At 40.1% G+C, this 127,720-nt stretch overlaps 1 protein-coding gene and 4 long non-coding RNA genes across 9 annotated transcripts; 1 reads left to right on the forward strand and 4 right to left on the reverse strand.

Annotated features, from left to right (window-relative positions):
- Window positions 1-58,672: 58,672 nt before the first annotated feature.
- LOC121033344 (uncharacterized) lies at window positions 58,673-60,474 on the reverse strand. The gene is made up of 2 exons (XR_005791846.1): window positions 59,542-60,474; window positions 58,673-58,838 (listed from the first exon to the last, which is right to left on the reverse strand). It is a non-coding gene; the product is annotated as an uncharacterized LOC121033344 (long non-coding RNA).
- A 1,239-nt stretch (window positions 60,475-61,713) lies between these two features.
- Window positions 61,714-87,479, reverse strand: LOC121033889 (uncharacterized). Its single transcript, XR_005792174.1, has 3 exons — window positions 87,437-87,479; window positions 86,577-86,965; window positions 61,714-62,645 (listed from the first exon to the last, which is right to left on the reverse strand). It is a non-coding gene; the product is annotated as an uncharacterized LOC121033889 (long non-coding RNA).
- Window positions 77,973-81,597, reverse strand: LOC121033890 (uncharacterized). Its single transcript, XR_005792175.1, has 2 exons — window positions 79,756-81,597; window positions 77,973-79,515 (listed from the first exon to the last, which is right to left on the reverse strand). It is a non-coding gene; the product is annotated as an uncharacterized LOC121033890 (long non-coding RNA).
- Window positions 87,480-87,566: 87 nt separating the features above from the next.
- LOC121033893 (uncharacterized) lies at window positions 87,567-91,650 on the reverse strand. Of its 5 annotated transcripts, none has more exons than XR_005792179.1 (4): window positions 91,503-91,650; window positions 89,202-89,295; window positions 88,246-88,305; window positions 87,569-87,607 (listed from the first exon to the last, which is right to left on the reverse strand). It is a non-coding gene; the product is annotated as an uncharacterized LOC121033893 (long non-coding RNA). The 5 variants fall into 5 exon arrangements; XR_005792176.1 differs by having other exon boundaries at window positions 87,577-87,607; window positions 88,246-88,308; XR_005792177.1 differs by lacking the exon at window positions 88,246-88,305 and having other exon boundaries at window positions 87,567-87,607; window positions 91,503-91,645.
- A 113-nt stretch (window positions 91,651-91,763) lies between these two features.
- TIPARP (TCDD inducible poly(ADP-ribose) polymerase) lies at window positions 91,764-121,568 on the forward strand. The gene is made up of 6 exons (XM_040480577.1): window positions 91,764-92,010; window positions 95,289-96,246; window positions 111,800-111,968; window positions 113,303-113,463; window positions 118,598-118,876; window positions 119,559-121,568. Exons 2-6 carry the CDS (start codon window positions 95,330-95,332, stop codon window positions 120,004-120,006), a joined length of 1,974 nt encoding a protein of 657 aa, XP_040336511.1. The 5' UTR covers window positions 91,764-92,010; window positions 95,289-95,329; the 3' UTR covers window positions 120,007-121,568.
- Window positions 121,569-127,720: the final 6,152 nt, after the last annotated feature.

The raw sequence follows: 127,720 nt of genomic DNA on the forward strand, positions 1-127,720 counted from the left end.
ATGTCCAGAAATAGAGGGAAAAATTCTATATACAACCATGCCCTCTAAGTCAAGAGTTTCTCCAAAAGGAATCCAGACTTACTTGGCATGCAAAAGCAAAGTGGTTGCTTCCAAAAGCCAGGTCATCAAATCCAAGGTAGGGTAACTGAGTCAGAACTCTTTAGTTATGAGTGACAGATCCCTTTCTCAAGTTTAGAAAAGAAAAAAATTAACAACGGAAAAAATTTTCTTTAAATAGAGATAAGCAGGGAAGGAAGAAGGGAGGGAGGAAAGGGAGAAAATTGTTAACTGAGGAAAATAAAAACAATTTCCGTTACTGCTGAAACAGTAACAGAAGCTCAAACAATGTCCTTAGGACTTTCTTATTCATTATCTCTCACCTCTCTTCATCTGTGTTGGTATCATTCTCTCCACCATGGACAATATGTGGATTCTCTTGAAAGAAAGCTGGTCATAAGACTCTCTGGCTTATCTTTATAGATCTTGATCCCTGAGGAAGAGATAGTAGTTTTTCTGGTGGCTTCTGAAGAACATTATCGGCAGGGATTCTGGTCACCTGAGCTGAACCCATCACTGTGGCCAGGAGGATAGAGTACCTGATTGGCCAAGTTTGGTATCTGAGGACCACACTTAGTGGAGTGCAGGGGGCCAGTTCTACTAAACTGCAGGGCAGGAGAAGTAGGGTTCTCCGAACAAGGAGGAAATGCCGACAGTCATGTCCAAGCAGGTAACAGGTCAATGGTCGCAACATCGCAGGCGGCAGGATCCTGAGAGGGCAGAGAGGAGCAGTCTGGGAGTAATTCTGGGCCTGCGTGACCAAGTACATTCCTACATATTCAGGAGCCAAGAGCAGGAGGTGTGGCCATAATGGAGATGAGACATATGAATGTACTTTTATTTATTTAACTGCTCCATATTGTTTTTTATTTAAGCTTATTTATTTATTTATTTTGAGAGAGAGAAAGAGAGCACAAGCAGGGGAGGCGCAGAGAGAGAGAGAGAGAGAGAGAGAGAGAGAGAGAGAGAGAGAGAATCCCAAGCAGTCTCCACACTGTCAGCATGGAGACTGATGTGGGGCTTGAACTCCCGAACCATGAGATCACGACCTGAGCCGAAATCAAGAGTCGGCTGCTTCACTGACTGAGCCACCCAGGTGCCCCCAATACTCCATATTGTTAAGTATTCTTCCAAGCTTCCCTTTTCCTCAGTTACTATGCTAAGAACTTCCTTTTTCATTTATTTTACTATAATATTTATTCACTTATGGTATAAAATAAATACATGCTCATGAAAAAATACAGAAAGATAAATAAATACCTATATTTCTACTACCCAGGAGCAACCAAATTGTGTGTGTGGTTGTTTTATCTGTGCATTGTATATATATATATATATATATATATATATATATATATATATATATACCTGCGCACATATACATATATGTCCACATACAAAATTGATATCATACTTCATGTAGAATTTCCATTCATGATTTTAGTTAAAGCTGAATTAGAAACATTTTAGGTAGTTGAATATCCTTTGATATTAGCATTCTGATAGATATGTATTTCATCATATAACCTATCAGAAAATTTTAGCCACTTCTTGATTTGCAGACATTTAGGTTGTACCCATTTTTTTCACTATTACAAGTAAGTCTATATTAGGTATAACAATTCATCTGCATCTCTGATTATTTCTTTAGCAGAGTCCTAGAAGTGGAGATATCGGGCCAAAGCATGTGCACAGTCTTAAGAATACAGTCACACAAATTGGCCTGGGGTCAGCTCTATCAAGGTTTAAGGTGAGAGGAAATGACAACATTTGGAAAGGCCCAAGATGGTCAGAATGGGGATGGTGGGAAGCCAAGAACTAACTGGAACATGAGGGCTGTAACATCGGCCCCATGGGGAAAAGACAAGATTTGTGTAGGTTGCCATTCAACGAGATCAAATCTTAACATAGATGATGTGGGTTCTCATTTTAACTTACACAGCTGTCACAAGTGGATGGACCAATGGAAAAACAAATCCCTCTTCACCCCTTACCTCCATTTCACTTCTATGCTGGCTTGAGCCCCATCTACCCTCAGAGAGAATTACCTCTACCAAGGAATGCAAGTAGAACAAAGTAGAGAATTTTATTTGCCAGAAATGTTCCATAGTCTTTTTTCCCACATCAGTCAAAGAGAACAACACTCCCCAGAGGACTCTACAAACTCTGCTCTGTGGGAAATGAGAATAAATGGAGTTCTCCGGCCTTGTAGAGCAGACGGGCAGAGTTGGCAATTAGGAACAGGAGTCCTGACAGGTTTGTGCGGCTCGGAATGGATCAATGGGTGAAGGAAGAGTTGGAGAGGGACCACCATGGGGAGCGGGGTGAGTAACAGAGACATTTAGGGGCTGCCATGAATACAGAGCTTTAGAAAAAAGAACTGTGGCCAAGGAGGATTCAGGGATGCTTTCTGTAAGGTGCCATATATTTGGTCTGGCTCTAAAAACTACCAACATCAAAGATACACCTGAATCTTCAAGGCTTCCAGAGACAGATTTATGGGTTTTTTTTTTGCATGTGACTCTGCCCAGAAGATGGGCCACATGAAACCTAGGAAAAACTTTTAAAAGCAACCAAAACACAAGCCACCATGTTTTCTTTGGAAAGGAATCTGGAGATTCTACAGGAGAAGATCTACAGGAGATCTTCGTAGAATTTTTAGAATTCTACAATTCTATAAATGTGTAGAATTTTTTTTTTAAATTTTTTTTCAACGTTTTTTATTTATTTTTTGGGACAGAGACAGAACATGAATGGGGGAGGGGCAGAGAGAGAGGGAGACACAGAATCGGAAACAGGCTCCAGGCTCCGAGCCATCAGCCCAGAGCCTGACGCGGGGCTCGAACTCATGGACTGTGATATCGTGACCTGGCTGAAGTCGGACGCTTAACCGACTGCGCCACCCAGGCGCCCCAAAAATGTGTAGAATTTATTCGCTTCACTTTTTTTTTTTTTCTCTCTGGTCCTTCACACACATGTTTAATACCTTTCTATTTTATAATTGGATTGACTCGCCATGTGAGTTTGGAAAAGGTATTCTGAAGTATTTGGCTCTGTAATTTTCTTTCCTCCCCTTACCACATTCTCCTAATTGAGGATAGCTTATTATGATGGCAAAGGCCTTGCTTTACTTTGTCCGGGTACAATCCATAGCCTCCATCCAGAGCTTTACACCTAGTGTTGCGATATACGCACTTGCCAAGTTTTAGTGAAGGCAGAAAAAATAATGGGGGTTGCGAGTAGAAACTTTTCAATCACTAAAAAGCCTGATTTGTCTTCATTTATTCACCAAATCAACAAACACGGATGGAGGGTTTGGTACAGATAAAACTCATTTTTTCAGCCTGTTGTACAAAGTGCTGTTCTGTTCTCCCTCAAGAATGTGACTTTTCATCTGTTGATCATTTTAAAATTGGCTTGTAAGCAAAGCACAATGTAGAATAAAGAAGAAAGCAGAGTTTCCTCCTGATAAAGACTTGGCTTCCATTGTTGAAGGGCAGAAGAGGTCAGGTGGTGGTCTCCATTTCTAAAGAGCAAAGCACCCTCTTTGTGTTGAGATGTTTAAAATTCTTTAATCAAAAAGTGCTTTGGCCTGATAATTTAAGGTATGCATTTGATTTAGTTTATCTTATTTGAGGATGAAAGGAGAAAAGAAATGCGGTTCGGGAAGGGAAGAAGCCTTCTCAGGCCACTAGCCCCAAGACCAAAAAAAAAAAAAAAGTCAAGAACAGATACCTCAAAGGACCAGTGGTCTCAAAGACAAAAGGGACAGGGGTTTTAGGAGTTGACCCTTTGAGGATGCTCCCCTACGCTGCAGTAAGAATCCCGATGGAGCAGACGGAAGCTAATAGAAGAATTTGTAGCCTTCAATCTCCTTTCACCATGTTGGCTTTCCACCTTGAGCCCGGCACTCTGCTGGTCTCTCAGGCCACATGACAGCAAGCCCTTGACACCAATAAAGGAGTCATGGAAGGGAGAGAGCAGTGGAATGACCGACCCTCCCCTTTTGCCTGGGACTCTGGGTTTTAGCAATAAGAGTCCTGCGTCCTGGGAAATCCCTCAGTTCCTTACGATTTTTTTGTCACAACTTCAGAATGTTCAAATTACATCTTCACAAGTACCAAGTCACTCCATTATAAAACCAGAAAGGCAGCGAGTATGGGACTGAATGACTGTGGGAAACGGGGAGAATCTCAGTCTGTGGAACGCATTTGTAAACCTCTTGCTGCAAATGCAGGGGAGGCAGATCCTACATCATTTTTAGGAAGGCCACAATCGTAAAAGGATAGAGAATTTACCTTTTACTCACTTAAACATGTAGAATGCTGTTGACATTTTCTTTATTATTGATGTCTTTAAATCAGTGAAGTTTGTTGATTTGTTTTGGATTTAGAGGATATATTTACAAGGGATTTCATTGGTTAATTTACAACTATGTCCCCCCCCCCCCCCGCGTTCCCCTTGCTGTCCAACTTTTTAACCTTTTTTTTTTTTTTTTTAATGTTTATTTATTTTGAGAGAGGGAGACAGGCTTCGAAGCAGGCTGCGCACCGAGAGCTGAAGAGCCTAATGCAGGGCTGGAACTCACGAAATGAACTGTGAGATCATGAGGTGAGCTAAAGTGGGGCGCTTAACCCACTGAGCCGCCCAGGTGCCCCAACTTTGAATCCATCTAACAACATGGTATGAAGAATGTAAATCTCATGCTTAGGAAAGTACTGTTTTCCCATTTCTTAATGTTAAGAACCATGTTAATGTTGGGGCGCCTGGGTGGCGCAGTCGGTTAAGCGTCCGACTTCAGCCAGGTCACGATCTCGCGGTCCGTGAGTTCGAGCCCCATGTCAGGCTCTGGGCTGATGGCTCAGAGCCTGGAGCCTGTTTCCGATTCTGTGTCTCCCTCTCTCTCTGCCCCTCCCCCGTTCATGCTGTGTCTCTCTCTGTCCCCAAAATAAATAAACGTTGAAAAAAAAAAAAAAAAAGAACCATGTTAATGCTAAGAACCATCAGCTTCACATATTACTAACATACAAGTTCAGGGTTTCTAATAAACTAGGCACCCAACATTGCCAAATCCTTTCCATTCTTCTCCAAATGCCGAGTTCACCAGCCCTGCTCTCTTTCCTCTGATTCAAGAGGCTCATTAGAAGCCTGCCCTTTGGGGCACCTGGGTGGCTCAGTCCGTTGGGCGTCCAACTTCAGCTCAGGTCATGATCCCGCAGTTCATGAGTTCAACCCTTGCTTTGGGCTCTGTGCTGACAGCTCAGATCCTGGAGCCTGCCTTGGATTCTGTGTCTTCCTCTCTCTCTGCCCCTCCCCTGCTCGCTCACACGCTCTCTCTCTTTCTCTCTCTCTCTCTCAAAAATAAACATTAAAAAAAAAAAAAAAAGCCTGCCCCTTTGCCATCCTGCTAGCAGAACCTCAACCCTGACTCCATGCACACCCTCGTTTCTCCCTTTCTCTTGCCAAAACGAAAGAATACTTCTTATTTCTAAGTGCATAGTCTACCTTCTACTCCGTCCTCACCTACCTCCCAGGATGTCAATTATCATCACCTCTGCCTCCTTATATGGCTTCAGTTGTTCCTTCTGTATGGCTCTGTTCTTCAGCATTTATACGGGCTTAATTTGCTCCCATCTTTAAAAGATATTATTTCTCCATCCCAGTTGTTCTCAGCTCTGGCTGTTCATTAGAATCAGCTGGGGACCTGTAAAAACTTTATCCTGGGAGGCTGCACCTCATGACAATTAAGTCAGAAACGACAGGGGTGGAACCCAGGTGTCAGAATGTTTTTAAAGCTCTCCAGGTGATTCCATTTTGCAGCCAGGCTTAAGAAACACTGATCTAACTTAACTATTCCTCCAGCTACCCCTATCTTCCTCATTCACTGTCATATTGGCATGCCATCTCCTTTCTCTGACCCCCTCATTCATGCCTCTAGAAGCATAATCTGGCTCCTGCACCCTCCACTGCCCTGCCCCCCTCCACCTCAGATTCTTTCAGGGAAGATCATTGAACCTTGTAACAGAAACGGAACAATGCATGGGTACGTCCAAGACTCTGGATATTCTGTAAGAGGACTGCTTGAGTTACGACTGTTCATAGATGGCTTGAGGGGACAAGCTGAGGGTTGTGGAGTAAGCAGAGTCTCCTGATTTCAGTCCAACACCTCGCAAATAAGTAGGTCTGCTGAGTTGATTCCAAGTGAATTCTTTGGCGGAGAATAGAATAAATTGCATATATCTTCATTTGGAGAAGCTGACTCTAATAGTTAACAATACCGTATTGCACATTTGAAAGTTACTGAGAGAGTACATCGCAAATGTTCTCCTCATCAGAAAAAAAAAATGTAACTATGTGGGTTGATGGATGTAAACTTATTGTGATCATTTTGCAATATAAACACTTATCAAATCATTATGTCGTACACCTAAAATTGACACAATGAGGCTTTTTTCATGTTTATTTATTTGAGAGGAAGAGAAAGTGAGAGAGTATGCATGCACGTGGGGGATGGGCAGAGAGAGAGAGGGAAAGAGAGAATCCCAAGCAGGCTTGGTGCTGACAGCACAGAGCCCGATGCAAGGCTCCATCTCACGAACCTGTGAGATCACAACCTGAACCGAAATCAAGAGTTAAATGCTTAACCGACTCAACCACCCAGGCACCCCAACACAATGTTATATATTAATTATGTCTCCGTAAAAAACAAAAATGGGAGAAGAATAAAGGAGAAATGCTGACTCCAATTCTGGAAGTCCTTAGACCTAAGTATGACCTGAAAATCGTAAGTGTTTTAATTCTATAAACTAGTCTGAAATAAATGATCTTAATAAGAAGCCTTAGTATACCTGTTGAAAGATCTAGTATGTATTTATACATATTGTGGGCATATTAAATATTTGCACATGCATTATAATTTCTTGTAATTCTACCCACTTTCCCTTCCTACAAAGAGTCATGCAGCTGTTAGTTAATTTAAGGAAGTCTATTCTTCTATGATTCTCTTGCACCATATCAGCTCAGAATGACGTGGTTCGTATGCGGTGGGAGCCACGGAGAAAAGATCAGATCTGGTGATGGTGCTGCTGGTTGAAATTCTGCGACCTTTTAGATGTTTGTTTTCCAAGGGAACAATGCAAAACAAAAGAAAACAAAACCAAAAAACTGAAGTTCTAAAAGCTGTTGTTCTTATGCTTTGATTAAAGTACAGTTTTTGAAATATAAAATAAGTTCCAATTGCCAGTTCTGAGAGCGGCTGCTTTTCCATAGGACTCCTATGTGGCTTTTAAGAATTCCCGGGGTTAATAATTTGTCTTAGTGCCAAACCCCTGGCTTCATTTTCCTTTGCCCATCTGCACCTTTTGCATGCATACGGGCTGTTGGTGTGCATATGTATCCAAGCCTTTGCATATGGAATGAGTATGCTTTCAAAAAGCAGGCTCGTAAAAGTTCTAAAGGAGGTGGTGAGTACTTGGAGGGGGTCCAGCCACACGCTGCAGATGGCGCTGCTGTGATGCAGAAGGGGATTAGTTCACAGCTCTGATCAGTCCGCCTTGCTCCTCAGAACCTAGGTGCTCTTGAATGGATGGCATTGGCTCTGTGCATTTACTATGTATGAAGGGCTTTCATACGGCACTAAATATGAAATTCAGGGAGAATAAACACAAGGCTATTTTTTAATGAATGCAGAATAATGTCTACTCTCCTTTGTTTGCCACTTGGAGGAAAAAAATGCTCTAAAGGCTAAAACCAGTGTCAGTGTTTGAAAATAATGAAGAATAATAATAGAGATCATCAAATTCTCTAATTTGCTGTGAAAGAGGAAACAAATACTAGGCTAGCTATGATATTGGGGGTGTCTCAGTCTTTTTCACTTAGTGCCACAGAAAGCCAATAGTCTAGCGAAAGTATGTTTTGTGTGCATTTAAGTCATGTTACTGCCTGAGGAGGCTGCTAGGTGGGAAGAGACAGTGGAAGGAGTATTTGGTCTAATAAAGATTATGTAAAACATTAAGGTGGGATAGCTGGGGAGCATTTGGAATGTCTAATTTTGAATTCGGGTATTTTTGCACCTAAGTTTTTACTGATTAGTTAAAGTCTGCAATAAAGGTTACAACAAAGAACAAAATAAACAGCATCAGCCCCAACTGGTTTTGACTTTGAGCTCTAGCCACAAAGCAATTGTATTGGGGGGGTAATGGCTGAGCTCAGGTCATGCCTGAAAGCTAGAGGAAGGAGACAGAATTGTGATTTACTTTTGAAGACTTTTGTTCCAATTAACTTGCATTCTACAGTGCCTAGCGCAGCTCCTGGTACATAGTTGGCACTCAAAAATATCTGTTGAAATGATTACCACCTACTGGACAAACACAATAAGGGCAGGAAGTGGGGACATAACAATACTTATCTGTGTTTGTGTAGCTGAGAGAGTACTGTTTTCCAGAGTTAACAGTGACCTCTGAGTAAGGGAAAGGGGAAGGAGAATGGCCGATGCACCTTGTAACACGTTTTGATGGGATGAAAACACAAATGTCATGATTCTCAGACAATGCAAAGCAGTGAGAATCAAACATGATCTACACCATTTACAAGGACAGGTGGAGTTTTGTCAGGAAGGACAACTTGGGGGTTATTGTGTTATCCATTTATACATCAATTCATTCCAGGAGTGGACATCCTACTTAGTAGATGTCACTCTGGTCCCTCATGAGACATGCCCAGCTGGGAAGCCATGGAGTGGCTGTACCCCCTGGGTGCTTTCTGCAACTTGTGGATTTCTCAGATGAATTTTTTTAAGTACTACATGAGGGGCGCCTGCGAGGCTCAGTTGGTTAAGTGGCAGACTCTTGATTTCAGCTCAGCTCATGATCTGAGGATCACATCATGGGTCATGAGATCAAGCCCCACATTGGTCTCCATGCTGACAGTGCATGGAGCCTGCTTTTGATATGCTCTCTCTCTCTCTCTCTCTCTCTCTCTCTCTCTCAATCCCCTCCTCCTGCATTCACACTCACTAGCTCTTTTTTTTTTTTAATTTTTTTTTCAACGTTTATTTATTTTTGGGACAGAGAGAGACAGAGCATGAACGGGGGGAGGGGCAGAGAGAGAGGGAGACACAGAATCGGAAACAGGCTCCAGGCTCTGAGCCATCAGCCCAGAGCCCGACGCGGGGCTCGAACTCACGGACCGCGAGATCGTGACCTGGCTGAAGTCGGACGCTTAACCGACTGCGCCACCCAGGCGCCCCTCACTAGCTCTTAAATAAATAAACTTAAAACAAAATTTTTTTTTAAGTACCACATGAAATTGACAGTTGTTTAGTCCATGGTGAAATAACGTCAGAGAAATCACACTGAAAGTAAGAGATGACCTATTCATCTTAACACTGAAACATCAGTGGTCAGATAGATGGAGGGAAAAGGCAATCAAAAGATAACACTTTGGTTTATACATCTGTTCCTTGATAACCATTTCTGAGAGTTATCTGTTATTAAGAAATGAAGGCTAATGACAACTTTTATACTGAGCCTATTTCTAAGTTATGAAGTACTAGCTTTTAGGGAAATGGCTACTGTGCAGAGGGTAGCAGGCACCAAGAGAGTAGATGTGGTTGTCCAGGTGCAGAGAGGAGAGCAGAGGGCCTAGGACAGACAAGGCGAACATGTACATTTCGGAGCAGCGCAGAGTGAATAGCCTCAAAGGAGACAGAAGGAACAGCCAGAGATGACCAGAGGAAAACCGGGAATGGTCACTGGGTGATACAGACACCAGGAGAGGAAAGTGTTTCCAAAACAAAGGAGCAAGTTTTCATAAATTACAATAATAAGCTTTGTAGATTTATTCCATGATAGTATTTTCTTTTTTCAATTTAGCTCCTGCAAGATCAGAGAGTTCTGTAACTACCAGGGTATTTCTGGGATTAGCGATCCAGCAACGTATATAACCTACCCAGATGCTTCATGAAGTATATAAGTTTCGAATAAGTCTACCCTGACCATGCTTCCTAAATCTAATATTGAATCACACAAGCTGACAGCGGGGCAAAAAATTTGACATCACATTGTACTGGAAAACTGTAAGTAAAGGATAGCTGGGGGTGTTTCCTCTTAGCCTTAAGCACCGAGAAATCACAATTATATCTTCACGTGAAACCTCTCCATCACTCAGTATTTTTTACTATCTAAAAAATAAACTAAATAAATTTACTATCTAAATAACCTTTTCCAAGATTGTTTTGACTTTTTAAGAAAATAAATATTATTAAGACTATTTCTACTTTAAAAGTAATACTCATTAGAGAAAATTCTCATTATAGAAATTTACAAGAAATTGGAGAAAATTGCCCATCACACCAAAATGCAGTCTCTGTTAACATTTTTAAGTGTGTTTCTTTTCCATCTTTTTCCCCACACATTTAAAATTTCCTTTTTTACAGTTCTGACTACATTTTGTAGTTTTATGTGTTGTTTTTTTCTCTACTTGGCGTGATATAATACAATTAGTTTCCCACTTTATTTTAAAGTCCTCATAAAGATTATTTTCCATGGCACCATTACATAATTTATTTCACAAGGCCTGTATGGTTAAACATTTGCATTAATTTCATTTTTTTTTACTTATGAAGAGCTCTGCTTTTAACCCATTTATTAATGCTTTTGCAATTTTTCACAATATTTAATTTAATAGATTAATAATTATGAATGTTTCTGACACTATTGATTTAATTTGCTAAATTGCTCTCTAAGTTGGGTCCCAATAGTCTTTGTTAAAAGCACAGGCTTCAGAGTCAGATTGGGTTGAATCCCAACTCCATGGGCTGGAGTGAGGCTCTAAGAGGCCATCCCTCATAATAAGGGTGCCACCTGCTTCCCTGCCCTCCCTGCAAAAGGTAGCTCAAAGTAAATATAACACCCAGCTGAAAATAGGTTGCGAGGGAGGCTAATGAATAAATGTTTCCCTGTGATGACTTTAATGTTTTTAGTTTTTGAACACCAAACTTCAAACTCTATTAAATGTTTTCTCTTTTTTGTTGCTCCTACTTTACTAGTCCCCTTGACACATGTTTGGTTCACTTGTAGAGTGAGAGGGTCCCAGAGAGCCACCCTTTGTGCCTTCGAGAACTTGGCAAGTTCAATGGGTCTCTCTAAATCTTACCCTTTTTAAAAAAATGTTTATTTATTTGTTTTGAGAGAGAGAGAAAGAGAGGGCGCAAGCAGGGAAGGGGCAGATAGAGAGGGAGAGAGTGAATCTTAAGCAGGCTCCATGCTCAGTGCAGAGCCCCACGTGGGGCTCAATGCCACAAACTGTGAGTTCATGACCTGAGTTGAAATCAAGAGTCAGAAGTTTAATTGACTGGGCCACCCAGGTACCGCTCTAAATCTTATCTTTAAACCAGAGATAACAATATCTATTTCATTGGTTGTTTCAGGGGTTAACATTGTTTGCTGCTTTGCACAGTGTTTGTCCTGTTAGTTAGCACTCAATAAATGATAGCTGCTGTTGATATTTTTATTAATTTTTTAATGTCTCTACGCCCAACATAGGGTTCGAACTCATGACACTGAAATCAAGTGTCATGTATTCTATGATTGAACCAGCCAAGTGCTTTGTTGACTTTTTTTTTTTTTAAGTAGGCTGCACATCTATCGAGGAGCCCAAACCCAGGACCCTGAGATCAACACCTGAGCCGAGATAAAGAATTGGAGGTCAATTGACTGAACCATCCAGGCTCCCTGCCCCTGTTGATATTTGATGGTTTACATTTTTTTTAAGTTTATGTATTTATTTTAGGAGGGGGGGGCAGAGAGAATCCCAAGCAGGTTCCGTGATGTTAGTGTGGAGCCCAACATGGGGCTCAATCCCATGAACTGTAAGATCATGACCTGAGCTGAAATCAAGAGTCAGATGCTTAACTGGTGAAGCCACTCAGGTAAACCAGTGGTTTACATTCTTTCACATCCACAGAATAAGACAGTACTTACCATTACAAACAACAACAACAACAACAACAACAACAACAACAACAAAAACCCTTTAATCTTATAATGGTTTTTAAAAAATGGAGTCACAAACTTCTTTAATTTCCCTTTCCTGTTGCTTACTAATGAGGTTGAAGCTTTTGTCCGTGGGTGTGTTAATAGGTTCTATTCTCATTTAGAATCATGCGTATGGGCTCAAATCTCAGTTCTTCCGCTCATTTGCTCTGTTATAAGGTCCTTGGTGGCAAGCAACCTAGGCTCGGTGGGACTAAATAATAAGCAAATATACTATTTCCCATAAGATGGAACCCCACATAAAGCTGCTCCAGGGGGTCTAGTAGGATTAAGATTCTGGGGGGTAGGTAATGACTACCAGAATCTACAACTCTGAGCCAGTTCTAAATTTTACAAATCCCCGGAAGGACTCTAACAGGGTATGGACTGACACACAGGCTCATCTTAGACCAATCGCCACGACCATAGGAATGTCAACCCCGATGGTCAGACCTGCAGCAAGGCTCTCCCTGTCATCAGGGAGAAGAGCTAGTGTGATTGGTGATCCCATCCAAATCCCTTCAATCGAGTGGAGAACAAGTGGCTCCCGGAAGGAAATGCATGTGCCTTGCGGAAGGAAATGCATGTGCCTTGCGGAAGGAAATGCATGTGCCTTGCGGTAGGAGGAGGGGTGGGAAGATTGCAGGAGAGGCAGCCAAGATGCTGTGTCGGCAAAAACAACAGTTGCAGTATACAGATTGGCAGGCAAGGCCATCTGTGATTTCCCCTGACACAGCTCCAGTCTCCCGTCTTCATCACTCTCATCCTGTGTTAGGGACCCTGAGCTCCTGTAGAGCTCTTGGTCTCCTGGGCTCCACCTTTGCGCGTGCCACTCCTTTTTCATCTAAGCCCTCCACCTAGCTTATTCCAACTCGTTCTTCAGCACATATTGCCGTTGTCACCTGCTCTTGGAATGCTGCAAGGATTTCACGCTTCCCCCCAATCAGAAAGGGCTTGGAGTAGTGTCCAGGGCTTCCCCCTAGCATGGCACCTATCACATCACAGTGTGGCAAACTCCAGCTAGGGTAAGCAGAAAGGGGTTTATTACAGGGTACAGGTAGCTTACAGAACATCAGAGAGGCAAGGGAGCCGCGCTTGGTTATTACCCAGCCTGGGAGCAATTCAGCTCGGAGAAACATCTAATATCCTGCAGAAACCCTACAGCCAGCCGCTGTCTGCCACTAAGTCCTCCAACACTAGAACCAGGATTCCAGAACCCCTACAACTGTCACAAAAGCCAAGTAGCACCACCGCACTTCCTACCTGAAGGACCTTGTGGCCACCCCATGATAATATTTGCTTTCACCTTCTAAATCTCTGCTTGGCAGAGGCCTATTCACAAAGACAATCTAGCTGCAGGGGAAACTGAGAAACGTAGTCTTCACCCCAATAAGCAGGATGTTGGAGTAGTTCTGAATGAGTGAGTTTCCAGTATCTTCCACAAAAGCTGTGTTGTTACAGGCATACATATTTATTGTATTCATATTGTCTTGGTTGTTTCCAGAAATATTTTTAGTTTAACCTCCAATTTATCTGATATTAGTATTGCTAAGCCAGCTTTCTTTCAGGTACTAATTTCCTGACATATCTTTTCCCCATCCCCTTATTTGTAATCTTTCTATGTTATTTTGTTTGAGGTATATAACTTGTAAGCAGTATGGATAATTGGAATGAAAACCAATCTTAACAGCCCTGTCCTTTATTTTTTTTTTTTTAACGTTTATTTTTTTTTTAATTTTTTTTTTAACATTTATTTATTTTTGAGATGGAGAGAGACAGAGCATGAACGGGGGAGGGGCAGAGAGAGAGGGAGACACAGAATCGGAAACAGGCTCCAGGCTCTGAGCCATCATCAGCCCAGAGCCCGACGCGGGGCTCGAACTCCCGGACCGCGAGATCGTGACCTGGCTGAAGTCGGACGCTTAACCGACTGCGCCACCCAGGCGCCCCAACAGCCCTGTCCTTTAATATATGAGTTTAAATATTTATGTAATATGATTAGGAATCATATTATCTCTGTCTATCTAACTTTGACATTTTATATTTTCGAATTTATGAAGGTTATTTTTTTTCCCTTTTCTATCTTCTTTTGGACTTTCAGGTTTTCCTAATTCCTTTTCTTCTTCGACAAGTTTGGTGGTTACACATTCTGTTTCTAATCCTTTAGTGGCTTTAATAGACTTAAGTTTATATTTTCTTAACAAAGACAATAGTTAAACTATATGTCTAGCCTCCCCCCCTGGACAAGACATTTAGAACAACGTAACCTCCCTCCTGACTCACCACTTTATCCAAATGCCCATGTTTTTACTGTCTAGGTTTTGGCTCAAAATGTTTTTATCTGTGCTCGAAAAGAGGTTTCTCCATGTTGATCTAGAGGTTATGAATGTGATCACTCATCCATCTTGATCTAGAGGTTATGACCACCATTTGATCTCTTCCTTTCTCTAAATTCCTCCTGGGTCCACAGACTTTCACCTCCTTTCTTCTTCTTTTTTTAAAGTTTACTTATTTATTTTTGAGAGAGAGAGAGAGAGAGAGCAAGAGAAGGGGAAGGGGAGAGAGAGAGAGAGAGAGAGAGAGAGGAGAGACAGAATCCCAAGCAGGCTCCATGCTGTCAATGCAGAGCCTGATGCAGGGCTTGAGCTCATGAACTGTGAGATCATGACCTGAGATGAAATCAAGAGCCTGACGCTTAACTGACTGAGCCACTCAGGAGCCCCTCACCTCCATTCTTTTTTTTTTTTTTTTTATCCAAGTTAGTTAGCATATAGGGTAATAATGATTTCAGGAATAGAATTTAGTAATTCATCACTTACATCTAACACCCAGTGCTCACCCCAACAAGTGTCCTGTGTAATGCCCATCACCCATTTAGCCCATCCCCCCCACCCAACACCCCTCCAGCAACCCTGTTTGTTCTCTGTATTTAAGAGTCTCTTATGGTTTATCTCCCTCTCTGTTTTTATCTTATTTTTGCTTCCCTTCCCCTATGTTCATCCATTTTGTTTCTTAAATTTCACAAATGAGTGAAATCATATGATATTTGTCTTTCTCTGACTGACTTATTTTGCTTAGCATAATACACTCTAGTCCCATCCACGTTGTTGTAAATGGCAAGATTTCATTCTTTTTGATCGCCAAATAACATTCCATTGTGTGTGTGTGTGTGTGTGTGTGTGTGTGTGTGTGTGTATCTCACATCTTCTATATCCATTCGTCAGTTGATGGACATTTGGGCTCTTTCCATAATTCAGCTATTGTCGATAGTGCTGCTATAAGCATTGGGGTGCATATGCCCCTTTAAATCAGCATTTTGGATAAATACCTAGTAGTCCAATTTCTGGGTCAAAAGGTAGTTCTGTTTTTAATTTTTTGAGGAACCTCCATATTGTTTTTCAGAGTGGCTGCACCAGTTTGCATTCCCATCAGCAATGCAAAAGTATTCCCTTGTCTCTGTGTCCTCATCAACATCTGTTGTTTCCTGGGTTGTTAATTGTAGCCATTCTGATAGGTGTGAGGTTGCATCTCGTTGTGATTTGGGTTCACATTTCCCTGATGTTGAGTGATGTTGAGCATCTTTTCATGTGTCCGTTAGCCATCTGGATGTCTTCCGTCACCTCCATTCTTGACTCCTCATACTGCTTTATAAGGTCTCACAGACCCCTCCCTCCTTGCCTTACTGCATCATTCTGTGAACCCTCCACCTAGGAGAGGCAAGCAGGGGCTCGTATGGTGAAAAACATGTGCCCTGAGTGTGAAGAACACGAAACCACTGCAGCTTCTCAAGCTCTCTTGCCTATGCCCACCATTCTCTTTTGCGGTTCGCAACTTCAGAGGAAATAGAAGCCATCAAACATTTTCACTTCCTTACCAATAAATTCATCTATACCCCCACCCACATTTCCCTCTCAGTTTCACATGAAACAATGACCTTCTTCTACCCCTAGGACAGCTTTCAGACGTAGTTCCTCGATTCCTACTCCTGACTTCTGTATTTTTAATTCTCCTTCATTAATCGCTCAATACACCAGCAGACAATACTAGCTAAATCATAGGTAGCATGTTGCTTGTAGTGAACATTTAATAAATATTTATAGAGGGGCGCCTGGGTGGCGCAGTCGGTTAAGCGTCCGACTTCAGCCAGGTCACGATCTTGCGGTCCGTGAGTTCGAGCCCCGCGTCAGGCTCTGGGCTGATGGCTCAGAACCTGGAGCCTGTTTCCGATTCTGTGTCTCCCTCTCTCTCTGCCCCTCCCCCGTTCATGCTCTGTCTCTCTCTGTCCCAAAAATAAATAAACGTTGAAAAAAAAATTAAAAAAAAATATTTATAGAGTATACAAATGAGTCAATTTGTCAATAGGATATTTACAAAATGGCCATAATAGCTATCTTTCATCTGAGACACTGTTAAGGTTATCAAGACATTGCAAACACTCAGAAGCGTAAGTTTTCACAAACACTTGGAGATCACATCATGAACTCCTACAACAAACACCCGAGGCCTACAATTGCCCTATTATGGGCAATGGGGCTAGACCGTGAATAAAATAGTCAAGTACCCCACCCTCATGTAGGAGGAGGAAAGCGGGACATACATAAGTAATCAAATAAAATAATTTCAAATGGTGGTAGGGGCTATGAAGAAAATAAAATGGAGTCATGGATAGTGAGGAGACATGAGAAGGCATGTGTGAACAAAAGCCTAAAGAACAGAGGGAAGGGAGGACGAAATGAGGAAAGAAAGGCAGTTGCCAGACCATGATATCACATGTGGATTCAGTTATTTAGTGCTTTGGCATGCCACTGACTTAAAAAAATTTTTTTTAATTTTTTATGTTTATTTTGGGGGGGAGAGAGAGAGAGAGAAAGAGAGAGAGAGAGAGAGAGAACCAGTAAGGAAGGTGCAGAGAGAGAGGGAGAGATAGAATCCCAAGCAGGCTCAGCACTGTCAGCCCAATGCAGGGCTTGAATTCACAAAAGGTGAGATCATGACCTGAGCTGAAATCAAGAGTCAGAAGCTTAACCAACTAAGCCACCCAGGCGCCCCCTTGGTAAGTATTTTTAAAAGCTCTCTCTGGTCACTTGGAGGCAGAGCAAAGGCTGAGGGAACCCTTAGAAGAGTATTATAGTGGTCCAGGCAGGAGAGGGAGGTGGTTTGCATGAGTAGTGGCAAAGGAGTCAGAAAGAAGCAAAAAGATCCCACGTAAACCTTGCAGGAGTCCTACTGACTGCACCCAGAGACCAGACAGGGGAGAGAAAAAGGAGGAATCAGAGATGATCTGAACAACAGAGAGGATGGTGACGCATCTCCCACGGGGTAGAAATCCGGCTGGTGAGTCGTTCCTTACGGGTTAGTGGGAAAGTTATAGGAGACTAAAGGAGAGACTGATTCACACTGTAGCAAACTGTGCCCCCGCCCCCCAAAGACCCCAGACAAAAAATTCCGGTCACAAACTGCTCAAAGAAACATTCTGGGCACTGAGAGAGCTGTGGTGGACTTTGATTCGCTTTCTTGCCTTGCAAATGAGCTCTGTAGCCCTGTGCAGTGTGCATTTGCCAGCAAAGCTTATATAACTTCATTTATCACTAATGTTGTTGGCGTTTTTTTCCTTCCAAGAACAAGTATGTCTCTACAAGATGAAATAAAAAAAAAATCCAGAAATTTAAAATTAAATTAGCTTGGAAATGACTGGCATTTTTCTTCTTGTGTAAGGTCACTCTGCCCTTGGAGGCCAGCGCTGGGGAAGTGACACATTTCTTTCTCTGTCCCACACTTCTGCTTATTTTCAGGCAATAAAAAGCCAATCCTCAATGTTTCCAATGCTTCGTGCATGTGGCAAATATTTTTATCCTCGTTTAAAGCTTTAATTTCAAGGTATGTTATGTAAAAGGTAGAATGCCAGACCACTGGTTTACCAGGCCATTTCTATGTGGAAAACAAAATTCTGTACTTGCGGAAATAATAAGCTGACTCTTCAGGTCTCCACACTGTTAGTCTGCCTGCTGCTTCAATTTGTGTAGTGCTTTTCAGTTCTTAGACCATGGTAATGTTGCCTAAGAGAAGGGCCTCATGGTTAATAACAGCTTACTATACATAGTCCCCGTGCTAGCACCAATCCCATGAGGTATGAACGATTATCTCTATTTAACATACGAGGAAACCAATTTCAGTAACTTGCCCATGGTCATTTGGCTGGTAAGTGACAGGGCCAAGACCAGAACCCAGATCTGAGTCTAAACCTGAAGATTTGTTTTTTAATTTAAATGTTTGTATTTATGGGGCGCCTGGATGGTTCAGGAGGTTGAGCTTCCGACTTCGCAAAGCTCAGGTCACAATCTCACAGTCTGTGAGTTTGAGCCCTGTGTCGGGCTCTGTGCCGACAGCTTAGAGCCTAGAGCCTAGAGCCTGCTTTAGATTCTGTCTTCCTCTCTCTCTGCTCCTCCCCTGCTTGTGTTTTTTCTCTCTCTCTCTCAAAAATAAACATTAAAAAATTAGTAAAAAATAAAATAAATGCTTTTACTTATTTTTGAGAGAGAGAGAGAGAGCTAGATCAGGGGAGGGGCGAGGGGGGTGGTGCACAGAGGATCTGAAGCAGGCTCTGTGCTGACAGCAGAGAGCCCGACAAAGGGCTCAAACCCATGAACCACAAATCATGACCCGAGCCAAACTTGGACACTTAACAAACTGAGCCACCCAGGCGCCCCTAAAACTGAAGATTTTAATGGCTCCCAAGCTAGGGCAGTGTAGAGTGGAGCTTCAATGTGCATATGCCAGAGCCAGCCTCCTGAGGTCACATCACAGCCCTACTACTTATTGGCTGTGTGGATTGGGCAGTCCCCTGTGAGGTAGGGGACCATCACGGTACCTATCTCATTGGGTATTATAAGAATTAAATAGTTAACATATATACAGCACTTAGAGCTGTGCCTAGGTTATGCCATGAGAGTGTTAGCTATTATTTTGAAAAATAGCTTCATTAAGATATAATTCACATACTAACAATTCAAACATTGAAAGCGTACAATCCAATGGTTTTTAGTATATTCAGAGAATTGTACAACAATCACCACAATCGATTTGAGAACATTTCATCACCCCAAAAAGAGAGCCAGGACTCATTAGCAATCTCTTGCCCCTCCCACCCCACCTCTAGCCATCGGCCAGCACTAGTCTACTTTCTATCTTTATAGATATATAGATTTATAAGAATCTACTGCATATCTATTATCCATTCTGGACATTTCGTGTAAATGGAATCATACAATATGTGACCTATTGTTTCTGGCCTCTCTCACTTAGTAGGTCTCAAGATTCATACATGCTACAGCATGTATCAATACTTCATTTCTTTTTATTGCCAAATAATATTGCGTTGCATAGATACACCACATTTTATTTGTCCATTCATCAGGTGGTGGACATTTGGATTGCTTCCACTTTTGGCTATTGTGAATAATGATGCTAGGAATACATGTGTACAAATTTTTGTGTGGACATATATTTTCATTTCTCTTGGGTATAAAAATAGGAGTGGGACTGTAGCCATTGCTTTGTACTGCCTCTCTGTGTAGTTATTTCTGAATATGAAGATACATAATTCTCTTTCTTGGTCTGTGGCTTTGACAATGCACATAAATATATATATGTATATGTATATGTATATATATATGTATATATATATATACATATATATATACATATATATATATATTTTTTTTTTTAGCATGCCCTCCTTTCTGTCCCTTGCCAATCCTTTGGCTCTGCCTTTTGCCTGAAGACCTGCTTGGACTCCACAGTTGGGCCAGTGCTTTGCTCTGCGCTTCCATAACATCCTGAGCTTTGCTTTACTATCACCTTTCGCACATTCTACTATACTTACAGGACCCTAGGGAAGGGGGTCTTATCTTCCTCACCTTTGTCTTCCATGCCAAACACAAGGCCTGGCGTGAAGTGGTTGCTGAATGGATGCTGATGAAAATTAAGACAGAAAGGGGCGCCTGGGTGGCTCAGTCGGTTGAGCGTCCGACTTTGGCTCAGGTGGTGATCTCATGGCTCGTGAGTTCCAGCCCTGTGTCGGGCTCTGTGCTGACAGCCCAGAGCCTGGAGCCTGCTTCAGGTTCTGTCTTCTTCTGTCTCTGCCCCTCCCCCGCTCATGCTCTGTCTCTCTCTCTCTCTTTTTCTCTCTTAAAAGTAAATAAACATTAAAAAAAAAATAAATCATGCAGCCTTAGTTTGAACTGACAAAATAGAAAAACCAGGGAGTATTATTCAGATAGGGAAAAGAGTCCTCACTTTACTAAATCACTTAGCACAACCTTCTTATAAATAGTGAGTCCCCCCGGGAGAATGCTGCTGGAAAGGTGGAATGTCTGCAACAGAAATACCCAGAATGCTTTTAGTGATAAGTGAGGGACGTTTTTAACTTAATGGTTACTCATTTCAAAATATGTTAGAAATGAATATAACTAGAATATGAAACCCACTATATCATTGTTTAGAAGCAGTCTAAAATGTTTTTTTTTAATTAAGACTAGTCAAACAAAATATGCATTAAGTAAATAATGGTGCAGGTAGAACACAGATACAGCAAATACTGTATGAATGGTACGAAAGAATTCAAGTTTCAGGACACTATTTAAGACATTTAAATATGAAAAGTTTAGGGGCACCTGGGTGGCTCAGTCCGTTAAGCGGCCCACTTCAGCTCAGGTCATGATCTCCCAGTCTGTGAGTTCGAGCCCTGTGTGGGGCTCTGTGCTGACAGCTCACAGCCCAGAGCCCACTTGAGATTCTGTGTCTCCCTCTCTTTCTCTCTGCCCGCCCCACCCCTCACGCTCTGTCTCTGTCTCTCAAAAACATTTTTTTTTGGATATGAAACGTTTAAAGTACAAAGTACATTTTATAAAGCTGTGCTTCCTTCAGCTTGCTTGGGCACACAGATCACCTGCTAAAATTGCAGATTTGGGTCAAATAAATATGAATGTCCCTCCCTCCACCCTGCCAAACTCATATGTTGAAATGGAGTCCCGAATGTGATAGTGTCTGGAGGTGAGGATTTTGAGAGGCGATTCGGTCATGAGTCTACAGCCTCATGAATGGGATTAGTGCTCTTATAAGAAGAGGTCAGAGAGCAAGCTCGTGCTTTTTCCACCAAGTAAGGACACGGCAAGAAGACAGCTTTATAAACCAGGAAGAGGGCCTCACCAAGAGCCTGGCCAGACCGGCACCCTATCTCCGGCTTCCAGACTTCAGAGCTGTGGGAAGGAAGTATTTGTTGTTTAAGCCACCCAGTCTGTGGTCATTTGTTATAGCACTTTTAACAGGCTAAGCTAGTGACGGCTGAGATCCTGCATTTCTAGCCAGCACCCAGAGGATGCTGGCGCTGCTGATGCCAGATCACATTTGGAGCAGCAAGGTTACAAAGCGTAAATGCAAGTATAAAGTCATATCAATAATACTACCTACTACCTCTTCACTTCCGCTATGTACTGGGTACTCTTCTAGGTGTTTGACAGATGTTAAATTTATCAATGTTCACAAAAATCCTGCAAGGTAATTACTAATATCTCCACTTGACAAATGAAAATGTAAAAATCAGAATTGGCTTAACGTTTAGTCCTAAATTTTTTCCCCCACAAAGCAAGACACGCGGGCCAAAAAGAAGTAATATTGCTGTCTTTATTTGCGTTGTCATTTCTATGAAACAAAATAAATCAAGTTTGAGGGACCTAAACTACTGCTCAGCATTGGCCAGGGCAGGTTCTCGGTGCTTGTTCTATTCACATGTCCTCTCTGTGGCCTCATTGTGAGTCAGAAAGTAATCTGGTCCAGGGATCAAAGCCTGAAACATTTTCCCATTTCCTTCCCCACATTCAAAACAAAACAGCTCTGGGCAAGGGATGCATTTCCGTCCCATGGTTATTTGATGAAGACAAAAAAAAAAAAAAAACAAAACCCGACTAAAACCCAATTTGGAACAAAAAAGCATTCCTAAAGCAAATACCAATTACCTATGGTAAAATAAATACATACACACATATACATATGCATGCTAATATGTACAATGGTTTCAGCTGCCATTAGGGGAGTTATGTTGATGTCTCAAGTTAATACTACTAATTTATTTCCACATGGAAAATACTGTGAGATAAATACTGAAATATATATATTATATATATAATATATATGAGATGATATCCAGAGAATTGAATTACTCTTTTTAATTACATACACACACACACACACACACACACACACACACATATAGTAAAGATTCCAAAGCACCTCATTAAGAATAAACCCAAGACAAAATAATTAAAAGCCAGGTTTCTTTTTCAGAGGGTCCCGGGGCCCTGTGAGGTACAGGAGGGGGAGATCTATTGCTACAGATCACCAAGATGCCTTAGGTGACTTCAAAGGGGAACTTTATTCCTTTTCTGTCTAAACGGTAGATTTCAGAAAACTGAAGGTTTAGGGCTCAATCTGGTCTGCTCAGTCTGGCCTGGTTTTTTGTTGTTGTTTAATCTGGAAGTGTCCATGTAAGTGCAGATACCTGACTTCTTTTGAAAATGGAGAGACTTGGGTTGCCTGGGTGGCTCAGTCGATTAAGTGTCCGACTTCTGCTGAGGTCATGATCTCATGGTTCGTAGGTTTGAGCCCTGCGTCCAGCTTTGTGCTGACAGCATGGAGTCTGCTTCAGATTCTCTGTCCCCCTCTCTCTAACCCTCCCCTGCTTGTTCGCTCAAATAAACTTCGAAAGAAAGAAAAATCTAAGTGGAAAGACTCGACAAGACTGGACCTACATTCTGATGTTAGCTTCAGCTATTTGGGGTGGAGGAGTGCCTGTCCCTCTTGACCATGTCAGCAAGTTTCACTCATGGCCATTACCTGCCTGACCCTGTAAGCTTTTGAATTAGGAATTCCTGGTTTATAAGTAGGGTTTATAAACAGCCAACATTTGCTCATCATTATCCTGGGGGAAAATCTGGCCCGGTACGTTGGAACACTGAAAAACAGTTTCCTTTTAACAAAGTGAAAGCAGCTGGTTCACACAAAGATTTATTCATTGAGTCTGTGGATGCCAGTGTGCCCGGTTTAAACACTTTATATTACTCAGATATGCCAGTGACAAATCTTCCATGTTCCCCCCTGCAGCGCAGCTGGTGGTCAGTTGGCCTACTCCTGGCTCACTTTCAATGAACTTCATTTTAAGCACTACAAGTGACTGTAGAGATGGCTCAATAATTTTCCCATGTGGTTTTCTGGTCAGTAGGAGGTGGACTTCCTGAGGGTCTTAAGAGTCAATAGAATGAGGGGAGATTTTCATATATGGTGGAGACAGACGCTATCCAGAGAATTGAGCGACTCTTTCTAAAAAAGCCAACCCTTTTTCAATTTACTTTGTAACTTTTCAACTTGTTAAATTTAGAGGATAGAGAACATTACAGTCATCTGGCTTTTGATCCGTTCCGTAAATATTTACTAAGCACCAACTTTGTTGCCACATACTGTGCTAAACCGAGGACACAATGGTGAATGAGACGGGGTCCCCTGCCCTGGAAAAGCTCAGTCTGGAGGCGGTCATCCAAATATTTATACCCTGATGGCAACTTGCCAGGAGACTGGTGCTGGCACTCAGGTGGAGCAAAGACCTGTCCATCAGGATCCCCAAAGAGATCCCACAACATTCCCATCTGTTTGCTTCCCGACAGACACAGATATATTTGCCTTGAAACGGGTTTTCCAAAGGTCTTACTGTCTGTCCCCCATCCCCAAGACACCTCCAACCGACACAAACACCCTTCACAAGAGCGAAACCTCAAAAGCCCCCGGGGCGGGGTAGCGGCCAACCAAGCGGGCTGTGGTGAACTGTAGAGAAGTGGCCACTGCTCAGGTACTGCCAACTGTTGGTAAAACCAGAAACGCTGCCCCAGCGTTGCCGGAACGTCAGGGTTTGTGAGGGAAGCCAGAAATTGCTTGTATTTATGTATTTATTTATGTATTTATGTATGTATTTATTTATTTATTAGTGTAACATCTTTTTGAGAGTTAGAATTCAAATTTATTTTTGAACCCAGTTTGGGTCATCAAAAATGGGTTTGCAGGAAGGTTTCGGTTGGGGGGCCGCCCCCCCCAGTGTGATCTCCGATTCCAGGAACCCGATGCTCCACCCCCTCGTCGTATTTAAGAGGCAATCGTACCACGAACTCGCAGCCCGGAATTTGCCTTTTCTAGGAAGTCCCACTGGGTCGCTCATGTTTTTGAGAATCCAACCCAGGGCACTATTCAGACTTCCTGGATCTTTCTCTTTTCTCTCTCTCTCTCTCAATTATTTCTCTTTCTCTACTATTCCACCAATAAATACTTATTCTATGAAAGAGCAGAACTTGATTACATTTGTTGATCAGTACAAGTTATGCTTTAAGAGTAATCTTTGTACCCTAAAAATAAATAAATAAATAAATAAATAAGTAAGTAAGTAAATAATTGGAAGGGTCAGAGAATGATTTCCCTAAAATAATCTTTTAAAAAATTTAAAGAGTAATCTTTGTAAGCTATATATAAGATAATAACATAATTTGGTTCTTCTGACACGAATCCTTAACTTTGCATATTCGTGTCATTCTGGTTTGGAATCAAAGTCCTCACCTGGGCCCTTGTCCTTTACTTCTGGCCCGGTCTTGAGCTAAAAAGTCTGAGTGCCTTACCTTTCAGTGCCTACAAAGACTTCATTCTCTACCATCCCCAGGTGTTCTATTTGCCCTGCCTAGATTGTATAAGCTAATTACATGAGAGATTTTGTTTTGCTTTTTCCATCTGCCTGTTCTCAGAGCTGTTTTCTTTCTATCCAACTGCAGTTCAAGAGAAGCAGGATAGAACTGAGAGTGCAAAAGCCTCCCTGATTTTGTTTTTGTTCAGAGAAGATATTTTCAATCTTTAATTATTTTACTGCAGTTTCTCACCTCATTAGGACCTACTTTAGGCACAGTAAGTAGAATTCACTTTAATTAGCAATCCTGGACCGTGAACTTGCCTTAGCAACATCTCAGAAGAGGCCTCAACTTTAAGAAGGCTTCAGATCCCCTGCGTTTCTAAAACTGTATTATAAAAAGCAAAAACAGAACAGATATACAAAGCACTGTCCCTAACACAATATATTTGTTCAAAACATTTTAACCACCTTGGGATAGTTATTTATAATAATTTAAGAACCTTGGGATGCTTTGACTAATGTTTGGTCTTTTTTTTTTTTTTTTTTTTTTTAAATCTCCTCATAGTTGCCACAAAAGAGTATGTGTTGCATATAGCCAAACGCTGATTCTTCTCTGGAAATACTTGCCCCTCAGGTGCTTACAAATGAGCATTTCATCATTGTGACTTCAAACTTAGTAGTTAGTAATGCCTAAATGTGACCTCATTTTCTGAGAACGAGGAAAGTGACCACAGGACGCAAGACAATAATAACAGCTGGCAGTTTTAACACGTTTTAAGTGCTTGCTGCCCGCCAGCATTTTTCAGATCACTCTGCCTGAGTCAGCTTATTGAATCCCTATTATCGTCCAGTTCTTCCAGGTGGCATAGCTGAGACAGAGAGAGGCAATGTACCTCGCCCAACGTCACAGAGGTAGGAGCAGAGCACGGACTTAAACCCACACCCTCTGGCCCCAGAGTCTGTGGCCTTGACCCCTCGGCTGCCCTGCCTGTTGGGCTTGAAGAAAACAGAGCAGAGACCCGGTTAAAGTTGATGGTATTTTCCTTATAAGTTTGCCTTTGGTAGCTTTCGTTCCTCCATTTGTCCCCAGTTCTTCATTTGTAAATCCCGACAGTGTATTTACCAGGATGTTGTGGCAACTCGTTATTTCAATGTATTCATGGTTCCTTGCATCTTGGAAGAAAGGCTACATAAATATTACAGAACCATTTAAAAAATACATGAAATGTATCCACCTGAACATATGACAACTGAATTTCTTACCGTAAATAAATAAATGGGTGCTGACTTTCTAACCAAGTCTTGAGGACGTGGTTGCTCTGGGTCACTCTGCATAGTTCACAATGCAGACTGTTGGGGCTACAGGCCTAAAGATCACATTCTACGTGAGGCCTCAGGAAACTGCATCCCAGGCAGTGGCTAGGCCTCCGTGTGCCTTTTTCTTCAAACCTTCTACTATACTAAATGCCATAAGAGGAATTTGAGAAGAAGCAATTGAATGGATAGTGATACATTCATACAGTGGAATACTACTCAGCAAGGAAAAAATGAACTAAATACACATACAACATGGATGAATTTCACAGGCATTTATTTATGTTGAAAGGAGGTAGACATACTGTATAGTTTTTTTTCATGTAGAGTTTAAGAATAGGCCAAACCTATTCCTAGACTAGGAAGGGGCACAAGGGAAACTTACAGAGTGGGGAAAATGTTTCGTGTCTTCCCCTAGGTATGGTTACACACAGCTATATAAATGTGTACACATCATAAGGTTGTGCACTTGTGATTAGTTCACTTTATGCATGTTATACCTTAATAAAAAATAAAATGAAATAAAAAGCACGTACATAGAAGACTGTTGAGCTGCAAATCCGTGGTGGGATCGGCAGCGTGAGCTGAAGGCAGGCACCAGCTTACAGCAGGGCTTGTACTTCAAGCTGAGGGCTTGCCCTTTATTCGGTAAGCCCAGGGGCCTCTTGAAGAAGCGACCTGATCAGTTCGGAGTGTTGAAAGCTCAGTCAGCATCACTCTGCGTAGAGAGAGAACCGCAGCTGGGCAAAACAGAAAGCAGGGAGATAAGATCACCTTCAATAGTCCTCATGCAAGAAAACTAATTCTGTTTCCATCAACTTGGTGAGGGCACACTTTCTGTAAATACAAAGCATCCACCCTTGGGGTTGGGGAAGGAGGCGGTGCTATGTGGATCCGCCTGCCACACCAGGCATGCAGACAATTCAAAAATGGCTTTTCTGTGGCTGCTGAGCCACTGTGGGCTCCCAGGGCAGGCCTTCCTGGCTCGCTGCCCTTCTCAGCTTCTCCTACTTCCCCACCCCCAGCTCCCATCATGGTCACAGTTTTCTTCTCTTAGCGGCATTTGCATAGAGGAGGAGGAGGTCGTCACTGCTGTCCACACTGACCTAAATAAAATGCAGTGGTCACAGGGTCATTTCCATGGGGAGTGTGTATAATTTGCACATTCTCATGCAGGCATGCTGTCAAGATGCAAGGAATTTTCCGTATAACAATTAAACGTTGCAGAAGAAGGTCAGCATTTTTAAGAAACTGAATTGAACATAGATGATATTTAATGTGTCTGCATCATAGCTGCAAGTCTTTTAATTTTTAATATTTGTGTCAAGCTCTTCCTACATATTCAATAAACATTTTTGAGACAGATAGAGACCGAGCACTCACGCGTGTGTGGAGGAGGGCAGAGGGAGAGAGAGAGAGAAAGAGAGAGAGAGAGAGAGAGAGAGAGAGAATCTTAAGTAGGCTCCACGCTCGGTGCAGAGCCAGATGCAGCCCTGGGATCATGACCTGAGCCAAAATCAAGAGTCAGACGCTCAACTGATTGAGCCACCCAGGCACGCCTCAATAAACATTTTTAATAAAGGGGTCCCTGGATGGCTCAGTCAGTTGAGTGACCGACTCTTGATTTTGGCTTAGGTCACAGTCCCAGGGTCGGGGGATCGAGCCCCACATCAGGTTCTGCGCTGGCAGTGCGGAGCCTGCTCAGGATTCTCTCTTTCTCTATCTCCGCTCCTCCCCTGCTCATGTGCGCACGTGTGCTCTCCCTCTCTCTCAAAATAAATCAATAAAACATTTTAAAAAATACATATACACGTGATAGCATTATGTCAGTAATCTGGGTTATCTTCTGATGTAAGCTTCTTCAGGTATGCTTCTGAATGTTTCATCAGACATGCTAAAGTAGCCATGTATGGCCATTAAATAAGTCAGATATTTAGATTTCAAACAAATATATTTCAACAATGTAATACTCTAATTTAAAAAATGAATCTGCGTGTGTATGTGCACATGCATGTGACATGCAGGTACTTAGTTTGCAAATGGATTACCTAAACCTTCGGGTACTCTCAAGACCTTTAGCACTTCAGATAGCATAACCCCTGATCCAAAATTTGTACAGCTGGAAGAAAAGCTAACGATCAGTCAGCGGAGCCTGCCTACTTTGCCAATGGAGACAGCAAGCTCCGTCAAAGCCAAGGAACTTGCCCAAGGTCACCCTGTTGATGAAGGGTTGTTCCCCCTGCACCCCCTCAGGTTTTTTACTTTGCTTTCTTTCACTTCCAGGTGAGTTGTTTTTAAAATATTTTAAGTCAAAATTCACCCTGATAATTTGAAGAGAGGAAGAAAGGGATACTGAAAAATAACTACATATGTATGAATAAGAAAATGACCCTCGGTCATCTTGCATTTGCATTTGCATTTGCATTTGCATTTGCATTATCCTGCCTCACTCATTTTGCCCTGACCCTGGCCCTGGTTCCGATAAAACTTTATTTACAAAAATAGGCAGCTGGCCTGTGAGCTATGGTTTGTCAGTTTGGTTTTTAAAACATTGCATTAAAGTATCATTCATCTTGATTGCTCAATTTTTCTGGCATCATCCTTTTAAAGTTTGTGCCCAGAGGAAGTGCCTCACTTACCTCACCTTAGTCCTGGCCCTGAGGTGGACCTGGAAAACTGTACAGAGGCTAAGTGAGATGATGAGGCAGCTCGAGTGTAAACCAATATGAAGTTATGTTTGCGTTTGTTCATGTGATTACTTTATCACTTAGCTACCTTGGATTCCAGACAGTACATTTTTATGGGTGAAAGTGAACAGAGAAACTATCGTACCTCCCAGGCCTTGTAGAGTGTGCCAGGGTGCAAGAACCTTCCTGATCAAAAGCTCACTGAGCCCATCGGGAGCAAAGCAATGGCGCTAATCGGTCCAGGGTGGAAACTAGTGTTTTAGCAATGCCCACATTACTTCAGTGTCTAATATCCTGTAACCTCACATTTATACCTCCCCAAGCTTCATGGGAGAGCCCCTTTGGTTGTTTTAAAGTATGCATTATGGTTCAAAAGCAACTCAGGGGTCCAAAGAAAACCACAGGCCAAAGATGAAGTCAGAATTTCTTCAGGATGTGAGTGGTGATTTGTCTCAGTCTTATGACTCTCATACACTCATTTTCCAAATAACCTCCAGTCTGAAAGAACATATCTGAAATGTTACACCTCCTGCAAGAATGTACAGTACAATGATTCCCTGTTCCAGGACATTATATGCTTTAGTGACTCTTTAACAGACTTTGGATGTTTTGTTTTCCTACTAAGGTGTCATCTGAACTCATAGTTGCATTTAGAGTCAGCATGGCTTCCTTCTAACTGATTTAATACATACTTAAGGATTTCCTGATGTCCAGATCTGAGAACATCATCACCCATGGAGTCATTGCGAAAGTGGTCATAGTGGTCTTTAAAATCTGCAAACAGTTCTCAGAAGGGCTAATGTGATGTTTGCACACATCTACCCCCCCCAACAAAAAACAAACCATTAACTTTGGGCTCATCTGTACATCCATTTATTTTGAGACGAATTCGTTTCTTGCCATGAGAATTTTAGCCAGTTGGTATTACAGCTTTTGGATTTTGTTGCTGCCAACTGGGATGATTGTATCCACGAAAGGTTTTTTCCTTCTCTCTTTCTAAAGTTTTATGCTGTTGTCATTGTTGATTCCTGAAAAGACGGTGAGGTTTCTCTCTCTTCATATCTTACCAGCTAACCTATTTGGTGTATCATAAACAAAGGATACATAGCGTTTTCGTCATTCTTTAAGGAAGAGAAAGGTAAGTCATAATAAATTTCCCGGAGCCAAAGAACACCCCTTCATCTTTTCCCTCAGAGGGCATTTGGGGTATAAAATTAGAACAAACCTGAGGACGTGTTGGTATGCATCTATGTGCTGTGGTTGCCAAGCACAAGACGTGAGGTAAGTCCCCGATAAATATCTTAGGAGGTACACACTCGTACTGGACAACCCGAAAATGACTGCCCTGTTCTGGAAAGAACAGAGCGCTCCCTTCAGCAATTGAGAGGCTTCTTTCTCTGTTCGAGCCTGCCTGTACTTGCTGAGTAGCTCAGCTGGCTGGAGCATTAAGTACCAACTGCACCGCAGGAGAGAATGAGCCCAGGTTACTCCAGGGGTGCTGAGACGGGAATGCTCTGCATGGACTGAAGGGGAGGGACTCCAGAGGTGAGCCCTGAAGAGCCAACAGACTGTGGGGGGATGGGGGCCACAGGGAGCAATCTGGCTAGCAGGGCCTCCCTGGAGGCAAGGGACACCTGGACCGCTTCCATTTTTCTAATGGTTCTGATGTAGTAAAACATAAATGTTTACAACACAAAATTACAGACGAAATCGCTTTTTCCTCCCTTTGGTGTATTTCTGTGGTTATTTTACCACATTGGAGATTGTGTCCAAAATCCATACTTGCGGCCCTCAGTGAACGTGGCCTCAGCCAAATGCCTTCCTGGGATGCCTCTGCCCGATAGTTCGCCCCAACTCAGACAAGACAGCCCAACAGGCAAAGGCCCATGCTGTCCTCAGAGCTAGCTTCTTTTTTACCCTCTACCCTGGGTAGTCTGTGCCCTGAGTAGGCCCTCCAAAAGTATATGCTGAATAAAGGAACTGGGTGTTCTTGAAACATAACAAAGAAGTTTACCACGTTGTTCTTTTTCTGATATGTCCCCTACTTGGTTCCCCCTAACCATGCATCCTATCTACCTTTGTAGTTCTAGCTAAGCACCATGTTTTTACAAAGTCTGTCTGTTCTAATTATTGTACCCAGTTCCCTCTATATGCTCAGAGGTCCTCCTGGGCTTGGGCTTGGGCTTGGTCAGAACCGTTTAGAATAGCTTAACACTCCCACACCTCCACCCCCACTTCTACCTCTGCCTGGAAAATTCGAGCTCTTTGCAGTCGGGGACCATGTCCTATTCTTCTTTTGTACCTATAGCATAAGGCCTCAATTTCACATGTGGCCTGGACATTGGAGCCTCCTGGGGCCCCAGAGGCTTAGCCATGAATTCTGCTTTGGACAGGTATGCCCCCCACCAGGGAGGAAAGTCTCCCCACTTGGCTGGTTCCCCTAACAGCTGGACCAGCTACACTCCACCTGGGCCTCAATCTAACGTATCTTACTTTCTGTCAGCCTATGAAATTGTTCAAACAAGCCAATCACATTCTCTCATGGGAACCAGAAAGCACCCCACCCTCTTCTTAGCCTGCCTCCCACAGCTCCTGCTGGTTTAGTCAGCTCCCAAGTACAGTCCCCTTGTGACCCTGCATGGCGTGTGATATCCTCCTACAGGCTGTGAATGAATATGACTAATAACTGTTGTCAATCTCATCCGTTAGGGTGTGGAATTCCCTCCTTCAACAATGAGGTTAATAGGGGGTGACCAGAACAGTATCCCACTCAGAAGGATAAATTTATATTGATTGTATAATCTTCATTCTGTGAAGTTCCTAGACCCCCCCCCCAACCCCGGCCCCCATAGGAGACTGAAAATTAAATAAATAGATGACAATAGATTTATTTTCCTACAAAGGATCTATTTGAATCACATATCAATGGCTTCCATTCACATAATTATATTTCAAGCAATCTTTTTTTTACTACTCACGATGCTGTCGACCAATAAAAGTAAAGTTGCCTTAGGGCAAATCTGGACTTAATTTCTATACTACTGATCTGGCATTTACATTGTAATTCCTAATTGCTGATAGAAATATATTGTAACACTGTCCACTTATGAAAACAAGATGCTAGTATCAGTCAATATAATCAAGAGACTAAACTAACTGAAAGCATATGAGAACTCAGACTTTTCCCACACAAGAATTTACTTAATCTGTTTCATTGCCGCCATTTATCTCACTTCTTGATAAGCAAAATTGGCAACAGTGAAGGCACTAAAAATCAAATAGAATCTTCCTGGAATCTGCAATTAGCATTAAGCTTATCAGTGCTTCAGAGAAAGTTTCATTGGCATTACTCTGCTATTTTATCACTTGGTTTCCCAAAGTTCGAGAAAAAAAATAGTCACTTTTTTCTTTAACTTTTACTTTACTTATTCTAAAACCGTAGGTAAAAAATGTATAATAGCTGGCAATTCTCCTGTCCAGTTTCCAAATCACAATCATTCCTACGGGGGCCACCTTTCCTCCCAGTGCCCTGCCACTTCCCCCTTCTGCTTAGTGCTGGTGAGTTAGAGACTAAGGCTGTGAGAGGGAAGAGGAAATAAGAATTGATAAATAGATCCATTCCGGTATCACTCTTCCATCACACAGGGGATGTAATGACTTGTTTTCCAGCCTCAGCTATCCAAGAGGAAAATTCCAGGAGGCAAAAGTTAGCAGAGAGTGGTCGTTAAAGAATTCCAGCAAGCTTCAGAACATAAGCCAAGTGCAGGGCCCTTCTCTAAATGTGCAGCCGGTGCCTGAAATTAGGCAATATCCAGCCTCTCTAATGCTCCTTCTCCCAGAATGGATGGTAAGGATGGAACACTTGGTCTGTACTATGGTTCTTGCTGATCACGTGACAACTAAAAGACTATCGCCAGAAGAAAGTATATGTGCTCAGCGTTGGGAGTAAGCAAGGAAACGGGCTTGCTCCTGAGACTAATCATTTCACTAGGTGTGAGGAGGGAGCCCAGCTGGGCTGGCCTGCATGTGCTTAGTCGTTCCGTGGGCTCCGTGTGCAGATAGATGTCTTGGCTGTTCGCCACTCGTGGTCAAGTTCCAAAGGCAGGTTCTCCAGGCTTATGCTGCTCATAGCCTTTGCCTTCAAAATGGGCAAAGGAAGGATGGGCTTTGCTCCCCACAGTGGCCGGAAAAGGAGGAAGGAAGTACAAAATAAAATAAGTTTAATAACTTGACATAGAGGTGGGGTCAGGCAGGATGCCAAGCCCCTAAGGAAAAGCAGGAAAGATACCTCCTGAAATAAGAATTCTGCATTGAATGGAGGGAGAACCATCAGGGCAACAGCTGGTTTGCAGTTTTTGTGCCCAAAGTTCGCCTACTTTGCTGCTTATTGCTGCTGGCTTGATCAGGCACAGAAAACAAAATCTCCACAATCACTTGATATGGAGACCTTTGTCAGTATCCAATATACAAACTTTCCAGATTTATTTAAAAATGTTTAGGAAAACCATAACCAAAGAGGAAAAAGGTATTTTTCATAATCCAAGTCTTCAGTACTAATAGTTTTATGCTATAAAGTATGCTAAAATTTTAGCTATTATATATGCTAACAATTGCATATATACATATATGCATGTTTTGAAACCAGATTATATAGTTATATAATCTATTTTTTAATGTTTAAAATTTTGTCATGCTTGTATTTTCATGTTAAGAAATGCATATATATATATATATATATATATATATATATAACATAATTTTTAAGGCTACATATTCTTCCAAATGGATAGATACACCATAATTTACCCATCTATTATTGGATAGTGTAGATAAGTTCCAGTTTTCTGGATCAATGCCCTACCTATAGAATTGGGTTCTAGAACTGATAGTTCAGAGAGGCTTTTTGGAATTTCTTCCAAATTTCTTCCAGCTTTACTACTGATGAACCTTCACCTCCATCTCCTTGTAAATACTACCTTAATTTCTTCTAAAAATTTTCATCATAATCCACACTGATATTACACAGAAATTCAATTCAGTGTAGTAAGAAAGCGCAGTTGGGAGTCAGGAAATGTGGTGTCTTAGTCTGATCTCTAGCATTGTGATAAGAAAGTACAGTGCAACTATTATGGACAAACTGTGTCCCCCTCCCCCAAATTCATATGCTGAAACACTAAAGCCTAATACCTGAAAATGTGACTGTGTTTGGATACAGGGCCTTTAAACAGGTGAGTAAGTTAAAATGAAGCCATTAGGGTGGGCCTTAATCCAATTGTAAGGTGTCCTTATAAGAGGAAATCTGGATGCAGAGAGAGATATCAGAGGGGCATAAGCACAGAAGAAAGGCCATGTGAGTTCCCCAAAAGAAGGAAGCCATCTGCAAGCCAAGGAGACAGATCTCAGAAGAGACCAAGCTTGTTGATTGGACTTTGATTTTGGACTTCCAGCTTCCAGAACTGTCTAAAGAGAAGTTTCTGTTGTTTAAACTGCCCAGGCTGTGGTATTTTACTATGGCAGCCCTCGCAAACCAATGCAGCAAACTTTGAATACATTACCTAAATCCATGAGCCTCAGTGTTCTTCAAAGAAACTAGGGAGTGAGAGTATGAAGTCTGCACAATTCTGAAACCTTAAATAGGCTATTTATTTCTAATGAGGTTGGCACTAACGAGAACACTGAGCTTCCCTGGCACACACATACTCATATTTCATTGTCCTGAATGGCTTAGACCTCTCCATTCCTAACTCCAACACTCACCTAGAATTATAGGTACTATGAAAGGCTTGGAGCTATAAGCTAGCTGGAAAGGATATGGGGAGGCGATTGTAATGTCCATTCAAGTTAGGAGAAAATAATTTAGTTTCTGGTTGTCTATGATTTCTGTATAATCGGGATGCATGCACAGGAAAGTAAGACCATAATCTGCAAATATATTTCAAACATAATAACATTTTAATGAATACCAAACATAACAATTAATGTATTTGATATGGCTATATGTTTTATAGACATTCACCTAAATATTTCATGAATTTGGACACCACCATTTTTTTGTGCATTTAGAAACCAATACAATCTTTTCGGGTTTCAAATATTCAGGCCCCGGGGTGGGGGTAGGGCGGAGGTGGTAAAATGCTCTTAGACTCTAGGCATTGTGCTTAATGAATGAAAACACCCCGGAAACAATATGGAATATGATGGTAATTAAGAAAATACAAAAGTGTGGTAAGATTTTGTGTTCTTTGCCTAAAGAAAAACTATATTTATAAGACTAGAGTCCCCCTGATAATAGTAAAAAAAAATTTGTTTTATTCATATGAAGAAATAGTATAAGGCAGCCATTGAGAATGATGTTTCCGAAGATGTTTTAATAATAGAAAAAGTTATGAAATGACATTAAGAATACAGAATAATGTAAAAAGTATGATCTCAACTGTATAAAAGTAGCCATATATAAAAAAAGTTCAAGAGGACATTTAGCTAACATGTTGATCATAATTATCTGTCGTGGCTTGTTTTATTATTGGCTTCTGTGCTTTCTTGAAAATACTCCAAGGAATGTTATTGTGAAAGAAGTATTTTAAGGCTAAGAGGCCTCAGCAGATGTCCCTGATTTGGGGTTCCGGACCACTGGTGTTACTGTTCCACAGAAGCATACCATCGTGAAAAACTATATTTGTGGGGGTTTCCTCCAAAAACCAGAGCCATAACATTTTGAAATAAAATACAATACTGTAATGCTTGGAATATACTAAAGGTTTTCTCAGAAATTAAATTGTGGCTTAGTTTATACTTCTATAGTTAAAGTTCACAGTTAAAAAAACTTTTTTAATGTTTATTTTTTTTTGAGACAGAGAGAGAGAGAGAGAGAGAGAGAGAAAACGAGCGAGTGGGGGAGGGGCAGAGAGCAAGGGAGACACAGAATCCGAAGCAGGCTCCAGGCTCTGAGCTGTCAGCACAGAACCTGACGCCGGGGCTCCAACTCGTAAACCACGAGATCGTGACCTGAGCCGAAGTCCAACGCTTAAACAACTGAGCCACCCAGGTGCCCCCAAAGTTCACTCTTTAAATCCGAGGTTCGAGATCTAAAATCTCACTGTCCAATATAGTAGCCACTAGTCACATGTGGCTATTGAGCACTGTAACTGTGGGCAGTCCTAACTGAGAGGTGCTGCAAGTATAAAATAGACACCAGATTTTGAAGACTTTAAATGAAAAGAATATAAAATATGCTGTTAATAATTTTTATATTGGTTACATGTTGAAATGGTATGTCGTGTGTGTGTGTGTGTGTGTGTGTATATATAGGTTAAATGTGTTAAAATTAATTTTAACTGTTTCTTGGGGGGGGTGCGGGGAGGTGTAATTGATCTTGTTACTATTACTTGTTTCTTTTTAATTTCTTACAGTAGCCACCAGGAAATTTTAGGTTATATATATGGCCCATATATATATGGAACAACTTAGGTTGTTCCCAACTTTTACCACTGTAAATAATTTGTACCAACCATCTTTACACATCAAACGATTCTCACAGCTTGGTTTATTTCCCGAGGATACATTCCCAGAGGTAAAATTACTGGGACAAAAAGTAGGAACACTTCTTGATCTCTTGATATAGATTTGCCAGACTGCTTCCCAGGAAGACTTGAACCAATTTACACTCTTCCCAAAATTGATTGAGCATCTATAGCCCTTCACACTGTTACCAACATTCTGTATTAACCTTTCAAAACAGGCAATGGAGGGAGAATAAGCGTGAGAAATGCTATCTCAATGAGCTTTAATTTTGATTATTACTTAGAACAAACATTATTTCTTTTGCTACGTAGCAATTAGCGTTTCTCTCGTCAATGTCATGTACTATTTATGTATTAACAATATAAATACTTTATCATGCTTTAAAAAATATTTTTCAGCTTGCGTATCTTTTAAATTTATTCTTTTTTTAAAGTCAAGTTTATTGTGGTGTATTTTATGTATAGTAAAATCTGCCCTTTTTAGCGTGAAGTTCTATGAATTTCCATAAACACATACAGTCGGGTAACCAGCATTGAAATCAAATATAGAATATTTCCACCACTTCTAAAAAGTTTCCCCTTGTCTTTATGTAGTTAACTCTTCTCCCCTCTCCATCATCTGGCAACCACCCATCTTTTTTCTGTGCCTAGTTTTGCTTTTCCACAATGTCATATAAATGACATGATACAGAATATAGCCTTTTGAGTCTTGCTTCTTCCAACTAGCATAAAGCATTTGAGAAATTCAACCATGTTATTGTGTTTGTCGGAACTTTGTTCCTTTTTTTATTACTGAGTAGTATTCTATTGTATATGGAATCTCGCATTTTGTTTATCTATATACTACTTGAAGCACATTTGGGTTATTTCCAGTTTTCTCAATAATGAATAAAGCCACTAAACATTTACATACAAGTTTTTGAACATAAATTTTAATCTCTCTTCGGCAAATACCTCAAAGTGGAATCTCTGGATTCTATCACAAGTATATATTTAACTTCATAAGAAACTGCAAAATTATTTTCTAAAATGGCTCTACCATTTTGTATCCCTGCCAAGACCATAAGAAAATTTCAGTTGTTTCACAGCTTTTTAAAAACTTATTTTTATTTTATTTTTTTTTATTTTTTTATTTTTTTTTTTGGGACAGAGAGAGACAGAGCATGAACAGGGGAGGGGCAGAGAGAGAGGGAGACACAGAATGGGAAACAGGCTCCAGGCTCTGAGCCATCAGCCCAGAGCCTGACGCGGGGCTCGAACTCACGCACCGCGAGATCGTGACCTGGCTGAAGTCGGACGCTTAACAGACTGCGCCACCCAGGCGCCCCTAAAATGTTTATTTCTGAGAGAGAGAGAGAGAGAGAGAGAGAGAGTGGGGAAGGGGCAGAGAGAGAGGGAGACCGAGGATCTGAAGCAGGCTCTGAGCTGTCAGCACAGAGCTCAATGCAGGGCTCGAACCCACGAACCTTGAGATTATGACGTGAGCTGAAATCAAGAGTTGGATGCTTAACCGACCAAGCCACTCAGGAGCCCCAATTGCTCCACATCTTTGCTGCTCCTTGGTTTTGCCAGTTCTGCTTTTGTTAATTTGTTTTTTTAGTCATTATAGTCGATGTGTAGTGGTAATTTATTGTGGTATTAATTTGCATTTCTCTGAGAAGTGACAAAACAAAAATACTTAATGCTGTAACTTTTCTAAAGAAATTCAGAGTGTTTGTGAATTCAAATGTATTGATCTTTTTATTTGTTATTTTTTCACTGTGTGGAAAGTTCTTTCCCAATGAGAAATCAGGGGGAAAAAAAATCAGCCATATTTTTAGGGTTCTTTTTTTTTTTTAAGGAGTTGCTCTAAATTATCCACATTTTAAATCCACCTGGACACATTAGTTAGTTATATGATGGTAGTATATTTATTCACTACAAGAGAAAGGCTAGGCAGCTTTCTCTATAACCTTTATTGACTAATCCATTCATCCCATTTATTTGTGAAGCCTCCCTTATTAAATAAGAGGGTCTATTCCCAGGCAATCAAATCTGTTTCATTTATCTGCCCATCCATTTGACAATTACTTTTTAAGTTGTTTAGTATGTGTCAGGCACTATTCTAGGTTCTGGGAATACTGTCAACTAACAAATAAGGGCCCCAAACTCTTAGAGATTACATTCTTGTCAGGGGAGCTAGATCGTAATTAAAGAAATTAATAATTGTATAATATTGTGGGGGCTGATAAAAGCAAAGAAGGAAAGGAAAGCAGGGTAAGGGGCATTTAATGATGAACAAGCACCATTTTGAGTAGGTTGGTCAGACCAGTCTCTCTGAGGAAGAGATATCTGAGACCTGAGTGTATTAAGGTTGTGGAACAAGGAGATATCTAGAAGAGGAGCATTTCAGGCAGAGTTACCCGAAAAGGCAAAGACTTTGAAATGATGGCAATGAGCTTGACGTACTGGGGAAACATCGAGGAGCCCATTGTGGATGAGGCTAATTGATGGTGATGCTGAGACATCCCAGCCTTCAGCAGTAATTCAACTGTGTGCTGAGAACTGGGAACCAGGGAGAGAAGGGTGAAAAATCACCGATAAACTGTCTCAAAGGCACATTCAAGCACAAGTGCCTCAGTCACAGCACTTGTCATTCTGGGAATGGTCTTGTCAACAAGCACTTCAGTTAGCAGTGATGTGATTCCAGGTGTGCTGAGAGAATCTCCAAAAATAGTGCACAAGTCTTGTGATCTAAGAAAGATTTTGAACACTGCTTTCCTACCCAACTGAATAAACTGAGCAAAATTACGGATTTGGTTTTGAGAAAGTAACATATACCTGGCTAAAAAAAATTCCAGCAGTATGGTGAAAGCATTCAGTTAAAAGTTTAAGGAGGAGATGTATGTACACCTCACTACGAATGTACTAGCATATACATGGAAGATTTCTGGAAAGATGCACAAGAAATGACTTACAGTGCTTGCCTCTAGGGATCTAATGGGTTCTGAAGTAAGGAAAAGTAGGACAACTTACAGAGTGCCTGGGTGGCTCAGTTGGTCAAGCATCTGACTTTGGCTCAGGTCATCATCTCACAGTTTGTGGGTTTGAGCCCCGCATTGGGTTCTGTGCTGACAGCTCAGAGCCTGGAGCCTGCTTCAGATTCTGTGTCTCCCTCTCTCTGTCCTTCCCCTGCTTGTGCTTTGTCTTTCTCTGTCTCTCAAAAATAAATAAATGTTTTAAAAAATTAAAAATAAAAAACAACTTTTAACATGCTGTTTTGTACTTAAAATTTTTTACTGGACCTTTCTATTATGTGTATATATTAAATTTTCAATTAAAACTAATTAATTGAAAACAAAATTATAGCTTTTTTGTTTTGTTTTTTGTGTTTTTTTTTCAACGTTTATTTATTTTTGGGACAGAGAGAGACAGAGCATGAACGGGGAAGGGGCAGAGAGAGGGAGACACAGAATCGGAAACAGGCTCCAGGCTCTGAGCCATCAGCCCAGAGCCCGACGCGGGGCTCGAACTCCCGGACCGCGAGATCGTGATCTGGCTGAAGTCGGACGCTTAACCGACTGCGCCACCCAGGCGCCCCAATATAGCTTTTGTTTTTATCATTCATGCAAGGGGCCCTTGAAGCTCTCACTGCAGAGGTGCTTAGCCAGGGTCTCAATGGTAACTAGGGCGAAATACCTGAACCTCAGCTTCCTAGCTGCTGCTGAGCCAGAAGGGCCCAGAGCTCCCTTCTAGCAACAGAATTTAGGCTTACCTGAGGAATGGTGGGGAAAGTTCAGTGGGAATCCCAGCTCTGTGACTCACTGTGGGACACAAGGAAAATAACTACTCTGGGGCTTAATTTCTTCATCTGTGAAATCGGGGAAATAATGCCTGTTGGTGGCTTTTTATTTATTTTTTATTTTTTATTATTATTATTTTTAAATTTATTAATTTAGTTTGAGAGAGAGAATATGCACATGAGCAGGGAAGTGGCAGAGAGAGAATCCCAAACAGGCTCTGCTCTCTCAGCACAGAGCCCAACTCAGGACTCAAACTCACAAACTGTGAGATCATGACCTGAGCCGAAATCAAGAGTCAGACACTTAATGGACTGAGCCATCCAGGAGCCAGCCCTGTTGGTGAGTTTTTAATGACCGAGAGAGCTTCTCTGTTGAAAGGAGCACTCCCAATTACTTGTTTTTTAATTAATATCTATTATGTTAAAGGTTTTCATTTGTAAAGCTCATGTCTTTTAGGCCATGAAACATAATACAAAGATTTTTTTTAAATTTTTTAATGTTTATTTTTGAGAGAGAGAGTGAGTCAGAGTGTGAGCGGGGGAGGGGCAGAGAGAGAGAGGGAGGCACAGAATCCAAAGCAGGTTCCAGGCTCTGAACTGTCAGCACAGAGCCCAATGCAGGGCTTGAACCTGTAAACCATGAGATCATGACCTGAGCCAAAGTCAGATGCTTAACGGACTGAGCCACCCAGGTGCCCCACAAAGATATTATTTTTATGTTGTATTTTTACGCTACTGTATGTCAGATCATATGTTTTTATAAATCAAATGGAACACCTTTCACTCATTCTTTGATTGATGTTCAATTCATTCATAAATTTAATGAATGAGAATTTTTTAAATAGCAAATACCTCGTACACAATTAATCAGATTTTCTTTAGACATTTCAAACCACAATTAATGAGTTTACTGCATCTGACTCTCACTTAATAATGCAGACTTATAAATCTCACAGACAAAATCTTTGAGAGTTTAAACAATTTTCTAATAGATCAGACTTAAGAATTTAATCACATTTTCTTAAACATGTAAATATCTTTGAAAAATCATATACATATAAGACACAATTATTTTTTTTAAAAACCTACCATTAGGGACGCCTGGGTGGCTCAGTTGGCTTAACATCCGACTCTCAATTTTGGCTCAGGTCATGATTTCATGGTTTGTGAGATCCAGCCCTGCGTTGGGTTTGGGGCTGAGAGTGTGAAGCCGGCTTGGGATTCCCTCTCTCCCTCTCTGCCCCTTCTCCACTCATTCTCTCTCTCTCTCTCTCTCTCTCTCTCTCTCTCAAAATAAATAAACATTAAAGAAAAAAAACTTGCCACTAAACCATTTGCACACAGATATTACTACCTCAAAGTATAAAAATTTTAAATAGTTTTCTGGGATTTTACTCACCTGCCATCATAGGTCAGCTGAGATGACTCAGTTGAAAAATGAATCAGATTTTGAACCCATATCTTGAGCTTTTATTGCATCCCATTTTGTTTCACAATTTTGTATACCTATTGACTCTCACTCTGGCATTTTATTGACTTTATGAAAATTAAATATGATAATAAACATTCTTACCTAGTATTCAGAACAGCAGAGGTAATCAGTTGTTCATCAGAGTTTCTTAGAGCTCAAAAGCAAGTTGAGGCAGATTGTAAATATTGGTCCTTCTTTCCCAGTAACAAAACCTTGATAGACTACATTTCCCAGCCTCCTTTGCAGCTGGATATGGCCATGCAACTAAGTTCTGGCCCATCAAATGTAAGCAGGAAAAAAGATGCAACTGTGGAAATTACAGGAATTCTTCCTTAAAAGGAAGAGGTTCAGCCTTCAACTTCCAGTTCATCTTCCAACTGCTTCAGAAGGGGGAGCTCCAGCAGTTACCGGGTGCCACAGCCCAAGGATGGCAAACAGAGAAAGCTGGCAGGAGTTCTAGTCCCTGATGATCATGGAACACCATGCTACTTCTGTACTCACCTATAGGTTTCTTTTAAGTGAAAGGAAGATAAAATTCTACCTTGTTTAAGCTGCTATTTTCCATGGCTCTATTACTCACAGTGAACTTAATCCTGACAGGTGTCCTATGTATCTTAGTGTCCCACATTCCTCACTATCAGAGTTCTGCATTAAGAGCTAGATAATCAAGAATGCCACATATATTAGATACATGAACACAGAATTTACAAGATACTTTTTAGTTGTTGCCATATTAAGGTCATAGGTTTATGGGTATTAAAATTTTTCTTTTATAATATTTTACAGATGCCAATTTATCTTATCAATAAGATTAAATTATTTAAAGAATATCCAAAATGTCCCCAGGTAGCATTTATTGTGAAAATAAAATAACGCGAATCAATGCTGCTTGCCCCATGCCAGGATCAGCAGAAGAGGCCCTCAGCCAAGTTCACTGGAGTCTCATGGGTACTAGCCTGTCACTTATGGACCCTCCCAGCCTTTGGCTCAACCTCTCCTACACTGTGCACTGCCAGATTGGCTTTCTTCATCTATTGTTCCCAAAGAAGCTTGGCAGAAATATCACAAGAAGTTAGAGTTTTCTTTTTCATTTAGTACTTCAAATATTTGAAATTGTGTAAGATGACTCAATTCCAGGAAACTTCAGGTATCCTGTGACACTTGTTCAGTGAAGTGTTGAAAAAAGACCCACTCCAGGGTCTTACTGAAAGACATGAGCAAGCCAACTTGTAGGAGGCAAGGACAAAATGTAACTTCAGGAAAGTGTCTCTTTCATTCCCTTGCTGTTTGCAGGTCTTCTCTGCCCCACTCATACATTGTTCTCTTGAGCTCAGCCTCTGTGTGCTTGGCTCCACAAAAGCCCTGCCACTGACTTTCCCATAGCAACTGGCTTGCAAGCTCCTCCAGATTCTATTTATGAATGTGTGTTTAATTATAAACCCTTTCAAATCCTTTGAAGGGAATATTTATTAAATGCTTATTAAAGCCTGTTTCTTAAACACTATCTTTTTTTTTTCCTTTTTTTTTTTTTTTAACCTCTCTTATCCTTCAAAGTAGGCTCTGTGAGGCTCATTTTACAGATGACAAAATGGAAACTCAGGGTCCCACGGCAAGTACTTATTGAAGCTGTGCATTAATCTAAAATTCATGCAGTTTTTTTTCCTACTCTTTCCATCAGCCGTGCCAGAAAGAAACTGGGTCAATTGATGTCACTTGCTACCAGCAGAATGGAAGGATCACAGTCTTTGGAATCAGACATACCTGGGTTTGATTCCATTTTGGTTATTTCTGAGCTATGTAACCACGGGCAATGTATTTAAACTTGGTTCTCTCATCTCTACAGTGGGAAGAATAATAGTACCTACCTAGTGAGATTGTCAAGAGAATGTGAAAAAGAGCTTGGCACATGCTTAATACTGGATGAATAGTAGTAATGATGGCTTCTTAAAATTAGTTTAACTTTTAAGATGATGACTAAGCATCTAGCATATGCCAGGTCTAGGAGTTCCAATTGCTTTTATTTTTTTAAATTATTTTTTTAAATTGAAGTTTAGTTGATATACAATGTTATATTAGTTTCAAGTGTACAACAGAGTGATTCAACAATTCTGTACATTACATAATGCTCATCCCAATAAATGTAGTTACCATCTGTCACCTTACAATGTTATTACAATATTATTGACTATATTGCCTAAGCTGTGCTTCTCATCACTGTGACTTACTTATTTTGTAACTGGAAGTTTGTACCTCTTAATCCCCTTCACCTATTTCACCCATTTCCCCCCCTCCCAGTTTGTTCTCTGTATTTAAGAGTCTGTTTCTGTTTTTGTTGATTTTTTTTTTTAGGTTCCATGTATAAGTGAAATCATATGATATTTGTTTTTCCTTGTCTGGCTTACTTCATTTAGCGTAATACACTTTGGGTCCATCTATGTTGTCACAAATGGCAAATTTTCTTTCTTTTTCATGGCTGAATAATATTCCATTATATACATACCATACCTTCATTATCTATTCATTCATCAAAGGACACTGGGTTGTTTCCATATCTTAATGTGGCAATATAGGCATGAATATATCTTTTTTTGTTTTGTTTAAAGTTTATTTATTTTGAGGGAGAAAGCAGGGGAGGGCCAGAGAGAGAGGGAGAGAGAGAATCCCATGTAGGCTCCATGCTGTCAGAGCAGAGCCTGATGCAGGGCTTGATACACGATCTCACAAACCATGAGATCATGACCTGAGCTGAAATCAAGAGTCGGATGCTTAACTGACTGAGTCACCCAGGTGCCCCATGAATAAATCTTTTTGAATCAGTGTTTTCTTGGGTAAATATCCAGCAAGATATTCTTGGATGAATAATCCAGTGGAATTACTGGATTGTATGTATTTCCATTTTTAATAAAAAAACATTTTTTTAATGTTTATTTTATTTTTGAGACAGAGAGAGTCTGTCATGCTCTGAGCGGAGGAGGGGCAGAGACAGAGAGACACAGAATCCAAAGCAGCTCTAGGCTCTGAGCTGTCAGCACACAGTCCTTCACGGGGCTCAAACTCATCAACGGCGAAATCATGACCTGAGCCAAAGTCAGATGCTCAACAGACAGAGCCACCCAGGCGCCCCTCCATTTTTAATCTTTTGAGGAAACTCCATACTGTTTTCCACAATAGATGAACCAATTTATATTTCCATTAATAGTGCATGAGGGTTCCTTTTTCTCCATATCTTCAACACTTGTTATTTCTTATCTTTTTTAAAATGTTTATTTATTTTGAAAGGGGGGATGGGGGGGGCAGAGAGAAAGAGAGAGAGAGAATTCCAAGCAGGCCTCACACTCTCAATGTGGAGCCTGACGCGGGGCTTGAATCCATGAACCATGAGATCATGACCTAGGCCAAAACCAAGATGCTTAACCAGCTGAGACACCCAGGCACCCCTACTTCCTGTCTTTTTGATGCTAACCATTCTGACTAGTGTGAAGTGATAGCTCATTGTGGTTTTAATTTGCGTATCTATGATGATTTGTGATGTTGAGCCTCTTTTCATGGGTCTTTTGGCCAGCTATATGTTTTCTTTGGAAAAATATCTATTCAAGTCCTCTGCCCATTTTTAAATCAGATTATTTGTTTCTTTGGTGTTGAGTTGAATATGTTCTCTATATATTTTAGATAACAACCCCTTATCAGATATTTCATTTGTAAATATCTTTTGCATTCAATAGGTTGTCTTTGTGATTTGTTGATGGTTTCCTTTGCCATGCAAAGGTTTGATGTATTCCCAATAGTCTATTTTTTGGTTTTGTTTTCCTTGCCTATGGAGACATATCCAGAAAAATGTGACTAAGGTCAATGTCTAACAGTTATTGCCTATGTTTTCTTTTAGGAGTTTTATGGTTTCATGTCTCACATTTAGATCGTTAGTACATTTTGAGTTTATTCTTGTGTGTGGTATAAAAAAAGTGGTTTAGTTTCTTTCTTTTTTTTTTTTTTTTTTTGCATGTAGCTGCTAGTTTTCCCAACACCATTTATTAATGAAACTGTCTTTTCCCCATAGATTAATTAACCATTTACTTGTGTGTTTATTCTGAGCTTTCTATTCTGTTCCATTGATCTTTGTGTCCAGTTTTGTGTCAGTATCATACTATTTTGATTACCATAGCTTTGTAGTATATCTCGAAATCTGGGATTGTGATATCTTCAGTTTTGTTCGTTCTCAAGATTGCTTTTGTTATTTAGCAATTTGTTAATTGCTTTTGTGATTCCACACAAATTTTAGGATAATTTGTTCTGATTTTGTGAAAAAAGTTGTGGGTATTTTAATGGGGATTGCATCAAATCTATAAATTGCCTTAGGTAGAATGGACATTTTAACAATATTAATTCTCCTACTTCATGAAAGTGGTAATATCTTTCCATTTGTTTGTGTTCTCTTCAATTTCACAATGTCTTATAGTTTTCAGCATACAGGGCTTTCACCTGCTTGGTATAATTTATTCTTGGGTATTTTATTCTTTTTGATGCAGTTTTAAATGGGATTGTTTTCTTAATTTCTTTTTCATTATTAGTGTATAGAAATGAAACAGTTTTCTGTATATTAATTTTGTATTCTGCAACCTTACTGAATTCATTTATTGGTTTTAATGGCTTTTTGGTTGAGTCTTCAATTGCTTTGAAAATGGCATTGAAAAAATAGAAATTCATTCCTTCTTCATATATTTATTGAACATCAACTCTGTGTCATGACTGTTCTAGGGACTTGGGATCCTAGAGCTTAAATTTGTAGCAGGGTGGTGGGGGAGGAAGAGTAAGTATAACAAATAAGTTAATTATATAGCATGTTAAGAGATAATAAGTGCTATGGGGGTAAAAAAAAAAAAGTAGAAGAGTGGAGTAACAAGTTTCAGTATTACACAAAGAAGTGATGGCAGGCCTTATTGAAAAGATAAGATTAGAAAAAATTCTGAAGGGAGCAAGGAAGTCAAGCAAGCAGACGTCTGAGAAAAGAAAAGTAGATTTATTATGAAGCTAGCATAGCTTAAATTTCAAGATCCCTAACTTGCAGGGGCCCCTTCAAGAACCTGCATCTAATTTTGCATTTGTGATTTCTTAATGAAGTTTTACAAACTTGCATATGTATCAGTATTTATCCCTGTGGAAAAGTATTCCCAGCCGAAGAACCAGTTCGAGCAAAGGCTCTCAGGTAAGCATACCTGCCTTGCTCAGGGAATAGAGAGGAGATCACCATGGCAGGAGTAAAATGAACAGAGATAGACTTTTGGGCATTGGAGGCCACTCCAATGACTTTGGCTTTTAAGGAAAGCCATTGGGGTTTTGCATTAAATTTTGACATGATATGACTTACATTTCAAAGCATTGTTTTGCTTGGTATATTGGTATCAGGTTTAAAAGAGCAAGAGCAGAAGTAAGGGAATGGTTGGGCGGCCATGGCAGTAATCCAGGGGAGAAAGATGACTTGGCCCAGTATGGCAACAATGATAATGGAGAAGAGTTTGGATTCTTGATATATTTTGAAGACCAGCTCAACAGGATTTCCAGATGGATTGGATGTAAGTTATGAAGAAAAGAGAGGAGAAAGCATGGGATCACCATGGCTAGAAGCCATCACTTCTAGAAAGTGAGCCTAGAGAAGGGAAGAGGGCCAAGTTCTGAGGCTGGAGGCATATCAACCTTTCAGCAAGAGTTTGGAAACATTGACCTTATATTTCATTAAAATAATTCTTTCATATAAAGGCTGATATTTAATTCCTTTAGCATTCACTTGTAAGATTTTTTATTTTAGAGAGAGACAGAGTGCACGAGCAGGGGAGAGGGGCAGAGGGAGAGAGAAAATCTCAAGCAGGCTCCACACTCAGCTTGGAGCCTGTCGCAGGACTTGATCCTATGACCCTGGGATCATGACCTGAGCTGAAATCAAGAATCAGATGCTCAATTGACTGGGCTACTCATGTGCCCCAGCATTTACTTGTAATTTATCATTTTGATTGTTAAATTAAATGAAACTAAAATGAAATTAATTTTCCCTCTCTCATTCTGAAATTCAACTGAAATGCATTATACGAGGTCAAAGAAAAAGGCATCAGAATTAGAATCCACAGGTGGGTGTTCTACTCCCAGTTCTACAGGTAATGCAACTGTGAACAAGTCATTTAAACCTCCAGTTGTTGATTTCCACATCAGTAAGACTAGAGCATTGAAACAAATGTTCCATCCCCTTCCATATTTGTATTATTTTTTTGTGTGATGAGTCTGTACTTGGCAACATTTCTTGTTTTCTTTGTTTTATTCTTGATATGGTATAAGGAAAATAATTTTGAGTAGAGGCAACTTAAAGAGTGCTTTATTTCTCTCCCTCACACTCCTCTTGGTCTGCAAGGGAAGGATATAGCCTGAACCAAAACTGAGTTGGAACATGATCCCCTCTCTTTTTGCACAATTACTTGGGGAATATACTACACAGTTCCTGTTGAGAAAGGGGGGTTTCACTGGCCTGGTCTGGGGATATCCTGCAGGTCTTTCATCAGATGTTCTCCCATAAGGAAAATACAGAGCTGGAGTCAGAAACAGCTGCTCCTACATGTGTTGGATCATGAAGCCCCTTGAGAATCTGATACAACAGCTGCTCTATTGGGTCAACAGGAAAAATACCATTGCCACCAAATATTAGAAATGGAACCCTTGTCCTTTAACAAATAAAGAGGCCGAAGATAGAAATAAAGAGATTTTCCCTAGGCCTTGCTCTTAGTAGTAAGTAGTGACTGCAGGACTAGAATCTAGGTGTTGAGTCTCAGCCAATGTTCTTCACATTATATGATGTTGCCTTTTATATTTTCCTGCAAAGCTAGTTTTCTTAAATGTGTGTGTGTTTTTTTTTTTTTTTGGTGGGGGGAATGCATCACGTTTTGTTTTTAATTCACATTCCACAATATTCAGCCTTTTAGAGTGGTATATCCAGAGTTGTGCAATCACAGCCACTATCTAATTTTAGAACACTTTATCACCCCGAAAGGAAACACTGTACCTATTAGCAGTCATTCCCATTCCTCCCACCCCCAGCCCTAGACAGCCACTAATCTACTTTCTATCTCTGTGGATTTGTCTACTCTGGGCATTTTCATATACATGGAATTATACAGTAGGTTGTTTTTTGGTGACTGGCCTCTTTCACTTAGAATATTGTTTTTCAGATTTATCCATGTTGTAGCATGTATCACTACTTCTTTCCTTTTCATTGCCAAATCATGTCCCATCGTATAGAATATTTGGCTACCTGTTCATCAGTGGATGAACATTTGAGTTTTTCCCACTTCTCGACTACTATGAATAATAATGCTATGAAACTTGTGTACAAGTTTTGTGTGGATATATGTTTTCATTTCTCTTGCTATAAACTAGGAGAATTGCTGTATCATGTGATAAACCATGCAATGTTTAGAGCGATGTCTACAGGTTCCAATTTCTCCACATTCTAGCCAATAATTCTTATCTTTTTAAAATTATAGCCATCCTAGTAAGTGTGAAGTGGTAACATATGTGGTCAGTGGCCTCCACATTGGACAGAGTAGAACTAAATAGTAAGTAACTAAAATGGAATTCAAAGGCAGATCATAAATTCTACCATCAATTTTTTTTTTCCCAAGCCAAAACTTACTGAGCTTTTACTATGTGGTAGTTACTATACTAAGCATTGTCTTAGATTATCTCATTTAACTCTCATGATACTTCCATCAACAAGTACTGTTACTGGCCAATTTTATAAATGAGACTGGCTTAGAGAAGTTAAGTTCCTAGTGGCTGGTAAGTGGTAAGTCCAGGATTTAAGTCTAGGTCTATGTGTATCCTGAACTGAAGTCTTTAACTGCTACACTGTACCGCTAAATATTTTATTCAGTAGACTTACTTTTCCAAAGTGAGTCTAATCAATCACTACTTTCCAAGTTTTACCCTCACCACATATTGTTTCTAGCTCTCAGGATATTTGTATACTTGTTCTCAAATTTAGGTACCAGAATCACCTACTTTAATATGCTTCATTAGCTTTGTAGGTGTGTCTGACATATTCCAAACCTGGAGAACCACTGAGTCTGTTAGAATTAAGTTCAGCTGCAATTAACAGAAATGGTGCCATAAACGAGAGAAATGTATTCTTCTTACCCACTAAGGAGCCCAGAGATAGTTGGTCACTCTAGGGTTGATATCTAGCTCTGTGGTGTTGGGAACCAGGCTCCTTCTAACTTGTTCCTTGCTTTGTGTGGCTTCATTTTCCCCAAATCATCTCATTGTCCAATTGGCTGTTGGAGCTTCATCTATTACATCTGCATTCCAGCAGGCAAGGAGGTGGAAGGGGGAAAAAATACACATTTTCCCTTTAAAGGTTGTCCAGGAATATGCATGCACCATTTCCTCTTAATTCCACTGGCAAGAATTAGGACATGAGGCTTCACCCTGCTGCAAGAGAGGCTGGGAAAAGTAGTCTTTATTCTGAGCGGCTATGTAGTCAGCACAATATTGGAGGTCTCTCTTGCTGGAGGAATTAGGAGGGGTGAATACTTGGGACAATTAATCTCTGTCACACCCAGGAAAGAGGAAAAATTTACCTAATTCCTATCTCTACTTTTGACATGAGACCTAAGAATAATTCTTTCTATGAGAGATTTTAGATCCCATAATGAAGGTGATTATGGCAGTGGCTATCAAATGTTGCAGCACATGGGAATCACCTGGGGATCTTAAAAACTACTGATGCCTGGCTTCCACACCCAATCATTCTGATTTAATTGATACGGAATGGAGCCTGGGCATCAGGTATTTAAAACCTCCCATGGCGATTCTAATGTGCAGCAATGTTTGGGAACAACCCTCCCTAAGTTTGGGGGATCTTCAACCTAAGATCCATTGAGTGCGGATTTTCTCCATTGATGGCCTTTCTCTGAATTAAAATCCCAGCAGTTGGACTGGTGTATGTTCCTGGTATTAAGGTTAAGTATGATCAGCGTAAATCTATTGTCAGCCCTGCAAAAGACAATTCAGAGGGCAAGTCCTTCTGACAATAGCCAGTGACATTTTCATGTACAGAGAAGAACATGTTTTAATTGTATCTATATTTAAACACATGCATTATTTCTGTGTGGCATGAAAATAGGTATCCTGGTTGTGTGTGCGTGGCAGGGCTCAGACATGATGGTGAATCATCCTTGAGCACAACATTTACATTTCAAACACAAGAACCTATTCAGTTCGAATTCGGAGGGCCCTCTCTATTTGGCTGTATGCTTGTCATCTAAAAGCTCAAAATAGCCTTTTAGAGATCCAAACTGTGTGAGCTATAATCTCAAACTATTACTAGCTGTCAGATATTTTATCCATTTGAGCAGATAAGTGGGCAAAGGTTATGTTTTCCTTAAATTGTTAATGCGAGGCCTGTCTTTTGAGATGTGAAATGAGAAGAGGAATAAAATAGAAAATTTTCAAAGGAGAAATCTAGCCAGGTCATTTCATCCACCTCTTCACCTTCAGAAAGAATGACATTAAAACATTGTAAATAGATGAGAATCTATACTATTTTTATAGCTCTTAAATGACAGGATTGCACAACCCTGTTCTCACTGCACTACATTTCATTGTAACAATTTGCAGCTAGGAAATTCTTCTTTGCATAAAACCCTTTGCATCAAGCTCTGGCCAAGTTAATCCCATTTCCTCCTTGCTAGTTTTCCAATTCAGATGGACAATAGCATTCTTTGGAAATTTTTTCACACACTTGGAAACTATAATTAAATAGGTGTCCAGGTTTCTCTTTTCTAGTCTAAATAACTGCCTCTTCCAGTTTTCAGGTGTGATCAATTTCATGGCAATCTTAACAGTGGGGTTCTCCAAACTGTCTACATTTAAAATCACCTGAGGAGTTTGGGCATCTACTGATACCTGTGTCCCACCCCCACATATGTGATTCAATTGTCTGGAGTAGGTCCTGAACTTTGGAATTTTTAGACGATTCCCAAATAATTCAAAATTGCAGAGCCACTATCTGAACTTACCCTACTACCCTCCTTCTTTCCTCCTTGCTTATAGAACATCCATAACAGTCCCAGATAAAGGATCATGATTGGCCTAAAACAGTGGTTCCCAGATCTGACTACATTAGAATCACTTGTACAGTTTTGACAATAGGAATGCCTGGACTCCACTAACAAATTAAATCAGAATATCCAGGGGTGGGACTCAGGGAAAAGTGTCTCTAAAAATTGCTCTTCTTATCTTAAATTCCACATATATTTGTCTTTCTCTAATTTGCTTAGCATAATACACTCTAGTTCCATCCATATTGTTGCAAATGGCAAGATTTCATTCTTCTTGATTGCCAAGTAATACTCCATTATATATCTATATACCATGCCTTCTTTATCCATTCATCTGTTGATGGACATTTGGGCTCTTTCCATAATTTGGCTGTTGTCAATAGTGCTCCTATAAACATTGGGGTGCATGTGCCCCTTCAAAATATCACTCCTATATCCTTTAGATAAATACCTAGTACTGCAATTGCTGGGTCAGAGGGTAATTCTATTTTTTAACTGGTTGCACCAGTTTGCATTCCCACCAGCAGTGCAAAAGGGTTCCTCTTTCTCTGCGTCCTTGCCAACATCTGTGGTTGCCTGGGTTGTTAATGTTAGCCACTCTGACATGTGCGAGGTGTTATCTCATTTTGGTTTGGATTTGTATTTCCCTGATGATGAGTGATATTGAGCATTATTTTCATGTGTCTGTTAGCCATCTGGATGTCTTTTTTGGAAAAGTGTCTATTCATGTCTTCTTCCCATTTCTTCATTAGGTTGCTTTTTGGGTGTTGAGTTGGTAAGTTCTTTACAGATTTTAGATACTAACCGTTTATCTGATATGCCATTTGCAAATATCTCCTCCCATTCCATTGGTTGCCTTTTAGTTTTGCTGATTGTTTCCTTCACCGTGCAGATACTTTTTATCTTGATGAGGTCCCAATAGTTCGTTTTTCCTTTTGTTTTCCTTGCTTATGGAGATGTGTTGAGTAAGAGGTTGCTGCAGCCGAGGTCAAAGAGGTTTTTGCCTGCTTTCTCCCCTAGGATTTTGACGGCTTCCTGTCTTACGTTTAAGTCTTTCATCCATTTTGAGTTTATTTTTTCTTTCTGCATGTCGCTGTCCAGTTTTCCCAACACCATTTGATGAAGAGACTGCAGATGAACATAAGGGAAGCAAAAATGATATAGAAACAGGGAGGGGGACAAACCACAAGAGACTCTTAAATACAGAGAACAAGTTGAGGGTTGCTGGAGGGGTGTGGGCTGGGGGGGGGGTGGGCTAACTGGGCAAGGGGCATTAAGGGGGACACTTGGGATGAGCACTGGGTGTTATATGTAGGGGATGAACCACTGGATTCTCCTGAAGTCGTTATTACACTATATGTTAATTAACTTGGATGTAAATTAAATAAATTTAAGAAAATAAAAAAGTGCTTTTTAAATTTATATTTAATTAATATTTTTAATCCACCACTAGGGTTGGAAGCCATTGGTGGGAAGACTGTTCTAAAGTGTTTTCCTAAAATCAGCAGCATCAGCGTCAGTTGGGAATTTGAAGTAATATAAATCCTAACCCAGGCCCACTGAATCAGAATCTTCGTGGAGGTGGAGCTACCAGCAATCTGTTTTAACAAGCCTTCCAGGTGATTCCAATGCCTACTAAAGTTTGAGAAGCACTAGTCTAAGCCTATTTTGATGAGTTTGTATCCTGATTTCCCAGCCTCCCTTTCAGCCGCAGGTGGCCATGTGACCCAGTTCCGGCCAATGAGACCTAATAGAGATCTAGGAAGAGGTGGTTTCTGAGAATGCTTTTACTTTCTTGACACAAGGGAACAGACGAGACTGGCAGTGTGCCTCTGCTTCTACCTCCCTTGCATCTTGAAGGTAGGTGATCCCTGGAACTACAGCTGTCATTTGGGGGGCATGAGGCAAACAGACCCAACTAAAGCCCAAGAGAATCACAGAGATGCTGACTCTGATGTTCGCACATCCACATGTTAGTTATTGCTGACCAATGCCAGCAGTAACCTACCTCCAGACTCCAGTTATGGGAAAAATAAACCCCTACTTGTTTAAGCCATTGCTAGTAAGGTTTTGCGTTGATTGTAGCACAACACAATCTTAACTGATAGAGAATCAGATCTTTAAATGCTTTGTCATGGAGAAAACTCAAAATTGAATAGAATATTTATACTTAAAGCTGATCATGCTATATTTAAGGGAGTGTCACCTTCCAATTGTGGTACTCTGAGTACTACATCTGTGGATCCCAGTGTGGCTGTATACCAAGATTAACATGAAGGAGCTTCTTTAAAATGATTCGTGAACCTCACCCTAGGTGTACTGAGTTGGAATCTCCCAGATTTGGACTGGGAGACTCTGTAACTTAACAAGGTGACTATTTTTGCCTCCAGCTGGCCTGAGTCTACAGCATGGCTAAGGCTAGGGTAAGGTAAGTGAAGAGCCTAAGGTGCAAAATTGAAAGAGGTATTCAATCTTAGGGTTGTGTAAGTGTAGGGCTGGCAGTTGCATGACCCTGAAAGTAAATGCCTCCTTACATTGTGTGCCCTAGGTACCTCATCTAGCCTCACCCTAGCCTCCACTCTGATTCAGGTAAAATTTAACTGGTGGTACCTCTCATCACAGAGGAAACTCAAGTCAAATGATCCTTTATACAAAACAATCCATTAGATCAACTGAAATGTTTAATTTTTCAGTGACTGGCTCCAAGCATCATACAGCCAAACACATTTACCTAAAAATGATGCCACATACAGTTTCATTTCAATTGGGGGTATGCATCTTGGTATCAGATGACATCAATATCCCCCTGAGTGAAAAAATAACTACAGCACTGATTGTCTCAGTCCCTGTTCACCCACATGAAAACAGGAATGTGATCCTGTGAGAAAAGAATTTAATTAGGTGAGTCAATGGGTGTCAGATAGCATGGTGGTGGCAGAATCCAGGACTAAGATCCTCCTGTAACTACTAAGTACTCAAGTATCTGTTACTCGAATTAAAAGTGGAAACTAGTAGGTGTTTGTAAAAATGTGTCGAGCTTGGCTATTCCTGTTTCCCAAAAGCATTTTAGGACACACAGATGCAGCAGTCTCCCAGAAATAGAAGTGTGGGTAACTTAACCCAAAGTTGTGGTTCCTGTGTCCAGCCTGTGTTGGATGGTGCGTCAGCAGAATGAATGGTGAAGAATCTCAGTGGGCTGACGTTCTGGAGCTTCCTGAGCATGCCTTGTTAGGGCTGGGAGGGAAGTAAGGGTGCTGGTTGGGCAGGCTAAGGGAAGCCTGCACGTTGAGGCAGGGAGAAAGACTTGGACTAAAGCTTTAGATTTACCTGCTTCACTCCACATTTCAGGTCTCTAGCTTTTGCTTTTATAGGTGCAGGACTGATGGAAGTAGCTGGTGGCTAGTAGCAGGAGGGCAGCCTCCACCAAGTGAACTATAAAAGGGCCCTCTTGTCACACCCTCCCTCTTGCCGCAGAGGCATTATTAGAGCACTTCTCATTTTAGTGTGGCTGGTGGGCACTCCAGCATCGATGAGGCAAATATTTAACAAGAAGTTGCTAAAAATAATGACTCCTCTTTCCTGCCTGATGTGTACTAGGCACTCTGACTCCTCACTCTGTGATTGGCTCAGATTTATGGCAGTAGGACTCTGTGTCCTGTACCTTACTGTGGGGAGGGGATTGGCTGTGGTCCTGTGAACCAAGAACTGAGTAACTGTTGTCTTAAGGCTGCTTCCCTACTTCCTTTTCTGACCGTACTTATGCAGGTAAGGTGGCACTCAGCAGCAACTGGCAAACCAGGACTGGATCAAATCAATACCTGAATGTGTCAGCGGGTTTGGAGGGAGTCCAAAATGTGTTTGTCAGCCAGGATGATTGAGAACACACACCTGGTACCAGAGTGCAACACAGACCAGCCAGTGCACTTGGACAGATACGTGCTGCTTGCTGGAATCTGTGCTCCTGATACAGGGAGGTCCTAGGTGGCTCCGCGTGCAGATTCACACTCCTTCCAACACAAAGTCTGGGTGTTTTTGTGAGATGCATTCTGAGGCATGAAGGGAAGAAATTACATATCTGGGATTTGCTTTAAAAATATTTAGGGACATCTGGGTGGCTCAATCAGTTAAGTGTTTGATTCTTGATTTCAGCTCAGGTCATGATCTCATGGTTGCGAGATCAAGTCCTGAGAAGGGCTCAGTGTGGAGCCTGCTTGGGATTCTCTCTCTCCCTCTCTCTCTGCCCCTCCCCTGTTTGTATTCATTCATTTCCCCACACCCCCCCCCAAAATAAATAAATAAACTTAAAAATATTTAACTATAAGAACTTCAAAGAAAAAAGGGATTCAAAGGGCTACGTGAAAGGTGGCAAAACTGTGATTGTTGAATCACAATATTGGGTAAATGGCAGTTTATTATGCTATTCTTTCTAATTTTTCTAACTATAATTTTGTGTATTTGAACATTTTCATAGTTAATTCTGTTTGAAAGGTTAAATTGATCATTATAAACCTTATAAACCTTGCAATAAGTTTATGTATGCCTTTGCACACTACCCACTTGTTTGAAGTGACATCAAGAAATGGGGAGCTAGGGGCGCCTGGGTGGCGCAGTCGGTTAAGCGTCCGACTTCAGCCAGGTCACGATCTTGCGGTCCGTGAGTTCGAGCCCCGCGTCAGGCTCTGGGCTGATGGCTCGGAGCCTGGAGCCTGTTTCCCATTCTGTGTCTCCCTCTCTCTCTGCCCCTCCCCGTTCATCCTGTCTCTCTCTGTCCCAAAAAATAAATGAAAAAAAAAAAAAAAACGCTGAAAAAAAAAAAAAGAAATGGGGAGCTAGAGCTGTGTGGAATCTGATTGGGAACATCCTTTCTACCCAGTTCCATCAACCCCTTGCCTGGGCTCAGGACGTTTATTGTACAGTGAAAAGATGGCAGGACTGGGGCTCCAGAAATCTGGGTGCAAGTTTGGTCTGTTCATTACAAGGAGACTTTAGAGAAGTTGCTTGCTCTCCAGCTTCTTTTTTTTCTCTATAAAGTGGGGATGATCCTATAATAACACCAGCCTCAAGTTACTGGAAGATCATATGAAATAAGGTACCTTGTGTGTTAGAGAAGTGTTATTGACACCAGCAGCACGACCTTGGACCAGGTGGCCAAGTGCTCTGACGTCAGAGTCCTCAGTTATAGGATGAGAGGGAGAGCACATCAGCATTCCCAAGGCTGTGGGAGAACAACCCAGGAAACTTATGCAGCTGATTCTGCACTGCAGCCCAGTTGGGGGACAGCTGAACTAAATAATGGTAGTGGTTCTCTCATGCTCTAACAGTGAAATGGCTGTCGGAGGATTAGGAGTCTATTGTGCCAAGTTGTTTTGACAGTCAGGTGCGAGTCACAGTTTTAGGGTTATTTCATGGTGATAACTAGTTAAAGAGAACCATAATAAATGAGGGGTAGGAAGTCTGAACTGCTCTGGTGAACCAAGGCCTTTATCGAGGGGTAGGCCCGCAGATTAAGAGAGTAGAGGGGGTCAGCTGTTCCGCTCACGCAGCTGTTATGTAAAATGACTGGTAAGGGTGCTCTCCTAAGCTACCTGGGAGAGCTTATAGCAGGAGAACAACTGCCCAGGTGAGGGCAGCGCCTATAATTTCTGCAGTCTAGGGGAACTTTGGGGTGATTGGTCCAGACAGCAGGGCCACATGTGGGAGGGTGACCTTGTAGTCCTGGCTGTAGGCCTGTGCCTCCTTCACGGCTAGGCCCAGGCGATTGGCTGCCCACTGTGCCTGTGCCCATCTCATTGGCTGCCTCTCTGCTTTTCTTTGCAGCACATTCCGACATTTGTACATATTTGCTTCCAATTCACTTTTCCCACATTCAGACTTCTTTCAAAATTCTTGTTTGTCTCCTGTGAAGAGTAATCCAATTCAGGATTTGTTGACTGCCTGTTAGGTTCAAGACCTTGTGCTACTGACCTCAGACGGTACAAAAGGAAAAGGGAGGTTTTTCCCTAAAGCCCCAGTATATCGTGCAGAGGGAATGGAGAGTAAGACAAGCACACAGGTAACACCAACACACAAAGAATCTGGCAAATGCCACAAGAATAGTGAGTTGTGAAACTATTTTAAGGAAAATAGGCCACATTTCCTTTTTAAGGCCACGTTTCACATCACAAAGAGTTGATGGAGAAAGTGCATTAGAGACGGGTCTTGAATGGTAAGTTTTCTAGAGGTAGAGAAGGATGGGATAAATACTTAGGGAGGAGCAGTAGTAAAGGCAGGAAAAGGTGGTGCATGTTTGGAGAATGGCAAGCAGTGCCATTTTGTCCCGGCCCTGGGATGAGTAGAAGACCAAGAGGACACAGACGCAGGTTTGGGCCATTCGGAGGAAACACTTACTTCAATTTGCTCGGCAATAAGGGCCCCTGAAGGTTTCTGAGAAAAGGCCACAGATGAGGACTTCGAGAATGCTAACTTAGTTCCAGTGTGTAGACTGGAGAGCCAGATGGACCAGGCTACCTAGTGTGGAGATAATGAGTGGTGGCCCTCAGGACAGGCCACAGGGACCACCACACGTTGGTACACAGAGTCCAGGAAACCATGGAGTCAGGCTAAGCAGGAGGTGTCTTAAGGTATTCTTCTGCTACTTTTGTTTTTTACTGTTTATTTATTTATTTGGTGGGGGCGGCGGGGGGAGGGACAGTGAGAGAGAAAGAGAGAGAATCCCAAGCATACTCTGTACTAACGCAGAGCCTGATGTGGGGCTGGATCTCACAAACATGAGATCATGACCTAAGCCAAAACCAAGAGCTTAACTGAACCACCCAAGCTCCCCTCGAGGTGTTTTTCTTTTTTTTTTTTTTTTTTTTTTTAAATTTTTTTTTTCAACGTTTTATTTATTTTTGGGACAGAGAGAGACAGAGCATGAACGGGGGAGAGGCAGAGAGAGAGGGAGACACAGAATCGGAAACAGGCGCCCCGAGGTGTTATTCTTAAGACTCTAGATAGTATGAGGTAAAAAGCTCTCTGTTTTACATATATCCTTGAGGTCTGGAGAGGTCACCATTTTCCTGTCATACACTGGAAACACAAAATCAAGTTTTCTTCCCAAGTGGGTCTTCTTTCAACATTGACAAACTCACCCTCCTCTAAAATCAACAGCTATTCCACAGGGATCTGTAAGAAAAAAACAACAACAACAACAACAAAAACAAAAGTGGTTGAGCTGAAGGCCAGGGTAGCCTGCCTTCTTCTGCCTCAAAGCTTCTAAACCGCCCCTGAGTGTGGACGATTATATTCTTCCATGTTACAGTTTTGTTGCTCCTGCCCCTCTGCTCTCAGTTCTGTTCTTCCCTGCTTCTTACACCGTCTGGGAGGTCTCCCTCTTGAATGGCTCCATCCTCCAACATCCATCTTGCTGCTGCTCCCTACATTCCTCCTGCTCCAAACCACCATCTCTCACTGCTACCACATAAGAATCTCCTCACTGTCTGCTTGTGCCCTTGTACCTTTCGTGGCCCCACCCTTTAAGCCATAGCCAGACCTCTAGAGTGATCCTGTTCAGAGTGAAGTAACACCATGTAACTGTCTTGTTTCAACCCTCCAAAGAGCACGCCCCCACAGGCTAACATCCAAAATCCTTAGCTTGGCCTATGTGGTTCTTCATGACCTCGCCCCTGGCTCCCCCTTCCCCTTGTTCTGTAGCTACTCTGGCCTCCTTTTTGTTCTCATACCTACCAAGCATGTGCCAGACTGTCTTGGCCCTTGCTTTCCCCTCTGCCTAGAATGTTCTTCTTCACTCCCTCATTTTAGGGTTATGTTAATGCCACCTCCTCAAAGAGGCCTATTTGGACCACCTTGTCACTATCTGTCCACTTACCCTGCTTTGTTTCTCTTGGTAACATTGACCACGATCAGTCTTTGTGTAATGTCTGTCTTCTCCAGCAGGATGTAAGTTCCATCAGCATAGGGTCTCTGTTTGGCCCACCTCCGTTTGTTCAGGGCCTGGATAAAAGCTAGGTTCTCAATAAATACTTGTTGAATGAATGAATGTGGAGATCCTCTTTCTAGAAAATACTACTTTGGCTCTGCTTCTGTTTCTTGGTCCTCATTTGCTGTGGTCTTTGAAGGTTGTGACAACACTATGGCCTTGCCCCTTGCCCCTTAACCAGCATGGAGCTAAATGTTTCTCTTCCTCCATATCAGACCATTTGTGATACTTTCATGGACATCCTAAATTTAAATTCGCCCTAAGATTTACTCTTTACTCTCCTTCTCTCCCTCCCTCTTCCTTTTCTCTATCTTCATCTCTCATCTTTGTGCAAGATGATACCCTAGTATTACTTTCAGCCTACACCTCTCTAAACGTCAGTCCTTCCAGTGCCCACTGGGCATCCTTATGGAACCTCATATTTCATATACTCAAAAATTTCTTCTTCCTCCTCACCACTATCTTCTTTGGCTCCCAAGTTAGGAGTCTTAGAATCATTTTTTTTTTTTTATTCCTCCTTAAGACCCCCTTTCCTAGTAGCTACCAGTATCACTGGATCTTTCTTCTAAATGGCTTTTACATCTCTCCAGCTATTTCCATTCCCACAACCACCACCTTGGTATTACCTTTGCCTGCCTGGCCAGAACCAGCTCTGATGGTTCCCTTCCTGCTTGTAGGCCCTTATTTAAGGGCCTTGTGTCTCTGCTTCAAAAAGTCCCTCTAGGCTCCGGCCCAGTTAGCTTCACCTCACTGATGACCATGCATTTCCAGTCCAGGTTTGGCTTTCTACTTGTCCTTGCACTGCCCAAGGCTCCCAATCCTGTTCTTTTTTAAATTTTTTTTTTCAACGTTTATTTATTTTTGGGACAGAGAGAGACAGAGCATGAACGGGGGAGGGGCAGAGAGAGAGGGAGACACAGAATCGGAAACAGGCTCCAGGCTCTGAGCCATCAGCCCAGAGCCGGACGCGGGGCTCGAACTCACGGACCGCGAGATCGTGACCTGGCTGAAGTCGGACGCTTAACCGACTGCGCCACCCAGGCACCCCACCCAATCCTGTTCTTAACTGCATGTCTGGAGGCCGTGTAGGCCAGACCCACTCATTTCACAGCCTAGGCCCAGCTTCCATTTCCTGAGACAATGAAATTTAAGGTTACCCCTTCATCAGCCCCCTGCCTCCATTCTCCCTTCCTCATCCTTAGTTTCAAATAAAAGTCAGAATCATTTTTGAAAGAGTTGCTTTAAGCCTTGGCTACCCTACTAAAAAATTAATGGCTCTCTATTTCCTATAGAATGAAGACCAAATTCCTTAGCCTGAAAGTCAAGCTTGATTGTGGTCTACCTTTTTAGCCACAGAATTCCTAAAACAGACCTAAGATGCAAATGCGTAGAGGGGCTGGGAAGGCAATGGAAGTGAATAATATATGGGTCCTGTATAACATGATAAGGAGTGGTAGAGACTGTGGCAAAGTGGAGAGCACATGTCCGGTTTAAAAAAATTTTTTTAATGTCCGTTATTGTTGAGAGCGAGAGAGACAGAGTGCGAGCAGCGGAGGGGCAGAGAGACAGGGAGTCACAGAATCCAAAGCAGGATCTGGGCTCTGAGCTGTCAGCACAGAGACTGACACGGGGCTCAAACTCACCAGTGCAAGATCATGACCTGAGCCAAAGTCAGACGCTTAATCAACTGAGCCGCCCAGGGCCCCAGAGCATGTGTCCTGTTTAAAGAATAGAGTCAGATTCTGCCACGAAGGAATTTGAGCATAATTTGATTATTTAACAGAAGCTTGGAATCTGGGGTTTTAGGCAAAATTTCTGGAGTTTCTAAATGTTGGCCCAAAATATATATAAATATAAATATGGCATAGTGAAAATCGTATCTGCAGGCTGGATTCAGTCACAGAGCCACCAGTTTGGAATTCAGCCTCTGTGTCACCTAAACCAGCCCAAGGCTCTTGACCTATACTTATTAAACAGTAATAATAGCAATAAGCAAATGTTAGAACAGTGTTAAAGATCTAGTTCCAAACCAGGACCTTGTCTTTGGTATAATCAGAAGGATAATTAGAATGGTGGTAATATTTTCATGATAAGTCAATGGCATTTGCTGCCCTGTTAGTGTACAACCTAAAACCATCCTGGAGCACCAGCAGCAACGGCCCAATTTATGAAAGCACAGACAGAGCATTTCCCAGACTGGTGTAAGATACATAAGAAATGCTTGTGGTAGTAAATGGGTACAAGACACCATTCTTCAAAGAGTCTGTGTTCTAAACATTTGTTTGTCAGGATTTTGTTTTCAACACAGTCCCAGAAACAATGATTTAAGTGGGACCACAGAAGCGATACTGCCAATGGATTATTTTACATTTGCAGTGAAAGAGTAGCAAAGAAGGCTGGTGAAGATGTATGGTGTGGTGGTCCAACCCCACAAACTTCCTCTGTCCTAGTGGCCCTGGTCAGGAATAAACCTCTGATAGGCAGGCCTTCAAGGAGGAGCCTGGACACAAGGGTTGGGTAGGGTGGTTGATAAGAGTGCCAGCCTCTGATCTGAGACTTCCCAAGTCCCTCTAACCTGGACTTGTCAGCACTGCCCCAGGAACGGCCCTTCTTTGAGGCTGGGGGCTTTGGGGTTTGCCTAGAAGTAAAGAAGGTAAGAGCACAAATGTGGGGAATATCCTTCTAGCTGTACTAGAACTGAAAGGGGCCACAGGACAAGGCAGTTTTCCTTCCTGTCAGGGGCACTAGTGCTGGGAGGTTGAGAGTGGGAAGGGAGCCACACTTGGAAACGTCTCCAACTTATTCAGGTCAAGGGTCCCTCTCACCTCCCCACTCCTCCCAGTCCTGCCTCTCCCTAGGAGCAGGCTGGAGGCATTTCCTTTACCTAGTATTTCACTCTTTCTCCAGAAGTTCAGCAAGTGGAGCTGACAGCACCCCAGGGGACTCCTACCATTTCCTCCGTCTCCAGGGAGATGCCTCCTGAATGAAAGGATCTAAAAAGAGATACACACACATTTATATATACGCCTTCCTGTTCTCTCAAGCACCAGAATATTTTCTGCTCTGGGCTCCCACACTCCACAGCCTCATTATCTTCTCTGAGATTTTTCTCTCCTTCCTCATACCACTGCCTCTGCTGCCACCCCCACCACACACACACACACACACACACACAGAGTTTCTGCTGTTATCTCTGAAGGCTAGGAGAGCTACTAAGAAGAGAGAAGTGTTTCTAGAGCTTCATCTACCTCACAATTTGTTCTCAGCCTCACTGTGTGAATATTGAGGCTGTTCCCAGAAGTGCTGGAAGGAATATTTTTCTTTCCCCTCCCTTGTTCTCCTAATCGATCAGTGAGCCCACAACTCATTTCTATTTCAACCTAACTTTCTTCAGTCAAGACAGCACAAAAACTTCCAGCTCCTTTTCCTCCTCCTCCCTCTCCTACCCTTTGCTCTACTCTCCCATCCCCCTAGTTTGGGAGACTCTCTGGCTTTTCTATTTTTTGCCATTGACGAAATTTAAAGCTAACAGTAAGACACCACAGGATGTTCAAAAAGTCAGATGCAGGGGCACCTGGGTGGCTCAGTCGGTTGAGCGTCCGACTTCGGCTCAGGTCATGATCTCACGGTCTGTGAGTTCGAGCCCCGCATCGGGCTCTGTGCTATCAGCTCAGAGCCTGGAGCCTGCTTTCGATTCTGTCTCCCTCTCTCTCTGCCCCTCCCCTGCTCATGCTCCGTCTCTCTGTGTCAAAAATAAATAAACATTAAAAAAAAATTTTTTTTAAAAGTCAGATACATTTGTTTGTAAATAGTATTTTAGTTACTTTCCAAATAATATGCTAAATGTTTTTCTTCAACCTCCAAACCCCTCTCAGGTGAAGCATCTCTAAATGTAATGTAGTGGGTCCAATTGTTAATCTGAAAAGTACAATAAAAACACAGAGTATCCAAAAATCTGGAAACCGAGATAAAATTGTGTATTTATTGTACTTGTTTAGATTAACAGTTAAGCCCACTGTTGTAAATGGAGAGATTCCTCATGTGAAATGTAGCTGTGGCTGAAAACAGAAATGTAAGTTTCTCCTGTGCTTTCTGACATGACAAACACCTCGCATATTTCCCTGCGATTTAAAAAACTTAACAAGCAGACCATATGATTAGTACACATTCCCCTTACAGTCTTTGGAGCTAAATGGATTAACATAAGAGCTATTTATCTACATGTAAATCCTCCCATGAGGATGACCAATTCAGATTCAGAGTAAGCTTATAATATATTTATCAGGATATACCAAAAATAAAGATGATTTTGAATTTTGCATTTTAATGAAATTCTGAAGCCTCCAACGAGAAGCTGAGTAGAAAAGGGTCATAGTGTCCTATTTCTCCTTTTCTCTAAAAATAGAATTCCTTTTACATAAATATTCTATCTGTATTATACAATAAATCTAAATAAGTGAGGGAGAATTTGTGCTCAAAATATTGTCACCTCAGCAGAGCTAACTGTGCATTGACCCTGTTCCCTTCTAGCTCTGGTGAATAATTGCAATGAGTGCATTTTCCCATTTTCAATTAAAACTATCTCAGAAGCATGCTCTATGTTGCTGTGTAGTCCTTGTAATTTGAATTTTAATGCCTACACCATATTTTTAATTATTCCCCTGCTGTTGGGCACTTATTTTGTAATCTTTTCCATAACAATTAACACTGTGGCTAATCCTTGTTTATTTAGCTTTTTTCCTTAGGGATTATTTCTTCAGAGGTAGGATTAAGTAAAGGTCAAAAGCCTAGATGTGAGGGGTTTTTTATTTCACCCAGGAACCAACAGGCTCTGAGCGCCCCACCCATGGTCTCCCACCTTTCCCATCAGAGACAGACAATTCTCCATCAGAGGTTTATCAAGTGGCTGCAGTCCCCCCCGCCCCACCAGAATGCCGCGACAAGCTCAGAGTTCTTTCAGAAATATATAGGCTTAAGCATTCTGACCTTTCACCCCATGAGCTTGCTATATGTTGCCACCACGTGATTCTCGACAAAAAGTAATACCAGTACTATCAGATTATAACAATTTCACTGAAAGAATGAAAAGTGACCAAGTAATGACATTTAGAAAGTTGTACGCCCCTTTAAACAATGTAAAATGGTTCTCATTGTTTTAATTTGTATTTATCTTTTACATTAGTGAGATCGAACTAGTTTTCATGTACTTGTTTACTAGTTATATCCTCTTGAATGAAACATCTGTTTCTTTCCCCAGCTCATTTACTTGCAAGAATCTAATATTTTTTGTATGAGCATTTTATAAAACACAGATTTTAAGCCTTTATGCTAATATTTTCCAGTTTATTTTTTCTTTTTGATAGAATTCTAATATTGTGTTAATAAGCTATACTCACCTCTAATTTCATAGCATTGTTTCAGAAAGCTCTGAATATAGATTTTGGTTCAAAGGGCAATTTGGTTTTTATAAATCACTGGCATACAGGTTTCCAGAGGAAATAATAATAAATTGTCAAGTGTTGGATTTTTATGACATGCCAGGATTAAATGATGGAAATATCTGTGGTCACTGCTAAATGTAGTAAACTCTTTTTTTCTTGGACCATATAAACAGAATAATCAATACAGACTGGGACTTGAGGGAACCTCAATATAGGTAACAGGGTTGGGGCCTTTGGAATGTAGAGAGACAGGAGCTGGGCTTTCTTGGGATGACATGAGATAAGGTCATGTGATATGGGATGGACAGATGAGGTGTGGACTGGGAAGAACTGAGTTAAGAGGAATTTCTCTCCTTTCCATATCCAACCTCTTTCTGATCACCAGATCAGATTTCCATAGGAAGTAGTCATTTACAAATACTTTTAGGGTCTCCCTTCATTTCCTTTCTCCTTGCTATATTCCTTCCCAAACGCGATCACTCCTTCCTTTTCCTTTTCTTATGGCAGGAAAGCACAATTACAATGGGGTCAGCAAAGCTGGATCCGGGCCCTGCCATTTGATTATTACTTGGCTTTTGCCACATCACTCTCTGATCCTCAGTTTCCTCTTCAGTAAAATGGAAACAATAATAGTACTTATTTCTAGAAGGTTGTTAATGAAGATTAAAAGAGAAAGTGTTTGAATGCTTAACACAGTCTGGTAGACTATTTTATTCACAAATATTTGGTGCTCCCACCTGGGGGAGGATTAGACCCTCCAATCCTACTGATGTCAGCCTTGGCCATGAGGCTTGATCGAGTAAATGAAGTATGAATAGAGGTGACATATGACACTTGGAGGCAGAAAATTTAAGAGCCAGTACACAGTTTGCCATGTTTTCTCTCTGCCATAATGACCAGCAGTCCTCCAGACAGAAACTGTTCTATCCCTCTAAAGTCTCAAACAGGACACAGAATAGTCACAGTCAACATTCAGTGGGCATGTAACATGAGCAAGAAAAAAATCTTTGTGACAAGTTTCAAACCACTGGCCTTTGGAGGTTGCTTGTTATCACAGTCTAACCTGGCCTATATCGATTGATAAATATAGTATATGGCATATTATAAGAGCTTATATAATGACTGGTGAGCTGTCAGCCAATGTCCAGTGCTCAGACAGGCCTAAAGGACATTTGGGTTCTGACCAGCCAGAATGGAGTGTCCTAGATCACACATAATAACAGCTTCAAAATACACAAAGTAAGAACTAATAGAACTTCAAGGAAAAATAGGCAAATCCACAATTACAGTCAGATATTTCAATACTTCTATCTCAATCGGTTGAACAAACAGAAAATCAATAAGGGCATAGAATACTTGAACAACAACCAACTTGATCCAATTGGAATTTACAGACTATTCCATCCAACAATAGCAAAATACACATTCTTTTCAACTGCACACAGAACAATTATCAAGATAAACTATATTCTAGGCCATTTAACAAGACTTAATTAAGATCATTCAGTATATTCTCTGACTACAAAGGAATTAGAAATCAATAAAAGAAATATATCTGGAAAATCCCTAAATATTTGGAAATTACACACTTCTAAGCCTATATATCAACAAACACAGGAGGATTAGAAAACATCTTGAACAGTATGAAAATGAAACCAGAACACAGAGAAATTTGTGGGTGCAGCAAAAGCAGTGCTTGGAAGGAGATCTATACCTTAAAATTTTATATTACAAAAGAAGAAAGGTCTAAAATCAAGAATCAAAGCTTTCAACTTAAGCTGTAAGAAGAGAATTTAAACCAAAGTAAGCAGAAGGAAAATAAATAATATTAAGAGAAATAATAAAATAGAACACAAACAAAAGGGAAAATCAATAAAACCAAAATCTGGTTCTTTGAAAAGATCAATGAAATCAATAGACAAGAAGACACGGATATTAGAAATCAAAGAAGGAACATCACTACAGATTCTATAAATAGTAAAAGCATAATAAAGTAATATGAACAACTTTATCAATAAATTTGACAACTTAAATGAACAAATTCCTTAAAAGACACAATCAATGTTGATTCAAAAAGAAATAGAAAACCTGTTTAACTTCATATCTGTTAAAGAAGTTGAATTCCTGATATCTATTTTAAAAATTGAAGTCTTGGGGCACCTGGGTGGCTCAGTTGGTTGAGCATCTGACTTCGGCTCAGGTCACGGTCTCACAGTTTGTGGGTTTGAGCCCTGCGTCGGTCTCTGGGCTGAGGGCTCAGAGCCTGGAGCCTGCTTTTGATTCTGTGTCTCCCTCTCTTTCTTGCCCCTCCCCTTCTCATGCTCTCTCTCTCTCTCAAAAACAAACATTAAAAAAAAAAAAAAAACTTAAATAAACAAGTAAATAAAAATAAAAATTTAAGTCCTAATCTGAGCCCAAGTCTAGACACAGATAGATCTACTAGTGAATTTCATCAAACATTTCAGGAAAAATATAAACTATATAAACCCCTTCAAAAAACAGAAGGCAGGAAGGAATATGTCCCAACTCATTTTACAAAGCCAGCATTACTAATATCAAAACTTGTTAAAGATATAAGAAAAACACTGACCAATATCACTCATGAATGCACATGCAAACATCCTTAGCAAAATATTAGCAAATTGAATCCAGCAGTGTTAAAAATTATACTATATCATGATCTAGTGAGGTTTATCCCTGGAAAAGGAGGTTGATTTGAAGTTCAAAAACTGATAAATGTAATTCACCATATTAACAGAATAAAGGACAATACAATATGATCATCTCAATAGGTAAGAGAAAAACATTTGATAAATGTTTCCCTTATAATAAAATCTGTTAGCAAATCAGGAGCAGGGAACTTACTAAAGCTGAGTAAGGACATCTACAAAAGTCTGCAGTTGACTGCATGAGAAAACATGGGAGAAAAACTTTAAACCTGGGATAGGCAAAAATTTCTTAATAAGAGAAAATCATAAAAAATGAAAAAACTGAACTTCACTGAAATAAAAAAACCTCTGCTCTGAGACAATATTAAAGAAATAGATAAGCCCCAAACTGGAAGAAAATATTTGCAAAATGCACATTTCACAAAAGACAGGCATCCAAAATATGTAAAGAACTCCTAAAACTCAATAGTATGAAGGTAAAAGAATCCAATGAAATAAGGAGCAAATGATTTGAACAGATACTTGACAAATGAAGATCTATAAATGGACAGTAAACACATGAAAAGATGCTCCATATGATTAGCCTTCATGGAAGTGCAAAGTAAAATCACAGTGGGTCACCACTATGCACCCATTAGAAAGGCTAAAATTAGAAAGACTGAAATACCAACGGTTGGCAAGGACATGGAGCAATTAGAGCTGCCATACAACATTGCTAGTGGGAACATAAAATGCTATAAATGCTTTGAAAAATAATTGGGTGGTTTCTTAAAAACTTAAACATTCACTTACCTTACGACCCATGAATCCCATTCACAGTTATTTACCCAAGACAAATGAAAACATGTATCAGTATACATCTGTACATGAATGTTTGCAGCAGCTTTATTCATAGTACTCAAAGCTGCAAACCCAAGTATCTAGCAACAGATGAACTGATAAGTTATATCCAAACAAAAGAATATTACTCAGCTATTAAGAGGAACTAACACATGCAACACTGTCAGTCGTCTCAAACAGTATCAGAGCAAAAGAAAGTAGACATAAAAGAGTGCATATACACGATTCTATCTTTATGAAATTCTTTTTTGTTTTAACGTTGATTTATTATTGAGAGACAGAGAGACACAGAGCGTGAGCAGTGGAGGGGCAGAGAGACAGAGAGAGAGAGAGACAGAATCTGAAGCAGGCTCCAGGCTCTGCAGAGCCCGACGTGGAGCTTGAACTCACAAACTGTGAGATCATGACCTGAGCCGAAGTTGGTCGCTTAACCAATTAAGCCACCCAGGTGCCCCTATGACATTCTAAAAAGGCAAAATCTATAGTTACAGAAAGCATATTAGTGGTTGCCTAAGGAGTTGGGGGTGAGGGAGTCTGGACTGAAAACAAGTACAAGGGAACATCTTATCATGATGAAAATTTGTGGTTTCTTGACTGTGGGTGTAGCATGGTTGTATTTGCTTGTTAAAATTCATTAAACCATTACTTAGGTGCATTTTATGGGAATTATACACCAATAAAATTTATCTTGTAAAAAGTTACAGGTAGGGGTGCCTGGGTGGCTCAGTTGTTTGAACATCCGGCTCTTGCTTTCGGCTGTTATTATCCTGGGGTCATGGGACTGAGCCCCGTGTTGGGCTCTGTGATGAGCTTGGAGGCTGCTTACAATTCTCTCTCTTCCTCTGCCTCTCTCCCCTGCTTGTTCTCTCACTCTTTTTCTAAAAAAAAAAGAAAAGAAAAGAAAAGAAAAGAAAAGAAAAGAAAAGAAAAGAAAAAGAAAGTTACAGTTAGTGCTTTAAGGGCACATAGTCTGAACTTTGGGTTGGAAATTAGCTTCCACTCCTATCAGCTGTGTGACCTTGGACAAATTCCTTAATCTCCCTTTGCCTCAGGTTTACCACCTGTGGCAATAAGATAGTAACAGTACCCACTTCATAGAATTGTTGTCGGGATTAAATGAATTAATATACATAAAGCTCTTAGATCAAATGGCAAGCATTAATATTATTACTGTTATTTTCATTGGTCACCTGCAAGGCACAAATATTTGAAAATGGACCACTGTGTGGTTCACTCTTCTTCATATCTTATTCATTGCTTATCTCCAGTATCAAGCACAGGATGATATACACAGTGGGTATTTGATAAATTATATATATATATATATATAATATACATACATATATATATGTATGTATTTAGTGGATGAACTGTTTCATGAATAAACACTTATTGAACATGTTGCATAAAATATACAGTGATACTGTTTGGAGTGATAGAAAGGTTTTGATAATGGTTGCACAACATTGTGAAGGCAGTAAATGCCACTGACTTATATGGTTAAAACATATCATTTTAATGATAATAGAAGATAAAATTTATACATACTCCTAATGAAAAAGAACCTACAGCTTTGGATTTCAGCCCTGCAGAGGCTATATATAACCTCAGAAGAGTCACTACAGTTCTTTTGTCTGTGGCTAAAATGTAGAGGAAGATGTTCATTTTTAGTGTCCTTTACAGTCAAGATGGGGATGTTTGTGGAACATCTTGACAGAAAAATAAAAACCTGTATTCATTGTGTGGTGCATTAATAATCAGAAAAGCTTGATACATCAAGCATTTGCCTAGTAAGATAAAATTTCTACCAAATGAACTATAGCTTACTTCCCACACTAAAGCTATAAAAATATAGGAGATTCAGCACCTGTTAGTAAAATTATGAATTGAAACATCTTGAGTTCCGGTGTTAAATTGTTCAGTATATGATTAGCATTCCTCTTCTTCTTTAGAACTTACATAACATGATTTGCTTGCTTATCTTGAATAGTTTCACAAAAATACCAATTTTGTTGATATGGTCAGTTTTTAAGAAATGTTCTCAAAGTGACAAGTTGACAAGTATCATTAGTTTATTTCAGATACTTACAGCACTTGAATGAGTGTTCATTTTATGGATATAAAACATTTACATGTTTCTCCTTCCCTTAATGGAAATTACTTAAGAACTAATAGTGTCTAAAAATGATTTAAATAACCTAACAAGTACAGAGGAAAAAGAGGTTTAGTGGTTAAATTAGTTTTGACGAGTACATACTATCCTAAGATAGTACTTCCTATCCTAAGAACAGAATAAAAAGATACCCAGTAGTTTACTCTAGGGGAAAGTTTTACTCCTTTATTCCCTTTCCATTTCCTTCTCTACTGCTGCATGGCAACCAATGGAGAAAGGAGGAATGTGAGATTCCACGGTGGCATCTGCCCTGATGTAGAGCAGTGTTCTGGCGTCTATTGTATTTTGGCTCCAGTAGACTACCTAAACTTCCATTACCTTATTATCAAAATACCACAATGATGAGTTTCTCTCCCCCAAAGAATCCAATTCACTTTACAGTTAATAATCAGCAAAGAGCCATGGGGCGCCTGGGTGGCGCAGTCGGTTAAGCGTCCGACTTCAGCCAGGTCACGATCTCGCGGTCCGTGAGTTCGAGCCCCGTGTCAGGCTCTGGGCTGATGGCTCGGAGCCTGGAGCCTGTTTCCGATTCTGTGTCTCCCTCTCTCTCTGCCCCTCCCCCGTTCATGCTCTGTCTCTCTCTGTCCCAAAAATAAATAAAAAACGTTGAAAAAAAATTAAAAACAAAAAAATAATCAGCAAAGAGCCACAGGGAGATTTTTTTGAAGAAAAGATAAATGAACCATGTGTATTATTTTCTTTACATAGGCTAAAGCTTTGAATAGAATACCAGGTGGGAGTTTGCAAGATATTTTAAATATTTCAAAAACCCCAGTAAAAATTTTAATAATACTAAAACAAAGCTACCTGGCCCTACTTTGGCTTCCAATTTTCATAGCATGCTGGTTAAATGCTCTAAATAGGGGTTATATATGTCTAACTAGAAGTGGAAAAGTAAATTATTACATGATGAATGTAGTTTGTTTACTAGACAGGTGTTTTTAAAAATATGAGGTCCTTATAGGAAGAGTATAATGAATCAAATCCTTATGATGAAAATGATGGAAATCAGGAGTCTATACTAACCATTTGGTAAGTAGTCCTCTTTCTTTACTGCTGCTGTGTAAGTGGGTATTTATTATTTGTGATTTATACCCTAACTTTTTCTGAAAGCATTTAAATTGTCCCATGCTGGCTAAATAGTCTTTCAATATTTTGGTTACTTTCTTAACTGCACAATGAGGGGATGGTAGAATCCCTAAGGAAAAGGAGGACCAACTTGGATGTCTCTCTGAACTTCATTCTGTTTTCTTTTTTTAATGTTTGTTTATTTTTGAGAGAGAGAGAGAGAGAGAGACAGAGTGCAAGCAGAAGAGGGCAGAGAGAGAGGGAGACAAAGAATCTAAAGCAGGTTCCAGGCTCTGAGCTGTCAGCACAGAGCCCGACGTGGGGCTCGAACTCACAAACCGCCATATCATGACCTGAGCTGAACTTGATGCTTAACCAACTGAGTCACCCAGGCATCCCTGAACTTCATTCTGTTTTTCTAACAGGCAATTTTCTGGCACAGAGTAAGTGGTTTCACCTTGTCCCACTCACTAACCAATGGGTTGTTGGAGGAATTTTCAGGTCAGATCCATTTGTTGCCCTATTTCAGGAAATACTTACTGAAAGCCTACTCTATGTCAATCCCTGTACCTAATATCGAGTGTAATTAGGTGAAGGGAACACACATTAAAGAAGTAGGCAGAGTGTTCAGGAAAGGGAACAGTTTATGCAAAGTCCTCAGGCAGGAAAGAGCTAGGCTGGTCTGGGGAATAGAAAGGACAGCAGGTTTAAGTTCTGTGGGTGCAGGAGAGCACAGAATAAGATGAGCTTGGAGAGGCCACCAAAAGCCAAAGCATGCACGGCCTTGTAGGCTATATTTGGAAGCTCTTAAGAGTTTACTCTCTGTTCTGAAGAGACTGGCGTTGAGGTAAAGGTGGTAAGAAGTGTGTCAGAGAAATCAGTTCGGGGACCAGGTGTTGGCTTAGACCAAAGTAGTCTAAGGGAGATAAAGAGAAGTACATTTGACATTTATTGTGAAGGTATGAATCATTAGGCTTATGGATGGATCAGCTGTAGGAGATGAGGGAAACAAAGAAGTTTCTGGCTTGGGCAATTGCATGAAATAGAATATCATTTATTGAGTTGGGAAGATTGGGGAAGAACAGGTTGAGCTGGGAGGACTTGAAAGGGAATTAAGAGTTTGGTTGGGGCTATATTATGTCTGGAATGCCGAGAGTCATTGAGAGAGATGTCAAATTAGTAATTACTATTTACAAGCCTGGAGCCTATTTGATATATGGTTGATCAACATAGACTGATGGTATTTACAGATATGTTAGAGGAACTCCATATTTTAGAGACTGAAGAGGAAAATGTAAGGAGACAGAGAGGAACAGGGAAAGGAAGTGGAAAAGAAACCACAATGTGTAATATACCAGAGGTCATGAAAGGAGAATGGTCAGCTGAGAAGTATGCAGCTTGATACTACTGAGCTGGGAGCATGAAGAGAGTAAAGTGACTATTAGACTGGATGCCACAAGGGTCATGGAGGTCTTAAGCAGGCAGTTTCAGGAATGTGAAGGATACTGAAGACAGACTGGAGAACAGGTGACATGGAACAGTTGCATTTGAGAAAGTACAAGCACATAAGTCTTTGGCAGTTTCGGAGAGCATATAAAAAGGGAATTTGGGGTGCCTAGGTGGCTCAGTTGGTTGAACATCCAACTTTGGCTCATGTCGTGATCTCAAGGTTCGTGAGCATGAGCCCCACATCAGGCTCGTTGCTATCAGTGCAGAGCCCACTCCGGATCTTCTGTCCCCCCACCCTTTCTGCACCTCCCCTGCTTGTGCTCTCTCTCTCAAAAATAAATAAACATTTAAAGAAAAGGAAATTCAAGAGGAGACAGATATGGGGGTGGCAAACGGGGCTGAGATGCACTAAAGTTTTAAGTATGGTGAGTTTCACGTAGCTGCAGAGCATCCAAGTGAAAATGTCTAGAAGGCAAGATTATGACTGGAGAGAGTTTGAAACCATGTATGTGCAAAGCTGGGCAAGAATCTCTGGCCCAGATGCCTTTTTAATGAACCCTGCTCATGTTTAAGGTTTGATGTAAAAGATTTAGTACATAATCCCTCTTTTGAACGTTCATCTTGGACTCCTCAGCTCACCTAGTAACTATTCTGTCCTCTCTCTAGAATCTGCAAGCCACCTTAGTCCTTTACTTGGCCCTTTGGGGTTTTTCTGTAAACTAAATTTCTAGAGGGAGCATTTCTAGGCTGCAAGGTATATCTTGAACCAACCTCTTGGTTGAACCACCCTCTTAGGGACTGTGGCAGGTTTTAGATAGCTTAATGAGATATGCTGTGAATGGAACTTTGTCTTTCCTGGAGTCAGTTAGTGTGAGCTCTTGGGCCATGGAATGGCCCAAGATTTTCTTTCAATATTGGGAAAAAGAGAAGAACTATGAGAATCAGAGGATGGGAGGGCTTTTGGAAATGGAAGCCATTACATACAACTGCCAAGAAGTTTTTCAGCCCTTTAATGAAGACTGTTTAAGATTCCTCATGGGAATGCATTCCACATGGGAATGTGAGAGCAGCACATGAATATATTTTACAGGCTTCTTTTCCTTTTTTTTCAAAATAACTTTCACATACACCTACTCTAATAAGTTACCGTCTTGTATGAACTGATTCATTTGTCAATAATAATTGTAGAAGCCAGTGTGGGGGCTCAAAACTCCAACAAGAACACAAAGTATATTGTATTTCAGCTTAAGTAGGTGGAGAAGCAGTGAACTTTTTCTTGTTCTAGTGACATCCATTGACTTATATATGGTTTCTCTGTGTCCTGAAACTGTAAGTTCAGTAGAAAGGGTCAGGGACACATCATGGGCAGAATGTAAGAGATGATTTATAGCACATCAAAAAAGGAATATCTGATTGCATTAGTTTCCTACGGCTGCCACGATAGTGTCATAAATGGGTGGCTTAAAACAACAGAAATGTATGGTCTCCCAGTTCTGGAGGTCAGGACCCCAAAATCAAGGTGTCACCATGGCCTTGCTTCTTCTGAAACTTGTAAGAGGATCCTTCTTTTCCTCTTTCTAGCTCCTAGTAGTTGGCCAGAAACCTTTGATATTCTGTAGTTTATAGCTGTGTAACACCAATATCTGCTTTCATCATCACACGGCATTCTGTGTCTTCACATGGCCATCTTTTTTTTTTTTTTTTTTTTTTTAAGGACACCACTTATGTTGGATTAGGGGCGTACCCTACTCTAGTATTACTTTATCTTAACTACATCTATTTCTAAATTTTTGTGGTGCTATTTCCAAATAAGTTTACATCCTAAGGTACTAGAGATTAGGACTGCAACATATCTTTTTTTTTGAGGAGACACAAGTCAACACCTAACACTCACAAATTTTCACAAGAGAGCTGAAGAGAAGGAAAGAGGGAGGGAGGAAAGTGGTAACTATGGATAATGAGTTAGGAGGCTATTGTCTCCATTACTGTTTCCAGACCACCACTTTCTTACCCATAAAAGGGCAACAAAAAATTGCATCCTAGGGGCCCCTGCTATTTGGCTAAACTACCCTCTCTTCCTTTCTTCTGGTAGATACTGTTATATACTAACCAGTTACTTCTCTCCACTAAATATTGGGCGGTGGTTCTCAAACTTTGTTGTATATTCCACATCACCTGGGAACTTAGTAAAAATAGATAGAAACCCTGGCCGTATCTTACTTCAACAAGACTGTCTCTTTCAATGGCCCTCAAGGTGATTCTAATACACTCCTAAGTTTAAGAACCACTTGCACAAAGCTTGTAGTCTTTCTACCCCAACATTTGGCATTCATAAAGATGACTCATCCAACACCAGACCTCTCATTTCTTGGCCTCTTCACCCTCAATGACCTTCTATTCCACTCCTTCACAGCCTGCCCCACCCACAGCCACACTCTGGACCTTGCCAGCATTATCTCACTAATCTGGGGTAATCAGTATTACAGTGAATGAGCTGCAACTCTAGAGGGCAGAATTATAAGGTGAGATCCTTTTTGCTCCCAATTGCCCTTTCAACTCCCTCTCTAAGCTAGTTTTTGTTTTGTTTTCCTTGTTACTAGAGCAGACCACTAACTTTTCTGGCTTTCAGGTTATAAAAATTCTTCTTGGAACTCTCAGTCACAAGAAAAGTCTCAGTGCAATCACTAAAATGTTCAATAGAATTTGAACCATATTCAAAGCTAAAGCTCCTCTCCTCCCTCATCTTGTCCCTGCTGCTCGATGAAAAGCCTGTGGAGGGAGAGAGCTTCTCTTTCCTCTCCATCCTATTCCAGTTCAACTGCCTCTGTATCCTCCCGGATTGGATCAAGAGGAGAGAGGAGAGGTTGTGGTTTCACTTGATTGGCACAGACACAGTCCATCATTGCAGCCTTTGGGATGGCAGAATCCCATTGTTGACTCTTTCCTTTGGCTATTTTTTGTGAGTTTTGAAGAGATATTTCCCACTTGGATCACTCCAGTAAGCTGCCATGATGGAGGCAATGTCTCTCACCTCCCACTGACCTACAATTTCTTCCTCAGCCCCTGGCCATCTTGTGGCCACTCCCTCAAGCTAGTCATGCAACCTGAGATAGCTCCAGACTGTCTCCTCTCACAGCCCTGCATCTGACCCAGGAGAAATACTCACTTTCCCCTTGCCCAGCTGCTGGTGGATGTGTGTAGCCTGCTCCCAATACAGCTTTACATACCGCCCTCCCCTCAATCCCATCCTGCCACCACACAAACCTAATTTGGTAAGAGCTTCTCTTACCAGCCCTTACACTCTTCAAACTCAAGGAGGCACATTTGAAGCTCTTCAATGGTTTCCTTAAAATAATCTCTCTCACCTGGTATAAGAGGAGCACCACTCCCTTCACCTAGGATAGAAGGGAAGAAAAAGAAAAAACCAGGGTACTCCAACAGTTCTCCAAAGAAAACTTGTCTCTCAACTTTTCAACTCCAGTGCTTACACAGACTCCAGGTGGTTGATGGATTAACCTAATTTAGAAAATGGCTAGTTTGCTTGTCAAACAATTCTCATTAGGACCATTACTTGACCTCAAGGGGAGCCTTCTCTGATTCATGGTCTCCTTTACTTTCTCTCATCACTAGCCTTCTCCTGCTTCTCTTACTCCCAGATTAGATTTCATGGTCCATACTTTCAGTATTCCTCTTGCCAATACCATAAGTTCCTTTGTCTCTTTATTGTTTCATAACATCAATCTGGAAAAACTTCAAGCTTGGATGAACTCAACGGCCCATATCCTCCATGCCTCCACCCAGGCAACTGTGCACCACAACTGAGAAACACAAAAGGGCAAGCTGATATGACTATAATTTTCAGGTGACTAGCTCTTGGTCCTCAACACTGCTAACAATTCTGTTATACTTCTTTGGTCACCTGCTCTCTTGCTCTCTAGAAGGGCCATTTCAAGTGTCCTACTCTTTTTAACTTCTAATCCCCTATCTTAGTGTTCACTCTCCAAAAATAACTCCCCTTTTGTTTCCTGGAGAAATCAGAAGTCATTGCCTTGTAATACCTTCTCCCTAGCAAATTTATTACCCAACCTATACCTTTAGCCATCCTATTCTCTTCCCCTCCTGTTAAAATAGAGATATTCTTTAGTCCAAAACCAACTCCTCTGTTCCTTTGGACCCCATCTCCTCCCACTTTTTTTGAACAATATCCATTAATTGTCCCTTCTTGCAACTTCAACCTCCCTCTTCTGGATTCTTATTAATGTCTAAACATACTAGCCTCCCCTATCTTAACAAGCCTGTAACAGCTTACACTATAGTTATTATATACCACTATTGTTCTAAGTATTTCACATATGCAGATTATTCAATCATTATATTGTCCCATATAATAGGTAATATTTTTATCTCCATTATTTTTAAGAGGAAACAGATTCAGAGAGATTATATAACTTGCCCAAGATCACAGAGCTGATGGATAAAGTGGGTTTCAAACCCAGGCAATTTGATTCCACAGCCTTTTCTATTCTCTGGATATCCTGTTGGTCTGTTTTTATTGTCTATTGTTTCTCTAGGTTTTCTATTGCATTGTCTTGTCTCCTCATGACCTACTTCCTTCCTTCCTCCAACTTTTATTATGGTAAGTTTAAAATTTATAGAAAAGCTACAAGAATAGAACAATGGGCACCTCTATATCCTTTATTGAGATCCACACACATATCTAGGTATACAAACACACATACAGGCAGTTACACATGGCATGATTCAAATTTCTGTTACCATAGTATACTAACTATACTTGCATAAAGGACAACTTCACTGCCAGAGCTTCAATCTTCAAATCACTCTATAATTATCAGAATCCCATTACAATCAGTCGTAGTACCCAATCAAGACACTTCTTTCAAAATTTGTCAATGATTGGTCCCTCCCTGCACATCTGTTATTCAGTTCAAACACAGACAGCAAAGCATGCAATTGTGTTGCTTCCTCTTCTCCCCATGATAAACTCACATGACCCTTTACAAAAATGATATTTGAAAGAGGAAATTGGCCAAAAAGATGAAAGTGCAGGAAAGAAATTAAAAGTGATAACACTGAAAGTGAAATCTGAATCAAGCACAAATGGAGGTACAAAAGAGACAACTGGGAATATTGACACTGTCACCATTAGTAACACTCTAGATATACAGCCAGAGGAACTCAGTGGATGCAAAGTTACTGAGATTAAGGAGGAAAGTGGTTACGATGAAAAGCTTGAAAATGTCTTGGAGGAAGTGACATTGGCAAAAACTTCACATCAAAAGAACTTCTGAAGATATTTCACAGCATTATAAGCGCAAATGATAAACTTGTGCAAGCTGATCCAAACTCTGAAGTATGGCCATTTGCAAAGGCACAGAGAAGATGCTTGATCCAAATAGCTATATGATCAGAAGAACTGTTCAAATTATACTTAAGTTTTTCACAAAGAAATGCAATACTTCAATCCTCAATGTTTCTATTGTTTTAAATGCTAGTGTGCCAATTAAAAATTAGTTTTACTATTTTCTTACTTTCTTACATTTATAACTGGCCATCATAATGTTTTGACAGAAATGTTTAAAGTTCATGGAACACTGGTAATTTTTTCCACTGATAATTAAAATTACTTAGCATAATTTCACGTCACATGGTCACTTGAGTGCTGCACTACTATGCAAAGTGAGTACTGCATATATGTATATTTTTTTCCTGAACCATTTGAAAGGACTCTACAGATATCATGGTGCTTCACCCTCTGAATAGTTCACCGTGTATCTTTATCTTAAGAACAGAGATACTCTTCTACATAATCACAGTACCTCTCATCACTCAAAAAATTAAATATTGATACCATAATATATATATCTAATATTCAGCACATATTCAGATTTCCCTAATTGAATGATATCCTTTATAGCATTTTCTGAATATCTAGTATCTACATAAAGATCAAGCATAACCTTTGGTTTCCTTTAATCTAGAATAGTTGTGCTGCCTTTTTTTTTCTTTTCCTCTTATGACATTATTATTTTTAAGGAGTTCTTTAAAATGTTCCATTATTTGGATTTGTATGATTGTTTTCTCTTGCTTAGAGTAAATATTGATGTTCTAGAACTGGTTTCTTCCACCTGCCCTACTCCTGCTCCCCAGACAGGTTCTAGGTAGCTATGGCAAGGTATGGTTAAATTTCTGTAATGTTCTTCTCTCCCTTTTACTCTTTTTTTTTTTTTTATTTTTTTTTTCAACGTTTATTTATTTTTGGGACAGAGAGAGACAGAGCATGAACGGGGGAGGGGCAGAGAGAGAGGGAGACACAGAATCGGAAACAGCCTCCAGGCTCTGAGCCATCAGCCCAGAGCCTGACACGGGGCTCGAACTCACGGACCGCGAGATCGTGACCTGGCTGAAGTCGGATGCTTAACCGACTGCGCCACCCAGGCACCCCTCCCTTTTACTCTTTAACCTCTCTCCTTAACCATCCAACACGTAACCAACCAATCTTCTTCTCTGCAAAAAAAAAAAAAAAAAAAAAAAAAGAAATAACTCCACAACTAAATCCCCCAACTCTCCCATACTTTCTTAACAATAACAGAAAATCATCATCCATTTTCTTCACTCGATTGTTTCAAAGAAAACCTCTCTTTTTATGCCTTGCGTGCTCAAATGCCCTCATGTTCTCTATCCCAATCAAAATCTACTCTCAAGATGGAAAGTCCTTAAACTAAAATTGAAATGACTACCAGCAGTTTAAAAAGATACATCTCCCAGGGGACGATTTGCCTTTTAGCAAAGTACTGTGAAGATGTATGCCCAGTGCCCATAAAGTTCCCAAGGCATAACAGACTCTGACATTTTGTTGAAGTAAATTGACCTATATATAGCTCAGTGGACAAAATTAAAGATTTCCAAATCAAATTGTCCTAATGAAAGCACTACTTTCAGAGTTATAACTGTTTCTATTGACAATTGACAATAGTTTATACAGGAGAGTACTAGAGTCTTGGATGACCAGGTAGGCATTTGAAAAAAATCTTTGAAATCTTGGCAAATAAAATAATTCTTGTAATATAATTACATTGGATGGCTTATCTTACCAACTAGCTTATAAACTTGAATTTAAAGAAGACATTACTATACTATCTTCGGTCTTATTCTCCACAGCTCCTAAAACAAGTCTAATTTTCTGCAATTAGACTTCAGTATACACTTGCCAAATTAAAAAACATATTTATGTATATATACTTTATAAGAATAATACACTGATGATGGTTTGTCCTCCTCTGTTCACCATATCAGAAGGCATATAATGTCAGTTAATGGTCATTTTAAGTGTGATCATTTCGTTAAGGTGGTGTGTATCAGACTTCTCTACTGTCAAAATACCTCTTTCCTTTTGTTATTAATAATACATAAGAAGATACTTGGAGACTATGTGGATATCCTATTTTCCAATTGTTTACCCAGTGGTGTTAACATCCATTAATAAGCATTTCCTTATCACTTACTATTCTGGTGGTTACAAAATTATTTTTTAATGCTATCAATCCATGTACATTAACTGGCATTCCTCTGTAAAGAAGAGTTTTCCCTCCTCTCTTTGCCCTTTGTTTGAGTATTTTTATCAACTCATGGATTCTTCTGTGCCCTTTGACATATCCCATCAGTTTGCGAATGCTTATCTGATTATTTTTAAGTGAATGTCAGATATTGCATTTAGATAACTGTAAAAATAGTTTGAGGTCTAAAATAATATCTTTGGCCAAGGAGGGTTTATATTTGCTTCTGGCAAAAGATTAAGGTCACTAGCAATCCTAGATCACCTTAATCCAATTGAGGGACCTGAGAGGATTTGAAGCTAGAAGGGATAGTCTATTTCTAGTTTACCATTACTGCCAATGTAGTCCTTTGGTTCCCAACTTACTGCGTGTTGTCACGCCCCTTGACCTTCCTCAGACTTCAACTTTTATACCCCTTTCCCTGTTAATCTGTCAAAAGTTTGGTTCAGCTTCTCCGCCACCTCTTTGGGAAAAGTGGCTCTAAATATTCTCACCTCTCTGGGTTTCTTTCTCTCAGATCTTGTTACATTCATTCTTCATGTTAGCTCCTAGAATGATTTTTAAAATATTTTGTCCAACTTACGTGGATTTCCTCAGTAAGAATATTAGCCTGAATTACCAAATCTATTACTGGAAGTGAAAGTTCACTTTACCCCAGAGTTGACTTTTAAACTTTTTTCTTAAAATGTTTATTTATTTGAGACTGAGAAAGAGAGAGAGAGAGCAAGAATGGGGGGGGGGGGGGGGGGGGGGAGGCAGAAAGAGAGAATCACAGAGACAGACCCAGAATCTGAAGCAGGCTCCAGGCTCTGAGCTGTCAGCACAGAGCCTGATGAGGGCCTTGAACTCACAGATTGCAAGATCATGACCTGAGCTGAAGTCAGATGCTTAACTGGCTGAGCCACCCAGGCGCACCCCCAGAGTTGACTTTTAAAAATAAAAATATGGTCATGTCATTTTCCTAATTAAAACATTTCAATGACTGCCTATTTTTGTCTTCTTTTTATAAATACTTTAAAAATTTTTTTTAATCTTTATTTTTTTTTTGAGAGAGAGAGAGAGAGACAGAGCGTAAGTGGGGGATGGGCAGAGAAGAGGCAGACAAAGAATCCAAAGCAGGCTCCAGGCTCTGAGCTGTCAGCACAGAGTCCAACATGGGGCTCAAACTCATGAACTGTGAGATCATGACCTGAGCCAAAGTTGGATGCTTAACTGACTAAGCCACCCAGATGCCCCTGAAGTTTTTAAGCAATCTCTATACCCAGTGTGGGTCTTGAACTCACAACCCCGAGATCAAGAGTTGTATGCTGTACCAATTGAGCCAGTCAGGCGCCCCTATTTTTCTTTAGAATCCTTAATTAGGCCTGAAAGTCTACATCTCTAGATTATCTCCAACCACTCTCCTTCTCACTTTCTACTTTCCAGACCCAGGAGCTCTCTTCTGCATGCCACACCTTCACAATTCTGGCTTTGCACTTGCCGTTCCCATCCCCTGATCATTGTTAACTGCCCCTGCCCATCTCCCTCTGATCTAGTTAATGCTGAATCATCAGAACTCAGCCAAATGTGGGGTGCCTGGGTGGCTCAGTTGGTTAAGCGCCCAACTTTGGCTCAGGTCATGATCTTGCATTTCATGAGTTCCAGCCCGGCATCAAGCTCTGTGCTGACAGCTCAGACAGAGCCTGGAGCCTGCTTCGGATTCTGTGTCTCCCCCTCTCTCTGCCCCTCCCCTGCTTGTGCTCTCTCTCTGTCCCTCAAAAAATGAATAAATGTTAAAAAAAAAAAAATTAAGAAAGAACTCAGCCAAATCTTTCTTCACCAAAGATGCCCTTCCTGGCTCCCCTAGCCTAAGTTGGTCTCTGTCATGGCATCCTGTTCTTCTTCAAAGCATTTACTGAAGTCTGTAATTATATGTTGATCTGAGTAACTATTTGAGTAAAATTTGTCTTCTTCCATATGCTAAATGAAAGCAGGGATTTTGTCTGTTTTGCTAACCATTGCATGCCCAGTAACTACTTACGGCAGGTATTCCATAAATGAATAAAAATGATCATCAATCAACAAATCCTTTTCTGGGCCATTTATCTATGCAAATAGCCCAACAACAGGACTGCACCTAGAGTTTTGGTGATGCAGCTAAACTTTCCTGGTTTTTAACTTTGAAGCCTGATTTAAAAAAAAAAAAAAAAAAAAAAGTCAGTTTTCTTTTTTCTTATGGTCTCATTGATTTCACATCAAAAGAGCTTTATTTTTAACCAAAGAAACATTGTTTTTTGGTGACTTGGCAAAACTTTAAAACCAAGAGGTTACTTTGGCTTCAGTGTAAACATGCTTATTATTGAGAAAAGTCATTCAGATTCTTGACTTCTAATTTAGCTAACTCCTCAGAAAGTGAAAAATAAGAGTTTCGGGCAGGAGATGAAATCAAAATAATATAGGAAATAATATTGGAAATATTTTCTTTTGCTTAATATAGATTTTCCTGATACAGCAAATTTCCATCTGTTTTACATTTGAAAAAGAAAGACAATTGCTTCTTTAGAGTCTGTAGGCAAGTAGTCAATAAATAATGGGAACTCTAATTGATAATATAAGATTTTGCTTCAGAGTGAGATGTATGCTTACATTACTAGAAACTTGTATGAGCCTTCACTGACTTTTTAATTTTCATATTTTAATATGCTTGACTTGGAGTTGGCTATTCTTTCCCTCTAAACCCATAGAACATATAAATAAATGTCAACTGTTCCACCTCTTTAGCCTCAAAGTAATTTCTTATTCAGTCAGCTTCCCTGCGTGGGATCTTCACTGACAAAGTTGGGTAATAGGAACTATAAGTTAGCTTAAGTTTATAGGAATTAGACTTTACCTTTGTTGGAGAAACGAGTGGACACATCACCACTGGACACCACCTCACTTCCAGGCTTTGTGAAAATAAATCTCCTTCCTCTGCAAATGCAGAATACAGCCCAGTACTTATTTAAAAAGATATATTTTTAAGACCTCCTAATTAACCTTGTCAAATGAAGCAATCAGTGTGTTTGTTCTGTAGGTTTAGAAATGCGGATGTTCTTAGACATGGTAGCAAGCAATGTAGCTTCTCCCCTAAGCGCTAGTCTTCATTATCCAACTGCCTCGTAACCATCTCTACTTCGATATCTATTGTATCTCAATCTTTGTTTTAATGTTTGTTTGTTCATTTATTCATTAAAAGAGAGAGGAGGGGAGGGGCAGAGAGAGAGGGAGAGAGAGAATCCCAAGCAGGTTCTGCTCTGTCAGCATGGAGCCCAATGGAGGGCTCAACCTCACAAACTGTGAGATCATGACCTGAGCTGAAACCAAGAGTCGGACACTTAACCAACTGAGTCACCCAAGCATCCCTATTATGTCTCAATATTAACATGTCCAAAACTACACTGTTTCCCCTTGCTCTCAAAAGTCTGCTTCCCACAGCCTGCACCATCTCAATGAATGACAACTACATTCTTCTAACTGCTCAAGCTACAAAGTGAGGGGTCATTCCTGTGTCTTCAGTTTCCCCCATAACCCATACCTAATTCAATAGCAAATCCTCTCAGCTCTACCTTCAACACATATCCAGAATCTAATCACATCTTATCACTATCATGGTTACCACACTTGTTGAACCACAATAATCTCTTCTCTAGACTGTTAACTGATCTTCCTGCTTTCACTTCTGCCATCTTACAAGGTTCTTCTACAGACAGCAACCAGAGTTATCCTTTTAAAATGTAAATTATGTAGTAAATTATATAGCTTTCTGTGTCAATGTAGAATCCAAAGTCCTTACCATGGGCCTAAAAGGTATGAAATCTGGCCACTCCTTTGACTTCTTCAACAGAACTCTATTTTGTTCATTCCAATCAAACTGGCTTCTGTAATTTTCCTCTGGGATGCCAAGCTTACCTCTACCTCAGAGCCTCTGCATATGCTGTTCTGTTTACCTGGAATGCTCTTACTCTAATATTTTCATGGCCAGCTCCTGTATCTCCCTCAGGCTTCTGCTTAAATGTTTTCATTTACGAAATGCCTTCCCTGCACAGCACATCATTTTTAAAAAGCACCTCATTCCCTTATAGCTTTTTAATACCTTAGCCAGAATGACTATGTATCTCAGTTTATCCAGGGCAGTCCTGGTTTCATCTGCATTCTCTTGGCATAATTATAAATAATTATTCTCAAAGTGTTTTTATTTGATAAATTATGTGGTTGTATACCCTTACCGTGTCTTATTTCTAGAGCTTTCATCATCACCTGATACTACTTATTTCTTCCCATTAGAATGTTGATAAGAGTTGACCATTTTATTCTCTGCTCTGTCCCTAGCGCTTAAAAGTGCCTAGAACACATGCTCAAGTGTTTGGCAATGAATAAACAAACGAATGAATGAGTTGGGGTCATAACTATCTGATTATGTCAAGTGTTTTCCTGGGAATTAGGAAAAAAATAAATAAATATAGTTCCTGTTCACAAGCACAAGCCCCACCTGAGAGATTCTGATTTGACTGGTCTTGTGTAGAGACTAGTGATGTTCATTTTTAAAGTGGCTCCAGTAATTCTCATGTATAGGCCAAACTGAAAACCTATGTCCAGGAGACATCTGCCTAGTGGGAGAGTCCAAACAAAAGGCAGGTAGGCATGAAAACCATCTTTCCTCAATGAATGGCTAGTGTGCCAGTGTGCCAAATCACCATTTTTGAAGTTTAGACATCAACGCGAAAACTGATATTATGTACACGATACTGCCCAATGTGGCTAGCCAGGGCTCCTGATGAATTAAATTCCTAAATTCCATTTTTGTTACTAAACAAAATCTTGTGTATTGGCTTTGTAGAGTCTGAAGAGCAGAAAAGGAAACTATCATGGCCTCGCAATAGTATGAGTGGGGACAGGAAAGTTGTCCCACAGAGAACTGATTCTGGGACTTGATGAAAATGAGCACTTGGGCACGATTTATTTGCAGGGAACAGCTTTGTAACCAAGCCTGTGCTTATACCCTAATTATAGCCTTTTCCTTCCCCCTAAAGTTTATTTATTTTCTGAGAGCGTGCACGTGGGGGAGGAGCAGAGAGTGCACATGGGGGGGGGGGGAGGGGGAGAGAGAGAGAGAGAGAGAGAGAGAGAGAATCCCAAGCAGGCTTTGCACTGTCAGCATGGAGCCTGACATAGGGCTCAATCTCATGAACTGTGAGATCATGACCTAAGCAGAAATCAAGAGTTGGACACTTAACCAACTGAGCCTCCCAGATGCCCCACCCTAATTATATCCTTAAGATAAACTCCTACAAGTAGAAATGCTGTTAACTCAGATGGATCTCTGAACATGATTTTCAAGATCATCTTTAATTGGGAATTCATTTTCAAAAAGTAATTGCGTTTTTTTAGTTGTACTCCAAGTACACAAGTGAGTTTCTTAACATGCTAAAGAATAATAATTCTAGCTACTTTAAGAAATCTCCTGTTGGCAATTCTCTCCTCTGACATTATGCAGTTAGGCTTAACTCCTCCTCATATATTCTCAGCGGTTTGCCTGTATACCTCTATTTTAGCACTTACCACACTGTAGTGTATTTGTTTGTTTTCCTATTTGGCCATACCTTCCCCCTCCCCCCAAGTCTCTGTCCCCTCCCGATCTCCCACTATCTCAAGTGTTTTAAAAGATTATGAACTCCTAAAGCAACAGTACCTAGGGAACATCTTCAAAGCGCAGAATCCCTTGCCTCTGAGATTTGGGTTCAGGAGGTCTGGAATAGGGCAGGAGAATCTGCAGCAGACTTCTGCAGGTCATCTGTGTGGTCAGTTCACAGACTTTACTATAAGAAGCTGACAGAGAATAGGGACTATCTTAGTCATCATTGCATAACTAGTACCTGGCACACACACACACCCAATAAATTGTACTGAATCAATGGAATAAATGATCTGGAAAACATCTGGGGACTCCTCCAAGGGGATCATTGTATATAGACCCCAAACCAGTTAGATCAAATAGCACTTTGATTATGTGCTGTAGGAATTACACAACAGGTCCAAAACTTGAAGGGGATTGAAGAGCACACTTGATTGTCATGCATCCTGTAAGAAGAACAGTTGAGCAGATGATTAGGCAGTTGACAAATGCAAATCTTAGATAAACAGAATAGTTTGTGATCTGGCATAAACATTTTAGAACTCAGGCTATTCCTATTTTATGCTTAATTTTCTCTAGGCCTTGTATCTTCACCTTTCCCAGACAGAGGTACCTTACTGCCTCAGGAGAGGTGGAAAAAAGTGAGTCTCAAGAAAGAGATTACAAAGGAGAAATATTTTTAAAATTTGGAAATAGTCCTTAAGGTTAATATTTTATCACTTTATGAAAATATGAATCTTAAGTTCACATTTATCAAAGCATGTTCATGTCTGGCTCTAAACCAACCTACCTCTGAGCTTTGAATTAATTCACCCTTATTTCATGCTGATTAAATTCCCTACACCTTTAGTTTCTCTGACACATCCTCTAGCAGCATTTTCCAATCTTTGTGCATCAACACCATATTTAAAACCCACCTGAGGGGCGCCTGGGTGGCTCAGTCGGTTAAGTGTCCGACTTCGGCTCAGGTCATGATCTCGCGGCCCGTGAGTTCGAGCCCCGTGTCGGGCTCTGTGCTGACAGCTCAGAGCCTGGAGCCTGTTTCGGATTCTGTGTCTCCCTCACTCTGACTCTCCCTCATTCATTCTCTGTCTCAAAAATAAATAAACGTTAAAAAAAATTTTTTTTAAACCCACTTGACGTAAATAAATTTCAGCCCAAAACTTTTCTTGTTCTAGAATGCCAAGCATGCAGCACCCCCTCAAAGGGAAGTTAGGTAAGTTCCAGGGGCTGACCCATTAATAGAGTGTATGTTTAAAAACAACAGTAATTCTTTTGTCTAGATAAGAAGTTCGACTTTTCTTTCACTTTGACTATATTAGATACATTCACATATGAATTTCATTTAAGTTAAATAGTAAGTTGTCTTTATATACATAGTCAGAAAACATTATAGCCTGGACTTAGCACTCACAGATAAGGAATTGTCAGTCTGCCATTTATGCAAGTTGGTTGTGTTCTCCATGTAATCTCAGTACAGCATTGCTAAGAGCTAAGGCCTCTGTTTTCAAATCTCGAGTCTTTCACTGTGCTGAGTCACATTAGTCACTGTTTCCTTCTCGATGTGGTAACCAGAAATGATTATCTTTCTACCATAAGGATGTTGGGGAATTAACTATTACTAATAATTGTGAAAACAGAAAGCAACAGATACTGTTACTTATACTTTATAGCATGTCTTATGTTAATAAAAATGGGAGGGAAAAAATGGGAGGCCTTGGGTCACCTGAAATTTCCAGTAAGTAGTCTTGGCTTTTGGATGAATAGGTTGTTCATTGGAAGTGCTCTACTGAATTGATCAGCCATGCCAAGGCAAATCCAGTGGACACGGGTAACAGAAATTAGCGACAAAAGGAATACACAGAAAGGAATTAGAACGTTTCAATCCTATAAATATATTTAAAAAGAATTAAATGTCTTAGGGCCATATGTAAATAAAAAGTGTACACCTACCTATACCCTATATGTTGCATGTATAGGTTTCTTTTGTAGTTTTGAAGAATATTTGAGAGGAGCCACTTATTCATGTATGTTTACTTACAATATTTAATCCAGTGACTTGAATGTGGTAGATACTCAGTGAATAAATGATTTTTTTTTTTAAAAAGTGAATTGACAAGTTCTATGACAAGGACCCAGTAAAGTAAAACTTGTTATAGTTACAGACTATCAAATGGCTATTTGTTCAAAAGATTGTGTTAACATGGAAAGCTATTTATAGTGTTAAAAATACGAAAATACAATAATAATGATAGAAAAAAAAAACAACCTTCGAATAAAACAGACCACAGCAAAATGTTACAATAGGACTTTAGAAGGTTCAACTATGGGTATTCTTGTCTCCTCTCTACTTTCCATTTTTTCTTTAACAAACCTATTTCTTAATTATACAATTTGGTCTACCTGTGAAACTGGCAGGGAATGTTATAGGAGTTGATGTATTACTTTGTGACAGCTTATATTTCTGACATAAGGTCATGTTGCTATCTAATTGATAGAGCTTCCAAGCAAGAAGACTAGTTAGAAGGTAACTTATCATAGTTTATGTATTAGCTAAGAACATGTTTAGCTGCATATAACAGAAAACAGTCTAACCAAATTGGGGTTACAATGAGTTCAGGGGTAGCCAGTCTAGGACTGCTGCTGCAGCTTCAAGATATCGTGAATGACTCAGATTCCTACCTTTCTGCTCCAGAATCCTTATCTTGGGGATCTCTTCTTTATATTTCCCACATCATGTTCACTTTCATTTTTGTCATGAGGCTCCATCTCCATCCTTACATTGTGTTATAGGAGAAAGAAGAAAAGAAGAAATGGAAGGGGTGTCTATATATATTAAGGAAGAAGTGGTTTTCTAGAAATCTTCACCATGTGTCTAGAATTATATGCCATGGCCACTCATAAGAGTATGAAATCTAGGAAAATGAGTTTTTTGGCTAGCCACATTGCTAGCCCTCCCCCTTCCTCTAAAAAGTATCAGGCTCTTTCTGATAAGGAAGGGGCAATCATTAGTATCTGCTAACCCTCTTCTCATATAAGGAATATACTTATCCCCTCCCTAAGAGAAACAATCTCAAAGTTACATCCAGTTATTGTAATGAGCTCACAGTCCAGGATCCAGAAGTTCCAATGATATGGAATACTCCCATTGTGTGGCTCTTCATGCTCTGGGAACCAACTTTTAAAGAAAAGTTATTTGCCTCGTACTCCTAATAAGTAATGGTGGGTAGACAGGGTACAGGATGGTGGTAAAAGTCTCATCAGAAAAGGGGAAAATGGGAAATACACAGTGAGCACTGGTACACACAACATCACGTATCTTGTTAGGTAACTAGCAAGAAATCTATGCCCTTGGTCATTTAATCTGTCAGTTCCTGATTTTGTTCTGTAGGAGGACCTTCTTTATCCCATTATCTTCCAGGGATCACGTTTGGGGTGGACCTTGTGGAAAATACCTCTTCTGGAGTAGTAAACCTTTAACAGTCTGAGGAACCTAGATCCAAGAGTGGTGAGTCAAGAACCTGGTGCCATTTTTCTCTCTGGGGCGACTGATGTTCTGAAAGTAGTAGAGGCTGAGAACTAGCTAGAATTTTCAACTGCCTCAGGGGAAGTGGGTAGGGAATGGAAGGTGAAAGATTTGAGTTCAGGGCCTGAGGAAGAAAGACTTCAAACTGGAATTCCAAAGGGCTACACTCTGGAAGTAATGTTTAACTATTAATCCCTGGATTAAGGTGGTCTGTCCTTAATCTAAGTGAACCCCCCCCCCCTCAAATGAACCACACCTTCTCATATTCCTGGCCTCTTATGGGCCCCTCATACACAGAGTCTGAGTTTGGTCATATGACTTGCTTTGGCCAATGACACATTAGTAAGCATGATGCAAAGACTTGCATTCTATTTCACCTATTAGCCTCTGAATTCTGTCCGTATCAATCCTACCTTAGTTGAATGGCCATGACTTGATGCACTGTGAAATACGCCTGCTGGGGAGGTACTACCCTTAATCCATTCTTTGCTGGTGTGTCACCCAGTCTGGTATAGAATAGTTTAAGAAAGCTTGAAACAGTTACTTCTATTACTACTGCTGCTTAGCTCCTGTTTTGATAGGCTTTCATGTTTTGTAAGGTCATAGTTGACTTCTTTTTCAACCCAGAAAGTCTCCGAATTATGGAATTCAGTCAGTTTAGATCTCAGGCAGAGAGCACAGCTTTGCAAGCTGTGGTCCCTTCTCTCTGCCAGCTGTTGGGGATATAAGCCATAATTAACTTCTAGGAAAAGAAAAGGGCCTTTCTTCTCCAATATGTAGAGATTACATGAATTGAACGTAGTGTTTCTTCCTCTACCACTGAAGGGCTGTTCGATATAGGAAGAGGCTTACCATCCAAGCCATTTTATGGTCCAGAAACTATAGCGAAGTCACATGCAATGTATATACTAAAGATGAGTGTATGGTACTCTGCAAGTTCCACGAAGACAGGCATGGCGTCTGAGCTGATCAAGGCTGTATGTAGCCTAATCCTAGTTACACACACAATAGACACGGAGCAAACATTTGCTGAGTGAATAAATTATTCACTATGGTGTTTAAGGGCTTTCAAGCACATACATTCGCTCTTACTGTCAAAACCCCAAAGGTAGGTTTCCCTTCTGTTACGCTGCCTACGTTTCCCGTGAAACGGAGGAGTGTCCACGACCGACCGCGTCGGGTAGGCTACTGGCCGGGGTGCGCTGCTGGGCCGGGCCGTCAGGTATGCGGAGGGCGACCCCGTCTGGCCACAGTGGCAGTAGCAGCCGTTTGTCTCCTCTTGGGGTCCAGCGGCGTCAAGGGCAGGAGGCGTCTTACCAGGAGGCAAATAAAGCCTACTGTACAGAAACCGCTCGTTCCGTTGCACATCCTCTCGGGTGCTCGGGTTTCCTCGGAACACCGTGACCCCTCACGTGTCTGCAGTCAGGTAGAGCCTCCCTCACGGGGCGCACACTTACCCTCTTCACAGCCGTGCGCGCTCTCCAGCCCGCGCGTGGATCTGGACCCTCGGGGACCCAGCTGGCCGCGGAAGGACACGCCCCCTCGCGGGAGCACGCGGCCGCCGCAGGCACCCCTCGCGCGCCTCCCTGCCAGAGAGCGCGCACGCGCACGCGGGGCGGGCCTCCTTCCCGGCACCCACTGAGCGCCCGGCCCTCTCACCCCACCCCTCTCCCCCGCTGCCCAGGCTCCGCCTCCGCGACGGGGCAGCAGAGAGGAGGCGACCGGAAGCCACTTTAAAGCAGAGCTCGGGGTGACAGGCGAGCGAGCTGGATCGGGAGTGCGGTTGCGGCTTTCTGCACTCCCGGTGGCGGAATGGCCAGTTCGCTGCTTGTCGCGTCTCCGGCCTGCGACCCTTAGACGCCTAAGCCTGCCCTGCGCGCCGATCCTCCCGCGCGGACGCTGCCGGCGAGCCGGCGGTGAGGCGACTCGGCTCCTGCGGTCCGTTCTCTCAGGCAGCGTGATCAGGTAAAGGGCTCCGGGTGGGCTCTGAGGAGCCGACGAGAAACCTTAGCTGGGATGGTGGGCGAGGACGGGGGTCTCCGGCTTCGCAGCCTCTCACGGATCTAGGGGTGATTGATGTTTAGACTGTGCCTTTTTCTACCAAATTCACTCGGATCCCGTCAGTACCGGGATGGGATTGGTGTACACTTCTTAATCACTTACGGCCTCGGGCAGGTGTATAAATCTGAGGAAGACACTGAAGGGTTTAGTCAGGGTCGCCGGCGTCTCCCCAGTCCCACTTGGTCTGGGTGGGCGCGGGGGCACGTCTATGCGGCCTCCCCCGCCGGGCGGACCCCGAGCGCTCTGAGGCGAAGTGAGGAGAAGCACTTCGCAGATTGAGGGGCAGGGCACGGCAGCTGCGGGGAGCCTTTCGGCAGACCCGCGTTCCGGCGGCAGCCCAGAAGTTTGCAGGCTGTTTTCAGATCAACTTTGAAGGCACAGGAGTCCTCGCCTTCCTCCCCGCCACCTCGAGAAGCGCCGACCGCCTTCCCCCCCCCCGCGCTTCTCGGCTCATTTCTGCGAGCCTCCGAGACTCGCAGGACGATCCTCGCAGGAAGGTCGGTTGAGGAGGCGAGCAAGCAATTAAGTGTGGACGGCGCCCTGGGGGGCTTCTGGGATGGGGGGAAGCCTGGGCGGGGGTCGCTGGTTGGGACGAGGCTGCGGGGAGGTTTTGGGGGCGCTCCGGAGCCTGCCGCGGGGAAGGCGAGGGTGCGATGCTCCGGAACGCCGGGAATTGGCCGAGCCGGGCGGCGCCTCGGTCGCGCTGCGCGGAGTTGGCGCGGCCCCGGGGGCGGAGCTGCGGAAACCGCCGCGGCCGGCAGGAGGCGTCTCTCGGACCCGGGCTCGACGTCCGGGTGTCGCGCAGGGGCTGCGCGGGGGAAGAGTCCTGAGTTTGCAGCGGGCTGTTTCGGTGCACTGCGCCGGGGGCCGGGAGTGAGATCACGAGGTGAGGGGTGGAGCGGTAGGTCGCCTGCAGCGGGGGGACCGGAGGAAGTGTCCTTCCAATCTTTATTTTTCTGTTATGCAAACTAATTGAGGAACTGGGTTCTAGTGACTTCCCCACTCCAGCCACTTCAGTTCTCCGCCTCTTCCTCAGTTTTATTTCCCAGTTTGACGGAGGGCAATAACAGGAAAAGTTACCGTGTGTGTGTGTACACCTCTATAAATAAAATTGGTTCAGTGTCTGTTTTGCCTTGGGTGGATGTGGTAGGAGTGGCGTGTGTGTGTGTGTGTGTGTGTGTGTGCGTGCGTGTGTGCGTGCATGCATGCGCGCGCGCGTGTCTGTGTGCGCGCGCGCACGCACTCGAGGGGAAGGCACAGGCGGGTTTAGTGGGGTGGAGAGGGAATACCACAATCTGTGCCAATTGTGCCTTGAGGCAAGAGCGCCGAGTGATGAATAATAACGCCTGGCTTGGCGGCTTTCCAGTTGATTTATGTCTTATGTCAAGTCCCTCCTTCCCTAACAATGCCAGCTCACACCGAACTCTTTCTGCCTTTTCCTTTTGTACTTACCGTGTGCCCTAACACCTGGCTCTATACAGTTGAACGCTAAAAAACAAGTTGGAACTTTCCGGGTCCACCTATATGTGGATTTTGTGTACTACTGTAAATGTGTTTTCTCTTCTTTGTGATTTTCCCAACCTTTCCTGTAGCTTACTTTGTTGTGAGAATACAGTACAATAACACATGTAACACAAAATTTGTGTTAATCGGCTGTTTGTTATTGGTTAACGGTAGGCTGCTAGTAGTTAAGTTCGGGACTCAAAAAGTTATGGATGGATTTTTCCAGGGGTAGGTTCCATGAACCGCCTCTTCCACCCACCTTGTTCAAGGGTTAGCTGTACTGTGCTTTCTTTGAGTTTGATCATTATGAACTTTTTATACATAGATTTATGAATGTTTCCAGTTAGATCTTTAATATTCATTTTTCTGGGGATTCAGTTGTATAATTTTGTTATTGTTGACCTATAAAGGCTAACAGAACAGGTGCTTTTTCTTCAGTTATTCAGTTAAAAAATATTATGGAGCACCTGTGTGCATTGTGCTAGGCATAGTGCTGGTCACCTGGGATGAGTATTTGATGAAGCCACGGACCCTTGCATCAATGATCTCTTTTTCTTTTAGTCTGTTGGCAGAGAGAGAGAGAGAGAGAGAGAGAGAGAGAGAGAGAGAGAGAGAAGATTAATTGCTTATCACCAGCTCTTTTCCACCTCCTACAGTGCTAAGGAGGAGACAATGATATTTGTCATTTTACAGAGTTTGCTTTGCTTTTGACTTTAAGTTCTAGTTTTTTTCAAGGGGTCTGATTCTTTGAAGAGAGCACCTTTTTGGTTTGAGTAGCTCATTAGGAAGCTGTGACATTTGGTGTGTGTGTTTTATATTCTTGCATTATTTTTCTATAATATGGCTTCATTTGCTTTAATAGATAAAGCCATGTATGTGTCATTTCTGAAGACAAGGACAAGGAGGCCCTTTTGCAGTTAAGAAGTTGTGTTTGGTCTCTAAAACAGCCTATAGTGGTTGCTGCTGATGTAGCTTCTGTTGCTAAACAAGCAACTGGCATTCCTTCTCCAATAGTGGTAATGTTTTGGGAATTGTGAAAGTAGACCCCTAACATCCTTCAGGAATATATTTGAACTTAGAAGTGCTTCAACATGCCCCTGGCTTTCTCCCACATAACATTTCCATTGACAGCCCCTGTTTCCTGGGTAGATTCTCATGCTTTAAATTCACTCACTATTTAACTTTGAAGTTAATCTTTAATTTGGTGAAAAATTTTTTTTTTTTTTTTTTTTACAAAGAAACCGTTTTGTCACCTCGTGAGATAGGTGATAAACAACTGTGAAGAGAACCACAAACCAGAGAAGTTGTGGTTTCCCTGCTGTCATCAGTTAGCCACACTTATTTCTACACCCCACCCCCCAACTCCACCCTAGACTTACAGTAAAAACTGATACTCCAGCAGAATTACCAATCATATATTGTCCACAAATAAATGTCAAGAGTCTATTAGAAGATACTGTCTCTTTACCTTTACCTGCTATGGGCTTTTGAATAGCCTTGGCTGCTTTGGAACCTTAATTTCTCATTAAAATTTAAAATTGACCCATAAAGATGAAATATGGTATAAGAGGAGTGACTTCAGGGACTTAGTCACAGACTAAAACAAAACATTTTGATGAATGAATGGGATCCAGTTGTTGTCAGCTTGCAAATGATCATCTTCTTTCCTTTCCTGGTAGGATTTTTAGACTCTGAGGAGCAATTGGAGCTCATCCACACCATGGAAATGGAAACCACCGAACCTGAGCCAGACTGTGTAGTGCAGCCTCCCTCTCCTCCTGATGACTTTTCATGCCAAATGAGACTCTCTGAGAAGATCACTCCATTGAAGACTTGTTTTAAGAAAAAGGAACAGAAGAGATTGGGAACCGGAACCCTGAGGTCTTTGAGGCCAATTTTAAATACTTTGCTAGAATCTGGCTCACTTGATGGCGTTTTTAGATCTAGAAACCAGAGTGCAGATGAGAGCAGCTTACATGAACCTATTGTGAAAAAACCCCTGGAAATCAATCCATCATGTCCACCAGCGGAAAACAGTATGTCTGTCCTGATTCCTGATGGGACAAATGTTGGGGGCCAAATACCAGAAGCTCATCCTTCCACTGATACTCCAGAACAAGTGGTTCCAATCCAGGATCACAGCTTTCCACCGGAAGCTATCAGTGGGACGGTGGCAGATTCTACAGCAGGGCACTTCCAAACTGACCTTTTGCACCCCGTTTCAAGTGATGTTCCTACTAGTCCTGACTGCATAGACAAAGTCATGGATTACATTCCAGGGGTTTTCCAAGACAACAATTTTACAATCCAGTACATTTTGGACACCAGTGATAAGTTGAGTACCGAGCTTTTTCAGGACAAAAGTGAAGAGGCTTCCCTTGACCTTGTGTTTGAGCTGGTGAACCAGCTACAGTACCACACTCACCAAGAGAATGGAATTGAAATTTGCATGGACTTTTTGCAAGGCACTTGTATTTATGGCAGGGATTGTTTGAAGCACCACACGGTCTTGCCATATCATTGGCAGATCAAGAGGACAACTACTCAAAAGTGGCAGAGTGTATCCACTGATTCCCAGGAGCACTTGGAAAGATTTTACTGTAACCCAGAGAATGATAGAATGAGAATGAAGTATGGGTATGTATTTATAACTACTTTAAAACTATTGTTAAGTCCTATAGAGAAGGTCAAGAGGCTAAATGCTTATTAGTAGGGTAGTTTCTTTCAGTAGTAACCTAACAGGTTTTATTCTTTTCTTTACTGTTACTCTTTCAGCTGTATGCTAACCTGGTTTTTCATGTTGGTTTAATGCAGAGTATTCACCTAACCAGATTATGAAGTTTTATGATTTGAACAATCCATATGTCACTCTGTACAGTATGTGTGTGCCAGAGAAGTTGCATATACATTGAATGTTGTGAATCAGATACTGTTTTAATCACACAAAAGAGCTTGCTTTTGAAAGAAAATCCAAGGTTAATCTTACTGTAGCACAAATAATGAATACCAAATTTATCTAATTTTAAAGTTTTGCATGTTGAGTAGCTGCTAGTTTTTTAAAGGAAAATAGTATCATTTGGAGATATCTGTGTCCCTCTTTCCATTTTGAATGATATGGTTTTTCTATGAGCTTCTTCCCAAACTTCTGAATCATGCCCAAACATTAATTTTTTTTTTCTTTTTTAAGTTTCCTTAAGTCTTTCTACCTTTAAGTTTATTATTCTGTTTACCTTGTAGAGAAAATTGTTCTACAATTCAGGCTGTTTTCTTAGACCTGAGCAGTGAGTTGAAGGGAAATTTTATGTTAATAGATATGTTGATTTACAGAGAAATTTTATGTTAATAGATATGTTGATTTACCATTTACATAAAAAACAGTAATCCTCAAGTTTTTGTATGCAAGACATGTATGTAAATAATTCAGTTCTTTTAGTGCAAATTCAGATAGGGAACTGAAATTTCCACATCTGAATTCTTACTTAATTGAATATAAATTGAAAGAAATGGTAGTTGCCATGTGTGAAGTTGCTAGTGTAAAAATGGCTGTGTAATAAGCATTAATCTTTACATTTCAAATTTGTTTCTCCTGTAGTATAGGAGTTAAAGTATATGATGTTACTAGCTATTTGTCTATGACCAAGAGAAAGGATTAAAATTCTATGAGGGGAGAAGAACACATCTGTCCATGCTACCTGACTTGGGAGACAATGAAGGCAACCTGACAGCTTCACAGATAATGAATGGCCTAATACAGTACTGAGAGGCATGACCCATAGAAAGGAAAAATATGCTGAGAATCCTAACCCACAAGTCTGAGAGAAAACTTTCTTAAGAGTCCTCTTTTTTCACAGATAAGTTGGGTTACACTAACCCAAGTGTCTGGAGAGCCAGTAATCAAATGGTGTCAGTAAACGTTTCCAAGTTGTCTAATTTTGTTAGTCTTGATGTTAACCTTCTGTGTTCTAACATAGTGCCAGGGCATTGTTGGTATTGTAGAAACCAGGTTTTTGGTTTTGTTTTTTAATTTGTTCCCTTTTAGTATTAGGTAAGTGGTTTTCTTTTGATATTGCATTATGTAAGTTGTATAGTACACAGATCTGTGTGTCTTTTTAGCAACTTAATTATCGTGAGACTAGAACTTTGCATCATTTGTTTCAAAAGGGATGCATGGGATAAAATGAGAAACAATATAAGGCCCAAGTTTAAGGCATTGTTATATGGAAGCCCCTTGGGATAAAAGTAAGATAATACTAAGAATGTAGCTTTCCTGATCAGGAAAATCAAGATGTTATCAAGACAATACATTTATTAATACTAGGTTTTCAAGATTCTATCTTGCTTGGGTAGCAAAATTTCTTAGATCCTGCAATAAAGCTAAGTACATTTAACTTTCTTCTTCTTCTTTTTTTTTTTTAAGCCAGCATTGGAAGAGAGAAAAATGTTTTCTATTTTATCTTAAAAATCTTTTTTTAATAAGGTATTGTCCAAAATCTCTGTTGCCCATGAGCTAGCAATTCTAATTGGTATGTCAAGGGTAATTAATTTTACATATTCTCAAAGCCACTGTAATCCTTCCATCTCCAGATTGCAAAAGTGCAGAACAGTGGCCTCCCACTTCACTCTTATGAAGCAAATTTCCAGTCTGCTGAGTACTTCAGCATCTTGGTACATTAAGTTTCTATCTGTTTGAATTGGTCAGGAAGAAACTAGCAGGACTATTGTCCAACGCATTACATTCTGTTACCATGAGCAAAGCAAGACAGGTATTTTGATCTCAGAAAATCCAAGAACTCTCTTAGATCAGGTATTTTAAGTGTCAGTGAATTATTGTAATTACTAATTCTGCTGCTACATTGTTAATGGTAGTAAGTGGTCCTGCTCTGATAAAAATAGCAAAAAAGTATTAACAGTTAATTACTAGTAAAGTGAAGTTCTCCATAGACAACAGTAAGAAATATAAGATTGTAGATAGCTAAGTGTCAAAAATTAGGCTTTTGGGAAGTTGACCTGTGGTCATTGCAACCTGGTTTTCCTTGTATTCCGAAGCGATGTTGTGTTTCCTGGCAACAAGATGCAGATAACGGCATGTTGAGCCTTGCTGAGAGATTCACAAACAAGCTGGAGCAGCCCAGGTTCACATGGTTACCACATTATTTGGCTAAAGCTATTAATCTCTGTGGTCAGGCCTGTAAAGCTGGTCTATCTGTACAGATTGCACATAACCAGGAAGTGTGTGTTCAGCTGTGTATATGTCCAAGTCTGGCCTAGCAGTCTTCGGATGCAGAAACAATGAATGGCAGTTGTTTTTCCCACTTATTTTCAGCAGTTTATACGACTTGGTAGATCATTATTATATGCTATATCCGTGAGATACTTCATTGTATGTATGGAACTTGGGAAGAGTTCATAGTTCTGGGTCTCTAGCAGAGACAAAAGTTTGTAGTCTCAAAACTGCAGATGAAATTCTTTGTTTTGCAAATGGATTGGATTTAACATCTAATTTAATCCAAATTAGATGTACAGTATTTATTTTATTCTCAAGAATGAAATTGGAAAGGAAGTTGAGCCAGATAAGTTCACAGGTCTCTTCCAACTCTTTAGTCAAGATGTCTAGATGCTAAAAATGTTTTAAAAAGAGGATTTCAATAGTAAATGCTTACTTGGTTTATTATAGTGAAATTATTTTAATTATTCTTTTCGAGTTTTGTCTTTATCCCAAATTATGATACAATCCCACTTCGCTTTTTCACTCTGCTTTTATATATCTCTAGATGTTTATTGCTGACATCAACTGAAAGTAGTTGTATGTATGAACTCCCCATATTTAGATGCCAAGGCTTCTTTTGTACACGGGATGGGCTTTGGAGAATTTCCAGATTCCAAATACACAGTTAAGAAAACAACATTGAATGTTGTGTTTTAGATTAAGAAAACATAGTCTCTGACAGCTTAGGCACTCATCCTTATAGAAAATGATACTAAATGGCAGGACTAAGCAATTTTGAAAGAGCTTTACAAACTGTGTGGAATACTGTTGTGGGTAATTGAAATTGTGGAGGATGTGCAAATCTCCCTTTAGCAACTGAGATCACCATTGTTTTTCATTTTACATTCATTTTAAAGTGTGCCAGAATACAGAATAGTCTTCCAGTTATTATCACCCATAAAGAAAAGGCACTCTGCAGAATATATTTTGGAGGTAACCTGTACATGAAAATATGACCAGTGATTATTTCGAATTCTGAATTTCCTGAAAGGGGGAGGGTGAAGAAGAAAATTGCAAACCCTGATTCCATGGTTAATTTTTCTCAGAGGCCAATGTTGTTTTCTCCTCTTTTGGAATTAAGGCTTATTGATACGAGAGGGAGTTTTACTAGTTATGGTTTAAGCATAGAGAGTTGTTATAGCCTTAGTTTTGAGTGATTGTGATTGCTCTTAGGAGTTTTTTGTGTTTTTCTTTAATCTGGCCAAGGGACAATACCATTAGATGATTTCACAGGAACTCTGTGAAAGAAGACAGAGAGGACTGCATATTAATGATAATAGAGAGCATATGCTCCTATTTTTTATTTGACTTGAAGAGTGCATGATCTAAAGTAGAGCAAGCTCCTGACTGAACTATACTAGAATAGTTAATTTAGCCAAGTTAGCTCTGGCCTGCACAGCTGTGATGATATAGGAACTAACTCATTATGTGTTATTGATAACACTGGAGAGAGGAGAACAGCTGAAACTTACTGTGCCTTGTGACTTTTTGGTATTTCTTGAATATACACAGCTGGATGAGTTTGAATTTATTTTAAAAATTCCTGCCTAAGAGAAAGAGAGAGCTCCATAAGCAAGAACTGTGTTTGAAGTGACTTTCAAAATGTGTGCCTTCTGCTTTAGGATAAAGCAATCCAATGAATTATTTTTTGTACCTCTTTATGCTCTATTTACATATGAAATAAAACTAATTGGCTTCTGTCTATACTAATCCAGAGGAGTTACTGGGTCTGTGTAGAGCTATCATGGGAATCAATAGCAATCATCCATTTATTTCCTTTCTGTTTTTTTGTCAATAAGAAGATTAGACTTTTTGAAGCAGCTGTCACCTGGCTGCAGGTTGGGGTCAGTCTGTTCCTGAAGTATTTATGGTAATGAAAATGAACCTTGCTAAAGCCAAAGATGTATAACTTTTAAATCAGACAGTTGAAGAAAATAGCTTATAAGGTTATCTGGCATGATATAGTATGCATTTTCTTGCATTGACTCTAAAGCTTTTATTTTTTATTATAAATAAGTGGGAAAAAATAATGGTCCATTCAACATTTAAGACTTCATTCTGCATATGTGGACATGAAAAAGCTGCAATTTGATGAAGTCTGCTATGTTCCTGTATCTCTTTCTTACTTTTACACTAGAATTTCTGGATTCTGGATTTGCATTCTACTATGAAGCAAGTAAATTCATAAATTTTGTCTGTGCATCTCTGATCTAAGTGATCCTTAGTTTTATATTAGGCTTGGGGGCTCTTTCTAAAGGGTGAAACAGTATGGAGCCCGTACAAAACTTGGCTACTCAAGAGATGCTACTAAAATCCAGCCATTTGAGATTATGACTGTTTTCCTATGACCTCTTTTATTTCTTATCCTTTGATTTGAGACCACCAGATTCCGCATCCTTTATCTGATTGTAATAATTTTGATCACACTTAAGTTTGTACCTGATGTCCTCTTAATCTAGATCAGCAACCCTTAATAATTACTGGTGTCCTGTTTGAGAGTTGCACTTGCCTTTTTTGTGGAAGGAAAACTTAAGTACATGTGTATATTTTTACAAAGGAAAAACATACTTGGAGCTATAAGATGATTTTTGATTATTCTGGCACAACTTTATAAGGCTGGTTCTGGTAATTGGATACTGTTAAGTTTTGCAAGAAATTCCCTTCATAAAAGCAGCTGGATTTCTCTTTTAAAATATATCTGGGAGTTTTAAACTAAAGTGAAGTGAACTTGAGTGATTTTGTATCTTTGGAAGACACAAGAGTGCTGAGGGTTGAGCCATGTTCTGTTTCATTCTGGGTTTGAAATTTTTAGGTAATAGCTTAAGATCTTGGGTTGAACTGAACTTTGTGACACCATAAACACAAACTGTATAAAGGAATAAAATACTTATGTTCTAAAGTTCACCATTTCTAGGAGCAAACAAGTACCTTTTAGGTATGAGGAACTTTTTTAACAAAATCAGATGTATTATATTTATAGGTTATCTGTGGTATTGCTTTCTAGAGTCTAGGAATTATTATGCACAGACTTGCCTCTATTTAAAATCCCTGTAAGTTAAAAAAAAAAATTAAGAAAAAAAGGGGTCACCTGGGTGGCTCAGTCTGTTAAGCCACTGACTGCTGTTGACTTAGGCTCAGGTCATGATCTCACAGTTCATGAGTTCGAGCCTCGCATTGGGCTCTGTGATGACAGCTCAGAGCCTGGAGCCTGCTTTGGGTTCTGTGTGTCCCTCTCTCTCTCTCTCTGCTACTCCCCTGCTTGTGTTGTGTCTCTCTCTTTCTCTGTCTCTCTCTCAAAATTAAACATTAAAAAAATATCCCTGTAAGTGTTAAACCTAATCCAGCCCAGTCCCTGATACATGAACTAAAAGCCTTGAAATTCTAATATAAATTCCTTGTTAATAGGGGAATTTAAAATGGCAGTGGGTAAGTTCTGAAATACATCCTGAAGTCTGGCAGGGGGAAAAAAAGGATTTTATGTAAAATAAATTCCATTCAACTTGGTAGTTTATAAATAAGGTTTATATTTGATTTGTGCAGAATTACAATATAGCAGTCTTGTGCTAACTATAACCAATTCTGTGATCACTAAGTTAAATTTTAGAAGTTGATGATATTAACACTTTTAATTGTGAAACTTAAAATTTTCCTTGCTGACCTAACCTATTGCTGACCTAACCTGTTGCTAAGACAAGTGTAGAAGGGAGTTAACTAAGCATTCCTATTTGCTGTGTCCACACAACGAAATGTGTCTGTCTCCTTGATCTTTCTCTGTCCTATGTGCTGTTTACTTACTGGCAACACCCACTTGGCCAGTAAAGAACCTTTGCATGGTCATCACGATGAAAGGGTAAACTCTTATGACAGTGAGAATGCTAATGACTGTTCCCTTTCACATTCTACAGAAACCAGTGATTTGCCAGTATGTGTGCCACAAAATGTGTCAGGAGTGTATTAGAATCTCCCATGACTAAGTTATTTGAGAAAGAGTTCAGGAAATTTGTATTCTTTATGCAAATGGATGTCCTTTATTTGGGCACTATTGCTTCTGGGCAAAAGGAAGGGTTTGTGAATAGTCTTACTTGAACATAGCACTTCTCTTATGACTGGAAAATATGTTTGGGCCATACTTACAGGAATTTCTCTCTGTTACGTTACCTTCTTTCCTTTTTGGATTAAGAGATTTTTAAACTGCCTCTTCTCATTTGACATATAGCCATAGAGTTTAGGTGACCTTCTTTGCTTGAAATTTTTACCAGCACTGAATAGTCAGGGCAAGAACGGCAGCGGTAGGGGCCCAAGGGTGATTTTGCTTGTAGTAGTGTGTGTGCTTTCAGAATCTTGCCTGCACCCTGTGATCTTCACAGCTCCTGCAGCTGATCAGGGCGTGGAGAGGGCAAATGGTACAAAATACTCTAAATATTTCCTGTTGCGGTTGGTTTTTGGTTTCTGACTGTCACCTGGCTTCGCTCTTTCACTTCCAGGCATTGAGAGAATAAAAATAAATGCAGCAGAAATACTAGATTTGCTTTCTGAGGTAATAAAAGAAAGACCTCCTTGAATGGGGGTAGAATATGTGAAACAGAAGGAACTTTGTTTGCTTACTTTCTGATGTTTCGATTGTCCAAATGCTGCCACACATCAGAAAATAATTTAGGCTGTCTATTGATAAAATTGAATCTATCAGAGAAGCTTGGTTTTGTAGAATCCCTCTCCCCTCGAAAAAGTTACTGATTAAAGATCCTTTTGAAAGGTTTTGTGATCATAGTTTATGAAACTTAGATAATTAAAAAAGTATCTCTTAATATGTTTTCTGTAGGGAGTCTTTTGTTTTCCCCCCTTTTGAGAAATTTGCTTTAAAAAACTCAGGAAGTGATGAATTCTCTATATGGTTAGTTTGCATACATTCAAATCTCTAGTCTTGAGACCTCTCATAATAAGCCATCAAAGTGTATATTAATTTGCTCATTTATCAGTTAATCTGCACTAACCAGGCAAAAAGACAAGGCTAAATTGAGAAAATTCTGAATAAAAACCTTTTTTAAAGGAATTTGTAATTTTAAAAGTCAATCTCTAAATAAATTAAGCTAATAGATTGTATCTTACTGGTGGTTATTAGAGGATATATTTTATAATGTTTATAATTATTTCATTTATGTGTAAATGAGTTCTGAATTGTTTGAGGTTATTTGAAAGTAATTTTTAAAGCAATTTTAGCACTTACATACAGTTGATTTTGTAATTAAGTAGAAAAGTTATATAAACAAATATATTTCAGCCCTCTTTCAATGCTGTCAAATTCTATATCCATAAAATTAATCAGTATTGTGCCTTGAGTACATGGCAAACAATTTTTATTGTCTACTTTGAGGTAAGATAGAAACTTCACAGTTTTAAAAATATTTCACTTAACAAATGGGATATTTACTCCTCTTCATTAAAAGCCGTAACTTCATAATTTAAGGCAGTGTACGATATGATACACATTAAAAAAAAAGTCTGTTATATGCTGTCTATCCCAGCTATTCTTATAGAAATTAAGTTTCATTTCCTCTTCAGGCCATGGTTGACAAGTATGTCTCACTTAAGTTACCTTCTAGGAGCCTCAGGACATGTGACTGAACTTGGATAAAAGTTAAGGCTGTATGACATTTCTGATGTCTTCAGAGTGCAAAATTTAATCCCATGCCTCTGTAAATAGATAGCAGTGAGATCTTCTGATCTCATAAGTGTAATTTTATTTATGAAAGATTTTAGGCTTATCCACGTCTTATTAGAAAGTTCTTTTGTGTTCTTTCCTTCGATCTAGTAGTTTTGTAATAAAAACAAGCAAAAAACTTAATTTAATTTAGTAAGTTCTTTTCCTCAAGTGAATATTGTAATTTGCTTTTAGTGGTTGCATAGGGCACAGGGGTGTATGGTATTTTTTAAAGGTTTAGGAAACACTTAGGTGTACTCAAATGTGTCTTAGTACAAAGGTTTTTGAGAATAAACTGTGTTATGTGTTTGTTTAGTTACCCACCTACTTTTGGAGAATACAGAATTCCGAAAGCTTAAAAATAGTATTCTTTCATGTAGGAAATCTACCTGCCTGCCTTTTTTCTCCTCTTATTTATCCTCTCATTTTTATTTCAGTGTGTTCATTCTAGAATGACTTTAAGACCATAGGTAGATGTCTAACAATTTGTAAATCAGACATGGGGTTTAAGCACACAGATCACAGTGATTCTAGACAGCATCCATTCACTAATTTTGTGCCATGTCATTCACCTGCTTCCAAAATATCTCAGGAGGTAACAAGGGAGCAGCACATACAGTCAGGATTTTGCTTTACAATGATCACCTTTTTAAAAATTGATTCCCAGAAACTCATTGTGAATCATCTTAAAGTGAGGATATTTTTACCCAAGAATCATTTGAGGTACTTAGAACCATAAGATAAATCCATGACCCAAGTTTGATGTTAATTGTTTTACGGAGTGAGCTAAGCCTCAGCAATCCTGTTTTGATGAGGTGAGGGTCTCCTTAGAAGTGGATAGATTGAATTGTCAACATTTGATTCTTAGCCTGCCCATAACTACTGAGGGTCGTATGCATCATAATATAAACTTCCAATTTTGATTTGTAGATATGTCTGTGCCTGTAGCTACTCCTGGATATAAAGGGGGAAAATCCAGTTGTTACCAAGACCCATGTTGTAGTGTAGAAGTTAAGTATAGAATTCTAACCTCTGGTAAATATTGAAAGATGTTGGTATGTATGTAAGAATTTATAGATGATTTTTATTGCCTCAGGAACTCTGTGTTATTTATTTGAGTCAGTGTTAGCAAAAATCTTAATTAGTAACAGAATAAATGACGGTTTACTATGTTTCCGAAGCATAAAGTTAGAATGCATAGTCCTCTGAAGTTTAATCACTACACCACTATCACATAATATGTTGGTATTATATATGCGATGGCTTTGATTCTCATCACCTTGTAACATATTTGAAGGGATATGCAAGCTTCTAAATATTCCAGCATTGCTAAATGAGTCCTGGAAACATCAAAGCCAGGTATCAAAAGCCAGCTATATTTTGTGTGTCTGTGAAATTTCTTCAGCAGCAACAAACATGTCGCATCTCTCATGCCTGTCTCAAATCTGTAGCAGAAGACTACATCATAGTAATAAAATTATTAGAGGACCTATTAAGTGTGTCTAGTTAACTGATTAGGGCAAGTGTTAGTTTGGGATCATAGGTTAATCCTTGTAGAAACCAGTTAATGCTTAGAGGATAGAAGCCAAATTTTGGAAATCTAACCCATCTGATTAAAACTGTACTGAGTAGGCCCAGAAAACTCATTTTTAATTGACCTTTACTAAAATCCGAGTTCTATATTTTATTTGCATCATCTTTCCACTTAAATGTGTTCTACCTCCTGCAATTCCTGTCTCATGTAATGGCACCTTATCCAGTCGTCTAGATCAGAAACTTGGGACACATCCTAGACTCTACGTTCCCTTCAGCCTCACATGTAATCTTATTTTATGTAGTTAGAGTCTAACTCTTAAATACCTCTCAAATCACCCCTATTGTTGCCTCCTTAGTTCTCAGTCATCATTTGTCTCATGTGCAGTTCTAGTAGTTACAGATGGTTAAGCATAGAATAATAAATATTAATAATAAACATGCTAATAAGTATTTAGCAAGTAAGTGTCTGTCTCCACCCTTCCCCCTCAGCCTTCCCCACCCTCCCCTACCAAAGATAAACAAATCAGTCCTTCATACCACCACTGTTGCAGTGGCTTTTTAAAAGGCAAGTCTGAACTTTGTTAAAAATCCACCAGTGAGTCCTATTGCCCACAGAATCAAGTCCTGACCTCTTAACCCAGTATACAAAGCTCTTCATTATCTAGCCCAGCCAAACTATCCAGTCCAGTCTTATCTCTTATCATCCCTCTCACACGCACATAAACCCTGACCTCCCACATGAACTGTATGTACTGCACGCCCTTGGGTCTCTCGTGCCTTGTTTGGTTGGCTTCTACACATGTCAGTCACTCTGCATGTGATGTCTTGCCTCCCATTGTCTTGCTTGATGACCAGCCAGACTTGGCTCCCATTTCATCTATTCTAGAATACCCCCATGTCCCCTTTCCTGACCCTTTTTCCAGCAGAGGTAGGCCCTCTGCCTCTGGTACTCAGAGCACCATTGTGCCACACTTCACACTGTACCACTGGGTTTGCTTCTCTCTTCTTACTGACACTAACCTTTCTTCATCTTATCCCCAGCACAGAGCCCAGTGGTTAATATATTTACTGAAGATGTTTTTGTTTTTGTCGCATTTCTTTTCTTGGTTTCAAACAATTTGTAAATACAGAGAAATTATCTGAAACGGTTATATTCTTTACTGAGCTTCCAAATGCATAATCCCAAGAACTATTTATCTAACAAACGTCATGTTCTTACTAATTTCTATTTTGTTCAGGAACGTTTTAAAAAATAGTTTTGGTTTTCATTACAGCTCTGTTTATTATCATTTACATCATAGGCCCTGTTTACTTTTTTTTTTTTTTGTATTTGCAGTATACATAGAAGACTATACACTGTGGGGCATTCTTTCTGACTTAGTGTGGATGTTGGTGCTCTATACATAAGACAACATTCTCCAATATTTGTTATCTAATTGGTATGTTGAGATATTTGTTGAGTAGGAGGAAAACGATTTTATAAAGCATCTAAATTATGAGAATGGGTGTTCTTGTCAATTTTAAATTAGTTTTGTATCTGGATTCTTACAATGGTATGTGTGGTGTTGTGTTTATTGGTGAAGCACGTGGAAACAGAATTGTTAATACTTCAGTAGTTCAAGTTCATTCTTCCCTTTGTAGAAAAATCATCAATCTTTTTACAAGATTTTTGTTCCCAATTTCATCAGATAGGGTTATATCTTGGGTAAGTCAGTACTGATTGATTTACCCACATGATGTATTTAGCCAAATTTAAATCCTGCACGGCGGCTATCTCCCATACTCAATCTTTTCTGGCTGTCCCTCACTGGGGATGCCCTTAGGCCAGACAGGGTTTTCAGCTGCCAGGATTTTTCACTCTGCTTTTACAAAGCCTCTCTCTACCTCTGAATCTCTAGCATTGTCTCTCTTGCTCAGTCTTCTCACATCCTGTATTTACTGCTTTGACCCTTTATCACCATCTGCTCAATACTCTAAATTTGCACTCTTATTTGAGGCTCTGAGACTCTGGGCTTCCTCAGTTCATGGCCTGACATCTCTCACATTGCCTATTATATCCTGGTTCACCTTCCCTCATCTGTTATGTACCCCTGTTTGAAAGGTTTCCATTTCCACCTATTTGCACTGCTCCTGTCCTTCCCGGTCTGCACTCTTGCAGAAAGCACAGTGCTTGAAGAACTCTTTTCTTGTTCTTCCACACAACCTTTTTCTTACTGGCATTATTTCCTATTATTTAACTGTTCCTAAAATTCTTTCTCTTCGAGAAAGCTATCTTGGATTGGTGCAGTAGAGCCTCTTAATTTTTCCTGACCTTTTTCCATTCCTGAGCACCAGTAACTACCTTATGTCCCATAATGAATGCTGCCATTCCTGGACACCAGTTACCTCCTCTCCCATCATGCTGCATGCCTACTCTTTGTCCTCTCATTCCCAGGATGTATTTGCCACTGATAAGTTTGGATAGGCAGATGTACCGACTCTTTGGTTTTATGTTTTGTTAGTTATTTCTCTCTTGAAGCCCCTAGAAGCCAGGAACTACATCTGTTTAATTCTTTGTGTATTGCTTAATACAGCCCACCATCACTATTATCACACATACATGACTCATAACTGCTTTCTCATAATAGGAAACAATGGTTTGATAAGGAAAAGTGGTGTATGTTGAAAATTTGGCATCTGCACTGCATGCATTTTCTACTGATGCAGATGGAGGAGAAAAGAAACTCTTGGCTTTGGATTTTTGAAGCATTCCCTGTTTAAGGGAGAGCAGGTGGTAAAATTAATCTTATAAAAAGATAATTTAATGTTTTTCAAATTTGTTGTTTTGTCTCTGCAAAGTCTAGAAAAGCATATTGAAAATCAAATAGAGCTAAAACAGTACTTTGATACATCAATCCAAAGAACAGTTGATTGTAGTAAATTAGGATTTGTCATAGAAATTTCATAATGCCCAATGGACTGAAATGCACAGAGGATGTGGCAAAAGCTGCAGTTTTAGATGTCTTTCTCATGCAAATCATTATCTATGAAGTCTTAATAATACAAGCTTAAACAGAAATTGCTAGAGTGATGTCCAGAATAAAATCTGGTACTTGAACAGCAAAAAGCATTGGCTGTTTATAATGCATATTAACATAATAATTGCTGTTCTAAGAATTCCTTTTTTTTTTTTTTTTAATTTGTTTATTTTGAGAGAGTGTAAGCCTGGAAGGGACAGACAAAGAGGGAGAGAGAATCCTAAGTAGGCTCTGCGCTCAGTGCAGAGCCAGACGTGGAGCTCTGTCTCACAGCCGTGAGATCATGACCTGAGCGGAAATCAAGAGTCAGATGCTTAACCAGCTGAGCTATCCAGGTGGCCTGTTCTAAGAATTCCTTAAAATACTGAGGATTTAACTCATAATTGGAAACAGTTACTGGGAGATAAACTTAAAGTGGAGAAAATCTGTTTATATACTGGAAACTATGTTAAGAGGGAGAAACAGGTTATTATTTCTCTGCTCAATGAAATCAGACTCTCCTAAAATTAAGTGAAAATTGTTTAAAGCAATTTGATGTGAAGTTTAATTAAGTATAGGAGTTGCAGTTTTCAATGTGTCTTTTTTTTTTTTAAGAATTTTCCAGAAACAACTTTTCCTTTTGACTTAAATATCCTTATTTAACATAAATAGTTTTAAACAAAGAAATGTCCAAATGTAATTTTAAACTACATTTTATTGTTTTATTCCCATTTTACACTTAATTAAAAGAATATGTTCCTCTCCTCTCTCTCAAAATAAATAAAACTTTTAAATATAAATGTTCCTTTTAAGATCATATCCTACTATTTAGGTCTTTCTTTCTTTCTTTCACCTGTTTCTTTCTTTCTGTCTTTTCCTCTTTCTAAAGAAACATACTGCTTTTTACAAGTTATGTGCTTCGTGGCACCATTAGTTGGATAGATGACTTACTTAGTTTTTGTTTTGTTTTGTTTTCAAATAGAACCTGTTTCAAAAATTATGAACACTAGGATGAAGGGTGGGAAATAGATTTTCTTGCCCTGACGTTTGCCAGGGGTGTTATCGAGATATGTTATTAGGTATTAATGAAAAAAAAGAGCACTGTCATAGGTTTGGAAGGATACTTTATAGCCCTCATCATGGTACTTGAGTATTTACCTTAGCATACAAAAGGGACTGAGGAATGGCTGTAGTAAGTAAATTGTTTAGCCTTGTGTAACCGAGTTTTTTTCCCAACATTTGACCACAGAATGCTTTTTACGGGGAATACTCATTCACAGTCCTTGAAGCAAGTGTTCCAAGAGCAGAATTTGGAAAGTGTTGTACTAATCAACAAAACCCATAGGTCAAAATTAATAGTTTTCAAAATCTTAATTTATGGCAAGGAAATTAGTTAATTAATGGGAATGTTTGTTCAGACACCTGGATTTCACATGAACTAGTCATTGTGAGTGCTACTGGATCTGGAGTATCCTGTGAGTTAGAGGCATCCATTTAGAAATCTGTTGTGGAAAAGGTAGAAAAATGAAGGAATGTGTTTAGAAACTTGGTCACTCTGCTGATACCTATGATGTTACTTTAGGATATATTTTATTTTTCATGTTTTCTTAGGAACAATTTGAAACATACAAAAAGAGAACAATACAATGAATATTTTTCTGGTTCCTTAAAATAATTGTTCAGATGCTTCAAACACTAGAGGAAGTTTCATTAAAAAAGGACACATGTTTTAATGGGACCATCCGTTATAATTCTTAAATGATCTTGATTCATACAGTGAGATTTTCTCCTGACAGTACTGAGATATTTATCAAGTGCTGATTCAGCAGCAGCAGACCAGATAACAAAATGACAAAAATATTCTTATAACTAAACTTAATAGTAATCCAAACTGTTTTTCTCTTCATGTTATACCAACTTTTCTTTTTTCCCTTCAGGATAAAAGATAGTATTGATATTGGGTAGAATAGCAATGCTGGTCTCACCTGGGGTCTTTTTATTTTTTCCTTTTTTTCCTGTCTTTTTTTTTTTAAGTTTTATTTGTTTATTTTGAGAAAGAGAGAGCAAGTGGGGTAGGGGCAGAGAGGGAGAGAGGGAGAGAGAAAGAGAGAGAGAGAGAGAGAGAGAATGAGAGAGAGAGAATCTAAAGCAGGCTCTGTGCTGTCAGCCCAAACTGTGAGATCATGACTTGAGCCAAAATCAAGAGCTGGATGCTTAATCAACTGAGCCACCCAGGTACCCCTTTCCTGTCTTTCATCAGGCAATATTATATATTCCTGTATTGGCTTAGGTAAACTGATGCCTCTGAAAAAAGGGCAGTCTTCAACAGAAATTTCTTTTGTTTCACTTCGGCTTTTTATGTCAGCTTCATCTTAAAACTGACCCCCTGATTGTCTGAGACCAGGGTTTAGTTCATCCCACTGTAGGGAGGGTGGGATTATGTTGATTGGTTTAGGTCAGTGACTGTGGGATAGCAGCAGTCCTACCATAACTCCATGGCCTGGAACTTTTGGTCTTGTTAAGAGAAAGCATGTAGAAAATGAGGAAACCAATAATGTCCTTTTACTCCAAATAAGACAAGTTTTGAAAATTCTACAACATGCTCTACTACATATTTTTAATGTTTGATGAGATGTTTAGACATTTCTATTTTGCCAATGTATTAACAGTTCTTTTTGGGGGGGTTCTTTTTAGAGGACAAGAATTTTGGGCAGATTTGAATGCCATGAATGTGTATGAAACAACTGAATTTGACCAACTACGAAGGCTGTCCACACCACCCTCTAGCAATGTAAACTCCATTTATCACACAGTCTGGAAGTTCTTCTGTAGGGACCACTTTGGATGGAGAGAGTATCCTGAGGTATTTATAGGTTCTTTTTCCAAAAAGTACATTAAACATTTTTTTGCCTTTCAGTGTCCTTTCTTTCTTCCTTTACAACAGTGACTAGACAGAACAACAAATCAAAGAGCTTATTGATGTAAAATTGAGTGTTAGTGATACAAGTAACATTATTCTGTCTTGCTTTTCTGAAGATGTATTTCTTTCCATTAATCTTCTGGAATATGTAAATACAAACCACTATTATCAAAGAGGTAAAATGTTTTCCCCAGTATCTTATACTATAGAGACCAAGTAGTTATATTGGTAAGTACTCAAACTCAGTGCCTCTTTGGAATAATTTTAATGAGATGAGCACTGGTGTAAGTCTGGCTATTTCTAGCTCCTGGGCTCGTGGTCATTGGATCATGTGTTACACTTAGCATTTCGGAAGTCTGACGGGAAACCAGCACTCTTAAGCCCCTGTAAGAAATACTTGACAATGTTTATTTAGCTGTGGTCAGGCAAATCAGTCATTTAAAATTCTGGCATATGCATCCTCAGTCTGAGATGGTAAGAATAGCTCATCAATCACAAAGTAAGGTTTTCAAAATGATGGTGGCTTTACTTTGCCTCTGCATGAGAATTCTGAGTCAGTTTTAAAAATGATGAAATGGGCTTTAGAGATTAATTTCACATTCCAAAGATCTGACTTATTTAATTTGATTAAATTCATTTCCAGCATTACAAAAAGGGAGAACTGATTTCTTTACCCTTAGGTTTTATTTTTTAAGGCAATAACAAAAGAAAACTACCTAATATGTTAATTGCTTAATAATACACAATGGAATTAAAATTTCTGAGACTCTCTTAAGTAGTCACTAGTATCTGATACCTTCCATGGAGAATAAGAAGCTCTTTAAAATGTATTCTCAGAATACTTGGGCTGTCCCTGTGTTTTTCCTCTGAAAGATTTCTTGGGTTTAGAACTTAACTAGTTTATTTGAACTGTATACACTATCATCTTTAATCCTCTTCTGAAAATTCCCGTAAGAAATATAAACAAAAAAATCTCTAGGACATTGTTAAGGCCTCAAACTAGAATAGAGTAGTTCCCTGGGCCTCAATGTTTCCTATGTTGGACTGTGATCTTCTGAAGAGAGAGCGTCTTTCTATTCTGCATCTTTGCCTCCTATTCCCTCCCCAAAAATCCTGTGTGTAAAGGGAATTAATTTGACTGCCTGTACTTTATTGAAACTTTACTGATGTTAACAGCAAGGTTAGTTATTTTTGCCTTTCTGGTAACATTTTTCATATTTCATAGTGATTGCTTTTTTCTAACTTTTTTTTTCTTTACCTTCTGTTTTCTGCTCCAGTCTGTTATCCGATTGATTGAAGAAGCCAACTCTAGGGGTCTGAAAGAGGTCAGATTTATGATGTGGAACAACCACTACATCCTCCACAACTCATTCTTCAGGAGAGAAATAAAAAGGAGACCCCTCTTCCGCTCCTGTTTTATACTGCTTCCATATTTACAGTAAGTGTCCAGTGGAATGCCTAATCTTTACTCTTATTTTATGTAAATGTACAACTGAATGCCAAAGAGTAAAAGATTTTAAGAGACTAACGTGGTTATTACTTCGAGAATGTGAAATTTTGAGTTATTCAATGGGTTTAAGTCTTTAAAGAGTAGCATTCAGATAAGCTACAATTAACCTCACTAAAAGAGTGATTATCCAATTGGTTTTTTGAACTGAAAGCAAATAGAAGTAACATTTTTACACAATTAAAAGTAATTATATCTGCAATGAGGCAGTTTGCATTTGTGAAGACTGAGTTTCCTGATGATGTCTTTCCATGTAATGGGACTACTTCCTAGTCCAGGTAAACTGCCAGGACAAGTAGGGAGAGTCCTCCAAGGTTGCTTTCTCCCATTCTTCCTTGAGTGAATTTTCTTGGGAAGAATCCTTTTCAAATAATTTGCATTCTCATGTGCTAGGTAAGGCCCACCTTCCTGTAACACTCACTAAAATTACCTGTCCTATTTCTAGGTTGAGACTGAACTCATCCTTCTGAATTATAGGTGAGCTCTTCTTCCATTTTCCCAAGTGCCATTTCTTTTTCCCCACCTCTAAATAGCCCACTGGCACATCTCCATAGATGCCAAAAAGGTGGAGCATGTTACCAATAGCATAGCCATCTTTGAAAGTTAGTAACTCTAGGGAAATCGTTATGTACTCTCGTCAGATATACCATATTTAAAACCCGATTTTTAAAATGATACTAGGTTTACTTGGTTTTATGGACTGGGGAAGCCTAGCGTAATACTGGTTTTTCTCTTCTACCAATCTTAGAGATGCTGTTTTTATATTCTTACTAGTTTTTTTTTTTTAATTTCAGTCTCAAACGGTTTTTCCCAGATTATGACAGAATCTTAATGATTCTAATTATGAGATTGCAAAGGGAACATTAAAAACAAAATGCAAAAAAAAAAAAAATACAAATGAATAAAAATCCCTGAAATGCTCAGTATCCAAAAGCAATTTTTAGTAATGCTGATTTTAGAAATGCATATTGGCTTGGGGTAAATGTGTGCTTTCTTTCTAGTCCAAGTGTGAATTATTTTACCTTGTAGGTTTCTTTTTTTTTTTTTTTTTTTTTTTTTAGAATCTAATAAAAATGCCATTTCTGTGATTTCACTAGCACAGCTGGAGATAGTGTCAGCGTCCGGTAGTTAGGAACATATTGTCCTCCTAGTGAGACGGTAGAACTCATTAGTGGGACCAGCAGCTTGGCATGCTGAGCCAATCAAGCAAGATGTAGCTTCTGAGCGAGAGTAAGAATGCTCACCCGAGTACTGCATTGTTTGGGGGGGGGGGGGTTACAGAACATGATTTGAACATGATTTGTTTCAATCCTAAAACAAGTAATTGTAGAATAACCCCTCCCCCTTTCTTTTTAAACTTAGGCTTACTTTGTAAAAGTATGAACTATAAACGTCACAAATTTGGCACCTTACTATTTATAACATAGGCTTAATAAGAGAACAAAGAAATTCACTCTATTTTTTCTTCTTTTTCCTTTTTAAAATTTCCTATTTTAGTCTTCTTGTCTGGAACAGTGATAATCAGGTATAAAGTAAGAGCTTAGCAAATCAAAGAGATTATGTAGACACTTGAGTGAGAAAAGAGCAAAGCAGCAGCAAGTTCATCCGAGTGGAATCGGTAAATGCAGCCTTTCAGTTCCTATCTGCCCTAGAGTCTGGAGCTGTGGGGCACTTAGACCGGCCTAGTGGGAAGAAAATAGAGGCCGATTAGTTTCAAAAAGCAGACTGCAGGGATGCATGGGTGGTTCAGTAAGTTGAGCTTCCGACTCTCGATTTTTGGCTCAGGTTACGATCCCAGGATCCTTGGAATCAGCCCCATGCCCGGCTCTGTGCTGTGTGTGAAAACTGCTTGTGATTCTCTCTCTCTCCCTCTGCCATGCTCCCCCACACTCTCTCTCTACAATAAAAAAATTTTTAAAAAGGCAGACTGCAAAAATAGATGTCAGAGAGACCACAATTTTAATCTTATTAGCCAGGAAGAAAGTTTTGTTTTTAAGTAAAATACAGACAGTTAAATTAAAACATAGGTGTCAAAAAGGCTACAGTTCTCAGTGAATCAGAGATGCCTAAGAATTGGGAATGCCAGAATAAGAGAGGTGGGGAGAGAAGACTTAATCTATGAATTTCCTGCAAATTTGGCTCTTTATAAATGAGAATTTCCCTGGTGGTGCTTTTTATTCCCTTCAGTTTTATTGAGCTGTAACTGGCATACACCTCTGTCCTTTTAAGTTTAAGGTATATAGCATAATGACTTAACATACATATATATTGCAAAAATGATTACCACAATCAGGTTTAGTTAACATCCATCACCTCATAGTTACAAAGAACATATTTTTTTTTTCTTGTGCTTGCTGCTTTTTAATGAGGCTGATAAGAAGGAGCTTATTCTTTTAATATTATTGCAATACTTGAGCGAGGCAGCATAAGCAAACAAATCTCAGATTTAGAGGTTTAGGAGTTCATTTCAGCTGAAAAGACATCTATCCGGTGCAGTCACCGCATGGTCATGGGAAAGCCTGATAGAGTTTCTTTGACTACTCCTCAAAAAGGATAAAATAAATTAATTTTTACATCATCATTAAAAGCGGGTTAGGAAACATCTTTTGAAGTGGCAAGGGGAGTGAAAGAGAGTGTAAAAGATGACCTTGGATTCTGAAAATCCATTCTTCAGAGGTCCTGAAGTATAAATTCTATACCCTTCAACTTTGCCTGGTACAGCACTGTGAAGCACGCAGTATGTCATCAGAATACTCGTGAGCTAAATATGAACTCGACATCTCTAGAAAATAAAGCCACGTTTGTAACTGTGCTTGGAATATGTATTTCTAACCCATAGCAACTGGAGTATAGAAGTCCATCAGACAACTGTCTATCTGCATTTTTATGTTTCAACCTAATTGGGATGTTGGCTTGTTAAAAGTAAGCATCTGTAGGTAGGAATGGATGATAAAATCTAATTTAATGTTTTAGGATGGCTAGGATTTATTTACACAGGCTCATCTTTAAGTATGTGAGTCTTCTATGGTCAGTGCCAGGTTTTCAGTACAGCTGTGACAGCAGCCTAAAACCTGTTTTGGGCAGAGTGGTTTGGGAGAATCTTCCCTTCCTTCCTCAACTCAGAAACCTCTTTTGGTAACTTCAATCCCTAATAATACTGGAAAACCTGGTAGGCTGGAACTTACTCTCTTTGTAGAGCAGGAATAGAGGGAACAGCTAAAAATAAGGAGCTTATACTCTATGTTTCCTGCCATTTCTCCAGAGTAGTGATGGCTTTTTAAGGAGTTACAGACCTTTCAGAATCTGATTAAAGCAGTGGGGCCTCTCTTCAGAAGAATGTGCCAGTGAATGAAGGCTGTGGAGGAATCTGTCAGGGATTTATGAAAATGCTCCAGAGGACAAGAACTATTGTGCCTCTGCCATGAAGATTGGAACAACCAGTGCCCCTTTAAGTTGACCCCCAAACTTAAAAGCACCTAGGGATTCTGTAAGCCCTGGCTCTATCCAGAACTTCTCTGTGTCTCACAGGGACTTTCAGGCATAGTAAGTTTTAGGTACAGTGACTTGAAGGGGACGGGTGTTAGAGGAGGCAGTTGTGCTTCTGTAGCTTTTAGCTTTTTAACAAGCCATCTCTTAAAAGTCAAAAAACTGTGTGGTGTGGTGGTGGTGGTGGTGGGAGTGGGAGTCAGGCAAACCTTAGTTGCAACCATGGTATACATCCATCACTTTCAAGCCTTAGGGGAGAAATTACATCTATATCTATGTATCTATATATCTATATCTATGTCTGTATATCTATTTATGTATGTATATGAATTGTGAAGTTTATAGAAGTAGAGAATGCTGCATCTATAAACTATGATAGATAGGCCTGGATTCAAATCCTGTCTCTGTTCTTTGCTATTATGCTAGCAGGATCTTTATTTGAAAAGTATGGATAACCAAGCCATCTTGCAGGGTAGTGATACTGTGTGTAAAAAGCCTGTCCATAGGATGTGCTTATTACTGTAAGGTGGCTGTGATTATGAGGAGGGTGATGGTAATATATGCTCTTGGAGACTATTTGCATGTTCATTCAGAGTTGTAACCTCTGTGTCACAAAGCTCTTTTGAAAATTTTAGTTTCTTAATCCATTTGGCACACTCACTGCTTCCTTGTGACCACTCTGTGCTGATGAGTGTTACAATACCCTGACCCTGAATCTGGGTCTCAGGGCCAGGATTTCCTATCCCTCTGATTCTTCCCTTTTCCTCTGTTTTGAAAATGGCCAAAAAAATATAACTTAAATTTAAGCATTTAATTGGGCAGGAATAAGTAACCATCAAGCTGCTACTTATCTAAGGACATCTTTCAAAATGTAAAGACCTGAATTGTTAAAGGTTCAAGAATATGCATTTTGGTGTCTAGAGCTTAAAGTTAATTAGCTCAATCTTAAGCACACCTAAAGCTATAAAATTTGAATAGAGTTGATGGTTTTCTTGTTATGTGATATTGAAAAATGAAGCAAAAGCCAAATGTCAGCTTTCAGTGCCTACTCCATTGATCTTTGTTTGTTTCTACACAAAAAGTATAAGCTTTTTTATTTTTAATATCTTATGTCATCTTCCCCTGCCTGCCTTACTTTGTCTCCCCATTATTCTGCTCCCCCCACCTACATAGCCTTTAGTAATGGCAAATTTTTTGCTTAGTACAGCAAAGTTTGAACAATGCATATAAATTGTCGTTCCCTTGAAACAGTTTCTTTAACTGTATAGGCAAAAGAGGAGTCCAAGATTCAGAAAGTAAAGATATTTATAAATTGGCTCTTGCTTGCTTGCCTTGTAGCAGTACATTCCAGAGTTTTCTCCACCAGGAGACCAGGAAGAAGCTAATAATAGGTGATCTGTATACAGGCAGTGTTACTCTAAGTTTTTTTTCTTTAATACATAGCATTTTCTATATTGTTTTTTGAATAAGCATTTAAGCTATACAAATTATAATATTAGATATTGCTATAGAGCACTGTAATGTGAGATGTGCTTCTCTCTGAATGTTTTACATTGACATTCCTTCCTCTCCCTTCTAGGACACTTGGTGGTGTTCCCACACAGGCTCCTCCACCTCTTGAAGCAACCTCCTCGTCACAGATTATCTGCCCAGATGGGGTCACCTCAGCAAACTTTTACCCTGAAACTTGGGTTTATATGCATCCATCTCAGGACTTCATCCAAGTGCCTGTTTCTGCAGAGGACAAAAGTTATCGAATCATTTATAATCTTTTTCATAAGACTGTGCCTGAGTTTAAATATAGAATTTTGCAAATATTGAGAGTCCAAAACCAGTTTCTTTGGGAGAAATATAAAAGGTGAGTCAGCAGTATGAAAAGTTCAAGAGAACTTTTCTTAATGTAGCTAATGACAAATGCAGAACATAATAGTAAAGACTTTCACAAAACCTAATATGTTCGTATTTTTTCATATATTAACTCGCATATACTCCTCAAACAGACCTATAAGTAGGATTGTTGCAGTGTACATTTTACAGAGAGGAAACTGAGTCTTATATGAAGTTCAGTAACTTCCCACATGTTACACAGTTAATAAGATATGTGCTAGAGTTTGAACCCTGGCAGTCTAACACCAGAGGCTTTGCTCTTAATCACTTGACTGTGCTGCCTCTCAAATAACAAATGTGGTACAAAAAGAATACATGCAGATTTGAGGAATCTCAGAATTAAGAGACCCTCAGGTTAGTGGAATTAGACAAAGAAGCCATCCTGAGAAGGTAAGTCTGTGAGCTAGATTTGAAATGGAAGAGACAGCAAGTGAACAGGTGTTGGGGAAAAAAATGAAAGGGCTTTTCTTGTCTGCAGTGGAAAAGATAAGTGTACACTTTTAATATGATCGTTGATGACATTGTGCCCTTGAAAACTACTTTAACACTTCCTCCCCATTGAAACCATAAAGAGAAGTTTATGACTATGTCTTGCCTATTAAATTGATACGTACCTTCCTTTTTCTGAATCCCCTGCCCACTGTTTGCATTAGGAAAAAGGAATATATGAACAGGAAAATGTTTGGCCGTGACAGAATAATAAATGAGAGACATTTATTTCATGGAACATCCCAGGATGTGGTAGATGGAATCTGCAAGCACAACTTTGACCCTCGAGTCTGTGGAAAGCATGCTACAATGTTTGGACAAGGCAGTTACTTTGCAAAGAAGGCAAGCTACTCTCATAACTTTTCTAAGAAGTCGTCCAAAGGAGTCCATTTCATGTTTCTGGCCAAAGTGCTAACTGGCAGATACACGATGGGCAGTCATGGCATGAGACGGCCCCCTCCTGTCAATCCTGGCAGTGTCACCAGCGACCTGTATGACTCTTGTGTGGATAATTTCTTTGAGCCTCAGATTTTTGTCATTTTTAATGATGATCAGAGTTACCCTTATTTTGTTATCCAATATGAAGAAGTCAGTAACACTGTTTCCATTTGAAAAATCTTGGTACGGCTAAGTTATTTGATATGAACTCAATCCAGCGTTTGTAGCAGGTTTTGGATGGGTAGGACAGAGTGGGAACAGCATTGGACATTAATAGGGCACTTTTAAGACCCCTTTTTTTAAGTGCTAGAAAGTGAACATTTTTTAAAGAAAAACACAAGTTTTAAAATGACCACTTATTCTTTAATTATTTACTAATTGTTGTTAGTGTACTCAGTGTGGAAAAGACTAAAGATTGCATTCTCTTTTTATTCACACTTGTACATATAGGCAGCAATGGTATTAGGAGCAATTTAAAAAAAAAACAAAAAAGAAAGAAACTGAACAGCCTAACTAATTAAATGTGACTTAAGCCTGGTAGAAGTTTGGCCAAATGAAATGGAGGCTGTGAGCAAGGAGAGGATTCTATTTATTTATAATGATAGAACTGACTGGAGCTGATACTACCATACTTCTTCCCTGTCCAAAGCATCACTTGTGGTGTAGGATAAGTTCACGAGATTCTGGTGGGTGGAAAGAAATTTTTATTTTCTATCAGCAGAACTGAAATGTATCACCCGGCCAGAGAGCGACGACTTTAATTGTTCTCCAGAGTTTGCCATCAAGTGAAAAAAAGAAACCATTTGAAAAATTTTTGTCACCAGCAAAATTTTTCACTAACTGGTTACATAAAACATGATTATTGTGTTGTTAAACTTCAGCCTTAGAAAGCTCAGTCTCTTCCATTATCATCTACCCCAATCTGAAGGAGTTGGGCAGCTAGTTTGGTTAAAGCCAGTCCTGAGGATTAATAGTATTACTTTATTTTAGAGTTCCAGACCTAGGCCCTGACTGAAGGTTTTAGAGAAAGGAAGTTACATCTATAACTGAATTGATAAGGTTTATGACTGTGCTTTGCACAAAGTAGACTCTCAAAAGTATTTATTGGCTTGGAAATGATGTTAAAGGTGGTTATCCCACCCCTGTGCCTGCTCTGCCAGATGCAGCTGGGTTCCCTGGCTGACTCTGTACTTTACACTACTTAATAGAAACACAAACTGGGAAATTGTGCCACTGGCCCAGCTGGAGCGATGTTAGGCGTGTATGCTAATGCCTCACTTCAGAGAGTTAGCAGCCAGGTATACTTTGCCTTTAGCAAAGCAAATACCTGGATTGGTGGAAGTGGTTGTTCACAAAAGAATTCACCATGGAATTCTTTCAGATACCAAGCTCTCCTAGTATGTTTGTGGTTATTTCATTTACACAAAACTTTTCAGGAACTCCTGTGCTGTTTAAAACAAGATATATCTATACTGATGTCTCAGTGAATCGGTCTGTTTAAGCACTTATCAGGGCTTCCACACAATTATTTATTTTGCCCTAGTTGATCTTGTTGTTTGCTGCCATTGGCATGAAACAGCCAACTGGCTGTTACAGTTGTTCTTTCATTCAATTATAACTTGTAAACCAGTGATTCCCAATCTTTTTCAAGTTAAGACACCTTACCATTGCTTATTTGATTTTATGAAACTTGTTCCTTTTTTTCTCCTTAAAGGAAAATAAAGCTTTATGACATATTTATTTTTTTAATAAAACTAAGCAAAAATAAAAGTTCTGGTAATTCTTTAAAACTTTTTGTTGTTGTTTTGGTTCCATTTAAGGTGACCGAATTCAGCACATAGTGGATGATCTGTAAATGCTGGTTGATTGGTTGAATGAATGTGTGATTCACTAAATGAACAGACCCAACCAGAACCTGCTACTTAAACTTTGGTGCTCTAGGAATCAGCAGAAACTCTTATTAGCTAGGAGTCAACTGTAAGTGACAAGAGAAGAGTGAATATTTTATTTTGCAGGTAAATACTTGAGGAAAAGGGAAACAGCTATATATCAGCAAACAGCTGTAGTGAGAAATATGGGCAGGTTGTTCCTATCAACAGGTGCTGAAGGAAATAATATGAAGAGGAATATAGAAATCTTGTCAGCTGTCAAGCACCTTAGCTTTTAGCCAACTTAATTAAAAAAATTTTTTTAAGTTTATTTATTTTGAGAAACCATGCACACATGTCTCATGCACAGGGGAGAGTCAGGGAGACTCCCAAGCAGGCTTTGCACTATCAGAGGCTGTCCACCCAGAGCCTGAAGCAGGGCTCAAACTCACAAACCATGAGATCATGACCTGAGACAAAACCAAGAGTCAGATGGTCAACCGACTGAGCCACTCAGGGCCCCCTCAGCCAACTTAATTTATACTGTGGTTAAGATTTCCAAGGAGAAGCTGCAAGCTCCTTGAAATATTCCAATGTCACACAATCCTATAGACAGGAAGGGTTTTTTTATTATATGCAAAGTTTATAAAGATTGGATCCTTTGCTTTTTGTTTTTTAAATTTTTTTAATGTTTGTTTTTGAGAGAGACAGAACGTGAGCAGGGGAGGGGCAGAGAGAGAGAAGGAGACACAGAGTCTGAAGCAGGCTCCAGACTCTGAGCTGTCAGCACAGAGCCCGACATGGGGCTCGAACTCGCGAACCGCGAGATCATGACCTGAGCCGAAGTTGGACACTTAACGACTGAACCACCCAGGCGCCCCAATATTGGATCCTTTGTAATTATAAATTCTAAAACCCAACTCTGCCTTTTGCTACCAACCTATTTTAGTAAGTGATTGTTTGGATATAAAGAAAATCATTAGAGCCTGGAATACTAATCTCTAAAGAGGAATTTTTATTATACGAGGTCTGAAAATGACTGAAAAAGGATATATTCAATACTTGGGACGCCTGGGTGGCTCAGTTGGTTAAGCCTCCAACTTTGGCTCAGGTCATGCTTTCATGGTTCACGAGTTTGAGTCCCGTGTAGGGTTCTGTGCTGACAGCTCAGAGCCTGGAGCCTGCTTCCGATTCTGTGTCTCATTCTCTCTCTCTGCCCCTCCCCCACTCATGCTCTGTCTCTAGCTCTCTCTCTCTCTCTCAAAAATACACATTTAAAAAGTTTTGTTTAATGAATATATTCAACACTCAAACAGTGCTATACAGTCCGTTTAAATCAGTGGGGTTGTTCCTCCATTTAAGGAAGGTAAGATGACCACAAAATGTCTCTGGTTTTCCTTAATTGGGATCAAATAATCAAAATGTGTTTAGAAAATTCTGTATGACCCTTCTAAAATCTAATCCACATTACTTATGTTGCTGCTGTTGTGTGTATTCTTTTTAATAACCTAAGCTCTTCCATTATAACTATGCTATAATCTTGGGAAAAAAATCACTTAACCTTTCACATGGTTCGTTTTCTCACCTTTGAAAAAGAAGTTTGTGATTTTGAAAGACTACAAATAAATCCTACAACGCACACATTTTTTGTAAAGTTCTATACAAACTGATAGTGTTTATTTACAAATTAAAAGCCAGATACATAATCTTTAAAGAGGATAGTGTTGGGGGCGCCTGGGTGGCGCAGTCGGTTAAGCGTCCGACTTCAGCCAGGTCACGATCTCGCGGTCCAGGTCACGATCTCGCGGTCCGTGAGTTCGAGCCCCGCGTCAGGCTCTGGGCTGATGGCTCAGAGCCTGGAGCCTGTTTCCGATTCTGTGTCTCCCTCTCTCTCTGCCCCTCCCCCGTTCATGCTCTGTCTCTCTCTGTCCCAAAAATAAAATAAAAACGTGGAAAAAAAAAAAAAAGAGGATAGTGTTGGTTTTCAAAATCTGCCCTATCCAGTTTATTGATTTAGATACTCTTGCAAGCAAGTTAAAGACATGAAACAGTGCTTTTTACCTTCTTTTCCTAACCTTTCTCATAAGATATGGTAGAAAGAAAAATTTGCTGTTGAAAGTTTTCATCAGCATTATTAGTTGGTCTTACTTGATATGTTATTGTTCAACTCATTCCTCAGCATACCTTCTAGGAGCCTGTCAGATGAGCTCTTTTAAAGCTTTAATCTTACATGAATGGAAGTGTTTGTGTGTTAGAAGTGTTTTGTGGACACTTTGCTAAATTCTCTAAGCCGAAGCAAAGGTGCCCTACTACTCTGAGCATGTCAGAATTTCGTGGACTTAATTGCCCTTAAGCACCTAATGATTAATAAGAGGAAAAGGATTATAGACTTCTATGAGTTCAGTGATCTTTTCAAGGAAATTCATATTACTCATCACAACCATATCTGTTTGATAAGTAGAATATACTTAGTCTACAGACATTTGGTGCTCAAATGGATTAATGGGCTCCTTACAATAACTCCCAGATGCTGCCAGAGTTTATAGCCAAAAGGCTGGAAGCCACTGGGCTAAACTATTTCTGTATTCAAGTTTTATAATTGTGTGTCTCCTTAATTATGTCCAATCTTAAAAAAAGCCTTAAGTCAGACAGCTAAGGGGCTCAAACTAGTGTGCAAGAGCCTCTAACCCTTGTAATACCTAGCAAGTTTTAGGTGCCAGATTGTCATTTGGTGAGCCTTCCGTTTAGATACATCAGCTGCACTGCGTAGTGTTTCACGGTACATTAAGGACTGCATCTAACATATTTGAGTGGCAAGCGGACCCTAAACAGGTGCTACTCAACTACGTGATAATGAGGGACTCTTCAATGCTCATCGGTTTATAAACTGGTTTTTGAGCAGCAGGGATGGATTTTGGGGTCTCACCCACACTTTTCTGATAAAGGCCGTGGTTAAAGGTCTGCATTTCCTAGGTTCTTGGTCAAAAGTTTGAGTTGTAATCTCTAAGCTGAGTGCAATGAAATGCCCTACTTAGGTAGAGCAACCATAAATCTAACTAGCATTGGTCTCAGTGATCTAAGCTAACTGAACCCAGAAACTACGGCTTTAGTTCCAGCAACTCATAAATATAGCTTATTTCTAAACACAAATTTCTACCTACATGACTTACATTTTTCTAAAAATACGAGTTTGTAGTTTTACTTATAGTTAAATTGTAGGCATATACAAGTCAGTGCTAGATAGGAGTAGAAATGCAGATTTTGTAAGTCATTGTTACTCAATTTTCTGATTAATTACTCTCATTTATCAGAAAGCAATGGCTTAGTCACAAGCCTGAGAAAGTTAGACAATCTTAATGTGTGGCTTGTGGATTGAGATTTAAAAACTGTAAAGCAGTTAGCCCTGTGCCTAGCTCATGAGATACAATCAGATTTTAGCCAGTGGAGTACTAATAGAAGTGGTAGTATGGTAGGCTAAATGATGACCCCTAGGAACCTGTGAATATATTCTGTCATATAACAAAAGAGGCTTTGTGGATATGATTTAATCAAGGGTTTTGAGAAAGGGGGCCCAAGATAATCACAAAGGTTCTCATAAGAGGGAAGCAGAAGATGAGATTGGAAGATGCTATGCTGCTCATCTTAGAAGATGGAGGATGAGACCATAAGCCAAGAAATGCTGGTGGTCTCTAGAAGCAAGGTAAGGTAAGAAAACAGTCTCCCCTGGAGCCTCCAGAAGTATTGCAGCTGTGCTGACATCTTGATTTTAGGACTGCTGACCTCCAGAACTTGTAAGGTAATAAATTTGTGTTGTTTTAAGCCACGAAGCTGGCAGTAATTTGTAACAGCAATAAGAAGCTAATACAAGTAATAAATGTAATATAAATTGATTATCAAGAAGTTCTTCTAATATAAATTAGCAATTGAAAGGGGGACTAAAATAAGAAGTATTTTAATGCTTGTTGGAAATTTTAAAATGTTATGTGAAATTCCAAGACAAACTACCAGTGGCTTTCCGAGAGTGGAATATATACATGCTAAAGACAATCCTCACTTAAAATAAGGTTTCATTTAAGGGGTATTTATCTTTTTTTTAATGTTTTTTTTTGTTTTTTTTTTTTGAAAGACAGAGCACTAGCCAGGGAGGAGCAGAGAGGAGGGAGACACAGAATCCAAAGGAGGCTCCAGGTTCTGAGCTGTCAGCACGGAGCCCGACGTGGGGCTCAAATTCACAAACTGTGAGATCATGACCTGAACCAAAGTCAGACACTTAACCGACTGAGCCACTCAGGCGCCCTTGGAGAGTATTTAAATACTGAATAAAGACAAGCGCTATAGTTTGATAGCCCAGTCTTCGTGAAAGGGAGAAAGCAAACTACTTTAGTGAATTGGTGGAAAAGATGTTGGGATGGAAAGTTTTTGTACCAAGATTGTCTAAGAGTGGGTATACTTTGCAGATCCAGACCTCCTTTGGGTGCTCTTTTGTTCTTACATAGGAAAGAGTACACAGCTATTTAGAAAACGTTTGTTGACTGGCTTCTAGAACCCTGGGAATTCCTCCTTGAAAGGGCACTGTGCTCCACAATATAAAGTAGCTTCCTTTACCTTAGCAAAGTACAGAGGTTTTTTTTCAGCCCCTTTCTGTTAAGGAATATCAGAACCCCCTGTCTTTGTAGAGACCTCATTAAAGTCTCAAATCTTATTAAGTGTAACTGCACTCCTAATTGTCTTATTTCCCTATATTCAGGAGCTTCTTACCAGAAGACAGCATTGAGCTTTGCTTTGAAGGAAGGGACATCTGCTTAGTCAGCTTTGCTTTTCTCTGTAGCAGCTTCTTCCAAAGAGTCTTGCAGAAGGGTTGGAGTAATCAGACTGTTTTGGTAAAAATGCATAAGGGTGCCTTAAATCATAATGAATGTAATGAATTCTTTATCCTAACAAATCCAGAACAGGTTATTCCAACACTAATTAATTCAAAAAGTGCAGCATTTCCGAGGATTCTGTATAATTCCCTTGGTTCTCCCCTCATGGTTACAAGATGACTCCTGACTACTCTAGCCTCAGATAAGACTACATCTTATTTGCAACATTCAAAAGTAGGAAGGGATGAGCTTCAAGTAGTTCCTTTTTTTTTTTCTTTTTAATTTCAAAAGTTAGAAAAACCTTACATAAGCACCCCAGTGGATTGCCATTTTTGTCTTACCGTCCCGGGTTGTATCATGCATCCATGCCTAGCCCATTGCCTGGCAAAGAAGACAGAATCACTATGAATGATTTGGACTAATCAACATTCACTCCTTAGGGCAGGAGAGGGATCCATTAAGCCAGTTATCACCCATACCTGAGCAAGATTGAGATGTTATTAGGAAAAAGGAAAATGGCTGTTGGGGAGAAAAATCAACAAGTATCCGTCACACATACTGTTTTTCAGGTTTAAGTTGAGGGACTGCATTATAAGGCACTCTTTAGGAAAGTTGTGCAATCTATTTCACAAAGACCCTACGGATCCATTTCCTTAAAGACCCAATGGTTATGGCAGGAAAAGACATTGTTTCAGAAAGTCTGTAAACTGACTTAAAGCTGGATTTACCACTGGTTGGTCTTTGAAACTTCCAGATTCTAAGTGGAGCTATTTTTAATGTGAAACTTTGGCCTTCTTAATGGACTGACATTAAGAAGACCTGTGCAGCCTGAGGGGCAAGAACAAAAACTGATTACTTAGGTTGGAATCCTCGAATCATTATCTCTATGTGAGGTGACTTGAGCAGGTTAGCATCTCTAAGACTCCGTTTCTTCATAATAAATAACCTCATGGTCTATACAAAGATTAAAGGAGATTTCATGTAGAACACTTAGTGCAATAATAATGCTCACTTCTTTTTAAGTTCAAGGACTCAAATGAGGCCAAATTGAAGATCTGTATTTGGGAGTAGGGATAAACCCCTGCAAAGATAAAGCATCCATTTTCCTCAGTTTTAGACTCAAAAACTCCTACTTTCTAGTAAAAAAAAAATTTTTTT

Source organism: Herpailurus yagouaroundi, unplaced genomic scaffold (assembly GCF_014898765.1).
Source record: "Herpailurus yagouaroundi ecotype Mexico unplaced genomic scaffold, PumYag 159, whole genome shotgun sequence".
Taxonomy (NCBI): domain Eukaryota; kingdom Metazoa; phylum Chordata; class Mammalia; order Carnivora; family Felidae; genus Herpailurus; species Herpailurus yagouaroundi.

What these genes read in the sequence shown, in the direction of transcription:
- TIPARP (XM_040480577.1), top strand. Translation starts at nt 95,330, where the DNA reads ATGGAAATGGAAACCACCGAACCTGAGCCAGACTGTGTAGTGCAGCCT. An exon ending in GATGGAGAGAGTATCCTGAG is followed by an intron (nt 111,969 to 113,302) that starts GTATTTATAGGT and finishes TTTCTGCTCCAG; the next exon opens with TCTGTTATCCGATTGATTGA. An exon ending in CTTTGGGAGAAATATAAAAG is followed by an intron (nt 118,877 to 119,558) that starts GTGAGTCAGCAG and finishes TGTTTGCATTAG; the next exon opens with GAAAAAGGAATATATGAACA.